A 115602-nucleotide genomic window follows, 5' to 3' on the forward strand; every position below is an offset into this window, starting at 1 on the left:
TACCCATTCGAAGTCGTTTCTTAGAACAGCGTCTGCCATTTGTGTTCAACGCATTGAGTCAAATGGTAGAGCTACAATAAGGGCACTCGATTCGAATTTTCGTTGCGCTCAAAGATGAGCATTACACCGTTTTCAGGGTTTATCTAGGTTCTTAACAACGAAGCAAAGCTGTTGATGCCAATGTGTACGCATTCCATCGATTGTAAGCCAAGTAATTAATGAATTAGTGAGCCACCCTCCCTTATAGGGTGAAAATAGGCACTTTATCCTAGTCCTCAATATCATGCAGTATTTTATTTATGCTTCGACCATGCTGATTGATTTTCGTGAGAATGTTGTAAGAAATTTCTTCTTAGTTGTCAACCATAGTCAATTTTGAAAGGTTTCTCTGGGGATTCCTAAAACGAAGGCTGCTGGAATTAGATTTGTCAAGACAAAGTAGCTAGTAGAGCACGAGGTAGTTTGAATGGAAATAGTTAGACTAAAACTAGAGATTACCATAGTTATTCCACTTACTTATCACGGCAATCACTATAATGTCGAAAAAACATAAAGATGACGTTTTGCTGTTCTGATAGTGTTCACAGAAATCTGTTACATTCGCTATTTAATCGTAAATTTAGGGCATTCTTCAAAATTTTGATCGAAAAAATGGCTTCCCAAAGGTGTAGCTCTAAAGCACGTGTCAAATTAGCTTGAGCTTTAACATAGTTATCCGATGAAAAATAAGCCACATCAAAACTGAGAGCAAAAGGTAATTTATTCCACACATCAAAAGCGTAAATTTATTGAATACAGTCTAGTGACATGCATAGCTTTAATTTACAATACGTCCTCTTATTAACATTTTGTTGTGACCTATATCAGCACTGTTCTTAAATGGACTATTATACTATTGTTTCGTTATGTTTAAAGTCACAGATCATTTTGCCTTCCCTATTTCAGCTGCTTCACTCACTTCGTAAATAAAAAAAAAACAATTAATTATGCTTGCGGGGCCAATTCAAGCGTTTGTCGGCTTAATTACAACAAAGTGTGAAATGAGTGGTAATAACAATCGTTAGCGTTTGATTTCATTTGTTGATGATATGCACAACCGTTTTCATAACGAATCATTAGCACGAGAGCAGAGGTAGTGGACGATAGACCATTGGAAAGCTTATTTTCCCAGTCCGGCAAGTTTGTACACCGGATCGTGAAAATTGGTCCCTCGGTACAGATCTGGTACGGACGACACCAGGGCTCGTATTCGGTGCGAAGGACGGTAATTCCTATAGAATAATAATGCCAAATATGTTGTTAGTGAAACCTTTGGTTATAATATTTTGTTACCGAATAGCGTGCAGAAACGCCGCACTTCCTGCAGGTTTGGGGTAATCTTCGATAAATTCTGAAATATGTGAACATGTAAGCTCCAAGCTTAATTATTGCAGAAGAATTTTGGAATGGATTTTACCTACCTTTCCGAAGATTCGAAATCATGTTCTGACCCTCCAAGAGTTTTACTTGGTCGTGAGATAAATTCTTGGACTCCAACGATTCAAGGTTATGTTTCAGGTGTTGAAAAAAGTCGCCCAAGTTAGTGAGAGCTCCTGAAAGAATCAAAATTATCTGATAAACGAGAGCTACCCTCTAGCGAACGGAACATTGTAACATCGTGCAAGGACTAAATATACACTTGTACATCTTAAACATCATTATATCATAAATCAATCAAAATTTGCATGCTGCCAGTGTGCAAATGCTTTCAACAGGTGGAAACACATCGTAGACCATGTTATTAATCATGTGATGCGTTGATTAAAAAATTAGATCACGGATAGCCATTATTAGATTTCCTAAGCTGAAGCACATACTGCAGCATTCAAACTCCTTCTCGCATAGGCACAGCAGAAACGCAGCTGAGCTCGCGCTACAAACAACGTGATTCATGATACACGTGATGGTGATGGATTTTCTTCTAAAGGGATGCACCTCTTTCTGTATACACATTAGGGTGGGACAAAAAATAGATTCCAGCTCCGAGCATCTTTTTGGGTACCATTTGGGTCCTAGAACATCTGTGCAAATTCTTAGCTTGATCCCTGAAACTATATTTTTGCGCCCACTGTTCAAAGTTTACATGGGATTTTATATGGGAAAATTAACTTTCACAAAATAATTCCTCCAGGAGTCGCCCATTGCTTCCTAAAAATAAACCGTTATGTGGCTTTTGTAGGAAATTTAACACAGAAACAAAGTCTCGAAAACTACGAAATGATCTGACGCTTAAGAAAAAAGTTATTAAGCTGAAACCAATTGATGCTCTGACGATTGATAAAATATTCATTTTTTCTAGCACCACTGTTGTTGGTTGTCCAATTGTATGCAATTGTGTTTTGATATTCTCTTAATATGTCTAAATCATTTTCCCATACTGTTTGGCCACTTCGCAAGAGTTTTGAGGGATAAATTGAGTCTTCTTTTGTATATAAAAAGAGAAAATTAAAAATTTTGTATATAATTCGACCATCAGCAGCAGTGATGCTATGAAAAGTAAAATTTTCATCATTCTTCAGGGCATCAATCGGTTTTTGCTTAATAACTTTTTCAACAAGCATCAGATTGTTTTGCAGTCTTCTAGATTTTATTTCCATGATAGATTTCCTATAAAAATCAGATATCCATTTATTTTTAGGAGGTAACGGGTGACTCTTGGAAGAATTAATTTGCAAAAGACGTTTTCCCCATACGAAATCCCATGTAAACTTTAAACCATGGGCGCAAAAATATAGTTTCACCGATCGAACTAAAAATTTGCAGAGTTATTCTGGGAGCTAAATGGTACCCAAAAAGTTACTCGGAGCGAAATTTTATTTTTTTCATATAACCATGTCCCACTCTAATACACATATTACGTGCAGCACCAATTAACACTTGGTTTCTAAGGATACAGCCTACGCTAAATGGTGGTGGCCGTTAAAGCGCAGAGCAGGAGTTTCAGTATTATCAATCAATCAATCAATCTAGATACGAGCATATTAACAAAATCTATTGTAAGCAGATGATTGGTGAGCAGCTAATTTGCATACCAATTTTCTAACGGTGAGATGTTGCATCTCAGTACATTAAGTGTCATATTAGCAACTAGATCGATTGATGATGAACTGGCTACCAGCTTTTCATATTCAATCAATAGAATACATATGGTTACTGTCAGCAGTTACGGAGGGGTGTACCCCATTAGGCATAAATACGTTAGGCATAAAGACGTTTGGCATAATGGACGTTAGGCATAATATACGTTAGGCATAATGGACGTTAGGCATAAATTATCATGTTGAAGTATCCTATACGAGAATAACTTTTTGGTGGTGACAGCCTCGGGTGGTAAGAGCGCAAATGTTTGAATTTTTTGATATTGTAGAATTACTCTGGAAGCTGATAGAACTCGATCAACATTTTATTCTATTATAAATACATCAAAAAAGCTTAACTCAAATAAAAGATGCAAAACGAATGCACATCGAATGAACGAATAAACAAATTGCACATCTCTAAAATGGGCTTAATACTCTTGTTTATAAGCGATCTATTTTGTATTAAGCCATGAAGAACGCACAGCAACCCCTTCATGCCCATAATTTTTGTAATCAACAACGTTTTTAAACTGCTAAAACTTTTGATTCAGGCAGAATTCATTTAAAAAAAAATAAGTAAGACCTGTAACTGGTACTATTAGCACTAAGAACTAAAGTTATTGCTATTAGTTTGATATAACTCTGCTGGAGCAGTACTACCAGAGATATTTATAATTAGCGTTGATAAATGAAATTTTGATATACCTTCATTATTTTCCATTATTGTTGAAAACTGATAAAACGTATCAATTTGGACCGTCTTCGACTATTTTTCCTAGCATATAGAATATTGAAAGTTTTCTAAGAGAATTGTGTTGAGCACCGGAAGGTAAATATTGAGCAGCTTCCAGTGCTGCGAAAGAAGCATCGTTCAAAGTGGGTTTTTCGTGTTTCTTGAACTCTATGAACACTAGAAAAAAGTTGGGCATGTAAGGGTTAACTTAGATTAGTTTTCCATGCATGCAAGATGAAATTGTCCAAGAAGAACAGCTCAAAAAAGAATGATTGATGCATTTTATTATTCATTCCACGAATATACGAATATTGCTGGTTCTATATTGATTGTCTCCCATATTCTTAAGCACAATGATTGTATTCTGAAGGCCATCACAAATAGAACTACGGAAACTCTTTGATATGAGAGAAAGTTTAATCCTGTACTGTGACGAGTTACCGAAACGAAAAAGGTATCGTCACAAACGTTGAATCCGTAGCCTAATGTTGATCCTGTACATGACACTGCCTGTTTCCATAGGATCCAAAGCTTAATGTCTGTTAATTATTTTGTTTTTTTTTATATTTGGATGCAACTGTATTAGTAATAAATCTAAGAGATTTGAAATGTGATTATACCAAAACTGTTGACTTAAATCGAGGGATATTTTCTTCGTCTCGTCTTCATAAAAAATAGATAAAATACGACACTTGCAAGGGTTAAATATCCCGCTAAAGTTATGCAAAGGTATGGTATAGCAAAGCGTCATTTTTTCCAATCTGACAAAAACAAGCGAAATCCCTATAATAACGAAAGCCTTGCGATTTTTTTTATATTTTTGTGAATTATCGTCCATTATGCCTAACGTACATTATGCCAATCGTCCATTATGCCTAACGTATATTATGCCCATCGTCCATTATACCTAACGTCCATTATGCCTAACGTACTTATGCCTATCGTATTTATGCCTAGCGTACTTATGCCTAACGTATTTATGCCAAACGTCGCGCACCTGTTACGAAGTTAGTTTAATACCTGGAGTGGACATTTTTTAATTATTAGTAAATATACAAAACCCCGATGTTCCTCTACTAATGACTTTTCAAATGTTACTAGAATGAAGACAATGCAATATATTGTATGATCCTACGAGTTTTTGGACATATTACGCAGTGCTACAGTGATTTTGTACTTTTCAAGTGCCCTTGTAGAGGTAGTTGATCTCATCAAATCCCCCGCAAAACAATGTTTGTAAAATCTTATATAAGGTAAAGCCCTAATGTTGGCCCCATTAAGAAGGGTGCCACACTAGTCTATCAATTACGCAGCCTACGTAGCTTGACGGTAACCCTACCCCCCTTGTCCTCGTAAAAAATAAAAAAATGAATAAAAATACGATGTTAGTTAGATGAAACGGGTAAGGTTGTCGTGACATCAGGTCCACCCCTATTCCCTTTAAAAAAGCTACGTAGCATGACATGACCCCTACCCTCTGTCGTCACACATCATCACAAAATACAAAACTCCCCCGTCCCCCACATAATGCTACGTCATTTATGGATGGCCCTTAATTGGCATCAGTATCCTTGCTTCGTTCCCAAGAACCAATTTAATATCAAAAATGTCCTGAGAATGGGGAAATACTTCTGTTTGAGCCCCCCGAAAATTTGAATCGAATGCTCCTATTTTCGCACTACCATTTGAGCCAATGCGTTGAACAAAGATGGCAGACGCTGCTCTAATGAACGGCTTCAAATGGGTATGGCAATAATAGGGCGAAAATAGTCTCCACACCTTACATAGGCGGCGCCAGCTGGCTGTCAAAAGGGGGGCAGACCTCCCTGACAAAATAGTGTCGAAGTTGAAAACTTATTTTTAACGTCTTTGAACAAAATCACACCATCCCACAGTGGTCCCAAAGAGCAAAAACCTATTTTAATCCACCTAGCGGTGCAATTGTGCCTTTCTCAATCATGAATCACGAGAATGTGTGCGTTGTTTATATTCATTAAAAGAGTTCGAGTTCTAAAATTTTGAAAAAAAAAACAGCCACGGTAATATTGAACTGAAAAAAGGTGCGAAATTGGCAAAGTCCCAAAAAGTCGATCTTTACAAAAAAAAATTTTTTTCGAGATAACATAAAATCTCGACGTTTCATGCATTTTAAAGATGTTTGGCATCAAAAATACGAATTCGATTTCTGAAATTTCATGGGGTCCCCCCTTTGAAAAAAAAAATTGAGTTCTGGCTTATATGGGAATTTCATATGTGACCGGACGATTTAGTCTATATTTCCGGACCCATATAAGCGATCCGTACGAAATTTTATAGACATCTGTGGGGATATTATAGCTATCATTTGGAACTAAGTTTGTGAAAATCGGCCCAACCATTTCAGGGAAACTGATGTGAGTTCGTAAATTTTGAAAGATGGCCGCTTTTCCCGGGCACTTCCGGAACCGTCTATGGTGGTCAATGTAGTCAACGAAAGTTTGGTTGGCCGTCGGTGACCTAGAACAGCAAATTTAAGTTGTTTGAGAGACATTTTAGCGAAATTTTTACCTTTTTTGCTTTCATCGGAGTATCGCACAGTGATCACCTTCCATACAAAAGTCGGACAAAACCTCAAAAGTGGCCCGAATTTGATGAAAACTTCACATTAGGGTAATTTTGTGACGCTGAATTCATATTTGATGTTTATTTTTTGTTTTTTAAATCCTCAAAATTTTGGCACTTAGGGTGGTTCGAAAATTCAACATTTACGAATATAAAGTGCACTATTTTCGAAAATTCGTTTTCAAAAAATTAGGTTCGGTGAATTTTTTAGCAGAATACACATTTTTTCAATTGTTGATAATGACAAGACACATCTATAAATTATATTGCGAACCATGAGTAGTCAAAGGCTACCATGCGTCTCCTTCAGACGTATCATGAAATATCACCCTTTTTCATACCTCGGGGCAGAAAGGGGCAAAACAAGATATTCATTTTCGAAAAGAAGACTAATTTTCAAATATAATGAACAACAAGCGATCTTTCCGAACCGTTTCAAAAAAAAGTACAGCCACTTTGAACATTATAACTTTAAACTATTGCTCGATTTATTATTTGTTTTTCATGTCTGAGCGAGAAGAAAGGCTTGTATCGACTAAATCGAATGGCAGCTATAAATCCAGCGAATAACCTTTCAAATGAAATCAGTTTGACCCCAATCGGAATCTTAGCTAAAAAGATATATTCATTTGAATAACTTCGGTTTGAAAAGAGTTTTCCTCAGAATTCATCATCTATTTCACCTTAGAAGTTATGTAAAAAATTGAACTCTCGTCTTCGGGACTTAATATTTTGAGAAGACTCTATTCAACCTGTTAAGAAGCAGAGAAAAATGTTAAATCACGAAAAATCTAAAATAAAATTTTGAGGTTTTGTCCGGCTAGGCGACACTGTGTATCGGTTTGAATCACAATTTGCTATGTGATCGCACGCCACAACCTGTAACTCCGGAACCGGAAGTCGGATCGAGATGAAATTAAATAGCCATTTACGGGGACGCAATACCTTTCATTTGAGGCCAAGTTTAGTCGAATCGGTCTAGCCATCTCCGAGAAACCGATGTGACTGTTATTCTGAATTTAGATACTTCCGCCGGGGCTTCCGGAACCGAGGATGGTGGCCAATGTGGCCAAATAGACTTTGAATGGATGTTAGTGACCTAATACTACAAATCGAAGCAGTTGTGGTCATATTTTGGAAAATTTTTCACCTTTATACATTCATTGCAGAATTTATTAAAATCGACATTTTCTGCGTGTTCGTACTTATCACCCTGTAATTCCGGAACCGGAAGTCGGATCCATTAGGAATTCAATAGCAGCCTATGGGAACGTTGCACCTTTCATTTGAGACTAAGTTTGTCAAAATCGGTTCAGCCATCTCTGAGAAAAATGAGTGACATTTTTGGTCACATACACACACACATACACACACATACATACATACACACATACATACACACACACAGACATTTGCCGAACTCGACGAACTGAATCGAATGCTATATGTCACTCGGCCCTCCGGGCCTCCGTTAAAAAGTCGCTTTTCAGAGCAATTGCAATACCTTTCTATTGAGAAAGGCAAAAAGGTGAAAAATCGGCAAAGTCCCAAAAAGTCGATTTCCAAAAAAAATTTCGTGATAACATAAAATTTCGACGTTTCATGCATTTTAAAGATGTTTGGCATCAAAAATACGAATTCGATTTCTGAAATTTCATGGGGTCCCCCCCCTTGAAAAAAATTTTGAGTTCCGGCTTATATGGGAATTTCATGTGTGACCGGACCGTTCAGTCTATATTTCCGGAACCATACAAGCGGTCTGTGCGAAATGTTACAGACATCTGTGGGGATAATATAGCTATCATTTGAGACTAAGTTTGTGAAAATCGGCCCAACCATTTCCGAGAAACTGATATGAGTTTGCTAGTTATGAAAGATGGCCGCTTTTCCCGGGCACTTCCGGAACCGTCTATGGTGGTCAATGTAGTCAACGAAAGTTTGTTTGGCCGTCGGTGACCTAGAACTGCAAAGTTAAGTTATTTGAGAGACATTTTAGCGAAATTTTTACCTTTTTTGCTTCCATCGGGGTATCGGTTTGAATCACAATTTGCTATGTGATCGCACGCCACAACCCGTAACTCCGGAACCGGAAACCGGTTGGGGATAAAATTCAATAGCCATTTACGGGGACGCAATACCTTTCATTTGAGGTCAAGTTTAGTCGAATCGGTCTAGCCATCTCCGAGAAACCGATGTGACTGTTACTCTGAATTTGGATACTTCCGCCGGGGCTTCCGGAACCGATGATGGTGGCCAATGTGACCAAAGAGACTTTGAATGGCTGTTAATGACCTAGTACTACAAATCGAAGCAGTTGTGGTCACATTTTGGAAAAATTTTCACCATTATACATTCATTGCAGAATTTCTTAAAATCGACGTTTTCTGCGTGATCGTACTCATCACCCTGTAATTCCGGAACCGGAAGTCGGATCCATTAGAAATTCAATAGCAGCCTATGGGAACGTTGCACCTTTCATTTGGGACTAAGTTTGTAAAAATCGGTTCATCCATCTCTGAGAAAAGTGAGTGAGATTGTGTTCGCGTACACACACACAGACGCACATACACACACACATACATACACACACATACATACACACACAGACATTTGCCGAACTCGACGAACTGAATCGAATGGTATATGTCACTCGGCCCTCCGGGCCTCCGTTAAAAAGTCGGTTTTCAGAGCAATTGCAATACCTTTCTATTGAGAAAGGCAAAAAGGGTTTTTTTTAGATTATGTCAAAACTGTTGACTTTAGCAATGTAGTATCTTTGGGAAAGTTTCTTGGAATAGAACTCCTCTTCTTTCCGTCTTATCGAATTGATGAGTAATCCCCCAAATAGTGAGTTACGGAATTTATTTTCATCAATAATTCAGATAGACAACTACTTACTTCGACAAAGTATTAGAGAGACTTATTTCAACCACTTTATCTGAAGACTTCAACTCTCTATCTTTTAAGTTTTTTGAGAAAAAAAACCTTATGATGTTTTTAAGGGGTCTGTCACAAATAATGCCGCATATCTCAAAAAGCTTTACAGATAGAGAGTTGAAGTCTTCAGATAAAATAGGATCTTTGGGACCACTGTGCATCCATGAATGCTATCACTATTTTTTCTCTACAAATTTTCATGGAGTCCATTTCACCATTGATCCTTTTTTACTACCAATAGTTCGTGGTGATTTTTGTGTTGTTTCTATTGATCAATCTAAAGGGTTGGATCTTTTATCGATGCAAACTTAAAAAGTATTTTCAGTAGTGTCTCGATTGTATTATTTCCCGAGCAAAGCCAAATATCAACATTACAGAAAAAACGAAATAACCTTTTGATATTAGCTTCAAATTCGAATGTTAATTTGATTTCATGTTGTTGCCATTTCATTGCCGAATAGGATATATTTAGGATTTGTCATTTATCTGCACTTATTTGTATATTTATTGTAAACATCAAATTAAATACTTGCTTTGTTATCAACAAGCAATTTCAACAACTCAATGAATTTGCAATTTAGTTTTACTGACTGCACTAACAGATATTGTGACCCAACAAAACATATCAATTCTGCTTTTTTGAATATCATTGAATATGTACAGTAAATAAGGCACACAAATTTCTTCCTTGTGTGACTGCTGATTTGTTGCTAAACTGAGAAGAAATGCGAAGATCTACACGCAAACGAAAAACTATTCGTATTTTTGATGCCAAACATCTTTAAAATGCATGAAACGTCGAGATTTTATGTTATCTCGAATTTTTTTTTATGAAGATCGACTTTTTGGGACTTTGCCGATTTCACTCCTTTTTTCAATTCAGTATTACCGTGGTTGTTTTTTTCTTTTGCAAAATTTTAGAACTCGAATAATGATTTCTTTTCTTGTATATAGTTGTCGTCATGTATAATAAACTTGTAATGTATACATATACAATTAAAAGCTTTTAATAAATATTAGCAACTAAAAGAATCTCGTGTTCATGATTAAGAAAGGCACAATTGCACCGCTAGGTGGATTAAAAAACGTTTTTCACTTTACGTTAAAGAATTAAATGCTTCCACATTAAAAGAGAAATGCAACAAGTTTTATGTTTCGAACTTTTTGCAGAGATGCAGTCGAGTGTATATATTCAAATTAAAGTAAAACAAGGAATATATCAAAGAAATTTAAAATAAAAAGAACATCGAAAATGCGCCTATACATGTACAGATCCCCTCACCATCGCAGGCTTATATTCAAAACAGGCATGCAAGTGCACTTCAAAACACTTAAAACTAAAATAATAAAAGAATCTCACCGTACCGTAAAACTCACCAATACTGATCGATGGTGCGAAACGTTCCTTGCCCGTGGTAAAACCCTGAGATCGCCTGGCCATACTAGATCTTAACGCAGCCGCACGCTTCTTTCCATTGTCATTGAATTCACCACTCGCAACAGGCGGCTCCTCTCCGGGGAGTTTGCCCTTGTATTGGGCCAAAAATTCAAGCACGGTTCTAAGGTCATTATCGAAAGACGCCAACTCATTGACATCGTCGCTTGCCGGAAGATTCATACCCGTCAGTAATCCCAACTGCCAGTCGTTATCGATTCCAGAAACCTCCGGCTGATCTTCTTGTGATACAACAATCGCGGGAAGCACCTGCTTACTCCGCTGTCGTTGTCTTAGCTTCGCTAGAAAATTTATTTCCGGCACTGTTAACCCCTTCCTATTTTCGCGATTAGTACTCGCATCACCCTCTCCATCCGCGCTTCTATGCTCGTGGTACTCCGGGGGTGTTCGCGAATGGCCCCCAACGTCATCTGAATTACTATCGGAATTAGAGTTCACGTCATAAAATTCGCCGCCTGAAACTAAAACACACAGGAAAGAAACTTGAATCATTGAATAAAGCACTTTTTTGCTTTTGGGTGTGTATGCATTCTTGATGATTTGGCTTGGGACAAAATGTTATATCCTCTTTTCGATACATCGTACACAGTGCATCATGCAGTGAGTAGGTTTCGTGGAAAAACTAGTTTGGTAGCGTATAGAATGTAGCCGAAATTTTTCGTTTATAGCTTGGTTTGTTTGATCAGTAATTGGGACAGTAATTTGACAGACTTGACCGGCGTGGATCATGAGCGATGTTAATTGTACAGGAACATCGCACAGTTGAAAACTGAAAACAGCGCCAACTAGCCCCGGTCTCTCCAACCTCTAATAGTAAATATATCGCCACAGGTTGATTGTTCGGACTATGTCACAAGTGGTTTTTAATTATGCGGGTAGGTGTAACAATTCATGTTGTGACAAGCCAATCGATGCTTGCCTATTCAATTTTAATACTCAAGCCCACTGTCTGTCATGTAAATAATGTTCGTAAAAACCCTATCGCTGAGTAGCAAAACTATAATTACTACAACAGACCTTAGCCGTCTATAAACGTATATAAGTTTAGGCGTATGCCAATCCACTCACTCCAACTGATAGAAGGTTACACTGAAAGAATATATTCGTAAATCGCTAGGAATTAGTTTCGTACAGACAATTTTCATAAAATGAATCGTTCGTAGTTCTATTGAAAACCATTTTTACGAGTTTTTCGTGAAAACCACGAAACGACTTTCGTTGGCTTATTACGAAACAGCTTCGTTTGGCAAACGAATTGTTCGCGGTTATATACGAATATCTTTATAATATTTACGAGCATCATTCGTCAAACCGTCGTCGTTATTGTTGCTATACGTCAGCTAATTGTTGATCATAACGACGGTCTCGGTCTGACTTTTTAGTAGCCGTATCCGTGTCCGCCAGTTTCAGGAAGATTTTCTGAACCTCTTTCGCTTCCAGTTGATCCAGAATCCGGAGCAGTACGGATTCAGTTGAGCCATCGCGAACTGCTCGTTAGTTTTGTATGAATTAGTTTTAGTTTTTCTCTGCCGGAGCAATGTCAAAATAATATGCTATTTAATACGAAAACTTCTCTTAGACGAACGAAATGAATTCGTGCGACCAACGAGATTGTTCGTAATATACACAAACGTTTAATAAAATAAACAAAACATTTCGTTTCATTCACAAAAAATATTGTCGTTTTCAATGACAACATTCGTGCAATGTACACTGAATAAGTATAATTTACGAAAACTTTCGTTTATCAAGCGACCATTTCTTCATACCACAATAAAATCGATTTTGCCAGATCTGTTCTTTTAATTAAAAAAATCGGTGTTGTCAAACATCGATCCCAAAAGATCGAATGCAAAAATAAGGGGATAATAAATACGAAAACTTTTCTAAGATGAACGAAATGAGTTCGTGCGACTAACGAAGTCGTTCGTAATATACGCTAACATTTATTGAAATAAACGAATCATTTCGTTTTATTCACGAAAAATAATGTCGTTATCAACGATAACATTCGTGCCATGTACACTAGATAAGTAAAATTTACTAACACTTTTGTTCATCAAGCGTCCATTTCTTCACACCATAATCTTTCTAGTCCTCAATAACGATGAGCAGGTTGAAATAGAATCGAATTTTGCTAGACCGATCCCTTTAATTAATAAAAAATCGGTGGTGTCAAACATTGATTCTAAAAGATCGAATGCGATCAACGAAATCGTTTGTAATATACATAAACGTTTACTAAAATAAACGAAACATTTCGTTTCATTCACGACAAATAAAGTCGTTATTAACGATAACATTCCTGCAATGTACAGTAAATATGTAAAATTTACCAAAACTTTCATTCATCAAGCGGCCATTACTTCACACAACAATTTTTCTAGTCCGCAATAGAGGTGGACAGGCCAAAATAAAATCGATTTTGCTAAATAGATCCTTTTAGTTAGTTAAAAAACATCGATCCTAAAATATCGATTGAAAAAATAATATGCTAATGAATATGAAAACTTTCCTAAGATGAACGTAATAAATTCGTGAGAGCAATGAAATCGTTCAAAATATACATAAACGTTTATTAGAATAAACGAAACAATTCGTTTCATTCACGAAAATAATGTCGTTATCAACGATAACGTTCGTGCAATTTAAACTATATAAGTAAATAAGTAAACTTTCGTTCATCAAGCAGCCATTTCTTCGTACCACAATAAAATCGATTTGGCCACATCGATTTTTTTAAATCAATAAAAAACTGAAAACAATAAAAGTATAATAAATACGAAAACTTTTCTAAGATAAACGAAATGAATTCGTGCGACCAACAAAATCGTTCGTAATATACACGTTTATTAAAATAAACAAAACATTTCGTTTCAAAATATTCGTGCAGTGTACACTAAATGTGTAAAAATTTCGAAAGCTTTCGTTCACCAAGCAACCAATGTCACCTCTGTTTCTCAGAGATGGCTGTACCGATTTGCACTTAGTCTCAAATGAAAGGTACAACCTTTCCATCGGCTGCCATTGAATTTTTTATTGATTGGACTTCCGGTTCCGTAGTTACGGGTTGAAGAGTGCGACCACACAGCAAATTCCCATATAAACTGAAATGAAAAATTCTCAAAGGGGGAGTACGGGAAAATTCTAAAGTCGAATTTGCATTTTTGATGACAAATGATTTTAAAATGCATGAAACGTTGAGATTTGATGAAATCTAGAAAAAAAATTTCCACAACCACGGGTCGTTGCGATGTCCAAATATCGACAAAAACGTACTTCTTGAAAGGTTATTTGTTTTTTTGGCCGATCTGGCCGATGCACAATGGCGTAACTAGACTAAATTCCTGGCCAAAATTATTTTGCGCGTTTTTATATGTCAAATAGTAGTAAAAGGTTATTTCTTACAGTTTTGGACAATATACGAATAAATAATCGTATACAGTGTTGGGAAATTATCAAAAAATCAAAAATCGGTAACGCATAAAATTACTACTGATTCTCTTACTCGATATTTATTATCAGCAAAATCACGGATGAGTTTAGCAATACAATGAAAATGTGAAATTCATTACGCCTTCTTCGATCTCATCATCGTGATAAGTTTTTCTTTCACCCGTACTCATAAAATCAACTAAAGAGAAAATCAATCTCACCAATTATCAATGATGTATGATATTGATGATTTTATTATGCGCATAAACTGCTATATCAGTTTCGTCTGCCATTTTGCAGTAGCTGCGATTGAACAACTAGAGCTGAATATAACGGGAGATGCGGGAAGTTAATTAGAACCCAACACATTTGTTTAGGGGGAAAATGTTCTCGTATGCAGCTAACCAAAATATTAATTTAACGTTATAGTACAAATAGTACATGTCCCTATACTATTAAACATGTTTGAGTGCTAGGATTTTAGTTGACCAACAGGGCTTACATCGTTATAGCCGAAGCCGCCAAAACACTAGAAACCCGGAAACTTCACACGGTTTCTCTGCTTTAGGGAGTTTGAGTGAGTGTAACACCGACTACACCAGTGTAGTGGATTGTCAAAAACGAAAATGCCATTAGCTGTGTCTTCTACTAATAGAGCCTACAAAATACGATGAGAACGTTTAGCCAGAGACAGATCATCCAAAGGTGAGAAAAATTGTTCACGATTTTTCAATAAAATTTCTTCTACTCAAATGTGTAGCAATCACGTGATGATTTTATTTTGGTTACCGTTGCGTGAACAGTTATGGGTGACAACGGGCACATCAAATTGAAAACGAGAATATTAGATCAACATCGCTCTCTGTATATCAAGTTATAAGGTTTGTGACGTCAGGTGGTAATAATGAAAACGATTATCATCGATGATTTTTTTCGACGGTGATCATTGATTTTTAATTTTTTGATTATGATTATGACAACACTGATCGTATATATCGTATTAATCCTTCTAGCAGTGTAATGCTGAGCCAAAATATAAAAGAATCATGGCCAATTTTTTTAAAAAGATTCAAATTGTAAACAAAATTTCCTAATGCCGTGAATACAGATGTTTGTTACTGATCAACATAAAAATCTGTATCAACTTTCTAATTAATAGACTAAGCACAAAAAAGCATTGACATACAGTATTCAAATTCACAACAGATACAATCTGAACGAATGATGACTCACCTACTATTTCATTTGAGGCTCAGTTGGTAAAAATAGGTTAGCCATCTGCATGAAAACAATGTGAACATTTCATTAGCATGTAAACATATTCTGATTCCTGAAACATATGTGTATGTGTATAAGGATACACACATACATACACACACAAAGATATGTTTCGATCTCGACGTACCAACTAAATGGTATATCATACCGGCTTGAACCTTCGTTCGAACCGATCACAAATCTTGATAGCTCCTGGTTTACCTAGAGTTTTTCAACAGCAACAGTCTTTCTCAAGGCTACCTAAATTTTCGCTCGATCAGTCTTTCTTAAAACTACCTACTTTTTCTACTCAATCAGCCTTTTTCAAGACTAAAACATTTTTCAAGAACAATTCAGCCTAAAGAAATATTTAATTCTTCCAACATGCCTGGGTCCTCCCAAAACGGCCGTGTGCCAAAAATTAAAGCTAAACGGAAAAGGGTATCTTCTCCACCCGAAAATTCAATTGACTGCAGCAACTCATTAGATGTTTTATCCGAATGTGAAGCGGATGAAATTTCTAAATTTTCTCGCATTGCGCATAATGCCAATGAGAAGAAAATGCAATCACCTCCGCCTATAACAGTGATGATCTCCGACTTCAAAGCCTTTCGAACTGAGCTTTCGGCGTTCTTTCCGGACATGTCTCTTTTCAGATTGGCCGAAGAGGAGAATGTCGAGTTACAGCGGAAGAATTGATTGGCCACAAACGACTACTCCAGTATCTTACGGAGAAGTTATATACATTTTATTCATATGATTTCAAGATAGCTAAACCATTCAAGGCTGTCTTGAAAAGGCTACCACAAGGTCAAAGTTTGGATGAAATATCCAACGAATTGAAAAATTTACTTGCCTTTTCTCCTTCACAAGTTATTCTTATGAAGAGAAAGGCTAGCGGCGAGAACACGCCAGTACGCTCTGGAATTCTCCAGGAGCTTTATTTAACTCATTTTAACCGTAATGAGGTTAATAATTTGAAAGTATTTCAAAAAGCACGCCTTATGTTCCACGTGCGAGTAAAGTGGGAACATTATAGACGACATGGGGGCAGAATTCAAAATCCGACCCAGTGTCGTAGATGCCAAGGCTTTGGGCACGGCACAAAAAATTGTCATTTGGATTCCAAATGTATGATCTGTGGTGATAAATTGCACACGAAAGATACTTATCCGGTGAAAAAAACCACAAAAAGTTTCAAATGCGCTAATTGTAGCGAAAATCATAAATCGAATTTCTGGGATTGTCCTGTTCGAGAAAAAATTATAGATTCTCGTTCTAGACAACAAAAACAACAAATAAAAAATGTACCTGCTTCTTCAGGTACACTTCAAGAAAACACGTCCAAACGTGTTAACCCGATTCAAAATAGATTAGGAATCAGAATATATTGGCTCAAATGGCACGTTCCCCGTACATAGTCGGGGATTTGTGCCTCAGTGGCAGGTAACAAGGCCAAATAACGGCTACCGTTACCACGCCTACAAACTCGTTTGCACCCAACGCTTCCTTTAGTCCAATGGATCTAGGTAGCGTAACGGAGGAAAAATTGAAATACCTGCAAGACTCTATGTTACCTATGAAGATTGCTATGTTAAATTCTACCTCCATGTTTGAAGCTATTTATGCGGGGTGGGCATTTGCTGACAAAATTGTAATGAAATTAAAGTTTAACAATGACTTTAAATAATCATTTAAATTTATTAAATTGAAATGCCCGTTCATTAAAATCGTGCGAAGATAAATTTTTCAACTTCTTGAGGATACATAATCTGCATATAGCTGTTGTGACCGAAACTTTTTTAAAACCAAATATTAAATTGAAGAGTAACTCTAATTTTGTTATTCATCTATTTGATCGAATTGTTAGATTCGGCGCAGGAATCGCAATAGCGGTTAATCGCAGGATCAAACATTCCGTTACGCCGTCTTTTGACACCAAGGTGATCGAGAGTTTGGGTGTCGAAGTTGAAACTGATCTTGGTATCATTTTTAATGCTGCAGCCTATTTGCCTTTTCAGTGCACTGGCGAGCAAATTAATTTCTTAAAGGAGACTTACAAACTTACAAGAAATCGGTCGAAATTCTTCATAATCGGTGATTTTAACGCTAAACACTGTGCCTGGAATAATGCTCAAAGCAATTACAACGGTAAACTACTTTTTAATGATTGCTCTGCTGGTTATTATTCAATTTTGTTCCCGAATGGTCCTACGTGCTATTCGTCTGTAAGAAATCCATCAACAATTGATATGGTTTTGACAGATCCAAGTCACCTTTATAACGAATTGATTACACATGATGACTTTGATTCACTTTCTCAAGAAGCTGTTTCCAATCCCATTAGCTCAGTGTTTAATTATCACAAAGCGAATTGGAAAATAATACAAAACTTATATTGAGAATAATTTTAATCATGACCATGATTTACAAAATAAAGCTGACATTGATACGGCATTACAAAATTTAAGTAATTCTATAGTTGATGCTAGAAATTTATCAGTACCAAGAACACAGAAAAAATTTAATACTCCTATTATTGACGACGATCTTCAACTTCTGGAAATTTTCTAAGGTTCTTAAGAAACCTCAGAAACCAATTCCAGCTTTGAAGGAAGGTGGCCACATACTTCTTACAAACGAAGAAAAAGCTCAAAAACTTGCTCAGCAGTTTGAAAGCGTCCATCATTTTAATCTTAAAGTTGTGAGTCCTATTGAAACCGAAATCTTACAAAAATATGAAAACGTTTCAAATCAAGTATTGTCTCTAGAAGAGATTGTTGAAACAAACTATGATGAGATCAGATCCATCGTGAAAAAGTTAAAAAATATGAAATCTCCATGTTATGATGGAATTTTCAACATTCTTCTTAAAAACCTTCCCGAAATCACCGTGAGATACTTGGTCAAAGAACCTTAAACCGGGGTGACATTGATTACTTTTCAAAGTAATCATTACATATTTTTAGACGCAACGCATTTTTTTCGAGTTCAATATTTTTAAACCATGTACTGTTGTATGGAGAACAAGATTGGATGGTTTTACCTAAAATTTTCCTTTTACAGCTATTTTTTCAAACATGATTTCAAGCTGAAGTCCGTTTTCGTGTTACGGGGTCACTTTGATAACCTGCATGTTCACCCACATTAACACAGAAAAAAAATATTTTGGAATTTTAAGTCTATTTTCATGCACATATCTGGAGCATGAATATAAATGTAAAATTAAGTTCCACAACAAATACACATGACTTGTCGTGCTTTCTTCAACGAATTTTATTATAATTTTACATGTGAATTGAAAATTACAGTTTCTGTAAACGGAAAACCAATGCACTTCAATGTATTTTTACTCGAATACTACTGTAAAATGAATGACATGTATTATTACGCGAATGAAAGTGTAAAATTGTATGCTGTTTGATGGTTCAATTGATTTTAACGTAATCATGAACCGTCATAGGTGGCCAATGTGGTCAAAGCTGCTTTGATTGATCATTAGTAATCCAGACCCGCAAACTAGAGTAATGTTACATCAATTTTAATATGTTTTACATCATTTGAACATCATGGTGGTACCAGTTTATATGGGAATTTGCTGTGTGCCCGCACTCTTCAACCCGTAACTCCAGAACCGGAAGTCGGATCAACTAAAAATTCAATAGCAGCTTATGGGAGCGTTATACCTTTCAGATGAAACTAAGTTTGCGAAAATCGGTTCAGCCATCTCTGAGAAAATTGTGTGAGTTTAAATGACACACACACATACACACACACACACACATACACACACACATACATACACACACAGTCATTTGCCGATCTCGACGAACTGAATCGAATGGTGTATGGCACTCGGCCCTCCGGGCCTCGGTTAAAAAGTCGATTTTTACAGTGATTGCATAGCCTTTCTTTATATGAGAAAGGCAAAAACGAGAAGCAAAATAAATGACACCAAGTAAGTAAAAAGAAAGTCATTATAAACTCGTCCAAATGAAACTTCTTGAGTACTAGTACAGGGTTATTTTTGAAAATATACTTTTCTATTGCATCGGACTACTCAAATTTTTTGGTGGTTTGTAAAAAGACAGTTTCCTCCATAACATGACAAACCTTTTCCCATTCCTATTTATATTAAAAAAGTGATCTTAATTAATAAGTACACTTAAGGGGGTGGAAGCAAAAGAGAGGCTTTTTTATGATTTTTTGGAAAGAGAACGAAAATTCCTAGCTATTTGCAAATGTATGTATGTTTGTGCACAAATTTGAAAAGCTAAAATAAGACATTTCCTTAAAAAAAACTTCGCACTATGATGGAGTTATGGACTATTTAATTTCTGTAATACCCAATTTGTAGGAAAAGCTCATCTCGTCTTTCTGGTTGAAATCACAGCAAAAATTTCCGATTTGCATATTTGATTTTCCGTAACTTTTCTCCGCGATTTTCTAGAAATTATGTAGCTTTGGTATACTTTTTTGAGTTTAACGTGCCACAGAAATGGTGTTAATATTGTTTGTTAGAATATTAATATTAAAAAAGCTATACGGAGGTTGTTGTGATATATTCTTCGATTTATCTATTGATGTAAGTAATGGTTATATGTGTAGCGGGTTTATAAAGATTAGAAATTTTCATTATTTTTCCAAGTTGGAAAAATAATGAAAATTTCTAATCTTTATAAACCCGCTACACATATAACCATTACTTACATCAATAGATAAATCGAAGAATATATCACAACCAAGATTTTATTAAGGTAGGATGAAAAAAACATTTTCTACAATATGTATGTGAAATTGAAAATTATGAATATCGATATTGCAAATCACGTTGCCGCTGACATCGAAATTAGCGTAAGTGCTCCTGGTCCCAAGTATCGTCTTAAATCATAATACCACAGTTTTTTTTACTCTAGGTGGTTGTTTATCGTCGATGACCGAAAAAATTATTAAATTTTAACATTGTTTTTAATGAAAAAAATTCAATTATTTTTAGGCCAAAAAAGGAAAAAAAATATCTCACAATTGTTCACATAGAACAATTTTTCATGCTTTTCAAAATAAATGCTATGCGAAGTAATTTGGTTCACTAGTTAATTTTCCAAGCCACTTTGAAAAAAAAACCTGTTTTAATCCACCTAGTGGTGCAGTTGGGCCTTTCTCTTTTATTCAATGACTTGATATGTTCAATATAATTGTGGAAATGTCTATTACATTCTTATTACACTTGGAACATATGAGGGCACGACTGCCACGAACCTTTTGAGCAACATGTCGATGATGACACACTTGGAATTTTTTCAACATTTCTTTAGTAACGGCATTTAATTAGCAAGGGACTGGAAGGTGCGAAATATTTTTCAATAGTACTCAAAGGAGACCAAGGAGTTGATGGCAGAAAATTTAGAAAAGCGTGGAGTAGGGTCATATGACCAAGCTTAGAGGTTCCCGGTGACTTTAACCTTTTGTCTACTACCGCAGGAGTAAGGATATTTTGGCATTTGAAAATGCGAATTACCTGAGTCTGTGACATGTCATAAAAAAGAGCATAAAGTAGCTTTGTACTTTATTCTGTCGGAACCGACAAAAAGTTAAATCACGGAAAACTTCCACACTAAGCATTTGCAACGTTGAAACTCATTGAATGAGCTAGTTTTTGCCCTCACTACTTGCCTGCCGGGATGATTATTTGATCGGCAATTGTTTTTGCATCAGCAGTTGTGTCGTATGGTCACTGTGTGCTGATTGAACACGGTGTTGACAGCTTTCACCCAAAGCTGCTGGATGGATCCCCATCATGGTACATTTTTTCCTTTTTTTTAACGACTATGAGTGAATCAATTTTCCTTTTTTATGTTGTAACGACATTTAATAAGCAAGGAACTGGAAGGTGTGAAATATTTTTCAATCTTTTTTCCACATTTTCATTTTTACATGTTAACGACATTCAATTAGCCAGAGATTACTGGGTAAGGAAAGTTATGAAAATTAGAGCCATAGTACTCAAGTGAGAGCAAGGATGTGAAGTAAACAGATCGGAAAACAAGAAGTGGCAGGGTCATTAGAACAGGCTTAATATCGTACGGGCTTAATCTTTGTCTTCTGTTAATGAGGGTCGAGCTTAGGCAATATAACTACGAATTACCCGAGTTCACTAACATGTGTTTTGGTATCGATAGACGTGTCCACCTTTATCGTGACAACCGACAAAATATTTTTCAATATTAAGAGCCATAGTACTCAAGGGAGAGCAAGGAGTTGAAGGAAGAAAATTTAGAAAAGCGTGGAGTGGGGTCATATGAGCAACATTTAAAATTTAAGTAAATAGATGTGAGGGTGACCTAATTGGTGAAGATGGAGTCAGTCATCACCGAATAACCAATGTGCCTTTAAACCTGAAATATGTCCAGAGCCCGGGACTTCCGGAAATGTCGATAGTGCACAATATATTCTAAGAATTTTTAATTTGCCTTCGGTAAGCTGACCAACTTTGTCGAAAAAATCCGTACACCATGCGAACAATCTACCTGAGTGTGGTGAACGATCACGCTTCGTTGCTGCAAGGTATCCGGATTTTTTCGTCAGAGTTAGTCAGCTTAGCCATCGGTAATTTGGGCCTGCAAATCGAAATAATTTGATATTTATTTGGTATATTTTTAACCTTTGAAGTATTAACATTGTACCGGTTTATAGGGAAAATTTCTATGTATGTTATTTGATGAGAAATAGATGTGACATTATTTTAAAACTTGGCAAGTTCCACGGGGGAATCCAAACTACTTTGATTGGTCTTTAGTGTTCTTCTAGATCCGCTAATCCAAGGAATGTTACATGCGGTTTTATTATGTATTGCATCATTTCATGATGGGGCAAGTTTACATGAGAAATTGCTATGTGGCCGTACTCTTCAACCCGTAACTCCGGAATCGAAAGTAGGATCAAGTAAAAATTTAATAGCAGCTTATGGTTAGTACCGTTCATTTGAAACTAAGTGTGTGCAAATCGTTTCATCCATCACTGAGACTGAGTGGCATTATTTGAATCACACGCTTTAAAGTGTGTTTAAATATTATTTCATTATAGATCTGCAAAAACAGGTCAAGGCGCAAAAGTTCTATTGATTTGAGATGCATACTATGCATTTCTGTGAACGTGGTGGATATTTGAATCTTTCTTTTTTTTCTAAATAAAACACTTAATTGGAGAAATAACTTATTTCCTACATGATTCTATCAATGAGCCACAATTTATTTTTTGTTGCACTACTCTTGAGAAATACCTAAATCTAAAAATACCTGGACCAGCTGCCCAATGTATTAGGAAAAGATTTGAGATTTAAAATGGCTTATTTGCTTCTTTTATAAAATGGCAGTTCAGTAAAGAAAAAAAAGTAAACAGAAAAAAATCGAATATGATTTTGAATTATTCGGGTAGTTTGAAACATACAAAGCGCATCAATTTGAAAAAAGAAGGTTTACAAATGGTAGACGTGTGGACAAAAATTATTTTACGAAGGTTGCAATCGGTTGACACGAGGAGGTATTTATGGAACATTGTCGTCATGTCTATTCCAATCAATGTACCTTCAATTCACATATTAACATTATAAAACGAACGATACCATTGTACGATTTTGAGATTATTAGAATTGTTTTAAATTGATGAAAGTTTCTATGAAAATTCTGCTAGTTAACTTGAATGCTTAATGCTACAGCATTTGCGAAGTTAAAGGTAGATGAAGCACTATCTCTGACAGACGATATTAAGCTAAGAAAGTAAGAATGTCAATAGATTCCATCATCCAATGTAAAAGTTGTAGTGAAAATAAAAATTACACTACGTTGAAATCTTATCCGCCAAAACCGAATTGACGATAATGCAATAGGATAGTTTATTTATGCTCTCATTTGTATTCGTGTGTATTTTATCGGTGTAAGGTGAACTATTCCGACCTTTTCGATATTAAATTTGAGTTCAGCGACTCCAAACTCACTAAAAATATATTGTTATGGAACAAAATTGTCTAAAAATCTATGGTAGATGAAGGGAATACTAGTCAAAATGGCGAGGGGGGTATGTATGGATGGGTGGTGTAACGGGATGGGGGGAGGACGCGGTTGGTGGAGGATGCAACACCCAACGGCATATTATACTCTCCATTGGTTCAGTCATCACCGAAGAAACAATGTGACTTTAATTCTAGAATGAGGCCAGAATCCGAGAGTTCCGGAATTGTCGATAGTGGACAATACATTCAAGTAATCTTTGATTAGTCGTCAGTGATCTAGACTTGCAAAGAGAAGTAATTTGATGTCCATTTCAATGGATTTTTAACTTTTGAAGTATTACGATTTTAGGTTCATATGTGAAATATATCGCTACAGTAACTCACCTGTATCTCCGAAACCAAATGTCAGATATGAATGAAAATCAATGGCAATCCATGGGAGTATTGTATCTTTTATTTGAAATCAAGTTGTAAGAATCGGTGTGACATTAACTTAGGAACTTGGAAAGTACCCTCGGGCATCAAGAACCGTCATAGGTGGCCAATGTGGTCAAAGCTGCTTTGAATGATCATTAGTGATCTAGACCCGCAAACCCAAGTAATTTTGGCCTTTTTTAAATTGGTATTACACCATTCAGACATCATGGTGGTACCAGTTTATATGGGGATTTGCTGTGTGACCGCACTCTTCGACCTGTAACTCCGGAATCAGAAGTCCGATCGACAAAAAATTCAATAGCAGTTTATGGTAGCGTTATACCGTACCGACTAAGTTTGAGTAATTTGGTTCAGGCATCGCGGAGAAAAATGAGTGAGTTTAGAAAATACATACACATACATACATAAATTTGCTGATCTCGGCGAACTGAGTCGAATAGTATATCAGACTTGGCCCTTGAAAATTTGGGAAAAATATTCTCAAGTCTTATATCCATCGATTAAAACAAAAAATGACTCTTTGAAATGTCTTGAGGGAGTGCACCCCTTAAAAGGATACAGCACTGTAGAGCACGAAAAATAGGCACATTTCCGACATTTTACACAAAATTATCAAGTATTTTCAACACGAGATGGTGACTGGACAGCATTTTCGCGCAAGCGTGTTCTTTGGGGAAGGGTGCACGGTCGGAAATATATATCCCATAATTTCTGACCTCAAGCCAAAAATAAAAGTTTTTTCGATTCCTTAGAATGATAGAAACCGACATACGTAGAATTTTTTCTATATCTTGATTTTTCGTGAAATGGCACACTTTTTAATAATAAAACGCTTAAAATGTCATGAAAATTGACACAAAATTGCATATTTAAAAAAAATCGGCAATAAATAAATCATATGTACGTCACAGCAATTTTGAATATACTGTGCAAATTTTAGAACGATAAAAAAGCATTTGTTCGAGTTATATTTCCGATCACCGCAAAAAATCGGGTTTCGAGAAAAACGCAGATAAAGTTTTCAGTACACTCAGGGTGTACATAAGAGGCGTTGCAGCAAAATTGAAAATTTCAACATTTATATGTTACTAGCTAATACCCATCACGCGTTGCTGCGACTTTCGACGAAATAGGAGGAAAACACTATTTGTTCCGAAGCACCATCTGGCGGGCAGATAATCCCCAACCAAAGGCACACAAACATGCTCCATAACAAATGCTTACTATGCATAAATTTTTACGGCAATCCGTTAAGCCGTTTAGTGGTCCATAAATCATATACATACAAACATTGACATTGAATATAGATAGATAATAAATAGGTAGATAGATAAATAGATTGCCGCCCGTATCCCTTTTAAGGCTCTAATGCACATTTTAGGCAAATGAAAAAAAACGATTTATTTTTATATTTTACGGTCGTGTAACCCCGTTAAACAACTTTTTAATAATAAGAGTGTGAATATGACAAAGTGATTATGTAAATATTATGAAGCACTTATGAAAATTTTTAATTGACGGAGTTATGGCCTTCGCTCTACAACGTAGTTTTTTCGTCGCTTGTGGTAAATGCGAATCACTCATCTGAAGAATATGGAGCTAAAACAAACGTTAATTGTAAGCATTCATTAGTGATTTACCCGATCAGAAACACATAACAAAATGATTCCAAAATTATATCTCGCGTTGATATTTGTTATAATTTTCTGTTATTTTAACTACTAACGAAACCTAATTTATAACAAAATATGTTACGAAAATTGTGTTCTGTTATAATCTTGTTATTTCATTCTGATCGGGTAACGATTTATCGCAAGAAAATGATTCAATATTGGTGGCAATTTTTCCTAAAAATTAGGTATTAAAAGCTTTCTAATTTGTTTTTTTTTTTGGCATCATGATTAGTAATAACTGTGCAAACCAAAATCTGTTATTCAATCACTATTGTGAGTCCAACGGCATTCGAAATATGTTGCTGACTGTGGGGTCACTTTTAGAAAAAGTCGACATCGAAATAATTGCGTTGAGGTAGCGTGTTATCAAGAGCTGCAATTTCTGTTCTGGTTCTCAGATCGCCATGGAAATTTGAATAAACGCTATTAAAGATATATAGATACTTTGAATATACGCAATATTTTTTTTTAGATTTTTTGTCCCGCCTCAGCCTATAGCCCCTTAAGGGTGAAGGGAAGGGGTGGGGAGTTAAGGGTTTCAGCGCCAAAAAAAAACATTATATTGCGATTTTTTTAGAACTTGGCGTGAAGCGAATTGATCAAAACTTTTGTAGATTATGTATGTATGTGTATCATTTCAATAACATGCTGTAATTTTTCCATGCAAAAGTATCGACAAACGACTCGGTGATGAATCTTTTTGTAGAAAGTCTCTGGAAATTACACGATTTGCGGTGTTAACTATGATTCTGGTGAGACACAGATTGCTTGTGATTTTTTTTTTCGATCCACAAAGTAACTATTTTGTATATTTTTTAAACTATTGCTCATAACAAAATGAAATGTCAATATTATGAGCAATTTTTTTAATGAACCAATCCAATTTTGATTTCGCAATGCCAAATTCTTCCGAAAAATTAGATCTTCCATCGGACTTGTAATTTCGTCTAATTTGGCTGCACCGTTTGAGAAATTTTGACTCCTCTTCAATAATTTTTTCTCAAGCAGTGTTCCAAAAATGAAATCCACAGTTCATAGAATTCTAATGTGGTATATGCAAAAATTATGAATCCGCCAAGAACACCATTTCGATTCGTCGTTATACTTAACAGTTATGTGTCCAACAAAAAACACCTTTAACAGGCCAACGAGGGTACCCGGGTACCCACAAATTGAAATGCACATAACTATGGCTTCCTTAAACCGATTTGGACACTTTTAGATATTTTGGATTCAGGAACTAGTCCACTTTTTGATTCTGTACAATAGAACTGGAATAATTGATCTGGTTTTTGGTAATCCGGATTTTCCGGAGTAATGTTCCCGTACTAAGATATGATTTGTAAATTTTAATAATGTACTAGCAATATGAGTATCAAAATTCTTCAAATTGTCTCGGAAGTCTGTTTTTTATTTTTACGGGACCCTAAGGCAATTTGAAAAATAGAATTGGAATCGAATGTCCACTCACGGCCCCACGGGAACCTGCTCCGGAATGTCCGTTCCGGGGTCAAATCACCAAATGGTTCCAAAACCACGAGATAAAGCCTACTGATGCAATTCCAAGAATTTTGATACCCATATTGCTAGTATTCCATTGAATGAAGTAACCCGATTCATTTTTACCAAGTCCAAAAGTGGATGAGTTCCTGAATCCAAAACGGCCAAAAGCATCGAAATCGGTTGAATATTACCTTAGGAACGGACATTTTAGTTTTGTGGGTACCCGGGTACCCACATCGGCCTGTTACGTAGTAAAAAAATTCAGGAGCCCCTCCTCACTCCCACCCTTACTATATCAACAATATTATTAACCCAAAAGCTTGACTTAGTGAACTTATAAGATGTCACAAAGTTTCAATTTCCAGCTATGGATAAAACATAGGAATTTAATTAATTGAAACTTAAAAAGGTACCCGGGTACCGCGTCGGACACACAACGGTTAATAGATCTTGGCTCTTTTATCAAAATACCTTGAGTTTTTAACCACAACTCTTTTTCAAAACTATCTAAAAGTAGGTATAACTAATTTCATTATTTTTAAACGTCGATCCGCAGCATTTCTGGAAGAACCTAGAAATGTTCAAATAATATTTCGGTAGGGTAACTTACTGTTGAAATCGAATGATGTATTTGTTTAAACTATTCAAATACACTATTTCGTAGATTCACTAGTCTTGAAACACACTGATTTAGGTAAAAAACGGGTAGTTTAGAAAAAGTCTGTTTTAGTTGAAAAAATACTAACAAGTTTATTTCTACATTCGGACATAGCACGTGCTATGTCCGAATCGAAGCAGTGTTTAAACATAATTCTTATTTTTTGGAAATACAGCTACTAAAATCATTGTATACTGATCATGTGTTAAAGCCTTGAACAGATAATATTTCCAAGGTTTATTTCGCATCGCGCGGGATAAGATTTTATCGATTGATCTATACATTGCTGATAACTAGTTACCCAAACTATTACATAAAATATAACAGCTATCACTACCAAACTATGTCCACAATTGTGTCCGTTTCAATTAATTTTTAAGTATCCATTCAACGGCTATTTCACATGGCTTTACAAAAATCTGTTCAAAATTAGCTTTTCATCGCGTTCTTTGACGATAGAATTCGTCGTGTAGTACTAGCCTTGTGAGTGTGCAGTTCGCTGGCAATCAGCTACAAAGTGTTAATGTTCGGATCAAACGTCATCAACAAACACTGAATATTTCTCGAAAACCGTTGCATTTAAATGCCTTTTTACCTTTTATATAGATTAGTATTATTAGCAACCATAGAACTCGAAATTCCTTTATTGTGTGACTCATATCGGTTTTGTAAATAAGCAGGCAATACGTAAAATTTATTGCATTTTATCCACTTGGCTTTTCACAACACAATTTTTGCACTCGTAGAACAACTTTCTAACACACAGTGGACATTTCAGCTGAGAAGTCCTTTGAGCAATTTACAGTTTCAATCAATTGGCCACTTCCACCAGTCACGTTTCCACTTGTTGATTCACCATTCGACTAGAAATAGTTTGAAATAACCAGTTGGTTTTATAGGAAACCGTTGTCAATTCATTGCTGCCTTGGAATACAATTTGAACATGCGCGAGAATTTCTATTCGATTATAGGGAACCAAAAGCTTTCCCTCGGTCAATGATGGGAAAGCTTTTGCTAGTAGGCGCGTGTTGTTTGCTAGGTAAAAGAAGAGCGCGCCAACAATTTGAATTCGCTCGAATGCTGCAACAGACGCAGTGGAGATAAATTTGAAAATACATCATTTACAAGCAGTCTTTAAGGTAGATAGGTGCTAAAGGTTTCAACGTGAAAAAAAAAACACTTTTTCTGCTAGTTTTTTTTTTAAATTTATGTGAAGCGAATTAATCAAAAAAATTGTGCATAACAATGTATCAATTTAATAACATTCTGAATTTTTTTCACGCAAAATTATCGACAAGCGACTCGGCGACGCAGCATTTTGTAGAACTTCTCTGGAAAAAACACGGTGCGGTGTTCACTGCCATTCAAAAACTACTTAACCGACTATTTTCAAATTTTGCATACACATTCCATGTAAAAAAATACTTAACCCCTACGTTGAGTTTTCGAGATAATTTTCCGATTGAAGGCAAGGTAACAATGGACCTCTTGTGTGATGTAAAGATTTATTTATGCATTCATTATGAGTGAAAAAATTGTGGTGTGAAAAAAGAATTTTTCAGTCGAGCGTCCCAAGAATAGTCGTCCAACCATTTCCACGTCGAGGAGCGGACATGATAACTCTTGATGAAATTATTCGAAATAGGAAATTCAGTAAGATTTACAAAGCTTAAATTTGTAGTTATTTGATGATCCAAAAAAAAGTTTGAATTTCGGAAAAAAAGGTATCACAGAAACCGAAAAATATCATATTTTAATGCAAAATTCGCTCACTTTTCTTAAAAATTATGGGGAGAAAATTTTATGCAGTTTTCCGTGGTTCATCTGTTATGCATTCTCAAAGAAAAAATCAAGTCAATCCGTTGAATAGTTTTTGTGTTATTGTGTCCGCCATTTAAAAAATGCGGTTTCGAGAAAAACGCTATTAAAGTTAGCGATATATTGAAATCAGCGTGTGTTACAGCAAATACACGCAGGGAACGCAAGGCTGTTAAAAACAAAAGAAGTTCAGGCGTGGCCACCTAGATTGCGGGAGAATGGTTCAGAAATTCAAGACTAACAATTAAGCGACCAAAAATAAAAGTCGCAAGGACAGAACATGCTTCGGAAAACCTTTTTCAAATATATTAGAATATAAAAACTGGATATAAACTTCAAGCATAAAAATCGGACTGGGACATTTCTTTGCAAGAGTCGGATAAAAAAAACCTTCAGTAAAAAAAACCGGGAAGAAATATATCCGCTTCTTACAAAGTAGTTTATGTTAGCCGACTTTTAATCTTGAACAACAAAATATACGGATGCTCCTACGAGCGATTTATTTATCTTAAAACGATTTTTATACTGGAGGTTAATCCTTGCCGAGTTTTATGGGTGAAAACTTTTTAAGCGATTCTTATGCTGAAGGATTTTTATGCGATTTTTATATTTTAATATGTTTGAAAAGGGTTTTGCGAAGCATGTCCTATCCTTGCGACTTTTATTTTCCGTCGCTCCATTAAGCGAATGAAAAAGAAGTCGTTTTTTTGCCTCTACACCAGACACCTTCCTTAAGGCAGAGTTAAGGGTTTCAGCGTGAAAAAAACCCTATTTTGCGTTTTTTTTTGAAATTTGGGTGAAGGGAATTAATCAAAACTTTTGTACATTATAATGTACTATTTCAATAACATTCTGTAATTTTTCTATTAAAAAATATCGACAAGCGACTCGATGACGAAGCTTTTTGTAGAACGACTCTGGAAAAACACGATTTGCGGTGTTAACTGACATTCAAAAACTACTTAACTGATTTATTTCAAAATTTGAATACACATTCTAAGTATAAAATACCTAACCCATACGTTGAGTTTTCGAGATGATTTTTCAATTAAGGACGTTTTTACTCATAAAATGGCAAAAATTTTCATGAAAACTGGACTGGAAAATGGACTTTTCAACGTCCAAGATCGCCATTACTGTCGTCTGAGAAACCTACCGCTGGATAATAACTCTAGTGAGTTGATGAATGGTGGAGCTTACTTTACGAAACCAAAACTGTTCCTTAAGGAAAACGCCATGCTCATTGGTAAAAGACAGAGCGCGGCTTTGAATTGGCTGCTCGAACAGCTTGGAGAGGGAAGAGAGCAAGCTGGTGGACAAATAGTTTTTGCGCATAGTAGATTCACCTGGACTAATTATAGTTAGGTAAAGACGGTTGTAAACCAATTTTCTCCTTAGGAAGTAATATAACATTTTGCTAACATTCGTCTGCTTAGTTAAAAACAAAGTTCGATTTCAGTATGTCTCATCGGCAAACAGAACCTCATCACTTACGGGACATCGTAAGTTAGAAGTCGTTTAGTGTATTTACAAGTAGTGTTTCCAATTTTGGACTTAGCGTCAGCCCGGTGCACTGGTCAAGTGCCGTGGTTCTGAAGAGACGAAGTCGAAACGCAAACACCTGGACTAATTAAGAAGATTCTTTCCTCGGTTTACGTACTGAGATAACTTGGCTAACTTCCACACTGAAAGGAAGTAACAAAGCTACCAGTACCGATTAAAAATTTTAGCTAAGAAGGCAAATGAGCTGGCACTCACATACTGTAGCTTGTCTAGTGTAGTCTAGTCTACACATACACAGCCAATACACGTAGGGATCCTGGAAAATTGCAGACGTTCGTCCACAATTTTTCTTGTCATTATTAATGTTTGTGGCACATCTTGAACATGACACAAGCATTAAAGCGGCCAGGCCAACTGTGCAGCGTACAAAATAAAGATGATTCAAAATTATACGACAATCAAATTATTCATTCAATGAATAATTTAATCAACGGAATATTTTGAACCTTGAATAAGGAAGAAACGTGGACAACCGTACACAACCGTTTCAATTTGATGGGGGTTTGATAAATCGTTGGGAGTGACTTTGCTAAGAGGGTTAATGTCATTCCTTTGGTTTCTTGGATGGGACAGAGGTATTTAGCCCTGTCATGGCTAATGATCCAGGTTATAGCGCCTTTACTCGCTCTTTGAAATAATGATAGAGAAAATTGACTAAACATAAAGACAAAAAAGCCTAAACAACTAAAAGCACGCAAAATATTTTCACTCATTTAATCATTTAATGAAAAGTGATTCTAATTTCAATCCTGCGAGTTTTGATTTAATCACTATTTTGCTGGCATACTATTGGTAGGTATGACCAAATACATATTTGTATTTGGTATGACTTTTGAGAGAAATTTTACAGAAGCACGTAATCAAGTACACGTCAAATTTTGGGAAGGATTAGATATCAATATATTTCCATAATAAAATAATCAGAACGAGCTCATCGATAATAAATCTGGAGACTAAGAAAATCCTACTTCAAAGAGACATCCTCCTTGTTTTGATTCCTAAGGCAGTTTTGGTGTATATCACCCCTTTCATTTTGTCGGCAACAGCTGAGATGCTTTGGAAGGGACCATGTCCGGCGACGAAACACCAGAGCCGGCATATCTGTTAGAGCCGACAAAAGCCAGCATAGTATTTAATAGTGCATCACCATTGCTCCTGCTGTCATGTCGGCGTCGATTGTGACTGGATGCTCCGTGTCAATGAAGACTTTGAAGACGATATGCTAGCTGCAAATTGCCACTACTGCTGTTGTGTGGGAGCTCTCCGGCGAAACGCCACTATCAGTGTTGCACACTGTAATCGCATCGGGTCTAAGAGTGGCCTTGGGCCAGTCACCCTTTCCTCTTCTGTTGCCAATAAGCTGGCAGCAGAACCTGCCACTATTACTGATAAGTCATCGAAGGATCTCGAGAATTCACACAGGCGACTTGACCACTGTGCTCCGGTGGTTACTTTTAAAACTATCCTGCATTTATTCGACGGAAATTTTTGCTCGTGAAAAAAACGCAACAGTTGAAAACTCACGTCCATCTCTCACCAGAGCCTACTCGGATCTCCTGGCGCTCACATGCTTTAGCTTGATGTTAAAATTGTTATCAAAACCAGGGGCCTTACTATTGCTGGTCTTGAATCTTCCCTTAGACTACTCTGGTGAATTAAATGAAGATGGAGGTCTGCTCTTTGAAATCGCCTCAAGTAGATGTTACGTATTCTAATAAGATATATTATGTTATTGTCGATTCGAAGAGAGGTACTCATCACATGTTGTACAGAGATGGCTTTATCTCGAGTTAGCCCTATTGCATGGTGGATTGTACTTATCTCCACATTAACCTCTTCCGTTGTGTCAAGTTAAAGGTCGATTGCGATATTCTCGTCGACGGCTTGCAGGAATTCAACCCTGTTGGATCGATGGTAATTGTGCCGAAGTTATGGAGGCCGCTGATCAGGCACAGAGTGGATTTCGGCGAGGACTGGAAAGTGATCCGATGACAGTCTGTGATGGTCATTGGTGGTGACAGGTATTGGTTGGTGTTGGTTATGAAGATGTCGAGCATTGATCTGAATCTATTGCTGGAGTAGAACTTGGTTAGTCCGAATGGACCATCACGTACTGGCCAGCCAGGGAATCGTCCGCCAATAGGTCTCGGTTAGAATTCCGACTACCATCACCCCAAGCAGGATGACGGGCATTCAGATCTCCAGTTATGATGAATTTTCCACCACGTCTGGTCCGTTTTTAGATGTCATTTCGGAAACGGGCGGCAGTTACATCTGATGCCCGTGATTATTTGGAGCAATATGCTGCAATCATTTGTATTGATCCTTGGTACTCAGTTCAACTCCGACTGACTCGACGAAAGTTGTTCGGAAGCTTGATAGCACTGTGAACTCCACTCCTTCCCTAATGGCGATGGCAACTCCTCCCCGAGCAGAATCTGTCCGATCTAACCTTTGATATTGCAACCGGGTAGAGAAAAGTTGGCTTCCGGCTTGAGGTGTTTTCGTCATAATGGCGATATTGATGTTGTGTTTTTCCAGAAAGTCCGACAGTTTGAACTTCTTTCGAACAACCGAAGGTAAATTCCGATCTTGATTGTTGCGAATTTGACTATGGCGGAAATAGACCATCATTATGACGGATATTTGTTCCTGTTTTGATCGACAGGCTTTGCTTTGCCTGTCGAGTTCTAGGAAGGGTGACGCTACCTGGTCCATAGAGTAGAGTTATTCACTGTGTAGCTTTCCGAATTTTGATAAATTAGGCTCTCTTCGGACTTCCCTTCTGGTCACTTAATTCACGCCATCGCAATTTAATTACGGGTTCCTCCGTAGGCTGGCAGTGATCCGAGTATTCGAATTTCACTTGGTTCAGATAGTTTTATGGTTGAACAGAGAAAGCGCTAAAATCGAAAACGAAAAAAGCAGTTTTTTTCCACACCGTGTGTTGGATCTTCATAAAAATCAATCAGCAGTACTGTAACAATATTCTGCATAAGCTGATTGATTTTTGTGCAGATCTAGCACACGGTGTGGAAAAAACAGCTTTTTTCGTTTTCGATTTTTGCCCATTCTCTGTCCAACCTTAATCCGCGTTGTAGAGCGGCCTGGAAGGGACGACGTTTTTTTATCCGTTGGAGCACAAACGAATTGTAGCCTTCAGACCATAACCGATAAGATTATTGAGATTCCTCCTCAAATAAGTTTTAACCTGCTTTTTTGGATTGGTCCCAGTGTGGCGTGGTCCGAAACACACTGAAACATCGATGGGCGCCTTCCCCATTCGCTCAAAACAGACCGCCCCGCCGCGCATAACCGCTTGCGCTGTTACTTGCTGAGTACAGTTCTCAGCACCCGTTTTCTGCAGCAGGGGGAGAATTGAGACCCAACTAATCCGTATCATTAATTAACAAACAATCAACAAATTTAACCTAACTAGAAACGTTTATGCGCAAAAATTTTAAAAAAAATTAAGCGAATATCACGACCGAGCCAGGACAGTGATGAGTGAGTCATATGTTGCACAAATATTACACTTTACGGAGTGTAAAATTAAATCAGGGTATTTTCCACCTAGTAATGGGTTTCAAGGGTGTGTAGTTGGGATCATCATAATCATTATTAGCAATAGACCGGCTTGCATGGGCAAGTCATGTAGTCAGAATGTTGAACAATTCATTTTAAAAATTCGACGTTCAATAATAGTAAATATAAATGCGGAGTCTACTCGCCAGTGATTCGTTTTGGCATAGGCAGATATAACTCAATGCGTATGGTGCTACTTCAGATTCGAATGATTTCATTATTGTTAGCTGAGCCTATGACCCAACTCGGGTGCCTAGAATTAAAAATCTTCGAGATCTTTGACTGATTCTCTGTATTAGCAAGTTGGGTTCGGATCGGGCTTCTCAAATTTAAAATTTTCGGGCTCGGGTCGGGTTTTTAAATTTTAAAATTCTAGGGTCGGGTCGGGTTCGGGGTTTTCAAGTTTTAAAATATTCTAGGGTATGGGTCGAGTTCGGGTTTTTCAAATTTTATAATTTCAGGTTCGGCTCGGAATCGGGTTTTTCAACGTTCATGCTCTCGGGTTCGGGTCGGGTTCGGGTTTGAAAAAATTGAAACCCGACCATCTCTAACTAAACCACAACAATATATATTTCATGGACTTGTTGACTTTTCTCGGTGAAAATCATTTTCACCGAGAAAAGTCAACAAGTCCATGAAATAAATATGTTGCGGTGACCATAAAATCTTATAAACCACAACAAGCTGCAAAACTAATTACTGCGGATCGGACAATAAAAACACTAAATCAATAATGATCGTGCCCAATACCAGTAAACCAAATGCCTCCAAACCAACGACCAGCACCACCAATGCCGATGAAGACGGGTTAACAACAGCGACCCGTAAGACAAGAAACAAACTAGAACTTCCGGCAATGAATAGATGAAAGTAGTACTGCTCTGACGACATGGACTTGAACGACAACACGAGAGAAGGCAGACCGACTGACTTCTAAGTTGCAGAGGATAACGCAATTAGTGCATCACCGCCACGAAGAGGGTCGCAAAACGCAGCAGTAAGCTGCGTCAACAAGACCCGACGGACAGGCAGTAATGTTTTTTTTTATTTTTACACCTTGTAAAACACGAAGGATCCACGGCGCAGTTGTAAATAAATTAGAAGAAAAAAAAATATATTACAATGCAAAAGTCGCAAAAAAATCGAACATGAAAATCAGTCTTCAATCTTGAACGTCATGATATACAAAAGCTCCTGCGTACGAATTATTTATTTATCTGGTTGTTTTATTGGAGGTTCATCCTTTCCGAGTTTTGCGGTTGAGAACTTTTTAAGCGATTCCCGTGCTAAAGGATCTCAGTCCTATTTTTATGCTTGAAGTATATTTCAGATTCCTTTATTCTAATATATTTGAAGCGAGTTTTACGAAGCATGTTCTGTCCTTGTGTCTTTTATTTCCGGTCGCTCAATTGATACTTCGCAAAATGAAGTGATGAAACACCATAAGAGCCGCAAGTATCAAGCATTTTTTTCACTAGACTGTGAAAGTTGGAAACACATTTGCGGAATGACTTTTACTTTTATTTATGAAAGAGTAATGCACTGTGAAACGTTTCCCCCCTTCACGCTGCTATGCATAGGCCTAGTTTGCCTAATAGACAAGCATCCTCTATTCTTGCTGTGTGCCGGTCACGGAGAAAGACGAGTGTGAACAAACTGTTGCCGGGATTGATAGCTATATCCAGTATAAATAATTGAACACTTGTATTCAATCGCTTTATCCAGTTCTTGGTACGGTTAAAGTTAGGTTGACAGCAGGGCAAATCGAATACAGTATTGATGAAATCTTCATATACTTTTTTCGTGTGCTTTAATGTATTTGAATTATATCATTACACCAATACAAGAGTAGCTTTGAACGTAGAGCATGTTTACTGCCAAACTAAATTTGTACGTTTGAGTTTTTGATTTATACATGAATTTTATTTCGAAACCAACAATTTTTACAATAACTCCAAAGCAGGAATTTTGCTTCTGGGACTACACTTACATTAAATTATGCTAGATAAATGCCCTTAAAATTACGATAATTGCTATATATTAGAGGAATTTCTATACAATGTAATCTTACCAGATCGGTATGCTTACGAACGTAGGGATTAAGGTCAAATTAAAGCATTTTAATTTCAGGGTGCGTTTCAAAGTCAGAAAGAACATTGAATAATTTGTTCAGCATTCCGAAAAACGATCATTTTTTAATTGTGAATAAGACGATGTAATTTGATAGAACAAACGAGACCAGTTGATTTGAAAGATTATTTTACTTATTCGATTTCATTGACATCCCCTTGTGGTTTCAATCTGCCTAATGCTACAAATTTGAATAATTTAAACCGATTACGGCTTACACAAGTTATAACTTCGTACGTTATTTGCACATATCATGAATGTTGATGCGATTTAAAGAGTTAATTTTTAAAATCAATCTCCAGTAGACATACATTTTCTCTCATACTAATAATTTCGTCGTACACCTGCATACTAATCGCCATCCATTGCGTCTTCCATGCCTGGCGGAGGAGGTTCATTCGAGTCCCATTTAGCCTTTTTCGGAGGTGGCACTGGATCAACGGTTCGAACAGGTGGTTGCAAATAGCTATCATCAGGGACCATGCTGAGCAGCTCCTCGTCGGACAGTTTCGACAGCTTGCTAGCACCCTCGGTGGGGGCTTTGGTTATCTGGACTGGTTTTGTTCCTACAGAACCCATCGATCCTTGTGGCGTTGGCACGTTACCATACCCATAACTCGTTTTATAATTAGAATAAAACGACGGTGCTGACGGAATATATTCATCCTCATCCTCGACATTGCCTTTCTTCTCAGTTTCTTTTTCACTTACTATTTTTGAAGAAGCTTCGGAAGTCGATGGGGTTGCTTTAATACTTGCCAGAATTTCCGACAAATTTGACGGAATTGAAATGTCCGTAATCAACGATGGCGGTAACGTCGATTTGATTTCATCTTCTTTCAGTTCTGCCTTACTAATAATACCTACGATTTTATTCTTCTCTTCTGCAATTTTTCTGTTGATTTCCTCCATCTCAAGACGAATCCGTTCAGACTCATTGTCGGGGACTGAGATCTGTTTCTGTTTTGTTTCCACAATTGCCGTTACATCGGCAAAATTATCACTGTCATCGCTGATGCATCCTGGAGAGTACGGCTCTTCATCGTCATCATCGATTATCACGGCAACTGGACTCTCTATGGTTTGTTGAGCTGTGTTACAAAAATAATACAATGTGAAGTACTTTTTAACTATAAATATTTTATTTTCTCTACTACCTTTAACGGCAACGGGTCCCTTTATAATATCCATGTCGATTTGTTCGGGAGATTCGGACTCAGATCGACGCTTCTTTGCATCTGCGCTCGTCTCAGGTGCCGATTTTTTCATTGAAGAAACTGAGGGAACATTTGCCGTCGATTGAACCGGACTTTGGCTACTGGGTGGAGTTTTAGTGACCTCAACATCAGGCTTAGTAGCGGCTTTTTTGTTTACTGTGGCATACTTCGTTATTACTTGCTGCATGAGAGCAAACGAAGGAGACACGGCCGATGAACTACTAGTGGTTGTTGACTGCTTCGATTGTCGTCGAGGGGTCTGTTGGGAAAATATATACTTGATTTCAATTTCATTTATCAAGCTCAAGATTGTGTAAAAATTTCTTTATCGAAATTTTGTAATTAATTTATACTTCCATATAACCTGTTATTATGTGGTCGGTGTTAATTCAGACCGGACTAATTCGCAAACATAAAAAAATGAGATAATGATAGCACTGGATAAACGATATCGGCAGCTAGATTCGACTTTTACCAGATTTGAAACATGTAACAATAAACAAGAAACATGGCAAAATATAATTTTCAATCATAATGTAAAGGATGCTATGATTCAAACTTTAAACTCGTTTTTCTCGATATCAATATTTTGTCACTTAGTCCGGTCTGACTTAACACCGACCATATAAGCATAATAACAGGAAATAAGAAAGCACTTAAACGTTTTCTCAGGGCTACGTAGCTTAAAACGACCAAAGCGTTAAAATTGACGTAGTATGTTTCTAAAATAGATAACTTTGGAGATAACGGTTTCACAGCCAGGGATGTTTTTCTAAACCCTCCGGCACTCGCATGAATCACTCTACAAATGAGCAGCGGTTGATGCTAGTTTCCAAGGTGTTGTAGCGAGTGCTGGGAGGTTAACCAAATATCTGTTTTAATCAATATCAATACTCGTCGGCAAAGTGTTACGTATTTACAAAGGCATTGAAGCAATAGAAATTTCATGTACCGGTCAAAAGCTATGAGCAAAAAACATAACCTTTTTCACAGCCAGAGAAATATTCCTACTTACCTTAGCTGGAGCCGCTCCGGTTGTGGTTGATGAAGAACCACTTCTTTTGCCCCTGATCTTGACGATAATTCCCAGCAGCAAATCAGGCTTTTTATTTCCCTCAATGATGCCAACGCCACGCAGCGGCTTCAATATCATTGGTACCATTTGTTCGGCTGGCAGTGGAAATATGTAGAAGTCCTTGATCAATGGTGAAGGTGATTTTATTACACTGTATCGTTTCCGGCTATATAAATGTGAATAGAGAGTGTAGTAAGCGGAACTTTCGTTTGAATGTAGCCGAACCAGACAGACTTCTTTATTCGGACTTTTTCTGATTTGACCGATGTAATCCCATACGATTTCCGGTTTGATTGTTCCACATATGTCCAAGTCCTCGGCAAAATCCTTCGCAACATCTTCGATGTCGCCGCTAACAGATCGCATGGACATTTCGATGGAAGCAACGTCAATCATATGGACATTTCCCGTCCAGTGGACAAACAGAGCCTTTTTACGCACTTCCTCCGAAACGTCGCCCGGAATATTCGATGTAAAATCAGGCGTTGGAGATTCACTCTCGAAATTTGTGGAATGCGGTGGGGTTGGAATCGTCACTGTACTTGTAGGTTCTTGATCTTGTTCGGTGGAAGCAACTGGCGATGGATTTGACTCCTCTGGATTAATATTAGCACTAAGCTCCGTCGACTCTGATAGTTTTCCATCGCTAGTACCAGCAGATGCAAGAATTTGATCGATCAAATTGAAGCTCTCCAGTTCATGCGAATCGTTATCTGACTTCTTAGATATTTTTTTGTCGTCAATGAGCTTTCCAACCGCTTCACTTTTATCTTTCTCAGAAATGACACTGACTGCAATTTTTTTGTCCTTCGTTTTGTCAACCGTCGCTTTTTCCTTGTCTCTAGTTTCTTTCGAGTCGTGCTTCTTGTAGTCCGATTTGTGATCGGATTTGTGTTCGTGATGACGAGACCTGTCTCTTTCTCGACCACGATCGCGATCCCTTTCTCTACTGGCATGCCGGTCATGACTTTTACTCCGTCTTCGCTTATGTTTAGATCTACTTCTGGATCTTCCGCGCCGCCTGTCACGACTGTTACTTCTACTACGACTTCGTCTGGATTCCTTCTTTTTAGTTGACGTACTAGCTGCTGTAGACGATGCAGGCAATGTGGCTGCTGGGACTGCAGTTGAACCTGTCACCGTTGAGCTGCTAGTAATAGATCCGCTGCCGTACAATCCGGATGAATATTTTCCATAGTTGTTGAACTCGTAATCCTTTGGCCGGTAGCTGCCATCCTTCGAGGGTGATAATGTGCTATCAACTTCGCTGGTACTACTAACAGTCGAATTGTTCAGGACAGTTACAACATCCTCAACAGATGTAGTCGGATCTAGCTGTACGCGATCAACACGTTTTCCTTCGATTACTTCCTCACCTTTGTGTGTTTTTAGAACGTAGTTCTTGGCACATGCCAGAAGATCCAGCTCGGATTTCTTGATCATCTCCAACTGATGTTTATTTTCTTTTTCGCGCCACTGAGCCAACTCCTGACTAGCCAGTTCGTCGGCGGTCATGTGAACCTGAAAAAATAACAAATAAATCCCGACGATTGAAATGTACGACTTAATTAAACTAAACAGCATACAAAAGTATTGAGTTCATCTATTGTACTAACCAATTGTTTAGCTCCGATGCGCTTTTCGCAAATCTTCTTGAATAAAGACAAATTTTTCCTATCTTTGATGTTAAACACCAGGGATCGATATTTGGCCCGATACTTCATACCGGTATCCTTGTTGAATAGAGTAAACATTTCCTCCTCAATTTCTTCAGCAAATTGATCAATCTCCTGTTCGCTTAGCCTAGGTGCGTCCTTGTTACTTAATTCCAAAGTGCGCTGAACCAAATGTTTCTGTTAAAATAAAACTGTATTAGAATACTGCTGGCAAACTAAAACATTCACCAAACACAAACCATAAGTGTTTTCTTGACAGTAACTCGTGTATTTTCTCCCGCCGTTGCTGGTGGTGTCATTGGTTTCGTTTCCGGAGTAGTTTTCTTTTGTGGCTTACTAACGGTACTGGTAGATGTTGTTGGGGTGGTGCTTGCCGAAGGTATTACAGCCTTGGGTGTACTCGCGGATACCTTTGGCGTATTCACAGATACCTTGGGGGTATAAGTCACTGTTGTCGGTATACCCTTTGAAATGGGTACTGTAACTGAAGTTCGTTGGATAACTTTTACCACCGGTTTTGTGTGAGCTTGCTGTTGTCTTTGCTGATTGGCAGGACTGACTACAGTCAATTTTTTTTGATCGCCAATCTTTAGCTGTGCCTGAACTTTGATTCCAGTTTGTGGTAAAACTTGACCAGCACCCATGGCCGCTTTCTTTTGTAATTCTTTTGCCAATCGCTGCTTTCGTACCTCTTCATCTCGTTTTGCAAGAATGATAGCCTCTTGTGTGCTACCCGGGGGAACTCTTTCAAATGTTGGATTACTAGCGAGCCACGCGTCAAGATTCTCAGCAGTAGGAGCACTGTCACCCGTAAGGCAACGACCCGTTTTACGCTCCATCACAATGATCTATAATTACAAAAAGTATGCGAATGTGAGAATTAAACTCGGCAAAGTATTCAGTCACTTACCATTCCAGGTTTTGCGCTGGTTTTAATAAGAACGGGTGGTTGTGACAGCCGGTGACCTTCTTTAGACTTATCTTTTGATGCGAAACCCGGCGAGACTGCTACCGTTTTTGCCATTGCAAGCGTCGAGGTCGAAGCAGAACTAACCCCGACTGTTGAACTACTGTGGGCCATACCGGCATGCTTCCGAATACAATCATCGCTGCAATAGACTGAGCTTGCCCTGGCAGGTTTTCCACAAACCACACATCCCGTGACGGTTACTACCTTCGGTGAAATCGTATGAGTCATCGCTGTAGAACCCTCGGTGCTTGATATACCGCCGCTCGCTAACAAAAACTCTGTCATTTTTGGTTGCTACAAAGTAAACGAAATGAATGTAGAAATGAGATAAAATAAACAAGTAGATTAGAGAAGAGACGAAACGGTATGAAAAGATTTGAAGCAAGATTTCCCGAAGAGATAAGATTATAAAAGTTGAGTTTTCGAATTTGAATAGCCCTTCGAGTTAGTGCTGTCACCTTTACAGGTGTAGATACTTTTGTTTCCTGAAAAAGTCTTTGGAATGAGCATCGTTCGATTCTTTGAAAATTTGTATATAGGTCTAAACGAAAGGAACCAAAAATATTGGCAAGTTCAGAATTAAAAGCTAAGCAGAGGGATGTTGGTAGTGCATAAAGAAAGCAGGACTTAGTCCTAATGTCATGCACACGTTCGTTGAGAAGACTACAAATCCAAGCATATTCATCTAGGCTTGTACTTTTTTCATTCTTTTTATTTCGACACGTAGTCACACCAAGAGTCACACTTTCTTTTTTACTTTTTAACGACATTCAATTAGCTAGAGATTACTAAGTAAGGAAAATTATGAAAATTTTTGAGCCATAGTACTCAAGAGAGAGCAACTATGTGAAATATACAGATCGGAAAACTAGAAGTGTCATTAGAAACAGGCCGCAAATCTTGCGAACTAATCTTTTGTCTTCTGCTGGCAGAAGTCGAGCTTAGGCAGTGTTACTACGAATCACCCAAATCTACCAACATGTCTCACGGCAAAGACAGACTTGCCGCTCTTTACCATGAGAACCGATATGGTACTCATGGTAAAGATGGACAAATCTGTCTTTGCCGTGAGACATGTTGGTAGATTTGAGTGATTCGTAGTAACACTGCTTAAGCTCGACTCTTGCCAGCAGAAGACAAAAGATTAGTTCGCAAGATCCTAGACATGCAAAATCAACAAAAAAAATTATAAAAACGTTATAGATTGATATCTACACACCTGTTTGTCCTGTTTCTTTCTCAAACAGTTCGGGCAGGTCCATTCGATGCCATCTTCTTCCATCTGCTGGCCCATCGCTTTGGTGATGTTGACACACTTGCCGTGGAACCAGTCTTCACACTCGTCGCAACAGATCATGAAGCGATTGTTATGAGGTTGCTTGCAGATGCACCAGAGTCTACGAAGAAACATTCTATCAGTTTAGGAGAACATTCACCTAGAAAATATGTTACGATCAAGGTTGTTAATGTAATGTGAATTGAAGGTTATCTGGCCGATTTTTAGCGGGCTGATACAACAGCAGCCAATAGTTAGGTGAACCTCGGTTTGTTTCGCGAGACAAATTTTGTAAAATCAACCGAAATGGCGTCAATCTGCCAAGTAAACACCGGTACTCTGGAAAAGAAAGTTTTTAACACTACCCGGAGGATCTCGACCATATTCACGTTGCTCAATCATCGATGTGATGTGATATTCGATACAGAATATTGTTTAATGAAATCTGCACAGTATATATTATATCTCGTAAGTACTTTGAACTTTGTATCCTTCAAAGTCGGAGTTCATTCAAAATACTGCACAACAGCTCTTAATCCAGATACATGGCCGCAAGGTATACTGTTCATGGAATTTAAGGATAGTCGTACCCAGAACATATGGTGACACCGATCGATTTACCTTAGCCTTCAGAAGAAGCATGCAATCCGCTGTTTGAACCCGGCCCATTTTCGACCATGTCGAACAAGCCGTAACGATTAGCAAAGCCACTATATTAAGCTATACCACCATTGTGAGGATATGTGGATGTCGAGCGCATACTGGGTGCTACGCAGTTGGTATCATGGAAGTCCTGCATCCCCGCCACAGTCGAGCGTTTGGCGTTAGCTTTCAGAAATCGTCTCCCGGTCCGGTGTGCATGAATAGAGAAGGGGTCTTCCAAGCAGTCATTTCCGGTAAGAAATTGCAACTATACAACGCCTGATGCGTTTCACACTTCTGGCTAATCATCCAGCTTTCGTAACAAGAGACCCCCGTCGCCACACAAAGCAGTTGATATGAGATGTGTCAAGTCCCCCGCCGCAGTCGAGACAGTGATCGTCAGTCGCTCCGATTCAATTCGTGGTAGTGATTTAAGAACCTCCCAATCTGCTCCAAAAGACAACTTTGTTACACTCTCTGCTACTAGTACATGGTGCGCCAGTAGGATGTATCCTTTTTCAACAACTCAGCCATTTTCAGCCGATTTTCACAAGTTTTTTTAGGATATTTTATTCCATTTATTATAAACCAGGTTTAGAATACAACGTCGATTAAATGACCACCCCCATTTGATACGCAAAAAGTAGCTCTTTTACGGGCACTTTGCATGACATTGGACAGAATTTCGGGCTTAATCGCAGCAATTGCAGCTCGCATATTAGATTTGAGTTCGTCAAGGTTCTTAGGTTTGCTAGAATAAACTTTACTTTTCAAGTAACCAAACAGAAAAAAAATCTGGTATCGTTAAATCCGGAGTACGAGGAGGCAATTCCAAATCACCATTTTTTTAGACAACGCGTCCTGGAAATTTGCTTTGCAAGAACTTGATTGTATAGCGGCTGCGGTGTGGCAAGGTGCCCCGTCTTGTTGAAAATAGAAGTTTTAGACCTTTTTTCTGCATTTGTGAAAAGACAAAGTGCGCCAAAATCCAACGGTAGCGTATGCCGTCGATGGTTTGGGGTATTCGGCGTATTCGGGTTATCAAAAACACTTTTTTTACCGCTACAACAATTTCATTAGAACGTTGCGGGCGCTGTCCAATAGGAATCTGCAGGCCCGCACTCATAAAACTTCTTCACCAAATTATGTATTGTCTTCTTTGTGGGGCCGAATGCCTGCCATATTTTTTACGATAAGCACGCACAGTTTTCACTATTGAACGATCGTTTTCAATGTAAAGCGCTACGATTTCAGCGCGTTCTTTTGGTGTAATTCGACTCATAGCTAAAATGGCTCAGAATTGAGTTTATCTGTCAAAATTTGCTGGAAAATGACGAAGTTGTTCAATGTTGAAATAGGATACATCCAGATGGCGCACCCTGTACGGTCGACGCCACTCCAGTCGAAACCGATCCGTCCTCCAACAGTATCGAGGTTTACTACTAAAACGTTGGTGGCACTAATTCATCAGCCGACAGCTATTTGCTGCTGCTATGACGTCATAGCCTTGACCGAGGCTTGATTTTCATAATCACGATTACCGCCCTGAATGATGATATCGTCATTCTGGACGACTTCGGCTTGTCTGGATTGACGTGGAGTCCTGCAAACAATGGATTTCTTTGACTGGATACTGAACAAACTACGCTTATCGTCAACGCCAGCTGTATACTAGCCACAGTAGTGCCAGGTCGCTGGTACGTTAGGTACGCTGTTGAATATGAACTTTTTTTTCTAGAGTTGTCCTACTGGAGCTGTAGAGCTAGGTTCTCGGAAGGGCTCCCCGTCAGAATCACATACTACAATTTGCAGACGAATGGCGCCCACTAAAACACTGCTTTAGGCCAATTGTAGCGGTCCGTGATTCTGAATGTGATATTCCTTGTACGGTTCAGGTATGCGCGGGCGTAGAGACTCTCGATCACGCGTATCATCGCGAAGGGCTCGAACATTTGTACGTTAACGTGTTCGATTGCGTGTGCGTTTGTATGTCGCGTGTGCTAACGTGTATGTAACTTCGCGTGTATAAATTCTATTTTATAACCGTGTGCCTTTCGCATATTCGCGTGTGTTCTAGAATGACCGCGCGCGGACCGCGACTTCCGCACGATCCCGATTCATGATGGCGTGAGCGGGAGTTTGTAGGTTGACGCTTGAAATCGCGTTGGTGAGTTTATGAATGCTGAGACGTTCACCTTATCACCGGGGTGTAATCATGTTTGCGAGTTCGTAGGCGTAGGTTGCTTGGAAAATCGCGAGGGGCTCTAACGTTTGTGCACTAACGTAATTTTATAACGTGTGTTCTTGAATGGTCGCGCGAACCGTGAGTCTGATATTAAATTTTCGGTGCGCGGTTAGAATTCTGGCAGAGTGGGATCGCTTATATCGATAGAGTTCCCGGTCATGTCGCATGAGACGTGTTGTCTAATTAACATGAGCGTATTTTCCTATTTGGTCCAGCTGAAGGTATGGACCTAGGCTTCTAGGATCAAGGATAGACTTCCGGACGTAACCGATTCGTAATCGCGTGCGCGAGGGCATTTTTGTAGGTTCCCGCTTGAGACCGCGTTTGAGAATGCGTGAGTGTTAAGACGTAGTGTAGTGAACACCCTCTTTGCTGACCTAGCTGAAGGCGGGTGTAGAATGGCAGTATAGGATTCAAAAAGAAGAAAAAAGACAATATATGAGGGATGTAATGGATTAGACAGGTACAAGATACAGCTGAAGTTATGATCATCACATGATAGAAATACATTAGTACTTCAAACTCTACTAACACTTGAATAGCCAGCCACCACACATAGCACATCCTTTCTCAATTATCTATTTGTTACTGGTTGATTGTTGGTTATGAGCGGGTAAATAAAGGTAAAGGTATAGAACAGAAAAAAGGCTCATATTAGCCCTCCCGGCCTCCTCGATACACCACTATCGAGGCTTATTGTAATCAACATCTTGAAGCGGGCTTCTTATATAAATCAAATCCTGAGTAGTCATAATGATTGGTGGATTATTAACATGAGAACTAATTAACCTCTAGTAGTGGAACTTGGTGCAAATAGAAACTAAAAAGAGCGAAGGTCCTTATATTTAGATAACTCTATTGAATCTATTGTGGCTTGATGATGTTTACAATACCGTCGATCCCATCAACCTGCGAGAGGGTGGTACGTTAATGAATATTAACTGTAACAAAAATCTAAAAAACGACAACGTGAACGATGCAGCGACGACGTTTTCTAATATTTCGAATTACCGTCTCGACCGACATGTATCAAGAAACACCCTCCGTAGCAACCAACTGTCCTAACACGCAGGCATGCACAAGAACGATGCTGCACCGTGTCCTAGTCCTATACACTAGCTGATAATGTGTCAGAGCTACTAATATTATACTCGAACTTTACGATTCCACATATTGTTTGGACGATACCCTGAACAGGTCGTTAGGCTCTTGAATCATAAGATGTTTATTAGGGACCATCCATAAATGACGTAGCATTTTTTGATTCGTTTTAATACCCTCCTCCCTCATCGTAGCATTTCGTCAAAAAACCATTAAATACCCCCTGGTAATTACGTAGCTTGACTCTCCCCCCTGTCCCCGTATTTTTTTTGAATAATAAAACGATGTTAGTTATTCCCCTTTAAAAAGCTACGTAGCCTGACATGATCCCCTACCCCCCTGTCGTCACACATCATCACAAAATTCAACACTCCCCCCTCCCCCATATAATGCTACGTCATTTATGGATGGGTTAGGGTTGTGCTGATTTCCGATGAGCGTAGCACGAGCAGCAATAAGCGAGAGCTCTCGCTAGCACGGTGATACCTAGCACGCTGCACTGAGTTATAGCTCAGCTCTAGCAAAGTAGAAAAAATACTACGCGTTAGTGTGAGTAATAGCTCTTCATATCATTTATAACTAGAACATACAAGGCATAGGTCTTAAGTTCATTGAATAAATTAAATAAATTAATAAAATAAAATAATAATGCCTGCATCGTGTTTCAGTATATGGCAAAGCAAGAAACATGCGTTGGTTAATGTGCGACAGATTAACATACGCATGTTTCTTGCTTTGCCCTATACTTTCGTTCCATAGCTTACACTACTACACCGTTCTAGCTCATCGGAAAGCCTTACCGTGCTGGTTCATTGAGCTAACTCGTGCTAGCTCATTGAGCTAGCTCACCGAGCTAGCTACTGCCAGCTTGCCAAGCTAGCTCGAGCACGAAGGTTACCTAGCACGAGCGGTGTCAGTTCATACTGCTTTTGGTTCGTTCAAAGCGGCCGCTCAGCTCGTGCTAGGCTCTCATGCTGTGCTTCATGCATCCCTACTAAAATGATTAAAGACTGCCAAACGAGCTGCATTTAATAATTCTCGAAGCATAAGCATACGAAATCACTACATTCATCTCTACCACGAATACATACAGCAAAACAGACGAGCCTTTTCCAGGTACATGCGGAACGTCGAACGTCAACTGAAATCTAAGCCTAAGTCGTTCTGGAAGTATGTGAATGAGCAGCGAAAAGAATCCGGGTTGTCATCTTGTATGTCATTAAATGGATTTTCAGGCACCGAAACTAAGGAAATCTGCCAGCTGTTCTCCCAAAAATTTTCAAGCGTTTTTTTTCAGACGAGCACCTTACATCACAACAAATCGCCGCTACCGCGAATCTCACTCCTTCTTTAGGATACTCCATCAACCGAATTTGCGTCGATAATATGCTGATACTCTTGCAGCAAACTCCAAGCTGAAGGCATCTAGCCCTCCGGGTCCAGATGGCGTACCCTAGATTTTTGTCAAAAAGTGCACCGAGATAAGCTTTCGGACTTTCACTCGATACTGGAATATTTCCTACTTTTTAAAAAACGGCTCACGTGTTTCCGATGCATAAAAAAAGAAACAAATCGAACACCAATAATTATCGAGGAATTTTGTGTTTGAGCTTTGGACTCTATTTTCATTCACTGTAACCACTACATCGCAGACGACCAACACGATTTAATGCCTAAACGATCGAAAACGACCAACCTGCTCTCATTCACAACGTATGTATTCGAAGGATTTGGTGACGGATTGCAAACCGATGCTATTTACATCTATCCGTGGCTTTCGGCACTATCAACCATGATATCACAATAGCCAAACTAGATAAACTCGGTATTCACGGTCAACTTCTTCCATGTATTTCGTTAATTTTATTCTTATCTCGATGGAAGGTAACTGCAAATCAGCATTAGGGCTATCTATCTGCACAATTTCTTGCTAAATCCGGTATACCGCAAGGAAGTCACCTCGGTCTAGTTATAATTCTCATTTATTTTAATGACATTTTGAAATCAAACTACAAAGACCTAGCCACAGTAATGGGCGTTTAAAAAAAACGATTTTGTCGCATCGATTATTTTAATTAAAAAATGTTGTCATGCATCAAACCGAGAAAATCGGATAAAAAATCGATTTTTCGAGGTAAAGAATCGATTGTGAAAAAAATCGCGTCGTTTTCAGTGAGAATTATGGAGGAAAATCGATTTTATTGAATTATTACAATCGATGTTGTCAAACATTGAACCGAAAAGATCGCACACAAAACATCGATTTCGAAAAAAAAAAAACGCATCGACAACGCCCATTCCTACTTCACTGACGATATGAAGATTTTTCGACAGATACGGGATTCCATCGATACCGAATTTCTTTAAAGTGAACTAGACCGCTTCAGTACGTGGTGCGATCTGAACAGAATGGTTCTAAACCCGAGAAAATTGCGTTTGCGAGGAAACATCATTCGTTTCAGTTTTTTTCCCGTTGTTTCCACTCGAGCATTCCAAGACACTCTATCGTCAAGGATCTTGAAGTCATCTTGGACTCGGCACTAACGTTCAAACCACATACTTCATATATTGTGGACAAGATGTCAAGACATTTATTTTACAGGTTTGTTTTACGTCAAAATTTTGATATTTCAATCATTAGGAATCATCGTTAAAATAATTACATTTTAACATCTTCGTGGTCGTGTCTTGTAAACAACCCTTTCATTTTTTGATTCTAATGATTTTGTTACTATATAGATTTTTAATTTTAATTTTTGTTACGAATATCTGTTATTTTGCCCTATTTGTACATGAAATGTTGTTTTAGAGAAATATTATTTGTAAATGAAATCATAAACGGCGCCGGTGGTTGAGTGGTAAGCGTGACCGCCACTCATTCCAGTTGGTCTGGGTTCAATCGCAGCCGAGGTCGCTGAGATTTTACTGAGTTGAAAAAATCTATCACGTCTTCCTTCGGAAGGGAGGTAAAGCCGTTGGTCCCCGGTCCACGAGTTGATGAATCGATATCTAGTCCAGATAGTCTAGTCACCTCTCTGGCGTTGATCATGAAGAAGTAGCATTCAACTTCTATCTTTACTAACAAATATCCTCCTCCCGTGATACTTGTGGAGTACGCAGTAGTATATAAGGCTTCTAGCAAAAGCAAGTATCGGACTAACATTCCTTTCCTTACCTTACGCGATCTACGTTCGGGCCTGGTCAGCGGTCAATAAACACTTTAGGTTTACCAGGAGTTGGACATTAAAAGATGTTTCACTACTCATAAGCGTAATTATCTACTGATTCCCTGTGCTAGTCCAGATCGATAACCGCGCAGCCAGGGGTGGTCGAACAAGCTGAAGCCCAATATTATTTTTAAATGAAATTGTAATTAATTTGTCTAAAAATTTTCCTTCTTTTGTTCATGAGCTGTTTTTGGAAAGAATTGGCATTCATTTACTTTATGACATCTTTTGAACACATGCAGCAAACAAGGCGAACATAATCAGCAATTTAGATCAAATCAATCAGTTAATAAAAATATCTTGTAAAATATTTCTGGGGAATGGATCATTCTAGGGGGCGGTACATTCTGAGGAGCGGTACGTTCCGGGCAATGGCTTTCTGGGGAATGATTTTCGAGGGAATTGAATATACAATCGCGATAAGGGACCATTCATAAATTACGTAACGCGTTTAGGGGGGGAGGGGGTACGACAAGTTGTTACATGTTGTAACATATGGGGGAGGGGGAGTAAGCTAGATCGTTACGTAACATGTTTTCACTGAACAAAAAAAATATTTCGAAGAATTTGTTACGTAATAGGGGAGGGGGGATACAGAAATTTGTGACAATTTGTTACATGGGGGGAGGGGGGAGTCAATTTTAGGCAATTTTCGCGTTACGTAATTTATGAACGGTCCCTAACGATGTTAGCCAAGATTCGACCACCAAAAGATAGGAAATTTTGCGCTTTGAGCGGGTGTACCCCATATGGCATAATGGACGTTTGGCATAACCGGTTTGGCATAAAGACGTTTGGCATAATGGACATTTGGCATAATGCTTATTGAGAGGTAGGGACATTTGGCATAATGGACGTTTGGCATAATGGACATTTGGCATAATACCTATTGGGGGGTGAAGGAACATTTGGCATAATGGACGTTTGGCATAATGGACATTTGGCTTAATACCTATTGGGGGGGGGGGGGGGGGGGTAAAGGGATATTTGGCATAATGGACATTTGGCATAAAATGGCATAGTATTTATTGGGGAGTGAATCCAAAATTATTATAATCAACTTTTGTCATATATACGATGTTTTATTTCGTAATTTGGAATCAACTCAAAAAAATATTTTTCATTTTGTATGAATTACGCAATCTATGAGTATTTAGATGGATCATCGCAAAAAACGACTAAATATAGGCACATTTACACACATTATTCTTAATGGGTTAAAAGGGTCCTTTGGATTACGTGGTGTAAATTCAGCAAGTAAGACTTCCGTTTTTTGATAACTTGAATAAAGAGTAACATGTACGGCAGAATACAGATGTATAATTGTGTTATTTGTAAAGAAGGCTGCATCGCTATGCTTTTCATATAATACTTAATTACTATTATGCACAGAATTGTGATGCGCCCTACTTTACATTATATATGGAGCATTCCAAATAAAATTTACCACCCCAAATTTTGTTTACCATTTGTTTCGATTTGGTTGTCTAAAATATTTGACACGTATTTTTTTCTTTCAAATAGTAGTAATTTGCTTTAATTTTTTAAAATACTTTTATTTAATCTCCAATACTGCAATAACTGAAGAAGATATTAAAAATTGTTGAAAACATGTAATGTGTGCTTTTCTCAGTTTTCGAATGAAGTTTATTAAAAATAATCATGCTGCTTATTTAATGTAAAATATTAAAAAGTTGGATGACTTTTTTTCTCTTAAAATATTTTTCTTGACGCCTTTAACATTTGGGAAAGAACATTTGAGTATTTTTGGCGTTATGAATTTTTCAGTCGAACCCTGCGCGCGCGAAGCATACCACCACACTCTTCGCTAACACGCGGGTTTGGCTGCAAGAATTTCTACACGTCAGCGCGTGCGAAGCGCATGGAGGAACCTTTCGTGCGCGCAATATGTATACTATTCTGTGCATATTAATAAATAAATAGTATATGAAAAGTATAGTGATTCGCCCTTCTTTACAAAGAACGCAATTATACTTCTGTATTCTACTGTAGTACTGTACAATGTACAGTTTACATGTTACTCATTATTCAAGCTATCGAACTACGGAAATTTCACTTGCTAAATTTACATCACGTAATCCAAAGGACCCTTTTAACCTATTAAAAATATGTTCAAATGTGCCTATCTCTAATCATTTTTTCTTTGCGATCCATCTAACTACTTACAGATTGCGTGATTCATATAATATGAAAAATATTTATTTTCTGTTGATAACAAAACAAGTAACAAAATAAAACATCATATATATGACGAAAGTTGATTATGATAATTTTGGATTCACTCCCCAATATTATGCCAAATGTCGATTATGCCAAATGTCCCTTTACCCCCCAATAGGTATTATGCCAAATGTCCATTATGCCAAACGTCCGTTATGCCAAATGACCCTTAACCCCCAATAGGTATTATGCCAAATGTCCATTATGCCAAACGTCCATTATGCCAAATGTCCCTACCTCTCAATAAGCATTATGCCAAATGTCCATTATGCCAAACGTCTTTATGCCAAACCCGTTATGCCAAACGTCCATTATGCCATATGGGGTACACCCCTTTGAGCAATTTACTTTAAATCTTATTCCAACCAAAAATTTAGAATATTCTTTTTGTTAAGTAGATGACAGACATTCGTTTTGTAATTTTCCTGATCGTGATAGTCCTTTAGAAACCGCTATTAGCAATGACTCCGCAATTCCAACTATTCAAGGACGATTTTCTTTCCTTAAGCATTCTAGATTAATTGATTTTGATCACTTTCAGCCAATGGTTGGTTAACATAAACTAAAGTTTCCGGAATTTTTTTCTTCTTTTGAATCCAGTGCAACTAGTTCCCATTGCAATAGAGAACGAATATCGATTTTAGATCACCGTGAACTTATTTTGGCGGATTTTGACCGATATTTATCGGTGGAAATGAATGAGAAGTAAATCGGTTTACGTTTCAGACACTATCAGTATCACACTTCGGCTTCTTTTCAGACACTATCAGAAATTTACTAGTTATTCCACCCTCTATTCCCCATTGAGCTGCACAATAAGGAATAGAGAATAGAATAACGGGTAAAGTTTTGATGGCGGCTAAACAGTAGGCCGAAACGTAAACCTTCTTTTCATTTTCATCGAAAAATATCAATAAATATCCGCCAAAAAAGCAATAGAGAACATTCGTAGTCCGGTGCACATTTTGTAGAAAACCTAAAAGAAATTCAATGTTCATCGTAAGTGCTACTTCTGCTGAAAAAGCCTAATGTGCAGCCTTGCATGATTCTTGGGCCCGAAAAAGGCCTATGTGAAAGGTTATAGATGTTAGATCCAGATAAGTTTTATACCAGCGCTTCGGCGCTGTAAAAAGCCATAACACCGATAACGATGTAACCTACCAGAAAACAAATGAATAGACGAGAACAGGTCTCTTGTACTTCTCTGCCTACGAGTTAATTTGATAGTAAAACATACCGAAAACCTATATAGTGTTCGCTCCGCGCTAAGTCCGCTTGGATCAATTCTGCCAAGTAAAAATCATAAAACTATAATTGACAAAAAGACGCTTCATGCTAAAGGGCTTAAAAACTACAATAGCACTAAATATTTCATACCCAAAGATCATAGCCCTTAGATTATATTGTCATAATTCTTTCATCAAAACCCATATCTGTTCTCAAATAGGGATTTGGTTGAGGTCCATGCAACTTTAACCTCGTTTTTCACATTTCGAAGTGAATGTCACTAAGGACCATATGAATAAATACTCTTGATTTGTGAAACTAACTAAACATGGGACTGTTATGCGAGTATGGGCAGGACGGTTCAGTTATGATAACGCATCGACTGTCCATAATCGCAAGTTAGACCCATGTGCCATGGGGTTCTCTATCTAAATGGCTCTTCCATTGCCATTGTAGGCAGTTGAGCCGTGTCGTGTCAAAACCCACAAAAAGAGCTGCATAAATGTTTTTCTTAGACGAGGGGCCATTTGGCATACGGTTGTTTGACAAAATGGACGTTTATGTCTACTATATTTGGCGTAACGGACATTTGGCATAATTTTGCAAAGTGATCACACTGAAGATCTTTTGGCATAATGGACATTTGGCGCAAATATTTGTTTCTTGAAGGAATGATCACACGACTCGCTCCCTCCGTACGCAAACATCGCGTTCCCAGATTAGGAATGTGCTAGCCCTATGCATTATTCCATATGTCCGGAACATTCCGCCTGCGAGTTGTTACTTTTCAAAACAGCGTTTCAATTACTAAAATTATTTGCTTATTATCCTTCTTTGTTTCATGAGCTGTTCATTCGAACTATATAATGTAAAAAATACTTCCAATGAACTCAAATACCCTTTGAAACAGACAATAATGAGCAGCTTTATCACTTGATTCCGTCAAATTTTAAGAATGAAATTTACTAATATATTTACACCTAGTAAACCATCGGTGTCTGCAGTGCTGTAAGTAGGCATTGTAATGCGACTTTGCTTCTTAACGAGACCACGGATCCGAAGCGGTGCAAAGACGCCGTGGATATGTAGGGCAAGGTGGCTGCCGACTTGCCATCGGAAGCGACGGCCCTTCGCAAGCAAACCTTGAATACTCTCATTTGCCTGGATTACTCAAACATGGGGGCTATGAGGCGATATCGGACAGCACGCGACTTGAAGCGATGTGGCGTAACCACCTTAGGCGTCAATATTATTTATTTTTTTCGTTACGTCAGTAGCACAGTAAAAATAAACTAATTAATTTTGGTTTGCCACAATTTTATTTATAAATATACTGCTGGTAAACGAACTTCCGCTGGCACCAAAATACAGACAGGAAAACATTTACCCGAAGAAACACCCTGCTAACTAACGCAGCAGTAGCAGACCCCAAAATGTTACCGAATGACCTTGCTTCTCGCCAAGAATAAAATTTTGCCTGTTTCCCCAAAGATAAGAAAATTGTCAAATGACCTTCAATGTGATCACTAGTATACCATATGTCCGTTTTGACAAATGACCTTTACTTTAAGCACAATTTGAAATTAGACCAAATCTAGAGAAAATTTACAATAGGACGTAAGTAACAATGAGATTCTCATTGGGGTCTTTCTCTTCTGTTAATTACTCGGCCATTTCAACATTTACTACTCTACTCTTTGCATAATATTCTAGTAAAAACCGTCGGCTTTCGATATGTACTGGAAAATTAGTGCAAAGTGTTGTAGTAACGTCGTAATAAACGAAAGAGAAAATAAACAAAGAGAGGCTCTCAATGTTACTTACGTCCTATTGAAAATTTTCTCTTGAAATGTTCAATTTCCAAAATTACGCCAAATGACCATTATGCCACCTGTTCATTATGCTAAATAACATTATGCCAAGTGACCCAGACCCTGTCACAGCTATGAATTTCTTCATTTTATCAGTTGGTTTAGTTAATAACAAATTATACAATTTCTCGAATCATCATTATTTAGCAACTGATATTTTGAAAATAACGCAAATTATTCCTTACTAAGATTCAATTTTCCAAACCACCATAGACTCGACTCAAAGCCACGTAATAACACCAAAACCACAACGCTCACTCACCTGTCTGGATCATCCTCGGAGTTCCAGCTCTCATCCGATTCAATTTCATCGTCGTGTGCAGCAGCAGCAGCTGCTGCCGCCACGGCTACCGTGCTGGTCCGCTTTCCTCGGCTTGTTGAAGTAGACGACGATTCCGACGTTCTTCTGCTAGAGGCCCCACTTCGGCTACCCTTGCCACGGGTTTCATCGATCAGTAAGCTTCCACTACCATCGTCATACAGCAAGGGCGTAGTGGTTGCTTTCACTGCGTGTTTGATGGGTTTAGCACTCAACACGCCACTTTGATGGCCGACCAATGGGGAGTTGATATTCAGGGCAGACGCGGCAGCCGTAGTAACCATTGTTACGGTAGCAGGCGCTGAAGAACTTGAGCTAGTTCCAGTTTGTGCGCGACGTTTCGCGGACCTTGTGGCAGGAGCTTCTATCGGTGGAAGAGTAATAACACGTCCATCGCTACGGCGGATTTGTATGGCTTCCTTACGTGGCATTAATTGTTCTTTAACAGTCATTGTCGGCAAGGATTCAGGGTTTGTTGGCTTAATCGGTAATGGAGTTGCACTATGAACCTGCATAACTGGTTGCACCTGGCGCGTTATTATTGGTACTACCTGTGCCGAGGTGGATGGCATAGGAAGTGAAACGGCTGGATTTACAATCGAATCTGTACCTATAACACCGAGTACTTGCTTGTCAAGAATCTCCTGTAGCTCTTTATTTTCTGCCAACTCAGCAACGTGTTGCAACAAATCTTCAGGAAGACCATCGTCATTGGAACCAAGCGCCGCCAGAATACTGTTATCAGTGATGGGAAGAACCGACTCGGGGACTCCACCTGGGGGCAAATTGTTTTCCAAGATTTTTACAATGTCCTCTGCGAGGGGTGTGTTTTGAAGAGCATTTTGAGAATGTTTTGAATCTGTTTCGTCCAATTCTTGCTGTGTAAGCGACTCCATGAGGTCCAATCGTTTATCGTGTTCTTCGGAAGCGCTGGTATGTGTTTGAATTGAAATGTGCGCAGGTAGTTTCTGAGTACCTTTGGCCGTAGCTGGTGACAGTTGAACGAATCCACGTTGAATAACAGTTGCCGATGTGCTTGGGCCGGACGCTGGGTTCGATAGGGACACAGTTGTAAGCGAATTTACTCGATTTGAACCAACTTTTTTTATGATGTCCGGTGTCGAGAACAAAGATGTCATATCACTGAAGAGAGCTTCCACATGGGGAGCTGGTTTTATCGGTTTCTTATCTTTTTTCACTGGTGCAACTATATTAGAAACAGGAGCGACCGATACTGGGACACTTGGAACAAGTGCTGTTACAGGGACGGAGGGTGGATCAATAATTTTGGCGACGTCGCGCTTAGGACCATATGTTTTTGGATTCGTTGTTTTGTTGATAGTTGACACAGGAGTAATGGCTTTTGTTTCCGGTTTCTTAGGGGATTTCACAAACTTTTTCTTAACGTCTTTATTTTCGTTGGAATCATCTTTTTTCAAAGCACTCTTTTGGGCAGATTTGTTCTTCGAACCTGACTTACGCTTTTTCGACTGTTTCCCAGAGATACTGAAGTCCAAATCACTGTCATTGTCATCATCTTCTGGATAAGAACTTTCTTCTGTATAATCGGAATCAGTGTCTTCTAAAATACTTCGCAATTCTGCAGCATCACTTAGTTCTTCTTTATGAGCGGTAGACTTTCTACGACGAACGCTACTAGTCGGAAGGGGTACAGGTGCAACTTTACTGGGTAGTCTCTTTCTGGTAGTTCCACTAGTACCTTCTTCGGGATGTAAAACAGTTTGCACTTCCGGCGCAATTGATGCCTCGCTGGATCGGGTTTCAATTGGTGAATTCACCTGTTCGTAATATGGACGTGGAGGAAGTTTCTGGCTTGGCGAAGTCAGCGGTGTGTAACAATGATCGTTAGCCACAGTGTATCGCTGGAATTCATAGTCGATGGCCGTTTCTACCCGCAATGGTTTCTGCAATCCCGCCAAAGTCAAAACCTCAGCTGCAAATTTCTTAGCTTCCGCGGGAGGGTAAAATCCCTCAACCATTAAACTCACATGCGGAGCTTCGTCATCATCTAGTAAGATATCGTCTTTTTTTACTGTCGTTTTGGAACGTCGAGTGGACACACCACTTGAACCTGCGGCGGCGCTTAAAGTTGGAACATCATTTTTATTTGTCCCGGTAGATAACGCTACATTAGAAGATTCGGGAGAACTTTCTGATTCTTCACCTGTAACGGATTCTAGCTCTTGCTCCAGCTTTCGCTCTTCCAACAACCGTCGCTCTTCTTCAATTTCCTCCTCAATGCTAGGCGTTGGCGATGTAATACGAACCAAACTAACCGACGTATCCGTGGTTTCGTTAGCTAGAAAAATATAATTTACATTAGATTTGAATTTTGTAATGTTTCATCGAAAGATTATTAATACACATTGTTAATCGCGTCAAGGCAATAATCAAAAATGTTTTCGATTTTTGCGCTACTTTCATTAAAAACAAAACAAAAAGACGGCAACGTCGCAGTCTTATGCTATCACAAAATGAGCAAAACGTAAATCATAAAACCGAAGGAAAATAAGCGCGCAGTGTGCAATCTGTTCGATCTGTTCATCACACTGCAACTGAGCCAGAATTTGCAATAACGTCAATTGACCCAGCAGTACAGTTAGCTCAATTGGCTTGCTTATCCATTCATAACCTGGGATTCTATTTGTTTTTACCTAGCAAACTGTGAAGTGTTTTTTGATCAACATGTACACTACCATCCTTCCCGACGACTATCACCAAATTCGAGTCTATTTTCAAATGTTCATCCACGGGAGCTTCCAGTGATGTCGAAGCTTCCCCTTCATTTAATGGATTTTCCTCGTGATTCGATGCGGATGATGACGGATAAATCTTGAAAACCGAACTAGACATCTCTGCTCATTAGGGCGTTGTGCATCAAGCTATGCACCGGTCACAAATTGTTTCTCTTGTCAACAAAAACAAAATAGTGTTATTTGCGTAATCAATTCAATTTTTCGAATTTTTTTTTCTTCGAAGCCGGCCACCGGATAACAGGCTCACTAGTTTTCTTCACCTTTGAACATACGCGCTTACTACGATTTCCACAACACTGTCTATAATCAGCAAGCACCAGTGTTTCGCACATTCACTCCCGTTTGATAGCTTTCATAATGCATCAAAAGCAGCAAACTCGCGACGGACGCCATCTTTCTCTTCCTGCAGCTACTGGTCCCGGGAAATTTGTTTGCACACAATTTTCACTCTTCGAAATGCAACCCCGCTATGCACTTTAGCGGAACCTATCTACCGAGGTCATGGACAGCGTGTTGTAGTGGTTTACAACCTGCTGGAAACATTCAAAGTGAGTTTTCTAGAGCCAAGAAAGCTGGCGAAAATTTTTTGCCTGGGCTGTCGCGAGAATTTTCAGGCTTTGGCCTTGCGTTGGCAAGGAACGACGTGAAACAAGGAATTTCTGTTTCACTTTCCAGCGACTAACATGTTGCTAAACCGTTTACTCTCGTGGGCAGACCAGCGATGATGTCTCGCTCTGACGAATGACGGACAATCACAGTAGAGCTGGCCGATATTAAAATGCGATGTTTTAATGTTTTAGAAATCGATATACGGAAAAATTAAAGACGCTGAATTCCTCTGGACTGGATAGACTTCCCGAATAGAAATGCACAACAGTATTACAGCATTTTTTATTGTTACATTACAACGAAAAACAATGCTATTCCGGAAAATTTACAATGGAAATATAATCACATTTGTTGTTTCTACATCCAATTTTATTGTAAACTCGATTTTTACATGGAAAAAGGGAGTCGTTAAGGGATGTAACAATGAAAAAAAAAATCTTTTCCCATACATTCTGAAATCAAAAATATCGATTTACATTGTTTTTCCGTTGTAGATTTTGGAGGCATGAAGGACTGCATCATAAGTACATTGATGTTACAAGAAAAGTTGTTGTTAACAAATAAAACAGTTGTAAATTCAACATTTCTACGATCAATTTCGATATTACTTTCTGTTCGGGTTGCCATCTCTATCTTATTCTTCTTATCTGTAACGACCAATTTCATTACTTGGATGAAAACCATTTTCAGCTAATTGGTCACTAGACACTTGTCAAAAACACTCAATTCGAAGAAAATCGTTTCGAATCCTTCTGGAACGAGGGCCATTGACAGGTCTCGTGCTCGATTGGAATGACACTGACAGATAAATGGTAAACCGTCGTTAGGAAAAATAAAACAACCCAAAGAATAAGTTCTGATAACTTAGTTTTGAGTTGTGCGTCGCTTTCACGATTATTATTGTGCCTTGCAGGATAATCGCTCGATATGCGATTATATGAAAGCTCAATTGAGATAGGCGCGTGACAGCCGCCTATATAAATTCATAGGCAGCTTTTTCCTTGAAACTTTCGAAAAGCACACAGCTGGCAGAAAAATAAAGCTCCACAGAAATCTCCTTGCGGAGCAACTGCGGCTATATTTGATGCGCCTTTCAGACGCCCGCAATGTGAGATTTTATTATAAGCGCGACAATAATGTTGTCAAAAACAAAACGAAATTCGACTCAGTCGAGGTCTTCCGTCGAGTATTGTACTTTTGAGTTGTTTGGGGTATACTCAAAATTAGGTAAATTCAACTTAAATTTTGGTAGGGTGAAAGAGGTATTTTGGGCCACTTTAGGACATAGTTTTAAAATTTTGCGAATAAGACATAACGACTGCAAAGGATGGTAAATATACTCATGTACAACATTGACTTACATCTGATCATCAATCAGACCTCTTAAAAACGTACACACAGAAAAAAATATTGGTAAAAGAGTGTCCCGCTTTTAGCAAAAAACAACCAACGCTACTTTTAGGTTGAAAGTAAAACTTTTAAATAAATCAAGAATAATAATGAAAATAAAAGTTTTCCGTTTAAGCCAATGAAGAATAGTAATCAAAATAAAAGTTTTATTTTCAAACTAAGAATATGGGTTGGTTGTTTTTTGCTAAAGATGAAAAACTCTTATTTTTACCAACATTTTTTCTGTGTGTATCATTCACTAAAAAATCAATAAAAAAAAATCATAACCCTCCGAGCTCTCGATCGAAGCAATTCGTTTTCTGGTGCCGTGCATAAAGTGAATAAAAATAAATATTGTCAGTGAAGGTCAACCATTGTTTGAGGCAGTCTTTGTTCGCCGGTGCCCAGGCTGGTGAAGTGAATACCAGAATAGCCGGAATCGCCGCTATATAAGCTAAGCATTTTTTTCTTTCATTTCCCTTTCCCCGATTGGTCTCTACTTCTTCCCTTTCCCCTGAATATAAGTTTCATCTCTCGTTTACACCACGTGTTATCCTCGTGCCTAATTGACCGAGGGCGAAATAACATTGGATGGGAATGATATTCCCATGGATTTACCGGATAAACCAGAAATTACTCCTTCCCCTGATTCCCCCAGTCCTCCCCGTATTAAAACATACCCAGCCAGTTCAAATGGACCCTGGGTGATGTATTTCCGGCCGAACACGAAATCGCCCAATATTCTAGAAATATCACGGGAGCTGACTGCTAACTACCCGTCCGTAGCTCAGATAACACGTGTTCGAGCTAATAAGATACGCGTTATAGTAAATGACCTCGAGCAGGCAAACCAGATTGCTCGCAGCGAGCGTTTTACGAAGCAATTCAAGGTGTATGTGCCTTGTAGAGTTGTGGAGATCGATGGGGTCGTCGCCGAACCGGGTCTAAAGTGCGAAGACCTGTTGAAGTACGGGGTTGGCTGCTTTAAGGACCCTTCACTTCAAAAGGTGAAGATTCTGGAATGCAAGCAATTGTATTCCGCAAAAACTGAAGATGATAAGACAACTTATTCTCCGTCAGACTCGATTCGGGTGACTTTCTCCGGGTCTGCTCTTCCCAACTATGTCCTCCTGGATAAGTTTCGCCTACCTGTTCGCCTGTTTGTACCGCGCGTAATGAACTGCAGCAATTGCAAGCAACTGGGCCACACAGCCACTTATTGTGGCAATAAAAATCGGTGCGGCAAATGCGAGGGAGAGCATGAGGATGACGCTTGCGGTGGAGAAACTGAGAAGTGTATTTACTGCGGGGGCCCTCCGCATGCTCTTAAGTCATGCCCGGCGTACAAGCAGCGCGGGGATAAAATTAAGCGCTCCCTTAAGGATCGCTCGAGGCACTCTTATGCAGAAATGCTATAGAATGCTTCGCCATCTGTCCCTTCCGAAAATTCCTTTGCTCTTTTGGCTGGCGTTGAGCAAGAATCTGACGACCCACAAGAGGGAACATCATTGGTTAACCCAGGGGAATCCAGGAAAAGGAGAAATCTAGCCTCCCCTACATTGCCTCGTAAGGGTGCCAACTACAATCAATAAATCCAACGGAAGTGATGCACAGAAGCCGAAGCAATTTGCTCCAGGACTTGGAAATATTAATTCTAACAAGGAGTACCCACCACTTCCAGGGACACCAAAAACCCCAAGTGTCCCCTTTTTTCAAACAGATACTCAGTCCAGTAGCGGACTAATGAAATTTTCTGACATAGTGGACTTAATTTTCACAGCTTTCAATGTTACTGATCCTCTTAAAAGCCTTCTGATACGTTTTCTCCCTATAGTGCAAACATTTTTGAAGCAGTTGACTACTAAATGGCCCCTCCTTGCAGCGATCGTATCCTTCGATGGCTAAGTCATCGAACGAGGTCACCGATTCGATCACTGTTCTACAGTGGGACAGCAGAAGTATCCTCCCGAAAATCGATTCCTTTAAATTTTTACTAAATAGTTTAAAATGTGATGCTTTCGCATTATGTGAAACTTGGTTAACTTCCGATATAAATCTCAACTTGCACGACTTTAATATAATTCGTCTGGATCGAGAAAACCCCTATGGAGGAGTACTTTTGGGGATCAAAAAGTGCTATTCTTTCAACCGAATTAACCTCCCTTCGACACCAGGCATTGAAATTGTCGCTTGTCAAGTTCTAATCAAAGGTAAAGACCTTTGCATTGCTTCCATCTACATTCCTCCTAGAGCCTCGGTAGGGAACCGAACGCTTTGTAATATCACGGAATCCTTACCGGCACCGCGGTTAGTTCTGGGAGACTTTAACTCGCACGGTACGGTATTAGGCTGTCTTCATGATGATAATAGATCAACATTAATCCAAGATCTTTGCGACAATTTCAACATGACCATCTTAAATACGGGAGAAATGACGCGGATTCCTACACCATTGGATTTATCGCTTTGCTCGACATCGCTACAGTTAGATTGCAGGATGAAGGTGACCCCTGATCCCTACGGTAGCGATCATTTGCCTATCGTGATTTCAATTGCTAACGATTCAAGACCATCGGAAACAATCAATGTCTCGTATGACCTCACACGGAACATTGATTGGAAGAGTTACGCGACCGCGATATCCATTAAAATCGAATCCACTCAAGAACTTCCTCCGGAGGAAGAGTACAAGTTTTTGGCTGGCTTGATTCTCGACAGTGCGAATCAAGCTCAGACTAAACCAGTACCCAGCGCGAATACCCATGGACGGTCTCCCACACTGTGGTGGGATAAAGAGTGCTCAGAGCTGTACGCGGAGAAGTCCACTGCATATAAGGCCTTCCGGGAAGACGGGTTACCCGCTAGCTATCAACAGTACGCGTCGTTAGAAAAGCGAATGAAGAGTCTAATGAAAGCCAAAAAACGCAGTTATTGGCGCCGGTTCGTCGACGAACGTGGAATATTCAAACCGTTGGATATTCGCTTTCGCCAAGAAGATCTGTCCGGACTCTGTCCCGGTATAGAAAACGTGCCGCGCCGCGTCTCCTCCCGATACCGCGAACGAAACACCGTTTTCGATGGTGGAGTTTTCACTTGCTCTCTTATCATGCAACAATAACGCCCCAGGGTTAGACAAAATCAAATTCAACTTGCTGAAGAATCTGCCTGACACTGCAAAAAGGCGCTTGTTGAATTTATTTAACAAGTTTCTTGAGGGTAACATTGTCCCTTATGAATGGAGGCAAGTGAAGGTCATCGCCATCCAAAAACCAGGAAAACCAGCCTCCGACCACAACTCGTATCGGCCGATTGCAATGCTGTCCTGTATTCGGAAGTTGTTCGAGAAAATGATCTTGTTTCGCCTCGACAATTGGGTTGAAGCAAATGGCTTACTGTCAGATACACAATTTGGCTTCCGCAAAGGCAAAGGGACGAACGATTTCCTTGCGTTGCTTTCTACAGAAATCCAAATGGCCTATGCTAACAAAGAGCAGATGGCATCAGTCTTCTTGGATATTAAGGGGGCTTTTGACTCAGTTTCTATCAACATTCTGTCAGAGAAGCTGCACCAGCATGGTCTTTCGCCAATTTTAAATAACTTTTTGCTAAACCTGTTGTCTGAAAAGCACATGCACTTTTCGCATGGCGATTTAACAACATCGCGATTTAGCTACATGGGTCTTCCCCAGGGCTCATGTCTAAGTCCCCTACTCTACAATTTCTACGTGAATGACATTGACGATTGTCTTGCCACTTCATGCACGCTAAGGCAACTTGCAGACGACGGGGTGGTCTCTGTTACAGGGCCCAAAGCTGCCGACTTGCAAGGACCATTACAAAATACCTTGGACAATTTGTCTGCTTGGGCTCTTCAGCTGGGTATTGAGTTCTCCACGGAGAAAACTGAGTTGGTTGTTTTTTCTAGGAAGCGTGAGCCGGCGCAACTCCAGCTTCTATTAATGGGTGCAACGATCAACCAGGTTTTCACATTTAAATATCTCGGGGTCTGGTTCGACTCTAAAGGTACCTGGGGATGTCACATTAGGTATCTGAAACAGAAATGCCAACAAAGGATCAATTTTCTCCGAACAATAACTGGAACATGGTGGGGTGCTCACCCAGGAGACCTGATCAGGTTATACCAAACAACGATATTGTCGGTGATGGAGTATGGGTGTTTCTGTTTCCGCTCCGCTGCGAACATACACTTCATCAAACTGGAGAGAATCCAGTATCGTTGCTTGCGCATTGCCTTGGGTTGCATGCACTCGAGCCATACGATGAGTCTCGAAGTGCTGGCGGGCGTTCTTCCGCTAAAAAATCGATTTTGGGAACTCTCATATCGATTGCTCATCCGATGCGACATTCTGAACCCGTTGGTGATTGAAAACTTCGAGAGGCTCGTCGAGCTTAATTCTCAAACCCGATTTATGGCCTTGTACTTCGACTACATGGCACAGAGCATTAGTCCTTCTTCATATACTCCCAACCATGTTCGTTTCCTAGATACTACGATCAGCTCCAGACTGCCACTATGTAACCGCCGTCGCCCGTACCACTACGGAAACTGAACCGAGAGCGACTCGAGGTCCGATGACTTTTTAAGGATTCCCCGCGGGTCCGAAGAATACCATCCGCCAATCCGACCTACTAGACTGAGGCGCTAATTGGTTTCGCTGATCTCCCGTTTGTCCGAAAGTTGCAAGTTTTGCTCTTCTCTCCCGGTCACCATCAACGCATTCTCTCCCCTGTCCTTGATACAATTGCTTCTACACCGATTTTGGAAATAATCCCCCCTCTGAATATCTTGACCAAGCATAAGTCTCCGATAAAAAATCAAATTTGTATTCCGTATTCCTACACTGAAAAAAATCCAAACGTTAATTCTATTTGCTTCAAACCGCTTAAAATTCATATGAAGAAGAAATGCTATTGTTATCTCGCGCACACATACCTTCTATGTGTCAACTGTATAAACTATGTATGCACACACATAAGTTATATGTGCATATTGTTATAGAATGGGGTTTTATGCGCCCAATAGTTATGAAATGTGAATGTAAGATCAATATTTCTTGTAAATACACACATTGGGTTTATGTGCCAGCAAATAGTGTCTATATGCCTCTGTTAATTGCAAAAATCTATGTGTAGAATCAATAGACATAACGTTTACTTTTTTTTGAGTGTAGTTTTAACAACGACACGACTAGACATTCCATGCAACATGCCTTAGAAAAAGTGTCTCGAGCGATTTACCTCCAGTTACCAGTATATTGAGTCACCCCTCGATGCGCGCAACAAAATAATTTCTTCAGCAACACTTCTTTGTTTAGCTGATTTTCGGTTGCTGTGTAGCAACCATGTTTTGTTTGTTTCGGTTCAGCGAGTTTTGCTGGTATTAAATGAAAAAAAAATTCCAACGGGGAGGAGGGTGTCGCCCTCGTAATGAGTTTTTTCTTTGTGTTGAATCAAATAGAAGATAGATAATAATTATTGTTGCATCTTGAACATCTCATCATGCCCAGTACCGTGCCTACCTGTTTAACCACGGATGGAACGTTTAAGCTTTTTCCGCGGTACGACCTGCTTTTGGGACGGTGGCTCAAGGCAATATAGGTCGGCACTGGACTGCCGGTAGCAGTTTGTGATAAACAGGAACTGTCTCAGTACGAGATCTGCGAGCAGCATTTTACGACCGTACAGGACACGCAACCGGAAGACTGTTGGTGCCAGGAACCGACTCTGTTCTATCATTGGTATGTAGATTGAGATTAATTTTACGAGTGAGTGATTGTTCCTTTTAATCGATTATAGCAACGGTGATTTACTGGAAGTTGGTAGCTGCCGGTTGTGCTTAAACTTTCATCCCAGTACCAATATGATTGCCATATGCAATATGCTGGAGGGAAAGATTCTCCCTTCCATTGTGTTTGAAATATTGAACATTCACTTTAAGGACGATGATCTCCTGTTGATGATATGCGGCGAATGTATCGCTCGTGCCGAAATATTACATTCAATCTGGGCGGCGTTTCTTGCAGCTGAGAAAGATTTTACGAAGTTGTTAGCGACTGCACAAACCTCGGCACTGGAGATTCACAGTAAAATTGTTTTAGAACATCCGTCCGTAGATGCGTTCATTGAGGAAACAGAACTATGTAGTATCGTAGAAACTGAGAAAGAACAGTCGTTACAATTAACACTACCTCCAGATGAACCATTGCTTAGATCATCTTTCAAGGATACAGCAGTAATCGCACCTAAAACAATAACCAGATTTAGAAACTCGACGAAATCGGTTGCATTGAAAGCCGTCGTTGGTAGAAAGTGTTATATCTGCGTAACTGTTTTTGAAGACGCAAACGAGTTACTGCAACATTTGTCGGAAGTACATGCCACAAACGTGGGATACCATTGCAAAGAATGTTTTTCCAAGTTCCGTCAGGTTATCGCATATAACCGTCATCTGGGCCGACATGAAACAAAGGAACGACCGAACAAATGACGATATTCAAAAGCTGTAATATTTGTGATAAAACATTCAGGTGTAACTCTAAACTGAACTTTCACATACGAAGGGTACACAACAGCCAGGGGATTCCTACCTGTAACATATGCGACAAGACCTTCACAGCTAAGGCAAGTTTGGAACGACACATGCTTTTACACACGCAAGAAAAACCTTTCGTTTGCGACTTGTGTGACACCTACTTTAGTCGTTCGCTTGATGTTAAGAATCATGTAAGAATGGTGCACAAAAGTTTAAATCCTCACGTTTGTGAGGAATGTAGTGAACAATTCAAAAACTATCACGGTCTTTGCAAGCATCGTCAGATTGTTCATTTAAACAAATCTCTGCCAGCGGTACGGTTTAAGCCGTATCACGTTATCTGTAAGCTCTGTAAGCGACCTCACAGAAAATCTAGTGAACTGATTCAACATATTCGACAGGACCACTCTAATGAAACGTATCCATACGTACAGTGTCCGGTTTGTCCAAAAACCTTTTTGTCTACGCAACATCTGAGTTGCCATAAAGAGATTCATACGGACAAGTACACCTGTATGTACTGCGGCGCGAGCAATGCGACAATTCACCGGCTGCAAACCCACGTCGAAAATCATCACAATGAAGAGCGTAGATATGACTGTCCCATCTGCAACAGTAAATTGTACAAATCGGCATCCGCCTTGCCAACGCACGTGCCCACCCATAGCCGCGGGAAGCAATACCGATGCGATATATGTCGGAAAGATTTTATGCGAAAGGATCAGTTGAGCATACATCGCCGGTGAGAAAGAGTTTATAGTAGTTGGGTTGTTAATGGAAAGGAAGTTTTTTTTTTGTTGCAGGACCCATACAGGCGAGAAACCATTTCAGTGTGAAATCTGTCAGAAACGATTCAGCGATGGTGCATCGTACTGCAAGCACAAGAAGCGCTGCATGCGGTTGTCTTTGAACAGTGATGTGTCTGTTTGAGGGGCGCTGAAGGCAGATCCTGATCAAGAAGGATTCACAAAGGCTGTACTATTGATATTGTTTAAATTATATTGTCTATAAGGGATACCAAATTGTAGTATGTGTAGTCTTTAAGAATTTACATCACCACAGGATTGAAAATATATTCTTCTCACTTTTTAATTCGGACACTTGTGATATTTCATAAGTATACCACAGGGGTAAGAGGGCGGACAACGGCGATCGGGGAAAGTAGAAGATAAAACTTGCAGCTTTGTGGCATCTGGAAGATAAACATCAATTAAATTCTCGAACTGTCTGACATCACGTACCGGGACGCCAGGTTACCCTTATCAATCTCGCTGGTAATCGTTTAAAAATGGGCTCGACCTCCAGGGAGCTCTGTTTTTAATTTCCAACACTACAGCTTCAGATACCTACAACCAGTTAATGCAGGCACAAATGTGAGGGTACTACGATCATCAGTAGGACTCTGGTGCGTGTTGGCAGGACTGTTTGAAGCTGTCCAACCCGGTCAAACCATTCGAAATTTGATTCGGACTCCTGAATAGAGTCAGTATAGATTCAAACTCAAATGCAACGACTGATTCCGAAACCGAATTGAGTTGGAATCCATACTGATTCCATTCAAAATTCCGAACCGGTGCGGAATGGGTTTAACTAGGAAGATGTCAGAAAATTTCATCAGCAAAACCAGGTAGCAATTGTCATTAGTGGTGAAACCATTTCTTTCAAAAGATTGGAGTGTTACTGGGGGGAGACGAATTTTATCGAAGAGAACGTTGTTCAGCAAACTGGTCCCGATCTGCGAATTATCCATGAGTCGTATCTTGATCGCTGAAAATAGTAGTAACATTAGCGCAATAATCAGATTATTATAACATATTTTAAAAATCAAGATTTGTATTGTTGTCGTGTATTTGTTTTTCCCTGCGTAACCAAGGGATGCAAGAGGTTATTTGGAAAAAATAACAACAGATTTTTCAGTGTTGGTAGATTCATGCATTTTCTAACGAAAAGTCATATTTGACATTACCAGTTACCTGAGTCACTGAGGGGTAGTCAGATTTGCGATACAGTTTTGAAATTCCAGTGTCTAGTCGTGTCGTTGGTTTTAAGATATTTGTAATTTTACCTCTTTGTTAATACTATTGTCACCCATCTTGTAAATAGAATTGTATCCCCAGTTTTAAAACACCGGTGAAATTTTTCTTAAATTTTTGTTCCCCCTTTTGTGTACCAAACTATTGTTAGTTTTAAGATAACTGTAAATATTTCCTAAAAACTATTACTATTGAATTCCTTGTTTTAAAATTTTTCATAAAAAAATTTTTTTGCCCGCTCTCTTGTATATAGAATCTTATTTCTAATCTTAAGATAGCTGTAAAAATTTTCTCTTTCATAAAAAAAATATTTCAACATTGTAACCTCCTAGTTTTAAAATATCCATAATGTAAAAACAAAAGAATTTGGCACCGCCAAGCTAACGCATTTGAGCCTATCAAATAAACGAAATGAATATAAAAAAATCAATAAAAATGGTATTTTTCATGAAATATTTTGGCGATGGTAACAATTTTGCAAACATATTATCGCCCACTTCGTGTATACTCGCAGTAATTTGATGTTGTTGAAATAAACTACCAACATAAGAATAAAGAATAGATAATTATCAAATTCAATTGTTGTTCTAGTTTTCTCTTTTGATTGATCCTATCAATGTGACTGAATCTCTGAATAAAGACTTGCCATATCAATCATTCCAATCGAGTATGACACCATTGGGCCATTGACGCGTCTCATTCTCGATTGGAATGACACTGACAGGTAAATGGTAAACAAACAATTAAAATGACGAGTCATTATACTATCGATTTAGCATCTTTAGTTCCTATTGACCATTGCAAGATGACGTGATCTAAATAAAAATGCTTGTGTCTAATATGTATGCTTATTGTTCTCGTAAAAGGTCACATGGACGTGAGCAAAAACGCGAGACAAGACGGACCGAATGACCCCCAAGGTCACATCTAATGTTTAACCGGCAAGGAAGAGGATCTCAACACGAAGCAGCAAATTGCGGCAACAAGATCCGATAAGCGGGCATTTTGAAGGATAATTTTAATTTTTACATAGTATAAATAAAAGTGCCACGGCTTAGTTATGCACACACAGCCATGTCAAATAAACAAAAAGGAAAAATATATTCGAAACAACAAGCTTTTCCGCTTACACTCTTCATCGAATAGCAATTTCGACAAGAAACTAATGAAAAGGTAAATTGCAGAAGCTATGGCAGAAATATGTTTTTCCCTACCTATAATATATTGTAGTCATAGCTTATTGTATGATCTGCGATGCATTTTTTCGTATAAATTATGCAATTTTACTTTCATGGATTAGTTATAATTACAGTAACATAATAAGTTCAAAACATGACGTATTTTAATTTAGATTTTCAAAGTTGCTCTCAATATTGCTATTTCTCCAGATTTTTCTTCATTTCGGCATAGCGGTTAATGAGTTTCCACCATTTTGTGATTTATAATGTTAATATGTATCTGCAACAATACAGTCAACGTTGGTACAGTCGTGATTCGCTTTTTGTTTCTATAACTGGACCGCTTTTTAGTTGAACCTCCGCTGGTTGGACCAGATCCTACTAAAAAGCGTCTGAACGCTAAAATCTCATGTCAAATTTGTATTTGAATTTACTTTGACAATCTATCTATCTATCTTTGACACTACTAACGTCTTCTTTGGAGAGTTTATGGTATTTGTCAGTCGGTCCAACTAACGAATCAAATTCGTTAGTTGAACAGAGGCTGTGGCCCAACCAGCGAATCACGACTGTAACTGTTATAAGAATTTTTCGATACAACTACTTCTAGATTTTCGAAATTTTATGTAAATTCGTTCAATAATCATAAAAAAAGAGGTTCGGTAGGCCAAAATATGTACGGTGATCGAAATACCTTTGATATCTTATCCTTGCTAATTACCAAATATTTCACGACACACGTAAGACGTTTTTTATGGTTGACCACCGATAAATAGGGTTGAGATGATGATAGTCGACGATTTTCGATGTTTCAGATGAATTTGACAACCAAAATTACGTCAATTTTTGCATTTTGCTGCGCACCTTGAGGCTCTGATTTGCTAGTGATTTGGAGGTTTTAGTGCAAGTATAGGACAAAAAGATCTAGTTTCGTAAATTTCGTTCGCCCATTCACTTTAAATTTACATAAAGCACAACTCTAGATTAACATACCCGCTATGGCAAGCCAAACGCAAGGAATCCAGCAATTATTGGCTGCGGAAAAGCGAGCTGCTGAAAAAGTGGGCGAAGCTCGAAAAAGTAAGTGGACAAGAGATAAGTCATCAGGGAAAAACTCAAATTACCATGAGTGGAAAAATCAATAACACAGTTTCGCTATTATCAAAGAATGTTTTCTGTAGGCTAGAAATGTTTTAACTTTTTTATCTTGTTCGATAGGAAAGCAGCGTCGTCTGAAGCAAGCTAAAGAAGAAGCTCAGGATGAGATTGAGAGATACAGACAGGAACGGGAGAGGCAATTCAAAGAGTTTGAAGCGAAGGTAAGCGACTAGGCATTGTGAGTGACCTTCACGCCAGTTAAGTTGCTGATTGCATGCACAATGAGCTCTAAATAAGTTGTGTGCGAGTTTTCGTTCAAATTATTTAACAATGGCATGCTGATTAATTTCGCATCCTATGCTCCAAAATAACGACGATGGCAGCTAACTTGAACTGAAACCATGCCGCGGGTATTAGATGACCAATTGTTACGGTTCTTAAAATACAAAACTTCAACTAATTCCTATCACTTGTTTGCTCTTTCTCGTTTACAACTCTAGCACATGGGTAGTCGTGAGGGTGTTGCTGCCAAGATCGATGCCGACACTGTTATCAAGATTGAGGAAATGAGCCGTTCGATTTCGGTCAACAAGGCTGCTTTAATCGACGAGATTCTCACACTAGTGTACGACATCAAGCCACAACTGCACCAAAATTTCCAAATTGTGGACAAGAAGTAAAAATATGATGGTCCGCTGTTTTAAAATTATGCATAGTGTAGTACGCTAGGCGAGTGCAGAAGCAAACCACAAAAATGCTGGCCAACAACATGAAATAGTAATTTTAAATCTATCATCGCCACTCTGAATGTTTTCCCGAAAGATACAATGTGCTGTAAATAGTTGTTTCCAACAGTTTCGTGTATCAATATTATTCACGACTGGCTTTTTTCGATAATTTCATACAGGTTCTGTTAATGATAAGGTTTTATTCGTATTTATTCGACAACATGTATTACCTACAACAGTCCCGCATCATCAGCGTTAGTGTTAATATCGTAAATCGAATTTAGGCAGCCATTACTTGAGATTCACTGCATGATAAGCGGAAACAGTACAGTGCATAGTATTTATCTACTAACTAAACAAAAAAGACATGACAATATTTCTCTATATGAATGTTTAAAATTAATCTCCTCAGTCAGCAAACAATCGGCTTGGGTTGGAATGCGATTAATGGCAATTTGTTCGAGCTGTAGTTGCGCAAACATTGTGAATCTCTCGTCTAAAATAAACGTACCTACATGCCGCATGAAAAAAGTCACATCAAGAGCTCTATTAATGTTTATTTTATTGTTGGGCAGTCGAAACAGTTCACAAGGAAATGGTTTTCTGTTATGTTACAATCGATTATTGAAAACTAACGTATGCAATAGAAAGAAAATAGTGCAAGATTATTGGAATACAGTACAGCCATGTAAAGTATATGAATTAAACCTATTACGAAATAAATATATCGTTATCGACAAACTTGTCTTTTTCAATGATCCTCTGCTAGAACTCGCAAGTTGCTTCGCTCTGAGGTTTTTCGAATTGTTATAGTGTAAATTTCCGAAATCATCTAAACATGCTTTGTACATGGTGATATAACATGATCCTGTGTGTGTTAATCTTCCATTTCCCACTGTCCGACAGTGGTATTATGAAAAAAAGTTTTCTGCATGTGGTTTGGTTTCCCCATGCAACTTCATTTCGGGATGTAGAATGGGTTAGATTGTTCAATGATCCATTTCAGAATAACAGAGACCTAGCGGTACATTCCGAGGTCATTTTCCGTCGTCAAGCCAATTATGAGTATCAAATCTGTACTAGTATTATCAAACTTTCGATTCCTTGTCACAAATAAGTGCGCTTGGAGTTGACACGTGTTTAGTGCATCTTTAAATTTTTGATTGCTATCGGGACTTAACTGTTTACCTTCTGCATACCTAGGGTTACCTAATTTCCCAGGGCACGATCTGGGTTTGAACTGACTGTCCGGGTATCCTGGGATGTCGAGAAAAATGTTTGAATTGTTCTGGTTTTTATCCTCCAAGCCTAACTTTTTTTTCGTAAATTCTTCTGATTGGCTCTTGTCTATGTCGCAGTTACAGCCTACCGCAACCATAACTTCAACATCAACTCCAACGTAAGTTATCTCTCAAGCAGAGTACGAGAAACAAAACCAAAGTATTTGAATCACGAAATCTTTCGAACATCTCTTGCATGTGGAATTTTTCTATCTTGCTGGAAATCCGCGGCCATGTTTCCAGTTCATAATAGAAAATAACAGAGACAATAATAACTATCATGGAATAACTTAATTGAGCGCTGTCTCGAGCTGGTGATTGTGGGACCACATCAGAGACTAACCTTCCATGTCAAACATTCTACATAACTGGTACTAATGAACGTCACGCTCAATGCGATATTACTTACTCCCACCTATCTGCCGCTTTTAATCAGTCTTCCCAAATGAACATCGAACACCATGTTTGCTCTAGTTCTCTGCTCATCCTACACCATCATTTCGTTTGCAAACTCGAACGCGCTAATGTGTACCAAAACACGAACACATGCTCGTCTGCACAACCGAACCTCATGTACGTACGCGGTGTTCGTACACACAGGTTCTTGATACTAGTTTTCTCTTTCTCTCACCCATCATCACTAGCATTGACTCATTCTGTTTTGTGTGTGCCTTTCTTATGTACGCGCACGGTGTACGTACACGGTGTTTAAACCTAAGTTTGCGCATCGTTCGCTTGGATTCGATGTTCGATGCGAATCTGTACATAAAGGCAAAGCATGTTTGATGGGAAGACTGCTTTTAATAGAGTGGACCACAATAGGACAATTACAAAAATTTGGAAACAATGGGAGTTTTTGCATTTGTTTCTATTCTAGCTCACAGATCAAGCGCCCAGGTAACCAATAAGCATTAGTACATGCAGTAAAGCAGCATATAATTTGCATTGTAGATGCTTCTTTCAGTATATTAGCATTCGTTATGCATAACTGTTGTTAATCAGCATTCAAAAAACTGTTTAAAAACTTCTTGTCGGTAAGCAGTATTCTGAATGCACAACAGCAGTAAAGAAGCATTTTTACGGCACAGCAGTAATGTAGCCGTATATTTTGTCAAAAGCAACTTTCAAATAGCAATTAAAACGGCTTAAATGCTAATCAGGTAGCCGTTAAGGTGCATTTTGCATGCTTATAGGCTCCCTGGGCGGTAATGCTTATCATTGGAGATTGTCATACATTTACTTTTACGTTAGGAATAGCTCAAGTAAGTTACTTAGGACCGTTGATGTCTCTACTTTACTTCAATGACGACTATTTAGTGCTAAAGACTCTTACACGCTCCTTCGCAAACCATTTAAAAATATTTTATCTCATCTAGATCAATTGAAAATTTCTCCAACAATAGCTTGAAATCTTCGCTTATTGTCGTGTAGAAAGAATCGCGTATGTGTAAATCCGAAGAAGTGCCCGGGTTGCGAATTCTTACGAAAGGCATTCTGGCAGAGTATCGCCAAACACGTTCGAGCGGGGCGTAATGGAGGGGGAGCGAGGGAGCTCTCTCTAAGATTGTCCTGGGTTTTCACTCACACGGATATAGTGATCCTAAACATACCGTCATTTGCATTTGAGTGGATTATAGGGTAACAGGGGTATTCTGGGTCCCTTTAGGAAGTCACGAGATAAAAATCTGAAAAAAAAATCGTATATTGAGCAGGCTAATATGTACGGCCTTACCTTTTGCGATATGTAGTGTTCTAAATAGTCAAATAAACGTAAATTCTTGGGAAAAATGACAAATCGTGAAAGCGCATTTTTCTTATTTTGGACCACCCAACTTTATTTTGAACCGTATAATCAAAATATTTTGTATCGTTTTTCCTTTGCGCCATAGCTGCAAGCATTTTGAACCGATCTCAAAACATAATTTGAACCATATAAATTTTCACAAATCTTACTTTGTATGTTGAATTTGTACATGATTTACTAAGAAGTGCTTTTCCGGAAACAAAGAGTGAACTTTTCTTTAATACAAAGTAGATACACAAAGCGGTGCCAAATCTATTTGGGAGCATGGCGATAATATGCTTTCTTTTGGGTATAACTAACAAATTGCGTAGCGAAGCACGGTGCTATTCGTATATTGCATACTAACGGATTATCATGTTGCCTATAGGCAGTTCAACTCATTTTAAATAATCGCTAATTAGCATTATCTCCAATCCAGCAACCAATAGCATGAGAATCGTCATTGTAGATAACAGTCTCTTCACCGATACTTAGGATAAGGTATAGGAAATTTCGATGTAATACCTACTTAAGGAATGCCACCGATTCAGCGACGCTTCCATAGCTATTACGGAGTTGGATTGAAGGACAGGTATGAGTCTAGGATTCGCCACAAGCAGGCAATGCGACCACGAAATGAATATTTTGTGCGGTGGGATCGTTAGTATCTCAGTACACGAATTCTTAGAGCAAAAAGATATTTATGTCGGTGGTAAAACACGATGATGAGTCATGTTCTATCAATGGCAATGCGGTTGATTTGGGTGCAACGCTCAACTCCTACTTAGCAGAAGGCAAAGGATTCTTCACATTTCCTTTCGATCATGTCCTCATGAACCTACCTAGTCCGAGTTTTCACCCTACAATACCTATCTGTCTTTCAATTTCATTGCTTTCGTTTCTCTTAGTCTTATATTTACCGAAAATAGCCAACAAAATCGATATAAAGAGATATTTAGTTATTTTTGACATTAAAAATGTCTTACTCCACTATCTGGGGCTAGGTATCATTCTAAAATCTAAACTATCTCCCATGTAACGAAACTATGTAAGGTTTGCACGCTTATAACTCCGATATTACTAGATGGATTTTAATCATTCATACACCAACCGATTCAGAAACACCTAACTTAAATATTGGTAATAATTTAATATCTCCCCAATAAAAGTAGACTTTTGGAAATTGGTAAAATTAAAAAGTTCACGAAAAACGGGAAAATTACCATTCGTGAGGCAGATTTCTCAGACACAGCCGTCAAGAGAGGGCAGCTTAGTTGCTCAATGAAACACGAAAAGTCATAAATAGAAGCAACGCGTCCGTTTAAATCAGTTGTTGCTCTTATCCCATACGACCAACATCGTCTCCGGGCGATGCAATAAGCGCTATCGATTTTCGGTAACGTTGGCATTTGCACACACTCGCACCTAGCAGCTGCTACGTTTCATGTCAGCTCACATTCATCGACGGTATAGGTAATAGATACCATGACTGCCACCAGGCGCTGATGATTCTAATCATGAAATGACGTGACAATTTTTGTATTTCAATATCACACTATTGAAAATAAGCAAAAATGAACAGATCCTGAAAACGTGAAAATTTCCATACATCAGTCAATCTATCCCCGGCAGAGCCGTCAATAGGGAGCAGGTTAGTAATTCAAACAAACACGAAAAGTTATAAATAAATGTGCCGCGTGCCTGTTTGAATCAGTTGTTGCTCTTTTGCCAGACAAGTAACATCGTGCCTGTAGCGTCTCGTACGACAGATTTGAGCACCCAGCACACTACGCTTCTATGAATGACGTCATCATCGACTATTTAAAGAATATCATTCCTCGAGTGACTTCATTCTCCCGTCAAACGTCGGGCCGTAAAGAACAGCAGTAGCAATCATGCATGTTGACAATGCGCTGCGATGAGTGCTGCATTTGATCACTGCTACCGCTGGGAGTGATCCGATGTAAATAGAGCGCGGCTGGAAGAGTTGGCAAACCTCAGTTGAAGCTGACTAATTGTTCCATTCTGCATTCAAGCCAGACATTTTTCCAGATTTTTTAAATTTTGCAAGATTTTTCCAGATATTCTAAATTCTACGTTAATCCCCAGAAGGAATGCCATTATGACAGATTTATCTGGCACAGCTAGTTTTTTAAGCCTTTAGCAGAAAGGTAAACCTCTCATTCTACCAGATTTATAAATTATAGAGATTGTTACACACATTTTTTGGAAATCTGGGTCATATTTTCCAAAACAAAAATCGCTTAATGTTCAATGAAGACCAAAATGTATGCCAAATTTCGATGACTTTGTGCTCGCTGTCCAGTGACAGATTTTTCCAGACATTTTTATTTGAACTGCCAGATTTTCTTTGAAAAATAGTGGCAACCCTGCCTAAGTGACTAAACCATATACGGTTAGTTTATAAATAGAGGTGACGCGTACCCGTTTGAATCAGTTTTTGTTCTTATGTCGAACGGGTAAGGTCATGGCTGCAGCGTCTGGGCACTACAATAAGCGGTAGACGCTATGCATTTTCGGCAGCGGTGGCCGTGTGCGGATTTTTCGGGTACCAGCACGGTGTCACAGAATGATTTGCAAAGTGGGTGGGCGGGGTGGTTTGAATTTAATTCAATACGGTGTGTGCTGCTTAAGAGTGTTGCGTTTGAAAAAAATATATTTATTTTCATGCATGCGTGTGCGTTGTAACTTGTTAATCCATGTTTACGCCGCTTTGTAGTTGCGTAGGGTAAAGAGCCTGTTGGTTTTCATGTTTCATATTTCGGTTATATGTTTTTTATCAGTAAGGCATCTGACAACGTGCTTCTGTAGTTATTGCACTGTTCAGCAGCGTAGTATTTTATATAGGAGAGTACACTCAGGTTTCTTTACGCGGATTTTGAAATTTACGCGTTTTTTTCAATTTACACGGTTTTCATTTACACGGCCTGTATCCCCTGCGTGAAAAATCTGAGTGTAATTGCATCGGAAACAATCACATTCCCAGCAGAACTTTTTGTTTTCTAATTTCAAACACTTGTTTCGTACTGCACACGACGTAAAATTTTAAAACAGAACTTACCGTCCCAGCAGCAGTTGAAGCGGATGTTCTTTTTCGATTCAAATTCAAGCCATGTCTTAAGCGTTATTGGACTTAAAATTGTTTTCCCAGTTTATCCAGTCAGAATATCTGTCCTACCCTATGTATTTAAAACACAGTTCTAATTGCGTTTTAAAGTATACAACAAATAGAACGGTTGGGTATACTAATTTAAATTTTAAAATAAATCTGTTTTAAATTATGAAACAAACCGCTGTACTGAAGATATAATTATGTCAGTCCTATTACCACATAAAACACCTATATAACATAAAACGCTGCAGAATTGGTTTAATAATACAATGTTTACACTACAGTGTTATAACACGTTTTAATAATTAGCAACAAGAAAAATGTCACCAAGATAGCATAAAAACCCGTTTTAACTGGTAGTGCGAACGTTGCATAACAATGTAATTTATCAAATAATTCCATTTTTTCCACCACTAATCGATCAAGAAATACTTAAACTTAAGATTGTTTACTTAAGTTCATTAGTACATTATTGAAAATTTAAATGGAAAATGAAATTTCATATTTCATGGAGAATCTGTATATTTCCGTTGGCGGGCGTGGGCTTCCTCATCACAGCTCTCAATATGGAACTTTTCTTTTGAATATATTCTCTGGACAGACCAGCCTATTTTTACTAGATCAATCAGCCAAATAATGCCAATCACCTAGTGAGATACTTGATTAATTTATAGATTACCGTTAAAAGACCTTCAATAAATTATGTTTTGATGGGGAGGGTATATAGCAAATTTTAACATATGAAAACAGGCGAGTGAGCAGGAACGTGAGTCGATATGTGTAATAGATAAAATTCATTTGCACGCTCTTGAAAAAGCTACATTTTTAATGTCACCGTGGTCGTGTCCTGTACACAACCCTTAATTTTTTTTCTCTTATCAAGAACTCAAGCGTGGGACGAATTCAGACGAATGACCGTTGTATTCAGTTGCCCGAAGGAGACTGAGGCCTATACTTTCCGTATGCTGATTGTCAATAGCAGAAAGCCGATTGTCAATGTGCAGAAAAGAGATATACGAGAATTTCGAAAATCTTTTGTCTTGGAAAAGGTGTACCCAAGTATAATGCTTATTGTATTCCACCGGATTTTTTTTGGATTGCACAGGATGACGATCACAATACATAACTTCAAAAAAGGACAACACAGGTGAAAATTACGAAATATAAGCAACGAAAATAAGCTTATTACCATACGTAATAAAATAAGAATTTTATTCTTAATTTAATGACCCTATTTGCTCTTTTACTCTTTTACACATTCCCGCGATTTTCGGATGGATTAATAACTGAAATAACTTTTATTTATTATGCAAAGAATTTATTAGACAATGGACATATCGTCTCGTTCTCATTCATTGTATGAGCACTTTTATTATGGATTCTTGTTTCATAGTGTTTCTATACGTAAAGTTCGGTACTGTCGGTGTTTGTGTAGCTTAATGTTATTAAATAGAATATATATATAGTCTTTATGACATACTGTGAAAGAAAAAAAATCTAAGAAATTATCCTTCGTTGTTATACTATCAAACGACGAGGGAAGCGTGGAACAAAAGTGGATGATTGTGGCTGTTTGAGGAAAATTGGCCGCTCATCATCACATGTTTGATTTCAGAGGCTAAGTACACTGAATTGGGCTTTTCAAAACAGATTTCATAAGTCATAAAGATGCTATTCAAAATGACTACAGTTAGGCACATTCAGTTTTATTGTTTGTAGGTTGTTCTCAAGTGAGGGGAAAATTATAGCGACACGAACTCTAATATACAGGCTTCCTATAATGTCGTGCACTGTGTTTAATTAGCTGGTGAGGCGGGTAGAACAAACGCTTTTTCATTATCGAATCGGTATTTTTTGTTAGCGTATTCATAACGATTACTGGATATTTCTCGATCATCAGCTAACTTGATCTTGTTACACAAATGGGGAGGAGATTATCAGTATGCATGCGGAAAACCAAGGCGCCGAAAAAATATCTTTCATTGTATCATTCATTTACCTTAGAGAACAGTTACAGCAAATGGATAGTATATATAAATGTTTAACATGTATCGTTTTACACCTGGCTTATACATTTAACTGTTTCACTACCCCTATAAAATTTGCAGCCCAAAAACTGGTACGCGAAGTTCTTCTAATAAATATGCTGTGTTGATCATCGATTAAAACAGCAGAGGGATATTAAGGAACGAATTTCTCCTCCGGAATGGCCGTTGGTGTCGTGACCGAATTTCGACGTTCGTCGTTTTGCAGATCCGACAAACTCTGCACCGAACTGGACCGCGAAGATACTTTGGACTGCAAAGATTGAGAAAAAATAGAGATCTGGGTAAACAAAGACAGCGCCCTAATTGCTATATGACGTGAGTAAACGAACTATGAACAACAATTCTAATTATAGTAATTGATGGATGACGAAAATCATAATAATAATCTACAGAGTTTGTCAAAACCAAATAATGAATCAATGCTTTGACTTTTTTTCCAGGATAATGGTCCGCCAAATTTAAAAACACTCACCCTAACATTCTCGTAGGCTGACCCAACTTTTTCCTCGAAGGATCGGAACGAGTCCGATTGTTTCATTTCCGAGATTTTCTGGGTCATCTTGCTGGTGATTCCACCGAAAACGGACGTGGTCTTGCCTGCCGTTGATTTAATGGCTGTCTCCGTTTTTTGATAGCTGCAACAGGGAAAAATAATAATATGACAGTGCTGGTACAGACTGTTCATACCTAGGTTCATAGAGGTGATGATAAAAAGGGATGAGTCATCTTCCTTACGAACATGTTTTTGCTATCTCAAATCATCAAGCGCATGCCCTTAAGGCTAGTTTTAATTTGGAAAAACATACTCACCCCTTTGTTATCCTATGTGCGCGTTAGGCAGAAGCCATATCAAGAGACAAAAACAAGCAAGGGGGAATATTTATCAATTCGTTCTCATAAGATCAACCAACGTGAGCTAGTAAATTTTACGTGTTGAAGACATCAAAGATGATAGAATATGTATAGGTATAACGGAAAGTAAATTAACGTTGGAAAACAAATTAATAGTAAAACAACACGCGGAAACCCGTTCACCACTTGTACATCCAATCACCGGAATATACTTACATTGGAGCGCTCGTAACTGCTGTTGTAATTTCACCAACTTTGTTCTCAACAGTATGATAACTTAAAAGAAAAAAGGACAAAAAAGGAAACCAAATATATAAAACAGTGAGGGGATATGATATGACCCATTTAACTTATTTTTGGCCCAGAACGAAGAAAATAGAATAGTTGTGATTCAAAGACACAGAAGACAATATCCTTCATTGCAATTACAGAACTGTCACAAAACGTTATAATACAAATTAAGCAGGATAAGCCGGGACTGATTGAGAAAAAAAACTACCGCTGTTGTTCGGTACTTACACATTGCTCTCCTTGACATTTTTTATCCCCTGGCTTACATCGTCAGTTATTTCTTTCCATACTGTGATGCCTAGTTTGCGCTTCAGTTCGCTTGAATGTCGCATCTTGGATTGCAGCACGGTACGCAGAGTGGTGATTTCTTCCTCTACTCGAGCCAGTTCCTATCATGTAGGATGGTTAAAGCCAGAGTAAGTTACAAACATTCAATTAACATTACATACCTGGCTCCATTCTGCTCGCTGTGCTTCCTGTTCTTCAACGGTCAGACCGGAGAATTCCTGAGCAATCTCAGCCGAGCTCACCGAACCAATTGGTGATCCATCAGAAAATTTACCGGAATTGTCTGTAATTGAGTAGAAAAATGTCATAATAAATCTCTGGACTAGAAATATGAAACTGTAAAGCAAAAACGGAAAAAGCCGTAAATTCAACGGGAAATCCATTGTTAGTTTATTGGGTGACTATAGATAACTGACATTAAATATAAAAATGAAAAAAGACTTCACGGCGACTAACCGCAAACCTCGGTCAACAGAAAATTGATCCGTTCCGCATCACTGCAAAGTAGTGGAAATTTGCAAAAACGATAAGAAAACGAAGAATGGCTCATTGCATATTGGTAACACGTTTACTACATACTACTTGTTACACACTGAGTGACAATTAATACTGCATGTGCAGCTTCAGAAAGCGATTTCTTACTTATAATCACTTTTAGACATATTTGTACAACTAATCCTAACCGTTTGTATTTATCTGAAATAACTAGATGAGATAGATCATTATAGTCTTCGACGAAATTGTGAAGCTGCTTTTTCCACCAAATTTGCCGAGGACGTCAAATTTATAATAGCCATGCTTTCATTTCACAATCATCTTGCTGTTGTACTAGTGTGTGTTTTTGAAGTAGGGGAGACCGGGGCTAGTTGACGGTGTTTTCAGTTTTCATTTTTTATCGCGCTGATGCAGGTAGATGTTGCAAAATATAACACTTTGCATGAGAGGGCAGACTGTTGGTAACTTCTCTGAATTTTCTTAAATTGTCTCCATTGTTGGAGATCAAATATCTGATGCGGAAAACCCGCCAACTTACCCCGGCCCCGGGGTAAGTTGGCGGTAAGTCTGGATATACAGTAGGATTCCGTTTTTGGCAACAATTTTATTTTTTTCAGTTGCCAAAACCGGAACCGTGCCAAAAATGGTACCTTATTTTTAAAGTTAGGATTTTCAATTTACGACTTCAAAAATGTTTCAAGGATTTTTAATCATATGTGAAATGAAATGAGATGAAAGAAAAAATATGCAAATTCAATTTTATTCATAATTATCAAATTCAGATGTCGTACAATGGGGCAAGCTTTCGACGCTCAAAACCTCTACCGCCCTGGGTATATATCCTGGAGGATTAGTGTCTTTAGCAAAGCATCTTAGATGGAAATGATCATTATTTTGACAACTTTGGTTTTAATCTAGATAAGTAGAAACTGATCTAGATCAGTTATATCTTTTGATAGAGGTGTTCTATCAAAAAACTGTCTTCGGCAAAGTTGTTTGTTTTGATATTTCTAACACATGCACTGAAGACATTTATACTTTATAACCTATGTAGATGGCGCTACATGACATTTAAAAAAATACTCGAGAAAATGAATTTTAACATTTGTTTATGAAAAATATATCTAGAAATAAATATTTTATTCCTAAATATTCGATATACAATATACAATAATAAAAATGCTTAAAAGAGTGATAAATGTTATCATGATATTTTAAGGTCGTTTTGATCAAATATATTAAAAAATATGTTCCACAAAATTTGTAATAACCCACGAAGCGGCAGATGGCGGCAGCTGGAATTTTGTTTGTGACTTGTTAAAAACCTTTAACTTTATAACCACGAAGAGAAAAAGTGGGGCAAGGTAAGCCTTTTGCAGACAAATGAAATGAGGAAAAAAATATAATATATTCAAATATTTTCTTGTTTTCGAATTCAAATATAATATTTCGTACTGAGAATAAATTTATCAAGTAATTTATAAAGTAATCTTATTTAAATCACTGCTGTGTCTAGTCCTTTCTTCAGTTTTCCGAATTGTAGTTCAGTCATAAGGCTATGCTTATTCTTCGCAAGAAACGTTTATCAGTCAGTTGTCAAAATAATGCTCATTTTCATCCAAGATACTTTTCCGAAGACACAAATCCTTCAGGATACATACCCAGGGCGCTAGAGAATTTGAGCGTCGAAAGTAGCATTCTGCCCACTGTGCCGTCCTGTAGAATTCTCACAATCTTCGCGCACTTCTCGAGTGCAACTCCCCTCATTACGAATATGTAAAATAGCATTTAATTCGAATCGCTTTTCTTCGGCCCACTGAACGTCAAAACTTGAACAATTCACTGAATGGTAGTGTTGATTTCGCTCCTGGGGCTGTTATGTATTCTTTCTGAAAATTATTGAACAATTTTGTTTAAAAAACACAGCTCGTTTAAAAACCAAATAAATTTATTGCTTCTCCATAACTAACCAATCGTTGATCTTTCAAATGGAATTGATAGAACGAAAATCGAACTGCAATGCTTGATGATATTTAGGCTTGAAGAAAGTCATTTTTGTTGTAAAAATCACTTGCAACTTGTCCATATTATACATAAATAATGCATCTCTACAGTTATTGTAATGATTAAACACAACACGTCTAGTGTAAAATATAGGTAACCCTTAAATGCATAACACTGTTGTAAAACAACATTGCGAAAAACATCTCAAAATTATCACAGTAATGTATTGAAGCTATGAGACAATTTTCACAATATTAAAAAAAATTGATTTGCGCCTTTGAGGTTTAATATGACTCCCATGTTTGTAAATGAAGTCAAATAATGTGATATCAATTGATACAAAAATATCTATTGCACATTTTTAAAAGACTTATTATGACCAACAAAAATGTTGCCAAAAACGGAACCCATTTGTTGCCAAAATCGGAGTGTGCCAAAAAGGGAGCATGCCAAAAACGCGTGTGCGCGATCGTATGTCGCGTGTGCTAACGTGTATGTAACTTCACGTGTATAAATTCTATTTCATAACCATGTGCCTTTCGCATATTCGCGTGTGTTCTTGGATAATCGCGCGCGGACCGTGAGTCTAATACTTTATGTTTTGGTGTACTGCTAAGATGCCAAAAGAGTGTGAGATCTTCCATATCCCTAGAGTGCCCGGTGATGTCGCCATGGAACGTGTTGTCTAGTGGATATGCGCTTTATTTTTTTTTTGGTCCAACTGAATGTATGGACCTAAATTATTAGGACAGAGAGTAATGGTTTCCGGACGTGACCGATTTAGGGGACAACGTTTGCACGCCTCATGTAACTTTTAACAGCTCGTCGTTTGAAAAATCCTACGATGTTCGCTCAAAAAACTCACTTGAATACTTTAAATGTCCTAAGGGGCCATTCATATACCACGTAGAAAATTTGGGGGAAGGTAGGGGGTACGAAAAAGTCCACGCTTGTCCATGGAGAGGGGGGTATAGAAATAGTCCACATGGACTCATACTTACAATTTTTTCATGACGAGTGCGTAAAACGAATTGGCATCATTGGCATATGAGCGTTTGATGTTTTCCTTCGAATCATCCCAAAACTGGGCAACACTTATGTGGTTTTTGTCTGAAGCGAAACTGAGTCAGTTTCTAACCCCAACTGCTGTCAAAATGTATGAACTGACAGCGGTTGGGGTTAGAACCTGACTCAGTTTCGGGTTCAAGCGAAATCGCCATTAAAAAGCTCCAAACAGCATAGCATGTGCATGGCACAAAATCAGTAGATATCCAGAAACACTTGATTTAATCTTGTATATCGTTTTCAACAACTATTTTAGAATCATTATAAATTTTGTTGTTGATTTTTTGAGGCAATTGAAGTTCGTAGTTTATTTAAATTTTGTGGCACTATGATTGTTGCAAAAAATAGGCATACAATTTTTAATGTTTGTAATTTTCACAAATGTCTGAGAAACCTACAAAGTTTCAACTATGTTTTTATTCGATTCTTTCGGTTACAGCCAGTATCAGTCAGTCCATAACGCGCATTATTTCTTACAAAACAGCATCATATAGCATACCGTTCAAAAGGTCTACATCTTCTTTCCAGAAATGTTAAAAAATCGAAAATCAGTTTAAAATGATAGCGCAGCTAAGTTTTTAGTGCAGAAAGTTTTAAAAAATGGATTTTTTGTTACAAATCAAGATTTTTAGAGTATATTAAACTGGCCAAACGTGGTTTTGTGTAACTTTTGAATAGACCTACAACCAATACTAGGTCACTTGAACAGTTCGTTCAATGTTTGATTTTTGTAGCAGCATGTTATTAGTTTATCTTTCGGCATAAATCTTTACATGTAGAAACCAGAAATACCACAGCTCCAGATTCCTCTCGGCGACAACCAGCGTTGCCAATGTTCCAGATTTATCTGGGATCTTCCAGTTTTTTTCCCAACTGAACAGACAGACATTTCGCCAGATTTTGCCAGATTCTGAATTCTACGTTACACCCCAGCAGAGATGACATTATGCCAGATTTATGTGGAACAGTTAGTTTTTTTTGACCTTCCAGTAAAAAGTCTATCCTCTCATTCTACCAGATTTTCAAATTATAGAGATTATCATACACAAATTTAGGAATTCAGGATTATATTTACCCAAACAAAAATCTAACAATACATGTTCTATAAAGACCAAAATATATACCAAACTTCGATGACTTTGACAAATTTTCCCAGCCATTTTTTGTTGAACTGCCAGGTTTTTTTTGAAAAATAGTGGCAACCTTGGCGACAACACCTGACATCGAAACTACCACTAATCACGATGTAGTTAGTGAGTTGCGAGGACATTTTTTCCGAAGCAATTTTACCGTAAAATCGGGGTAGGGGAATGTGGTCGGTTGTCGGTAGGGGGGACCGGGGCTAGTTGGCGGTGTTTTCAGTTTTCATTTTTTACCGCTTTGATTTTGGTAGATCTTGCAAAATAGAACACGTTTCATGAAAGGGTAGACTGTTGGCAACATCTCAGAATTTTATTAAAATGTTTGATACGTTCTCTTCATTTCTAGAGACAAAAATATGTGACGCGGAAAAGCCGCCAACTTACCCCAGCGTCGGGGTAAGTTGGCGGTATGTATGTGGTAAGTTGGCGGACTGCCAGAAAATAAGCAATCCAATGGAAATACAATTACATAAGTGGTCCATATGAAATGTGCCGATTGTCTTTTCAATAAAACTGTATAGTATTCGGCACTTTTCATTATATTTCAATCTCAATACCCCGCCATTTTGACTTCGACGCGTACTCCATATTCAAAAGCAAATTTTCGAAATTCTTCAGGCGATTGGCTGACATAATTATCCCCTCCATTGACGAGAGACACAAGAAAAAGTTTCTCTTACTTTGAAGTGAATTCCAGAAATAAAAATATATGATGACTATTTTTGCACTGTAAATAGTACCGCCAACTTACCCCAACCGCATATTTTATAAAAAAGGATTTAAAAAAATACTTTTGGGTATGAATAGGTATAATATCTATACGGATGTTGAAAGCTCTTTTCACGCGCTATCGAAAAATATAATCGTTCGGGGAATAGATTGAAAACCACCTTAAATAACACAACATGTTTAAAAGTAAGAAAATTTACAAAATATGCTCAAAAACACAATATCGCCCACAGCTTCTACAAAACATAATGTTTCGCAACAAAAACACATTGGATAATGCGTTTCACATTACTTGAGGTACACAACGAGTAACAGCGCTTTATGTCTAATAGAAACGGAGAAAAGGGGGTTCCGCCAACTTACCCCAACCGCCAACTAGCCCCGGGCTCCCCTACACTTTAATGTATGGCTCACAACATTACTCCAATTGCACAGTATAGGGGCATAAGCATACCAATGGATAGATAGAGGCCTTAGCTAATAATTGGTGAAAGAATTTAATTTATTCTGTCAAAATAAAAAAAACTAACAATGTAGTCATATAATCATTTTTTGCATTTAGAAAAATGTAGTCGGTTGTCAGCACCCCAAGAAAATGTACAAAAAATGGAGTGCCAATACCATGTATGGGTGCCGACAACCAACTTTAGTAATTTTGGAAAACTGAACAAAAAAAATTGTGGCGAACATTTCGGTGCCATTCAATGTTGAATCACGAAGTAGAATAAATTCACTTCGTACAAATTCAATGCTCATACTTTTTTGATAGATTTTTTACTTCTTTCCATAACACTAACCAAATGACAAAAAAAACTTTTGAGTAGATTTTCACTTGTTCAAAAATATTTTGGTTGTAGATCAGAATATACGAATCTGTTTGCTTCAGCAATCGGTACAAAAAACGTGCTAATATAACACACAAAATTAATATATGTAGGAGTGACCATCTCTGCTTTCTGTCAAAAGTTTCGTAGGGGTGCCGACCACTTTCCCCTAAATTTGAGCTTATATGAGACTTCGTTTTTGTAAATTTTCGGTAAGATCAGTTCTCTCAATTATATAAACAAACATCAATTTTTTTCTGAACACGCTCACGATTATTTTGTAATTTATTAAGTGATCTTGCAAATGAAAAAGGTACAATTTATCTGCATATTATTGACTAATTTGAATAATCTCATGTACATGTATAAATGTAAACATGCAAACTTATCAATAAATAAATGTAGTAACGCCAAACATTTTTGTCAATAAAGCCATAAAAAATCTATAATTTTTTATGTTTGGTGGTTTATTTAGACTCTTTTCCTTAAACAGATCGACAGAAGTCATACAATACATATCTTTCCCATAGACTTGTTTTTCTTGTTGAATGTCGGAAAGATGAATGAAATTTACAAAATTCATGCTTCAAAAATGCTCGAAAATCTTCACAAAAAGCGATAAATGTTTCCCAGTTTTATAGCACAGAAAAATGTTTTACAATGAAATTTACTAGAAACTGAACTTCCAGTTAAAAGATCTATGGATAGTCCTGTTCACGCGATACACGCTCACCTATAGGACGAATGTACATCAAAATGAGAAAATTAAGCTTGTTTTAATATTTTTCTACGAGAATAAGTTATCACTTTTTGATATTGTCGGAAAAGTCATAAAAACATTCATAAAACATTTATAAGGGTAAGTACGAAATGTTTTCAAAAAACGCGACCCGACCCGAACCCGGAATGAATATTTTTTAATGTTTCCGACCCGACCCGTACCCGGTGATAACAAAACTCGAACCCTACGGCACAGTGGGACGATCCCGGACTTAAGTCGATATGTGAATGTTATGCGATATTCTCACTAGTATTTTTCTCCTATCAGTTGAGCCATCAGAGACATTTTTGCAAGATTTTAAGTGATTTGAACGTAAATGAGTTTTGGGCAGCTTTTTTAAAGGCATAATTCAAGTATTTTTGCATAATTTGACCATAGAAACTACATCCGGTTATTTTTGTTTTTCAAAGAAATTGTTGATTTTATGCATTGCATTACTGTGATGTGATGTGATTTGAAGCCACCATCAGCTCAAGGTTTTTCCAGTGAATGCGAGTAGACTTACAGTAGCCCCGAAATAGTTTATCGTGAAACCTTCACATTATTGCTGTTACTAAAGGGAAATCAAAAAGGGTTGAACGGGCTCGTAAGCAGAGACACTTACGCATACCCCGCAGGGGAAAAAGTAGGAAAAGAGTCCCTTCCAGCAATAATATTCCAGTCAAAAGGTAAAAAATTTCGCTTACATGCTTTACCCACCTGATGGTTTGTTTTGAGAAGGGTGCGTCAAACTCTTATAAGACCTTCTGAAGAAAACAAGTTTCCTTCAAGTGACTTGGGCTGGCTATCCACGTTCCCTCGTCCAGTCCGCAATTCGTATGATACCCTGTTGCTCCCATCCCTTCCCAGTATTCAATTGTTATATAGTGTGTTTATAGCATTTCATGTTATCAGGATAATGTATATAATGGAAATGTGCGTGGAAATTATGATTCATAATGAATATCATATAACAACATGCAATTAATATAACGTATACCATGAATTTAATTAATATAATAATATTGTGATGCTAGAGACAATCCATGTGTTGCTGAAAATAAATGATACCAGTACAATAAAGACCCGTTTTTATTAGTCTCCTGGTGTATTTACTGCTGATGAAGTGTAGACATTGAAAACTTAATATAAATATGGTGAATTCAAGCAATATAGTCAACATGAAACCTACATACTATTATGGATTAAAAAGTACTTATTTGAACTAAAAATTTAACAAACAAACTAAACTAAACATAAGTAACACCTAGAATGCGACGGCTCCTATAGACTAAATAAAAAAAATAAAATAAAATGGAACGATATTTGATAAATGGACCAAAATAATATGAATAAACGTAAATAAAGTATTGGATGAATATAATGGAAAAGATTAACATAAAAATATTTTACATATTTATTAGGATGGGATATTATTTATTCTCGCAGCAGCTTCTTTTTGCTTCACTTCGCGGGTTTCACTGAACCATACATACAAGAACCTAAGTCAACTGGCTGCATCCCGCGATTCCTCATCGCAACCGAAACCCGCATGTAAGCTATCATGGTAAAACCTACACCTCTGCCTTGCCCCAGCACAGTGCGATAATCCAACGAATCGACCGATGCTCCCTCTCTAGAGTTCCGTAAAGGTCCAACACGGATAAACCGTTGCCAAAGCCAAACACAACCTCTCCCACGCACACCACCAAGCGCTCACCCCCACACACGCCCAAAAGGCCCCTTGAATCCTAAAAGAAATACATATAATATAATATAATATAATATAATATAATATAATATAATATAATATAATATAATATAATATAATATAATATAATATAATATAATATAATATAATATAATATAATATAATATAATATAATATAATATAATATAATATAATATAATATAATATAATATAATATAATATAATATAATATAATATAATATAATATAATATAATATAATATAATATAATATAATATAATATAATATAATATAATATAATATAATATTTTATGCATTGCATTATTTCACCATAATTATCCGTGTGATAAAATTACATCGTAAAATCGCCAAAAATAAGTCACTAGTTGGTTTAGTTAGTGTTTAGATAACTGTTTGTCATGAATTTTTATTGAATTCGAACTTCTAATGCGATAACAACAACGACGCCCGTGAATGCCCGCTATCACACTATACTCATTCGAAAGCTTTTAATTTTGTCTTTAAAATGAGTATATGCTAGTTTTGCGAAAACTTGCGATAAGCAGTCAAAATTTAAAAAAAACTGTGAATGGAGACGCATGGTTATTAATGATATTGGATTTGAACAATCACTTTATAGCTAGAATAATGACACGAATACATGTACAACTTTCAAATAGGATTGAGAGCATGATCTACAAGGGTTTTACTAGTGATCAAGAGTAAGGAGCCGAGTGGGAAGTATGTTTTTTTAGATGATAGGGGTATTAAGAATGATTGAAAATCAGTAAATATTTTCAACCATCTGAAATAGGTTATAAAATGTTTCTGGAACTATTTCTTGCTAACTTGCGCAATAACTGTCAAATAGAGTGAACACAGTTGAGTTCTAGTCATTTGGTGAGACTATTTTGATCCAAATTTGCATAGCACTGATATAGCTTAAGGGTATGCGATATTATCCAAATAAAATAAAACCATTTTTAAATGAACCATATACACGGGGGTTTTGGAATTATTTTCATTTAAGATATGAAATAAGCAATCTAAGTAACTTAAAACACATCTGCGAAAAAAATAATCGTTAACCATCTTGTTGATTAGTGAATGTAATTAAACATTCCACTAAGACGCTCAAAATGTTTGTTTTGAAAATATAGCTTTCATATCAAGTAACCCACTAATGAATTAAATGTTCCAAAATTAGTCGAACACATCTTATTTGATTTGAAACAAAATAGTCATTTCTGAAGCCCCATCATTAGATGTCATTTAATTCGTTTCAATGTGGAAAATAAATTCCAAAATTACTATTGAAAAAAAATCATTATAAAAGACAAAATACTTACTTTTGAGCCACTCTAATAAGTAAACTTAATTTCTGTTTTTATAATTAAAATAAAAGCGCACAAAAACTCCTTTGAAAAACATTTGAACCTTCACAACGAAATAATTTTTGAGCCACCCTAACATATAATGAAATTTTGTTTACATGTGTTAATATCAAAAACGATTTAGCACACGAAAATTAATATACACTAATTTTAGGAACGATTTCGAAAATAAAATTTTGAGACACCCTAATGAATAGTAAACGCTTATTTTTGAAATGTTTTAATATCAAAAACGAATTCAGCGTACCAAAATTACATAAAATCGGCCTATTTGAACCGATACAGCAAAGTTTGGATTTTAGTCCACCTTTTGTTCTAAGTCTGCCACTGTGTATGGGTACGGGTGAGGTATCGGGTAAAAATACCCGTACCCGCCCACTTCTATTGCTTACCTAAATTCTGCTCTCAACTTTTCAACCCATCCTTTCATTTTCACGTTTAAAATTCTTGTAAATTAACCAGAAGCAACTGAAACGAGTTCATATTTGAACTAGTGTTTGATGGGCCTATTACCATTCGGTTAAGTGTTTTTTTAATAGTCAATATTTGTGTTCGTTCAATGACCAGTTTCCTTCATTCCCTGCATAAATCGCTGCAAATTCTCCACAGCTTTGTAATGGCATTCGTGACGAATGAGCGCTCTTTTCGAAACCTTTGATCGCTTCAGTTGCACTTCAACGCTTGCTCGAGTGGCGCAAAAATGGTAAACTATGTCCACCGCTATAAAAATTATAAACATTCAAACAATTTCGTTTCTTTCAACAATCACTTCGAACTGTCTGCAAGGGGACAGAATCGAGATAATGGAGAGAAACCAGCCAACATTAGTCAGCGTGGTTTCAGCGCGCAAACATAAATACAAGTGATTACCACACAACACCTTGCTCGCTAGGTGGAAAACTAATTAATATCCGAAGCGGTATGATTTCAGAATGAAAATACTATTCTTGAATGATTTATTTTTTAATATGCATTAGCATTGCATTTTTTACTTATTCAGAGCAATGACTAAGACTATACTTCATGAGATCATTACAGGAAAATACCTAAAATATCGACTTAAACTGATGGACATTGAAGATTGTTTCTCACAAAATGCAAAATTCAATAACAATTTGATGGTACATTTCTAGAAAATTTCAAATAATAATAATACCTGATAATAATTATCAGATATTTGATCAAAACAATTTTTTTCGACAGTACGTTTATGGATACCATTGTGACAGCAGAATTAGAATTTATAGTTTAACCTAGTTGTTCTCTCTTTACGTACCTACAGCACTCCCAATGTTGAGAAAACTTTTGTAGTTTTCCCCACTGGATATTCTAGCAAGATATGGCTTGGAGAAATCTATGAAGGTAACCCGTACGTCTCGTATTCGCTTCTTGTTAAACAGATTGAATTTATTCGAGCGCCCGCTGAGTAGCCTATGGGCCAGAAGACGTTCCATCACTCCGGCACTGATTCTCGCTGCAGCCGATGAATTTGGCAAGGAACCTTCGGTAGGAAGCGGTGGATTGAATTCCGTTTCCACCGTTTGCATCTCCAGTTCCGGGTCGACATCTTCATCGGACGATACGCCAAGAATTTGATCCAGCGTCAGCGATCGAAGGTAAAGTTCGGTTTCCTCCGACCAGTTCTGCTCTTCGCCTAGTTCGTCCGGATTGTACTCGTTGATGTCGTCGAGAGACGGAGTGATGCAATTGTCCAGCTTTGGAATGTACGGATCCTCTATATACTCCAAGCTGGGTTGTTCGTCTTCTCCGACTCTCATTCTGGTAGCCTTTTACGGATCGCAGAATTAGATTGCTTATGACTAGAGAACGCGTATTGCGGTCAAGAAGAAAATTCCGATTACGAGGTTAGACGTTACGACACCATCTTCGTTGTAAGTGTTTGAAATAAACAACCGAAATAATTACGCAGGCACATTTTCCTACTTATGGTTGTTTTAGATTTAGCGCTTAATTCGGCAAGAGTGTAGGTTTACGTGCTTATCGCTTGTTTTTATTGTGGTCTTTCAATCCACCATAGGCTCGTTTCGCAGAACCATTGACTAATGGAAGTATGTAGTAGCTACCTAACAACAAGCAAAGAACCAGAGAAAGACTCAAACAAAGAGAAAACTTTCGCCACTACTGGTGCTGATGATGGTTATTCTCAGTTTATGTAACGGGTTTTGCTGACAATGTTACGTTTTCGTGGAGACTTTCATCCTCTTGCGAGAATCATCAAAGTTGCACTTGTTTCACTATTTTCTTCTTAACTGGCTTACAACCAGAAATTTGAAAATCACACACTAACGGCGAAAACTTAAATTATCGACAAAACATTGACGAGCTCTTGTAGCAATATAAGTCAGAGACTTCCATTGCAATACATATGACGATTGTTGATCACTTTCACGCGCGTTTGTTTGTGAAATGACAACGGTTATGAGGCGTGTTGGAACTCTGAACTCGCGAACATGTGGCTATGGCAAAGTACCGACTTAAACTGATGGACTGGTTGAATTCGAGCGGTCGGCTGAAAGATCGCAAGCTTTATTCCATCGTTTCATTCCTACACCGTTGCGTCGTTGTGGAAAAAAGAGGAAACTAGCAAAGAAAACGTCGAGTGTATACCTGGTGAAACAGTATAATAAAACAAAATAATAACACCGCGAAGCTCTGATCGATTGCGAGTGAGAGAACTTGAATGACTGCTATAATATACATTGTACAACCACGCGTATGTTTCACCATATTAAGTTTTTTGTGGTTCTAATAAAGTCGCGAGCACAAACGTAATGCCGTTCACAAACCACCACGTAGAAAATGATTTCAAATTTAACCTTAGTATGTCACTATACGTGGAAGAAAGTATGGTCAACCGCCGTATGGAGCGAGCAGTTCCACCAAGATTTTGGCGAGATTGGCAAACCATGAATACAGGCTTAAAACGCACCAAGCCTATATTTTGCTTTCTTAGCAATTTGTGTATTTAAAAAAAAAACAATTTAATAACAGATTCAATGAAATTTATGACGGTTATCACCACTGATCTTAAAAGGTGTGCAACTGATTCTAATACCTGTCTGAGTTGTGGTTAAAGCCGTCACACGGTTTAAAAATTAAAGTGGACAACAATACACACCAAACTGCAAAATTGAATTAAAAATTAAGAACTTAACTGTAAGTTCTTTTTATATGAGAATCCCATCGTTTGAACTTAGTATTTAGTTTCATATCCATTTTCTTTGATTACTTCTGCACAGTGTGCTAGCATAGAATTCATCAGAGTGGTAAAACGATCAATCGGTATTTTTGCCCATTATTGCATAATTTTATGGAAGAAATCATTCGGATTCTTAAACGTATGAACACAAATTCGTTGCTCGAGTTCCTCCCATAAGTACTCGATCGAATTTAGGTCCAATGATTGTGATGGTAACTTTAAAACAGAAACGTTTTGTTTCGGAAATCTTGATTTGGCCAGCCTTCGGGCATGTTTAGGTTGGTTATCTTTCTGGAACATCTAACCATCTTCCATGTTTTTGCCGGCATATTGAAGCATTGTGATCTCTAGCAATCTTCAGTGATGAAAAAAAAAACATTTTTTTCGCGCTTTTTTTTTGAAATTTGGGCGAAGCGAATTGATCAATACTTTTGCACATTACAATGTATCATTTCAATAACATTCTGAAATTTTTCTATGCAAAATATCTACAAGCGACTCGGTGACGAAGCTTTTTGTGGAAGATTTAATCCTTTATAAGGCCTAGAGTTTGGGGCTATTAATGTATGTTATATTAATAGAAACACGGATTTTTAACTTAGTTTAGAATATATTTACATTTATTTCGTAATAATGTTTTGAAAATATACGTGGTACCGCACGTACCGCCGTTAGAAAACGTCAGTCTTCGTAATGGTTGATGTGTTTCAAACGAGATTGGTGGAAATATAAAGACAAATCGAGCTGGATCGGAAATTCAGAAAGAAATGAAAATGAGTTACTGGTTATTACCTGATTAACAGTAAATAACCCCTGGATTCTGAGGATAAGTTGAAAAATGAGACCACAGATTACAGACGTTCATTGATTCATTTAATTTTTTCTTTGTAATTTTTATCACTCATAAATCAAATTTTCGGATTGAAAATAGTTCTATGCAATATTTCACCCTAAGGAGGAAAATATTTCATAGTATGAAATAAGGATTTGTGCCCTCCTGTACAAAGACTGGTTTTTACCAACAAATTTTCACCCTAGTGAGAAATTTTGGTTTTTACCAAATTTTCCTCCTTAGGGTGAAATATAGCATAGTGCTTTCGCATAGGCCTGCTAAGCCAAGACAAGTTTCGGCTTCACTTGTGTCTCATCGGCATAAACAGAACTTCTGCTCGAACGGGACATCACGTTTGATCAGTCGTTTGATTGAAACACATAGTGTGTTTTAGTTTTAAGGGATTTGCGTCAAGCCGGCGCTAATCTATTCCGACAATGTGTTAGTGTCGGTTTCTGATGAGGCGAAGCCGAAACGCAACATAGTATGAAATAAGGATTTGTGCCCTCCTGTACAAAGACTGGTTTTTACCAACAAATTTTCACCCTAGTGAGAAATTTTGGTTTTTACCAAATTTTCCTCCTTAGGGTGAAATATAGCATAGTGCTTTCGCATAGGCCTGCTAAGCCAAGACAAGTTTCGGCTTCACTTGTGTCTCATCGGCATAAACAGAACTTCTGCTCGAACGGGACATCACGTTTGATCAGTCGTTTGATTGAAACACATAGTGTGTTTTAGTTTTAAGGGATTTGCGTCAAGCCGGCGCTAATCTATTCCGACAATGTGTTAGTGTCGGTTTCTGATGAGGCGAAGCCGAAACGCAACATAGTATGAAAATAGTTGTTTTTACAAATTTGAATCACCAACTTATAGGGTCTAGAGTATTTTTTTCAAAATCGAACTAATTTTATTATTCGTATTTTTTTTCAGAAAAATCTGACACTTTTCACTGTATCTCAATAAAATTAATAAGAAGAGTTGCCAGACTCCCAACAAGTAGATTTCATAAGATTGGAACACTTCTCACTTCATATTTCTGCGTTATGAACGAAACGAAAAGGTGGTAATATAGCATATAAACTTTGAAATTTTTGGAGGGTCCGTAGACACAACCGATTGGTACTAAAAATTTGCACAATTACTAAGGACCATAAAAAGGAATCAGTAGAGCCTGGTGGAGCTAATAGTCAAAAATTGAACCAGTCTAATCTACAACTTTAGACAAATCAAATAAAATAGATATAGAAAAAAACTTTTTAAGGGGATATGTCGACATGTACATCTGTTTTACTTTATAACTTTTTTCTTTTAAGAGATAGACATTTTGAATCCTCGACAAAATTTCTTAAAATAAGATCCTCTACAAACTTTCTATAGACACTTTACCATTTTAACAATAAACGAAAAAGTTATGTTTTTCATCTCAGTATATACCCCCGGAAATTAAAATTTGCCGCCATCATATTAAATAGCTCAAAAAATAAAGAAACCATCCTGAAGACAACGAAGTGCTATAACAAATAAATTCGTCGCAAATATCAATGTCTGGCTTTTTTGGTTTTCCTCCCACTGTGCAGCGTTCTGAAAAGTTTAAATGCGTTTTTTAACTACGTCTTTTGGAATTTTTCACAGTATATTCTAAATTGATTTTTTAACAACGTAAGCGTGGTTTTTATTTTGTTTATTGCATATTTTTCAATAAGCAATTGTATACCGATTTTAATTACATTTCAACTATTTCCTTTTAAAAATCCATTATATCCCGAAAAATCAAAATATCGAGAAAATCCTTCGTACTTCGCCTGCTACTATTTCATAGAATCAAAAAAAACTTTACTTGACACCAAGTCAAACATTGCGGAAGATAGATTTTTGGTCGTAGATTCTATCCAGAAATTTTTTTTTTGTAGAATAATGCTGCACAGCTCCCAACTTCTGATAATCTAAGCCATTTATAAAATATTCGAAAAATTCTTGCGTTATTTCGAATTTCATTCATTCCGATCAAAATAAAATTCAATAGCAGCCTATGGCGTTGTTACCCCTTTCATTTGAGTATAATAGTGTTGAAATCGACCTAGCCGAGAAAAAACAATGAAATTTTTTTTCAAAATCTCGTCGAACGAAGTCGAATGGTATAAGAGATTCGGCCCTTGCAAAAATATCAAAATTCAGAGCGATTGCATTACACATGCCTTAATTTCGTGCAGGGATGCCAGTTACACAGATTAATCTGTTTCACAGATTTTAAATGTTCTGCACAGATATCCACAGTTTTGTGTAATAAAGCACAGACTGCACAGATTTCTCAATTTTTTTCCATGCACTCCATTTTTGCCTCTAGCAAAAACTAAAAAAATCGCCACTTTTTCTTATGGGACAAATTTGTACATTTTCTTTAACACAGATTTTTAATTGATATACTGGGCTCCTGCTGTAAGAAGTGACAAAAACAGAACTTTATTCTTTATTTCCTGCATCTTTTAAATTTTCTAATGTACTGTATAAAATTAGTAAATTAAGTTATTATTATTCTTCCTCTCAATTCTTAATAAACATTTTTATTAGCTAGAATATTAACAATCGACGCGCGCGTGAGATTATTAGTGTGGCATAGCCAATGCATGTTGTATGGCGCTCAAAAGTATTTCAAATTCTCGCCGTAAAGACAGTCTATTGTATTGATTTTATTGGCTATTTTCGGCAAATTCAAGACTACGAGAAACGACAGCTATAAAGTTAAAAGACGGATAGGTATTTTAGAAGGAAACAGTTATAAATTAGGAACACAAAACTAGGTCTAGGCAGTTTCATATGGACATAATCGAAAGGGAATGTGAAGAATCTTTTGCCTTCGGCTGGCGTTTCACTCAAATTTATTGCATAGGTAGTGAAAGATAATAATTCATCATTATGTTTTGCCACCGACGCCGGCAAAAAATCTTCACACAATTCTTCAAGCATAGACGCGATCACGCGATCATTATTCCCCTACTCCCCTGAAGAATACTATAAGATCGTTCTAAAACGTATTTAGGCACTTAATAAGGCCGAACTCCCAGGGACAACTAAAATGTAGAACTCCAGCAGTTTTTAATCGAAACCCTATCCATACTAATAATCTCCCATCCCTCGTGACACTTATGGAGTTCGCAGAAGTATATACGGCCTCTAGCAATAACAATTGTCGGATTAACAGTCCTTTCCATTGCGATCCACGTTCTGGCCTGGTTGGCACAAGTGTTGATCAATAAGCACCACGGGATTACCAGAATTTGTAGGGCAGACAAGCGCAGATTGATACCTGGGGCATATTGATAAAGTCAATATATTTATTATTTAAAACCTTGTAGGGATCCGGATCAACGCGTATCGGAACATCCTAATTGCTGCGCAAATATCCCCTAAAATGCACGTCATTTTATTTGCTAGTTTCGCTGGTGTAAGCGGGACGTATGGCTTTTATCCCAAAAGTAGTTTTTAAATTGTTGTGTAATGTTTCGAAATACCAAGAAAATCTAGGTAAGTACATGTTCAAACCATATGTACATAGTGCTAAATCGGCTGAATATTGTTTGTTCTATAACATTGACTATTCCGAGATGTGCAATTATGTGGGATAAGCAAAAGAAAATATGTGTTGCCACTGGAATTTTACAGCAAAAATTGTAGACGAACTTTAACCCAAATAGTGCAACGATTTCACATATTTCTTTGGATGATACCCTGAACACGTCGTTAGTCTCTTAAATCACACGATGTTTATTAGGGTAGACTTTTGGTTAGCTTTATTAGATGTTCAGAGACTCGCGTTTGAGCTAGGCCAACATTACAACATCTGCTTTCAGCCAACGTGGCAAGAACGGCAAAGCTAGGATTGATTGGCTTACATTATTGCTAAAAAGGGACGCTTCTATTGATCCATTGTTATGATGCGAACAGCCGTGGTCAATGTATAATCTTCAATAAAGCAACAGTGGGCATGTTTTACAGGCAATCCGCGTAAAGTACGAATTTGAAGCACGTATTATATGGAGAAGAGTTGAAGGTAAATAATACTTCGAACATGCATGAAATATTGTTGGCTCTTATAATAACTTTTGTTTCCGTATCAACTTATACTTAGGAAGCGTTTAAATCTTCCCTGAGCAAATTGATAACAAAACGCAAATGATTATAAAAAATAATTATTTTAAGAGCAAATGTACGGAATGGTGTACGATTCGATGCAGTGCATTCAGTACTCAGAAAAAGCAGACTTGTAACTTATAGCCTAAAAGACGAATTTCGTATCATCTTACCATGGTTTCTACTACACTGATTGTTAACTTTCATGTATTACCATCTTTTGGTTATATGGGTTTCACTACATACAAGGAAGAATTAAGCGTAGACTGGCAGTGCAGTTTTCCCGTATAAGTTGCTAAACATTTCTAAAATATGTTTTTAGACCATGCTCGCTTCCACAGAAGTGTCTAGATATTGACTAGAACTAAATATATGTTATTCCTTTTTCCATCATAAAAAACAGAACAGAAAACAGAAAAAAATATTTTGTGATTTTAAATTTATTTTCATGCACATATTTGGAGCATGAATATTAATGTAAAATTAAGTTCCAGCAAATACACACAATTTGTCGTGCTTTTTTCAGCGATATTTATTGTAATTTTACACGTTGATTGGAAATTACAGTTTCATTAAACGGCAAACCAATGCTCTTGAATGTATTTTTAATCCCATATTGCTGTAAAATAAATGACATGTAATATTACACGAACGAAAGTGTAAAATCATATGCTTTCTGATGCTCTCATTGAGTGCATCGAGTTCAACTTAATTTTCAATCAAATTTTTGATTCAAGCTTTGTATGAATACATTCGTATTGATTTACATGTCGTTTAATTTTCATTATTTTTTGGTGTGTAGATTATTGTAAATACCTTGAAAAAGTAGCTATTAAAATACCACCATGGTGTCAAAACCTATTGAAATGGATATGCTTAACATCGTACACCGAGCAAAAAGCATCTGAGAATTTCATAAGTCTCGGCATATGAACCAGCCTTCTGACGATGCCATCGAATGCTTTAGAATGTCATAGGCAGGTTTATAAATTCATTTATCTTTATTCATGCACTCCATAGACATACAAATAATGTATTTCATGAAACAGTCTTATGATTTTGCTCCACTATATGTGTTTAAGAATTTCATAAATTTTTCTCATGAAACCCATATGAGATCTGTTATTGATTCTATAAAATTATATTTTGTTTTTCATAAACGTCACTTTTGTGAAAAGTTCATAATTGTTTCTTATGAATTCAGAACTGGCCTGGACGGCTAAAAGAGCTAATAGTTTCAGGCCAGGTATTTTTGGTTACCGCTGTTTGAAACAAAATAAGTGAGAATTTTAGTCAAATAGCAACAAAATTTAAAATAATTGTTTTTTATATTATTCAATAAATTACTGTGAGGATTAAATCAGTTTCCATGGTTATGATTCTTACAGAAGATATCCGATATTTTGAAATGAAATAAGTTGTGCATATAATTAGTGTCTGACACGTATTTTATAATTATCAAAATCATTTGAGAAGTAAGAATCATTATCATTCAGTTGTCAAGTCCAGTTTCCCAGTTGTCTAAGCCCAGTTCCCCAGGAAATATTGACGAAGCGTTGCTCATTATGTACAAATTTTAATATTTAATGGGAGTTTTCTCTTCAATCTTCTGAAGGGATCTACACTTGGCGGTTCATTTGTCCCGAATTTAGTTCTATAAGATGACCACACGAATGAACTCATTAAGAATGACGTTCATGTTTTACAATTCTCGGTGGTTTGTTTACTTTGTCAGCTGCGTGAGTTCGAGTGCAACAGGTGCCCAACTGTTACATTCAAACTCACGTAAGTTCCATGTACAAACCACCGATTATTGTCAAACGAAGTTCATCCGGCTCATTTTGAGGTTATGTCAGTTGGTGTAAAACCTAATATCCTCTAAAGGGTGATTTTTACTGTTGATTTTTTGTCTACTAAAAAGGCTCCAAAAATACCATATGTTCTATTTTTTATATAAATGCACAATAATATCCATAAAAAAACTTATGCCATTCATTCGATCATTGATGAATTTCATAAGACAGTTCTATGGAAATCATTATTACTACTATGTTTTCTGCTTATAAATGTCAGCAATATTCATAAATGGGCACCTTTGGTGTTCATTCGGACATTTTCATAAATTTCATTTTATTTATGAAAATAATAAGAGATGGATTTGGAAAATTTCCCCTCCAAATGATAAGACAGACTTATAAAATCCATTTAAAATCCTTATGTCTGAAAGTCATAACACGTATTTATGGAAATTAAAAGTAAATTTTGCTCGGTGCAGGTTTAGAGCATAGAGGTGGCCAAAAAATTACGTTTGCCACTCTATACGCACTTCCGGAAGCCTTGGTGGACATGGCCAAAAAAACGTCAACAATTTCTTAGTCGCACATACTAACAGTTTCCTTTTGAACAACATTAAACCTCACCTTCTAATTGGAACAAATCGACAAGAAAGAGGAAGCGAAATGTGTGCAACAAGGTCATGATAAGTGGTTGAAACGAAAAGTGAAACAAGTAACATTACGAAGGTTTTTTTTCGTATAGTGTATCAGCAAAACAACCGGTGAACAGAAATATTCCAACATTTCGACGACGACTGATTGAAGAAGAGGAAACGAAAAGGGTGATAGATAAATTGCATGAATGCGATTGGGAATGCAACCACAAACGAAACCAATGCGAACATTATAAAGGCAACACAAAATGATGAAGCGATCAAGTTTAATCCATTTAGCTTTTCTGATGATGTGAAGGTTATCGGGTCTTGTTTCCATCGGTGCAGGTATGGAAAAACAAAATTTCACAAATAACGTGTCGACAAAACCCATTAGAATACAGTGATGTTAAATGATTGAGGGGTTTCAAATTTACTTATTCTGAAACAATAGAAAGATTTCTGCAGCTTCGCAGTATAATTCCATTTTTTTAATGGTGTATGTTTATGATATTTTGATGTGATATATTTAGCATTCATTCATAAATGACGTAACATTATATGGTCAAGGTTCCGAAAATGGCAACTACAGGCGAAAACTTTTTAAATTAAATTTTGCGTCAAACTGTTTTTTCCCGTATGTATATAACATCTAATATTTAACAATATGAATGGTGAGCCCCAAAGTCCTTATATAGGAAGGTCCTAGCAATTTAGGGTGTTCCAAAATGACATCATGTTAAAAAAGTCATCGGGCTCACTTCTTAAATGAAAGGTTAGGGTATCAGGACCACTTTCTTCTTCGGAGTGAATTTGCTAAAATGCTTCCTACTGGTGGCGAATTTGGATTTTTAGAAAAATGGGCCGATCTTGGGTAAAATTTCAAATTCATCCTTGTTGAAGTGCTCCTGAACTGTCTTAGATTTTTTTCAGCATTTTTTTTTTATTTTTCTGGTGATCAAAATGGAGAAGTTTGGTTAGTTAGTTTGTATAAATTGTGGATTATAAGAGCGACAGAGCCTTTAAAACTTAGTAAAAAGCATAATTTTTGATGTTTTTCATTAGTTTTTCTTCAAAACTGGGTATCTACAAAATTTTAAAAGCATAGAAAACACTTCAAATAGTTGAGCCAAATATAGGGACGTATTTTTGATGAAGAAAGTGTATAGCTACAGCTAGTGGGGTATGAGTTATTTAAGTTTTTGCTAGATAACCTTTTGACATTTTATGCCATTCATAAAAAATAACACTGGCATTTTCTTCTTGTCTTTAGTACATCAGAATCGGTTTTTATGAGCATTTGACGATTTTTTTTTTTTAAATATTTAGTATATTAATAACCACCTAGTGGGGTTGAAAATCATGAAAATTAAACAAATATTTTGTATATAAAGTCTCATTCCTATGTTAGGTACCTTAGAGTGAAAAAAATCCAGAAGGGTGGGGTGAATGTTGAAAAACTGATCCTTACGTTTTAGATCACACATTTCCGAAATAGTCAATTTTGAAGGTTTTGTATTTTCGAAAAAGTTTTACTACAGAATAGAACGCATCTTGTGGTACAATAATTTGGTGAATAAGCCTCCAAGAAGTAATTATGGATAATAAACTTTTCTAAAAATAATTAGAGACTTGGCATCATTAGTAAAGTAATCATTATTTTTATAATTGATGGTACAAAAAATCATCAAATTCTCAAGACAAACAGAAAACGCCGTTTTAAATCATTTTCCTTTTATTTTCGAAAAAACAATATGTGGTCTAAGGACATTTGAATTGTTTTATTTTTTGGAACATTATTATTTTTGATGAATTGCTAAAAATGTCGAAGGTTATATAACAAAAACTTATATAACTAGTACCCCTTTTACCGTGGCTATACACTTTCTTCAACAAAATTAGGCTCCTTTATTCGGCTGAACTATTTGAAGTGCTCTCTATACTTTTAAAAATTTGTAGATACCCAGTTTTGAAGAAAAACTAATGAAAAACACCAAAAATTACACTTTATACTAAGTTTTAGTGGCTCAGCTGCTCTTATACTTCAAAATTTGTACTAACTAATCAAACTTCTCCATTTTGAACTCCAGAAAAATAAAAAAATGCTGAAAAAAATCTAAGACAGTTCAGAAGCACTTCAACAAGCATGAATTTGAAATTTTACCCAAAATCGGCCCATTTTTCGAAAAATCAAAATTCGCCACCAGTAGGGAGCGTTGTAGCAAATTCACTCCGAAGATGAAAGTGGTCCTGATACCCTAACCTTTCATTTAAGAAGTGAGCCCGATGACTTTTTGGTAATTGTTCCGAATCGCGGCTTTTTCGAAAAGAGGGTTAATTTCTTTTGGAAATGGTTCTAAATGGCCTATTTTATAACAAGCAACGAAAAAAATTTGGGGGGAAAGCTTTAAAGTAGTTTAAACTGGAAAAATAAGTTGTTCCCACTTACCTTTCTAACAATGGCATTGCTCATGAGAAAGTGACGTTAAGGGTGAAGGTAGTGTGATGCGGCTTTGCCGCATTGTCGAGTCCAAGGATTCGAAGCGGCGCAAAGCCGCTGAGAAACCGACGGACGAGGTGATTTTGATCTTACTATCGAAGGGTGCAATCAAACCTGTAATCCACTCGTTTGCCCGGTATACTCAAACATAGGGGCTATCCCTAGTTTAAGTCCGACTGAGCGGCAGCGAAGTTGGACAGCATGACAAAAAGCGATGAATGAAGCGATGTGGCGTAGCCACATTCGGCACTGACAACATTTTATTTTTTGTAAATAAATACTATTGTTACTAAATAAAACATTGTCAATGCCTAATGTGGCTACGCCACATCGCTTTTTGTCATGCCATTAGAACCATTTCCAAAAGAAATGGTTCTAAATAGGCCATTTAGAACCATTTCCAAAAGAAATTAACCCTCTTTTCGAAAAAGCCGCGATTCGGAACAATTACCGACTTTTTTAACATGATGGCATTTTGGGACACCCTACCTAGCATGCGTCAAAACGAAAACTGCCTCTGTGACAGTTTCTAAGGCAAATGGTAGCGTCTAAGTCATCAATACTGCATTTTATAGGCTCTCTGTTTAAAGGGACCTTTTTAAAGGGACTTTGGGTGAGCCCAAAAAATCCATATCTGTCATTTATTAAAGTTTGTTGATGCTTCTTGCATAACCTGAAAAAAACTAAAAGACCGTAAGGAGATAAAAGAGTAAACAAAATGCATATTTTCAACTTTTTGCCTGGAATGACATTTTTCCATCGTATTCTAATTTGAATTACTATATATTGCCCGAAAATTTTAAATGAAAGTGAATCATTGCTTTTTTTAATTGTGAAGTAATGAAAAACAAATAACTTGTAATGTGACAGATCAAAAATTCGACACCAACTTTTAACTATTTTACAATTAAAAGTAAATTAGAACTAATTAACTGAAAGATATGAGAACACCATTCAATAGAAAATTTTCTCACCATTCCAATGGAACCAAAAGATTTGAAATTGCGAAATATACTTTTCGAGTTGAAGGTGTTTTATGATAAATAAGTTTTCACACAAAAAGTTCAAAACTCTGCAACGATTCGATGGTATGTGTAGAACGATTTTTTCTCCAAATATGACAGTCAATCACCCTGTATGCTACCGGTTCCTTCGTCGAATTACGAGCCGATTTAAGCACTATTTACACCTATCCGATCCGATTCAGTGACGGTTCAGTACCATGCACGGACACTAATATTCCTTTATACATTTAATCCTTTCATGCACAACTTTTTTCTAGTGCATGTAGGGTTTCAAAGCTATTTTTCCTTGAAAACGGTGGGGTCAAGAAACACGAAAAGCCTTTTTTCATAAAGATAGGTGCTTTCCTCGCAGTGCTAGAAGCTGTTCAATTTATAGCTTCCAATGCTCAATACAATTCTACTAAATATTTACAATATTCAAATTGCGTAGAAAACGTAGTCGAAGATAGTCTAAATTGATATGTTTTATCAGTTTTCAATAACATTGCATGAAGATAAATCATTTTCCGTCGTCCACGTAAACTGTTCCTGGCAGCACTGCTTCATCGGAATCCAATCAGACTACATTCAATAACTTCAGTTTTAGAGCTGATTCTTGTAACTGGTTATACTCAAATGCAAGGGAATAGTCACATTTGGCCTGCGTTAAGCCAAATCGAGCTAAGCGCCATAATTTTTTTCGTGTATTTTTCGCACCAAAATTCAAAGTCAAAGTCAAAGAACACTTGCTTGCTTTCGTTTGCTATTTGAGCTCCCAAAACATAATAGATCTTAGAGTTCCTGGTGTTACATTGGATGTTAAAGCGATTTTGGATAAAGTACCTCAAAATGGCGCTTGGTCCTCTTTGGCTTAACACAGGCCATTTATTAGCCTTACTTGTTTTTGTGAGAAAATCTCGCCTCAATCAAAAGCTATAACTGTTTATAAACTTTGTTGTCCTCAAACAACATGGGCATGAATAAATGCGAGCAATCTCATTTCACCTGCACGGCACTGTCCCGGGCCAGAGCAGCCGTTTTTACAGATTTTAAGTGCAAATACAGATCTAGTACAGAATACAGATTTATTACAGATTTCAAAACACCAATACGGATTTATACAGATCTTATAAAAATTTGATTTGTGCGCATATAAAAAGTTTTCGTCGGACTTTACGACTTTGTGTCAGTAAAATGAAAACGTTTTTTTCATAGTGGAACTTGTTGATCCGGTGCCCGCCCCAGTAAGAAACCTTATTTTGACATCTTGTAAAAACCTGTTCAACGTTCAAAATTATCCTGCTAAATGATTTTTGTTAAGCGATTTTCCCGTATCGAGAAGTCTTGTCAAAAATAAATTTCTGCACTTCTATCTGTTTCGCTTATTTTATATCATGCTTCATTTTCAAACGCTTGCGTTTCAGTTCAAGTTTCAAGTTTTGTGCTTCGTAGCTGAACATAAATTTAAACTAATATTTTACTTCCGAGTTGCTTTGAGTAAACCAAGGTTTATTGTATGCAAGCTTGTATGAAAAAGTCGTTTCGAAATGGTTCCATAATGTCGCCCCAGTGTTTCGTTGTTGCCAAAGTCTAAGGAAGTTCCAGCATGGAAAGAAAAAAAATTAGCGTGGCCGAAGGTTCATAACCGATTTCGTCCACAGAAACACCTAAGCACACTGCTGAGCAACGTTAGTTGTATAATTGATTAATTAATTATTGACCGTATAGGAGCTTGCTATGGAACATATATATTTTAAATTCGCAATTTCTCAGAATGTTCAGTGTGCGACGATAATCTGCCACAGGAAACTGCCAGTCAAAAGCTTCGACGTCTTGATCTGGTCTGCGGTGATTCATCAAAAGTTCACAAGTTGTCACCAGCTCGAAAACCGTTTCAGTGCAGCAAAGTTAGTTCTGTTCATATTTTTCGTGTACTATTTCAAATCAATTATTATAAAAGTTATTGCGTTGGTTGCTACGTTTTATGTAGGGGACCTATCTTCAACTATGCAAATCGCATTTTATTCTGTTATTTTTTAGGTATTTGTCCCAATTCGGATGTCAACGATGATTTGATATCAGAAGCAAGTAGTAGCTCTGATTGTGACGATCTTCGTAGGTCAGCTTAGATATTGTTTTTTTAATATTCCAAATTATGATACCACTAAACATATCTGCCATTTTATTTGTTGATATTTTTTTGTGATTAGGATATAAAAATACTTGAAATCCTTTAAGGTGTTGTCTGCAAAGTATAAAGCCGAAATTTTTATAATTTTTTTTTTTGAGTTTGTCAATCGCTTCACCACATAAATCTTGAGCGTTTTTTTCAAAACGTCATATCTGCAATGAGTTACTCTCTTTGTTTACTTTCTCTTTCGATTTTTACGGCGTCACTATAACACTTTTCACTTATTTTACAGTACAGATCGAAAGACGGTGGTTTTAAATAGCATATTATGCAAAGAGTTGAGGGATAAATGTTAAAATGACCGAATTATTAACAGAAGAGAAAGTAAACAAAGAGAGTCATTGCAGATGACGTTTTGAAAAAACGCTCAAGAAATATCTCCATTTGTGTTGAAATATTGTAATCAAATGTATCAAGTTGACCTTTATTATAGATATAATCCACACTTCAGTTTCCTTTTTATTTACCGACCTATTCGTAGTATTGGACTTACAAAAATGTAATCTAATATGTACATCGAAAACATTTTAGAATATTTGAATCATAAAATGTTATAATATTTCTTCATTAGCGGGTCTTACACGTTCAATACTTTCACGGATTGATATAATTCCCATAAAAACGTCAATCTATGGTTGTCACCCCTCCGGGTTTCACCTGGAGACTTCGGTTTTCGGGAGCTTTGTTTGACTAACCCTTCGTTTTGAGGTGGCGATGGGGATTTTACCAAACATTGCTGATTTCGTTCGCAAACCAATGAAAATGAAAAACAAATCAAATTTACTGCAAAATAAGAAAAGTAATATTTCGCTATATGCTACAATTGAAATTTCGCATCCCATTACGTCGATTAAAATGGTGTAAAAAGTTTTTTTTTGCTGCAATTTTACCAAATCACTTCACTGTTGGTGGTGCTTATCGACAGCTGCACCAAGGTAGGCAGATTTGTTCTAATTCAACTGACTAGGTCAACATCAAATGAATTTTTCCGATGTTGTTGCTACTCCTGCAGCAACTTTTAACTGTTGGCTAGGAACGTGAGTTTTGCCCCTTTGTTGGGGACCTCTGATGATGAATATCCAACACCACATAGTGCTACCCATGTGATGCCGCCGCCCTGCCTCCTTTGCTCTTCTTTTCCTGTTAGTTGTGAAGGAGAGCAATGGTCGGTCGAATTATCCACCACAGCGAGAATGGCTGGCGCTTTTGTATTCTGGGTACTTAGCCTGGGAAGTGAAATACTACACCTTATTGAACCGTCAAAACCGTTTTTAAAATGCAAAAAATGTACAGCTTTCTTCTAACGCCATGGAAGAGCGGTACGCAATAAGTTTGGCAAAAAACAACACTACAGTGATTTTGAGACAATTTTGGTAATGAAAGAGTAAATGTTTTGCTCTTTTTAGACCATTAGGTAATAAAAAGCGATGCTCTAAATGTCGAGCAATCGCATTGATTTCAATTTTTGTCTAGTTTCACTCATAATCTACCATCCCCCAGGTTAGTGAAAATCTCCGGGTCAAAGCCGCTCCAAAAGTGGCAACCCTACGTCAATCCCATTTGAGTTCACATCGTCAATCCAACGGTTTTTCCGCTACACGATCATTACTTTTGTCAGTACTCTATTGACAAAAATATTGAAAATGCAAGGGTGGCTATTAAAAAGACAAACTTATTATATCAAATGAAACAATTTTAGTTTTAATAGTTTTGTTATATTTCCGATATTATTGAAAATTATTATTTAATAATTTTAATAGATAAATCTTTTTCTGCACGTAAAAGCCAAAACTGTAAATGGTAGATTATAATAAATATTGAGAAATTTAATAATATCGTTTTCGCTTGAAGCGAAACTCAGTCGGTTAAAACTGACCCTAACTGATGTCAAAATGTATGAACTGTATATTGGGGTTAAAACCTGACTCAGTTTCGGGGTCAAACAAAAACCTTATTAGAAATACAAAAAGATAGCATCGAACTATGTAGTAGGTCAATCGAAACGAGCGAAAAGATCGACACAAAAGTATTGCGTGTCTTGGGAGACTAAACTAAAATGGCTAGCTTCTAGTTCGAGATTCAAATTTTGCATACTAGTGATCTAGTAAAACATGCTCACATTTCACTGGAAAAGCAGATAGCAGTGAGCAGAAATATGGAAGAATTTTGGGATCCTTCCAAAAATATTAAAGATGCGGAAATCCAAATCTGTGCCTCGGCCTCCCAAATTAACTAATCTTCCACTGATGTAGAGGATTTTGTAAAACTCGCTAAAACTGTTTTCAGTGACAGCAAAATTGCTAGTACCAACATGTTCCTTAAACGAACTAAGGCCTCTGCGATTATGAAACATGTTCTTGGTGAAACACATGATGAAGAGTTAAGGGCATGATGAATTATCCGTTCAGTCTGTTAATAGATGAGTCTACAGACATATCGGCGTAGAAAGCACTTGTTTTAATGGTGAGAATCCAAACTTGGGAGAAAGATGAATGGTGCTAGTTACTAACGAGGAGAATCCGAAACACTAAAACAAAAAACCATACTTTATGTAAGGTCTTCTGTCCTAATGCACAACAAATTTGGCTTTGTCCAAAATTTTCCCAATATTGCATAACTTAAAGTACCTTATCCAACGGAAGAGCTCGACTGAGTCGAATCTCTCGTTTTGTCATTGACAACACTAAGTGCGAATGAGATGTAAAACTCAAAAAGTTTAAAGTACCTATTCTTTGGGTTGTTTTATTTTCCGTGTAGATTATTTCGAGATAGATAATACTACAGTAATGACCCGATTTTATCAACCTACGATTTTATCAGCCCCCAATTTTGTGTACCCCCGAAAATTTAAACTAAATGATCAGAAAGGGTTATGAGGCCATATCTAGGGGCTAAAGAAGAATATTTTAAGAGCTTCGGTTTATTAACAACAAAGAATATGTTCCGATTTTGTCAATGTTTCCGTTTTATTAGCCTAAATTTCACCAAGGGGTTGATAAAAATTTCACCAAAGGGTTCATAAAAACGGGTCTTCACTGTATTCGAATATTATTAAACTTTTTACCTGTCATAATGGTGACCTGAATCGTCTTTTTACTCGTGATAGGTTAATAGACCTTTTTTCGACAATAGTTATTTAGGCTAGTTTGACAGCAAACCCCCAAAGGTTTTTTTTAATAAAACAAATATAATATACGTTATTATATAACTCCCATACTATGGTAATCCAGGAGAAGATTCAGGAACTTCTAACAGTTGCTACAGAATTTTATTAAAGAAAAGTTGAGTTTCGTGACATGAGTAATATAATTTTTGTATTCTAGTAGTGCTCTATAGCTCCGAATGAGTGTAGTAAGTTTATCTGGTCATATACCGCTGTAGTGCAAAAAAGAGATACACAGTTTGATTGAGTCTAATACCAACTACACCGGTGTTGTGCACTGTCAAAAACAAAAATGCCATTAGTGCCAGTGTACAAGAAATTCCAAAATTTTCAATTCAGTATCTTACTGCATAACTTTGTGAATGCATTATAAATTCATGCTGTCGTCTAACGTACCTGAGTGTTTTCTATAAACGGTCATTCGAATGTCCATCAAGTGGTCGAGCTGAGTGGCGATAAGCGAACCTCTCGATAAGAGCAATTTTTGAATCATTCAATTTCCAAAATAATCAAATATGACTCATCTACAAATCGTGGATGCTCTAAATTATGTTGTGATTATGATGATGAATATACAGGGTACATGCTGATTTGCAGATATGGTTATCTTTTTATATACATTTTAACCACGAACACAACTCATTCAATCAAATTATTAAATTTGCCGCAGTAAGAATCCGTACCACATATAATATTATCATGTTCAAGCATTTCCGAAAGTGTGAATGCTACATGCAATTTCGGCCGCACAATTTCACCGAATGTTCCCAATACAAGCAATCCTTTTGTGAATTATTTTGCGTAAGCCTCGTTACAGACAAACAAAATCTCTACTCACATGCGGGTGTTTCCTCCATTGTTTACTACTTCGGTTAGCAACTATGAAAATATCAAGATTACAGGAGCAAAAGCAGAAAAATATTAACAAACTACGACCGAAAATCCCACTTTTTGAACTCCGGCCAACTACACAAAACGCACAATAGATTCAAGTTTTTAGTCGCGTTTGACGTGTATAGCGGACCCTACACGAGCAGAAATATTGACAATAAATCATATATTGATCAATATATTGATTGTGTAAGGTCATCTTGAAAATATTGATTCTGTAGAATTTAAATGGGATTGATGGATTGAAGCAGTTTTGTCAATATATTTATTGACAATATTTCTGTCTCGTGTAGGGTCCGCTTATGACGTATGCAGCGGATGGCAGCTGTCAACGCTTAGAAAGAATATTCAGAACTGCAAAATGAAAACCTGACATTCGGCATGGGTTACACCAAATTTCTAGTCTAACATTTGAAAAAAGCCAAACTGCATAATGTAAACATCAAATTTTCATGTTTTTCATTAAAAAATATCTACCACAACACGTACATAACGCAACATTTGATTATGAAGAAGTTTGATAACGATTTTAAAACAATTTATAAAAGCGCCTAATTTAACTGGACCGCTTTTTAGTTGTACCTGCACTAGTTGGACCAAGGAGTTTTATTCTCAGGTGATACGATCCTCAAAAACGCCGATCAGCCATGTTGCTTTTAGAATTGTTTACTAGTTCTCTCCATATGTTTGCTTAGAGCATGTTCAGGAGTGTTTCAGTTTTTGATTCAAAATTTTGACAGTTCTATTATATAAAACTGAAAATTTCAAAACTAGAACTTGCTGTCCTCAGCAGCAGTTTTGGCGGATGTTCTATTCAGTTTAAAATCCATGTTACGCCGTGCTTTCAGCGTCACTGCATTCAAATTTATTTTTCCCCAGTCTATCGGGTCTAAGTGTCTGTGCTGAAAACTTTGCATGTATTTGAAACACAGTTCTAAACGTATTTTAAAATCAACAACAAATAGAACAGCGTCGTATAACAGTTTTAAATTTTGAAACAAAACTGTTCGAATTTATAAAACAAAACGCTCTGCTGGGGATGTGAATGTTTCAGTTCCAGTTCTACTTTGAAACTCCTATACAAAATAAAACGCTCCTGAACATGCCCTTAGTTTTCAGGCGGTAAACAATGTTGTTCGCTGTCATTTTTCTTCCCCGCAGTATGCTGCACGCTTACCCCACCCTTTCCCTAGTTACTGCCAATGACGAATCACCTTAGAACTCTAAGCATCTTGAGTTGGGCCATTGTCCAACTAGAAAGCATCTTAACACGTCAAACTCACTTTGACAATCAAACTGACAACAATTAGAGATGTGGACAGATGCATTTGTGGTCCAACTAGCGAATCAAATTCGTTAGTATAACTGATTGTAAAAGGCTTATACTGCCGTTCTACGCCCAATTGTCCCATGTTGCAAAACTGGCAACTGAGAAAAACGCGATTGAAGATGAAAATTGTATTAGCCATCTGGAGGGATACGGTGTAACAAATAAAGCTTTATTGTCCAAAATTACGTTCATGGCAATCGTTTTCATTATAATCAGTCCAGTTTTTTATTATAGAGATTCAATTAACGTTAGTTTTTAAGAAAAATGTTAAGTGGGACTGTTATGCCGAGAAATCGAGCGGAAACCGGAAAGTTCTACGCATATCAGTCCCATAACGATCTATGTAAATGATGCTCATAACTCATTTTTTTACAAAAGTGTATGTCGTGAGTTTTTCTGTTACTCGGGAGATTTGTTGCTTTATCAAAATTGGACATAGGGTAAAGTACCTATTTTTACACTATTTAGAAGGGTACCTCACAAGATCATTAATTACTCTGCCTACACTCGATGGAGTGCATTAATTTGGCATTCACAACCTTGCTTCGTTCTTAAGAACCAATCTAATGACACAAATGGCCTAAAAACAATGAAATGCCAGTGTTTGATCGCAACTAAAGTTCCAATCGAGTGCTCCAATTGTCGCCCTACCATTTGATCCAGTTTGTTGAACAAAGATAGCAAACGCTGCACTAACCAATGGCTTCAAATGGGTAGCGTGATAATAGAAACATTGCGAAAATAGGCTCATTATCCTAGATGCGTTCGCCATGTTATGCAAGCGACGATAGTAATGAAGAGCTTTACAGGATTGTTCTCACTGCTGTAATTAATATTGCCACTGCCATTTTTAATGATCCTGTATTTTTCCATCATTTTTTTCAGTGCCCGACATCTAGCGTAATGTACTTCTTAACTAAACGCTACGTAATTATTTTTTTATTGCGCACTTTTTTGGGATTTTTGTTAGTGGGACAATTATGCGTAGAATATCAACAATGGGACAAACAGACTTGGTATTTTTTCACGAAGTCTTCGAACAAACTTTATGATTTGGATGTGTTTTCTGAAAATATACATCAAAAAGGACTGTTTGGTTAAAAAAAGTGAAAATGACCAAAAAGCAACATGGGACAATTATGCGTAGAACGGCAGTATAGCAGCAGCACAACACTTACTCGATGAATTGATCGAAACTACAATTGCTCCAATCCCAACTCTCGACAAACATATGATTACGGCTTAAAACCCAACTGTCAAAATTCATATGGTTGTCGAAAACATTTCCATAATTTACATACAGGGCCGGAAAATATTTCACCGAAAATCAGCTAACAAATTTCACTTTACTGAGTTATCAGTTTCTAAATTTGCTGATTATACGGCTGTTGGGAAATTGCTGAGCCGAATTGAGTGTGAAGGTATGGAAGGAAGAAATTAGAACTGCTAGAAGCAGTAAACCGCTACTGTCTCCATGTATTCACGGACTGAAATATAAGGTCTCGCTCTACCATATTGACGTAGGACTTACGTCTTTCTTTACTATACTGGGTGTCATTTCAAAATTTTCAAAACGGATGCGTTACGTACACTTTGAACTCTAATAACTTTTCTCCTACTAAAGGAATTACTAATTTTGTTTCATAAATCGAAAGGAAAATGTTCAACGCTTGCTATTGATACCTTGTTTGCTATGTAAAACTTGTTTAAAAAGTTCAAAAACTACTTTTAATGCGAATCAACATTAATGC

General features: G+C 37.5%; 5 protein-coding genes across 8 annotated transcripts; 2 read left to right on the top strand and 3 right to left on the bottom strand.

Annotated features, from left to right (window-relative positions):
• Window positions 1-769: 769 nt before the first annotated feature.
• On the bottom strand, window positions 770-28669 carry LOC131691742 (uncharacterized). 2 transcript variants are annotated; one of them, XM_058978367.1, is made up of 5 exons: window positions 28414-28669; window positions 10768-11307; window positions 1461-1592; window positions 1333-1390; window positions 770-1271 (listed from the first exon to the last, which is right to left on the bottom strand). In XM_058978367.1, exons 1-5 carry the CDS (start codon window positions 28475-28477, stop codon window positions 1160-1162), a joined length of 906 nt encoding a protein of 301 aa, XP_058834350.1. In that variant the 5' UTR covers window positions 28478-28669; the 3' UTR covers window positions 770-1159. The 2 variants fall into 2 exon arrangements, with proteins under 2 accessions (XP_058834350.1, XP_058834349.1); XM_058978366.1 differs by having other exon boundaries at window positions 10756-11307.
• An 8016-nt stretch (window positions 28670-36685) lies between these two features.
• LOC131693937 (death-inducer obliterator 1-like) lies at window positions 36686-59410 on the bottom strand. Its single transcript, XM_058982215.1, has 9 exons — window positions 58677-59410; window positions 55945-58321; window positions 43072-43249; window positions 41793-42146; window positions 41122-41730; window positions 40823-41059; window positions 39147-40727; window positions 38072-38390; window positions 36686-38005 (listed from the first exon to the last, which is right to left on the bottom strand). Exons 1-9 carry the CDS (start codon window positions 58873-58875, stop codon window positions 37266-37268), a joined length of 6594 nt encoding a protein of 2197 aa, XP_058838198.1. The 5' UTR covers window positions 58876-59410; the 3' UTR covers window positions 36686-37265.
• A 6615-nt stretch (window positions 59411-66025) lies between these two features.
• LOC131690961 (gastrula zinc finger protein XlCGF28.1-like) lies at window positions 66026-68511 on the top strand. The gene is made up of 3 exons (XM_058977064.1): window positions 66026-66535; window positions 66594-68071; window positions 68133-68511. The coding sequence occupies exons 2-3, from the start codon at window positions 67281-67283 to the stop codon at window positions 68257-68259; spliced, it is 918 nt and encodes a 305-aa protein (XP_058833047.1). The 5' UTR covers window positions 66026-66535; window positions 66594-67280; the 3' UTR covers window positions 68260-68511.
• A 2873-nt stretch (window positions 68512-71384) lies between these two features.
• LOC131691149 (V-type proton ATPase subunit G-like) lies at window positions 71385-73107 on the top strand. Its single transcript, XM_058977350.1, has 3 exons — window positions 71385-71620; window positions 71759-71859; window positions 72139-73107. The coding sequence occupies exons 1-3, from the start codon at window positions 71539-71541 to the stop codon at window positions 72316-72318; spliced, it is 363 nt and encodes a 120-aa protein (XP_058833333.1). The 5' UTR covers window positions 71385-71538; the 3' UTR covers window positions 72319-73107.
• Window positions 73108-79858: 6751 nt separating this feature from the next.
• Window positions 79859-112655, bottom strand: LOC131689963 (tumor protein D52). Of its 3 annotated transcripts, none has more exons than XM_058975382.1 (6): window positions 112469-112655; window positions 82203-82324; window positions 81982-82142; window positions 81679-81738; window positions 81083-81245; window positions 79859-80860 (listed from the first exon to the last, which is right to left on the bottom strand). In XM_058975382.1, exons 1-6 carry the CDS (start codon window positions 112485-112487, stop codon window positions 80744-80746), a joined length of 642 nt encoding a protein of 213 aa, XP_058831365.1. In that variant the 5' UTR covers window positions 112488-112655; the 3' UTR covers window positions 79859-80743. The 3 variants fall into 3 exon arrangements, with proteins under 3 accessions (XP_058831365.1, XP_058831363.1, XP_058831364.1); XM_058975380.1 differs by lacking the exon at window positions 112469-112655 and adding an exon at window positions 93441-94709; XM_058975381.1 differs by lacking the exons at window positions 81679-81738; window positions 112469-112655 and adding an exon at window positions 93441-94726.
• Between the last annotated feature and the right edge of the window lie 2947 nt (window positions 112656-115602).

This window comes from Topomyia yanbarensis, chromosome 3 (genome assembly GCF_030247195.1).
Source record: "Topomyia yanbarensis strain Yona2022 chromosome 3, ASM3024719v1, whole genome shotgun sequence".
Classification (NCBI taxonomy): Eukaryota; Metazoa; Arthropoda; class Insecta; order Diptera; family Culicidae; genus Topomyia; species Topomyia yanbarensis.

Coding starts and splice junctions, on each gene's coding strand:
- LOC131690961 (XM_058977064.1), top strand. CDS start 67,281: ATGACGATATTCAAAAGCTGTAATATTTGTGATAAAACATTCAGGTGT. Junction 68,072..68,132: donor CAGTTGAGCATACATCGCCG/GTGAGAAAGAGT, acceptor TTTTTGTTGCAG/GACCCATACAGGCGAGAAAC.
- LOC131689963 (XM_058975380.1), bottom strand. CDS start 93,942: ATGAGAGTCGGAGAAGACGAACAACCCAGCTTGGAGTATATAGAGGAT. Junction 82,143..82,202: donor AGCGAGCAGAATGGAGCCAG/GTATGTAATGTT, acceptor CCTACATGATAG/GAACTGGCTCGAGTAGAGGA. Junction 81,246..81,678: donor GCAGTTACGAGCGCTCCAAT/GTAAGTATATTC, acceptor TCCCTGTTGCAG/CTATCAAAAAACGGAGACAG.
- LOC131693937 (XM_058982215.1), bottom strand. CDS start 58,875: ATGTCTAGTTCGGTTTTCAAGATTTATCCGTCATCATCCGCATCGAAT. Junction 41,060..41,121: donor CTGTCAAGAAAACACTTATG/GTTTGTGTTTGG, acceptor TTATTTTAACAG/AAACATTTGGTTCAGCGCAC. Junction 38,006..38,071: donor GGGACCCGTTGCCGTTAAAG/GTAGTAGAGAAA, acceptor TTTGTAACACAG/CTCAACAAACCATAGAGAGT.
- LOC131691149 (XM_058977350.1), top strand. CDS start 71,539: ATGGCAAGCCAAACGCAAGGAATCCAGCAATTATTGGCTGCGGAAAAG. Junction 71,621..71,758: donor AGTGGGCGAAGCTCGAAAAA/GTAAGTGGACAA, acceptor CTTGTTCGATAG/GAAAGCAGCGTCGTCTGAAG. Junction 71,860..72,138: donor TCAAAGAGTTTGAAGCGAAG/GTAAGCGACTAG, acceptor TTACAACTCTAG/CACATGGGTAGTCGTGAGGG.
- LOC131691742 (XM_058978366.1), bottom strand. CDS start 28,477: ATGAGTCACACAATAAAGGAATTTCGAGTTCTATGGTTGCTAATAATA. Junction 1,391..1,460: donor GATTTCGAATCTTCGGAAAG/GTAGGTAAAATC, acceptor CACATATTTCAG/AATTTATCGAAGATTACCCC. Junction 1,272..1,332: donor GCGTTTCTGCACGCTATTCG/GTAACAAAATAT, acceptor ATTATTCTATAG/GAATTACCGTCCTTCGCACC.